Below are 144179 nucleotides of genomic sequence, written 5' to 3'. Positions count from 1 at the left end.
CGACAAGCTCAGCGTCCTAACCCACTAAGCCATTTTAATATTCCCCAAAATATTTCTTTCTCTGGATTCTTCCCACAGGTGATCACATCACACTGGGATGCTGCAACTGATTAGTAATTAGTAATTACAGGTAGTCCTCGATTTACGACAGTTCATTTAGTGACCGTTCAAAGTTACAGCAGCAGTGAAAAAGGTGACTCATGACCGTTTTTCACACTTACGGCCATTGCAGCATCCCTAATGGTCAAGTGATCAGCATTTGGACACTTAGCAACTGACTCATATTTATGACGGTCGCAGCGTCCCAGGTTCACGTGATCTCCTTTGGCGACCTTCCGACAGGCAAAGTCAATGGGGAAGCCAGATTCGCTTAATAACCCTGTGTTCCTAAACTGAATGACTGAAGTGATTCACTTAACAACTGTGGCAAGAAAGGTTGTAAAATGGGGGCAAAATTCACTTAATCAATGTTTCGCTTAGCAATGGAAATTTGGGGCTTAATTGTGGTCGTAAGTTGAGAACTACCTGCATATGCCAGTTACTAAGTGATCAGATTTTAATCATGTGACCATGGGGATACCGCAATGGTTGTAAGTGAGAGGACCAGCCATAAATCACTTTTTTTGGTGCTGTTATAACTTCAGTCACTAAACAAATGGTTGTAAATCAAGGACCACCTGTATGCTCGAGAAATGCTTACCTGTGGTTGCACAAGCAACTGGCAGGATATAGTAAGGCCAGAGGCCAAAAGCTTCACTCATAAACGCTATACTTGATATCAATTAAAATGGAGAGAGGGAATGAATTCTTATTAGATTTGCTGAATGTATGTGGAGATTCTCATTCATCCAGGTCCTGGTTGTCCCAAGGGTGTTTTTTTTTTTTTTGAAGAGGCAACTGGACTTTCTTGTTTTTCTTCGAAGACATTTTGCTTCTCATCCAAGAAGCTTCTTCTGCTCTGACTGGATGGTGCAGAATGGCAGGATTTATACTCCTTGCAGTCGTCATCTGGTTATTTGCATTCTTTTAGAGCAGTGGTTCCCAACCTATGGTGCCTGGCCCAATCCTGGGCCACGGGCTCTTGGTCAGTGGGCCGTGGAAATGGCTGGCCGGTGGGTGCATGTGTAGAGGCACATTCCCCCCCCCACACTCACGCTATCACCTGCGGCCCCATTTGCACATGCCTGCAGGTGTGAATGGGGACGCAAGCTCAGGGCTGGTGTCCACAGCCCGTTTGCGCATGTGCTGCTAGCCCGGGTGGTTTATGCAGCCTGTTTGCGCATGCGAATGGGGCTGCTAGTACAGTGCCAATGTGCGTGGCCCCATGTGCACGTGCGTGCACAGGCACACCAATTTTGAAGCTGCTGTCCTTCCCTCCAGTCCTGGAGCCTGAAAAGGTTGGAGACCTCTGTTTCAGAGAGTCATTGAAGCCCCTGGGGACTTATCTGTGTCTTCAGGGTCACCCGAATGGTGCAAATTGGTGGGGAGCCTTCTTGGAACTGCTGAAAGGATTGTGTTGTAGACTGAAGATAGGTAAAAAGGTAAAGGTTCCCCTGCACATGCGTGCTAGTCGTTTCCGACTCTAGGGGCCGGTGCTCATCTCCGTTTCAAAGCCGAAGAGCCAGCGCTTGTCCGAGGACGTCTCCGTGGTCATGTGGCCAGCATGACTAGACACCAAAGGCGCACGGAAGACTGTTACCTTCCCACCGGAGTGGTCCCTATTTTCCTACTTGCATTTTTACGTGCTTTCGAACTGCTAGGTTGGCAGAAGCTGGGGCGAGTAACAGGAGCTCACTCTGCTACGCGGCACTCGGGATTCGACCCGCCGAATTGCCAACCTTCTGATTGACAAGCTCAGCATCCTAACCCACTGAGCCACCGCGTCCCTAGACTGAAGATAGATGATGTCATATCCCTCCCTCTCTGTTGAGAGAGGTCTATTCAATTTTGAGATAGATGACCTCTTTGAGCCCTTTTTCAAACCAGTGGTCCTCTGTCCAGAATGTGAACTTTGCTGTCTTCGAAAGAGTGGCTTTTTGTCTTTTAAATGCAGATGGACTGCTGGATCCTGTCCTGATAGGTTTTTGTTCTCCTATTTGCTGATTTTCCAAAAAAAAAAACACACACACACAACCCCCAACACTGGGCAGTTTAGCTAATGCTCCTGGAAGACATGCAAAAAAAACAAAAAACAAAAACCCCTCACTCAAAATGTTGAAACTTAGGGACCTGGCATAAAAACAACAGAGTGGTCCTTTTTCACTTAGGAAAAATAAATTAATAAAATGAATGCACAGGTGGGGAATCCCATTTTTTTTAGTTGCATTATTTAGGTGCTAGTAAACTGTTAAATGGTAGAACTGTTAAGAAGGCAAAATCAGCTTTAGGGAACAAGGCTATCGTTCCTGAATTACAAGAAGTCATGGTCCTCTTTATTTTGGGTACTGTAGTTATCCAGGTAGTCCTCAACTTATGACAACTGGGAAAAGAATTACTGTTACTCAGCAAGTTGGTTGTTAAGTGGCGGATTTTGTCATTTATTTATTTTGCCACGGTTATTAAGTGAATCACTCATGATAAGTCTTATTAAGCAAAACTGGCTTCCCCTACTGACTTTGCTGGTCACAAGCTGGCTAGGAAAGTTGCAAACTGCAGGTTTTTTTTATTTTATTTTAATTCCATTTATATCCCGCCCTTCTCCAAAGACTCAGGGCGGCTTACAAGCTTAGCAGTAGCCTTCATTCTATGTATATGCCTGCTTATTAGGGCTTTCACACACACCCCAAGCGGCATTATTACAAAGTCAGCTTATTGCCCCCCAACAATCTGGGTCCTCATTTTACCTACCTGGGAAGGATGGAAGGCTGGGTCAACCTTGAGCCTGGTGGGATGCGAACCTGCACTAATTGCAGGCAGCTGGTGTTACTTAAGGAGGCATTAGCCCACTGCTCCACCAAGGCAGTTACATGACCCCAGGATGTTATTAACCATCATAAATATGTGTCGGTTGCCAAGCACCTGAATTTTGTCCACATGACTGTGGAGATGCTGCAACCATTGTAAGTGTGAGAATTGGTTGTAAGTTGCTTTTTTAAGGGATGTTGTATCTTTGGAAAGGCTGGCTGGGGAATTCTGGGAGTTGACGTCCAAACTTCTTAAAGTTGCTAAGACTGAAAAAATATCAACATAGACCAAACCATCTCAAGATCAGGGGTCTTCAAACTTGGCCCTTTTATGACTTGTGGACCTCAACTCCCAGAATTCCTTAGCCAGGCACGCTGGCTGACGAATTCTGGGAGTTGAAGTCCACAAGTCATAAAAGAGCCAAGTTTGAAGACCACCTGCTCAAGATAAACACAAGGTATCTGGTATTGTGTAGTGGGTTCTGGACCTGCATGGATGACTTTGGACAACGGGGCTCAGCATAATAGACCTTTATTGTAGTTAGCACATGACTGGAGACAAAGGGCTATTAGCCACTCTTATATACCTAGCTAGGTATACCTGGAACCAATCCCCTTAATCGGATTTCCCGCCAAGGACACCTGGTGGTGTCGGTGGCTCAATCCTGTGGAAACATCCCCTATACAGTATACATAACATCTGGGATCTGTGAAAAATTCAGAAAACAGTGCTTTCAGCTGAGCCATCTTCCAAAACCATACCGAAAGCTAAATGCTACTTTAAAGCTGCTCCACTTTCATGTTGTGACTACGGAAAGTCTCTTTCTGCGCATGCCCTGCTGTGAAAGAATTCTTCCGAGTGCCTACAAAATGTATGTGTACTGTATTGATCTTGCGTGATTTACCTGAAGGGTGGATTTGGATTAATCCATCTTTTGCTCCAATTGTCTCGAATGGAAGGCTTTAGTTCTGCCCTGCGCTGATGCACCCCAAAGCTTTTCCTCTCTTAAAATAGTCCTTTTTTGTCTGCTTGTCTTTTTAGGATATGCTTCAAGAGAGAAATACAGTGGAGAGAAGAAGGTTGTTTTCTTATTCTGGGCTGGATCATTCATTCATTCATTCATTCATTCATTCATTCATTCATTCATTCATTCATATCCTGCCTTTATTATTTTTACAAATAACTCCAGGAGGTGAACAAAATTAATACTCCTTCCTCCTTCTCCCCCCCCCCCCACAACAACAACCCGGTGAGGTAAGTTGGGCTGAGAGATAGTGACTGGCCCAAAGTTACTTAACTGGCTTTTATGCTAAAGTGGAACTAGAACTCACAGTCTCCTGGTGATTGGCCCAAAGTCACCCAGCAGGCTTTTATTCCTAAAGTGGGCCTAGAACTCACAGTCACCTGGTGATTAGTCCAAAGTCATCCAGCTGATTTTTATGCCTAAGGGAGGACTAGAACTCACAGTCTCCTGGTGATTGGCCCTAAGTCACCCAGCAGGCTTTTATTCCTAAAGTGGGACTAGAACTCAGAGTCTCCTGGTGATTAGCCCAAAGTCATCCAACAGCTTTTATTCCTAAGGTGGGACTGGAACTCACAGTCTCCCACTTTCTAGCCTGGTGCCTTAACCACTAGACCAAACTGGCTCTCAGGGAAGGAGCTGCAATACCAAAGTTAGAAAAATTTCACACATATACAGACCCACGCATTTACACAACTACCACAATTTCCTGAATAAATGATCTGGTAAGTATTTAGAGTATGCTGCTTACCGGTCCGTCAAGGGCCATATTTATCTATAGGTTGGATTCTGTTCTCCACAATTAACTCGCTGCTTATGATTAGGGAGAGCTTTGGAGAGTTAGTGGGGGGTGAGTCGGGGTGGGGAGGGTTAATCAGATCCCATGGCATATTTTTAGCTTGTCTGTATGCAAGCAGTTTAAGGGAACCAAATCAGTTTTCAATTTGCTACAGATCGCAACTATGAATTACCTGGAGCTTTTGTGCCTGCATATTGATTACTCTACAGTCAAGTACAAAGCAGAGGCTCAAAGAGCGGTAATAACCCTTCCCCCTTCCCAGGAATTTATTTATTTAGAGTTTTAACCAACGCTGCTTCTAAAGATTCAATGAGGAAGAACATTTTTTTTAAAAAAATAGCTGTGGAATTATAATTGTACTGCCCCCAGATGCTAAATGCTTGCATGAGGGAAAGACTAGTAGTATATTTTATTTCTGAACAATATACAATATAACGGCTTAGTGTTTCATGAAAGAGCAGAAAGGAAGGGTTGCTGGATCAGGTGAAAACTTTACTGAGTCTATGCAAGTAGTCCTCAATTTACGACCAGCTACTTAGTTACTGTTTGAAGTTATGATGGACCCAACAACAGGTACGGTACTTATGGCCTGGGTTTGACATTCTGATATCTCCCCCTCATTTCTGGTCACATGATCCCGTTTTGGACCCCTGGCAACCAGCTTACATTTAGGACCATTGGCAGCATCTTGCAGTAGTGTAATTGTGATTCACAACAGGTATTTGCTCAGAGTTGGTTGAAAGATGGGGGGCTATATAAATGCTTTCAATAAATAAATAAATTTACATTTTCCTCTTTGATTGTTAAGTTGTATAATGCATTTTGGAGATGTCCTTCCCAGCTGGACATCTCTGCAAATGATGCTCAGCTCTCTGGCCAGCCTTGATCACCATGGAGTGGGATTTAAGCATCATGAAAACATCAACCTCTCAACTTCCATGGTGGTTCTGTTAGCCCTGGTTCTGCTACTCCTTTGTTCTGCAAGGCTGAAGATCACACCCAGCTCACAAACAGCTGTGAAAATAAATAATGCATTACTTCTTCTCAAGAGTCTTCAGAGCTTTATAATAACAAGATTGCACGTTTGTATCTATACTAGTTCAATTAGCACTTCTGGCAAATGTAGCCAACAGAGACTTGCAGACTTCTTCCAGAACAAAGATGGAAAGACTGTGAAAATACTTTTTTTTCAGTCAAGGACTATAAGATATGATGCTTCTGTAAGACATTGCACTTTTAATTATCATGAATATATATATGCATAGTGTTTTGCAAGGCTTTTTTTTGTCATAGAATGCCCAGAACGGAGTTCCTGCACCTTTTTTGGATGTAACCTTGTAGGTTAGGCAAGGCAGGTTGTATGACATGTGTGAGTTCCGGCACCTTAAAAAAAAAACACTGGTGTTTTGTTTTGTTTTTTGTCGGAAGTCTTCGAAGCTAGTGATTCACAGGAACAATGGGGCCGATGAAAAGATATTTCACATAGATAAAATTCTCCTTTTACTTTTTAGATTCTTAAACTCTTGCTTGCCACATGGTGGCTAAGGTGGTCAATTGGGCAGGTAGACTAACACTGACCACTTACACATAGCCAAAGCAAGGGGAAATAGTCTTAGAAAAGAAGCCAAGTAATACAGCCAATGCAATCCTAGGCTGCATTAACAGAGGGACAGAATCAAGATCACGAGAAATTCTAGTACTGCTTTACAAAGCTTTAGTTAAGACCACACTTGGACTATTTCATCCGGTTTTGGCCGCTACAATATTAAAAAGATATTGAGACTCTGGAAAGAGTGCAGAGAAGAGCAACAAAGATGATTAGGGGGTGGAGGAACAGTTGCAGGAACAGTTGCAGGTGAAGAACAGTTGCAGGAACCGGGCATGTCTACTCTAGTGCAAAGGAAGGAGTAGGGGTGACATGATTGCAGTGTTTCAATATCTGAGGGGCTCCTACAAAGATGAGAAGGTCAAACTATTTTCCAAAGCACCAAGAGTCAAGACAAGAAAGAATCACTTAAATATGAGCCAGCAGTGTGCTGCCAAAAAAGCCAACACAGTGCTAGGCTGCATTAACAGAGGGACAGAATCAAGATCATATGAAGTATGAATACCACTTTACAATGCCTTGGTAAGGCCACACTTGGAATACTGCAACCAGTTTTGGCCACCATGATGTAAAAGGGATGTTGAGACTCTAGAAAGACTACAGAGAAGAGCAACAAAGATGATTAGGGGACTGGAGGCTAAAACATATAAAGAACAGTTGCTGGAATTGGGTATGTCTAGTTTAATATAGGGACGTGGTGGCTCAGTGGGTTAGGACACTGAGCTTGTCAATCAGAAGGTTGGCAGTTCGGCGGGTCGAATCCCGAGTGCCGCGTAACAGAGTGAGCACCTGTTACTCGTCCCAGCTTCTGCCAACCTAGCAGTTCAAAAGCAAGCAAAAATGCAAGTAGAAAAATAGGTACCACTACGGTGGGAAGGTAACAGCGTTCCGTGCGCCTTTGGCATCTAGTCATGCCGGCCACATGACCACGGAGACGTCCTCGGACAAGCGCTGGCTCTTCGGCTTTGAAACGGAGATGAGCACTGGCCCCTAGAGTTGGAAACGACTAGCACGCATGCACGGGGGAACCTTTACCTTTACCTTTACCTTTAGTCTAATGAAGAGAAGGATGAAGGGTGACATGATAGCAGTATTCCAATATCTCAGGGGCTGCCCCAAAGAAGAGGGAGTCAAGCTATTCTCCAAAGCACCTGAAAGCAGGACAAGAAGCAACGGATGGAAACTAGTCAAGGAGAGAAGCAACCTAGAACTAAGAAGAAACTTCCTGACAGTTAGAACAATTAATCAGTAGAACAACCTGCCTCCAGAAGCTGAGAATGCTTCAACACTGGAAGTTTTTAAGAAGAGACTGGAAAACCATTTGTCTGAAATGGTATAGGTTCTCCTGCTTGATCAGGGGGCTGGACTAGAAGACCTCCAAGGTCCCTTCCAATTCTATTCTATTCTATTCTATTCTATTCTATTCTATTCTATTCTATTCTATTCTATTCTATTCTATTCTATTCTATTCTATTCTATTCTATGGATGGAAACTAACCAAGGAGAAAAGCAACCTAGAACTAAGGAAAGATTTCCTTACAGTGAGAGCAATCAACCAATGGAATAGCTTGCCTTCAGAAATTATGAATCTCCATCAGTGGAGGCTTTCAGAAAGAAACTGGACAACCTTTTGTCTGAAATGGTATAGGGCAGGGGTAGACAACCTTGGCTCTTTTATGACTCGTGGAATTCAACTCCCAGAATTCCTGAGCCAGCCATGCTGGCTCAGGAATTCTGGGAGTTGAATTCCACGAGTCATAAAAGAGCCAAGGTTGCCTACCCCTGGTATAGGCTTTCCTGCCTGAGCAGGCGGTTGGACTAGATGACCACTCTATGTTCTATGTTCAAATTTGCTCATGCTAATGTACATGTATTTTTTTATAGCGATGTTATTCAAGGTTAAAATGAGAACAGTAAAAACTAATGCAAATGCAAAAAGAAGAGTAAGGAGTAGAAGGTCCAAAAAAGAAAGGGAAAAATAGAAAATGCAAGACAAAAGATGAAAAATAACAATATAATAAAGAAAAAGAAAAGAAGTATATAAAGAAGTGAGTTCCCAACTTTATCACAGCAAGCATCATTTTAGTAACTTTTACCTTTTCTTAAAATACAATAAATATTCTCCTCTTTCATATCCCATCCCATCCCTTATCTATAAATAAATCCTTAAAATGGTATCATTTCAGTTCTAGTGTGAGCAAAAGTCCATTAAGGGTTACCAGAAGTAACACATAACTATTCTAACTTTGATCAAACAAACAAACTTTCTTTTACAACTAACAATCTTAACATTTAGGCTATTCAAGTAAAAGTGTAGAATATGAATTATTTTCATTTTGTTTTTGTCTCTTCTCTCGAGATTTTCCAAAACTTTAGCAAATTTTCTTTGTAAATTCAATATAGGAAAAATGATCCAGATCAATCTCTAGGTTTAGTGTTTTTTATATCTCCTTTAATTATTAAGACAGCAGCTGGTTCCTTTTGTAAGTACAAGGTAACATCTTCTTCAATGTCATCCTTGTTGCTCGTCAGTTGTAAATCTACTTTCAGCTCAGTCTTAATATTGTCAGATAGAACTTGTTCCTCTTCCATAACATCTTTTAAATACAGTCTACCCATAGAGACAGATGTCTCTGTTGACACTATTAAAATTAACTTCTGAGTCCACTGTTCAAAAATATCTTTCAATATGTTTAGAATGTTTTGCTTCATTATGTAATTACAAGTTAAGCTTAATTGTTCTTCTCCTGTAATATAACTCTTTGGTTCCCTCTAGTGTCCAGTCTTCAAAGTTCTATCCTATCATATTTGTTTTTTAAAAATCAAAACACAGGCATTTCCCATGAGAAGGATTCTTTATAACGAATTCCAAAATCTCATTTCAAATGATACTTTGATCCATGTAACTTTCTAAAATCAAAGATTTTTTTTAAAAAAAACCCTTTTGCTTTTCATTAAAAAAAACAGTTTTCAAAGTTGTAGTTAAACTTTCTTTCACTAAGGATTGAAGGAAACTCACCTGATGCTGTAAAACCTGCCAGTCCAAAGGTTCCTAATAGCAGAAAATCAGTTAACAAGAAATTTCCAAGAATGATTAGAAAAAGGACTGTTCAAATTTAGAGTACTTTCAAAGGCATCAACCATGATTTGAGCAAGTATGCCTATTCCCTTGTCTCTCACAGTTGTAAACCCATCAGGATCCACTAGCTTGTAGTCTACTCACAAGAAGGAACTATATAGTGCGCTTGTGGAAAATCTCAAGTCCTTTCCATGTCCAAAAAAGAATCATCAAAGAGCTATCTACTCAGTGACCCTATATTCTGCTGCTGTTGGATCTTTCTTCAATCCACCATTTCATCCTCTGGAAGTCCATGCTAATGTACACATAAACGTGCAAATTTATAATTTAAACCAAAATATAATTCTGTGCACATCAGAACAGGACAGAACAGAACAACAGAATTGGAAGGGACCTTGGAGGTCATCTAGTCCAACCCCCTGCTCAGGCAGGAAACCCTATACCATTTCAGGCAAATGGCTGTCCAGTCTCTTCTTAAAAACCTCCAGTGTTGGAGCATTCACCACTTCTGGAGGCAACTTGTTCCACTGGTTAATTGTTCTGTCAGGAAGTTTCTCCTTAGTTCTAGATTGCTTCTCTCCTTGATTAGTTTCCATCCATTGCTTCTTGGCCTGCCTTCAGGTGCTTTGGAGAATAGCTTGACTCCCTCTTCTTTGGGGCAGCCCCTGAGATATTGGAACACTGCTATCATGTCACCCCTTAGTCCTTCTTTTCATTAATCACCTTATCATTGGGTGGGCAAGAAGGTCTATAGCTGAATTGGAGGGTGGATAAGTCTCTTGTCCAAGTGTAGATAGAGAAACACAAAGCTCTTCCTGCTTACCTTTTTAAATAAGAGTCTGTTCTGAGTTGACCTTAACTCATGGGGACATCAAGGTCATGTCCATGTAGGTTTCTTGGAAAAAATATGGAAGTGATTTGCTATTGCCTTCTTCTAGGATTTATGGATTTCATTTCTTCTAGTCAGGTGCTGCTTTTTTTCCTCCCCAAACAGGGAAAGAATCCAATGCTCCAGAGGACATGAAGGTAATATAGTGATGTCACCAAAGAGTGAGAAATCAAATTGTTCGGCTGCCCTTTTATAAAACACATTCAGCAAAGCCGAAAAAAGGAGACAGTCAGTAGAAATATTGGGTTGGACCTAGATATAATCACACTTAAAGTGGGTAAACAGCCTTGTGGTTTGCTTGTCCATGATTTATTAACCTGAATTGTCTTATACTAACGGATCTGCACGCAAATGTGGTCCACACCGTTTCCAAGCCAAAGCTCAGTAAATCACAGAATGGTTAGTATGAGATCTGAAGACTTCCTTGAGTTACGGTTATAGAAGACACCATGGGTATTGCAGTAGGATTCATATCTTAATACAGAAAATTCTTAAAGCAAAAATAAAGATAAAACCAGATTATTTTTTTCCTTTGGGGCTTAATGGAAAAAGGCTAGGGGAAAAAAAATTGGGACTTTGATTTTATACATGTGGATGGCAGCAAGACTACTGTATGCACAAAAATGGAAGAGTATTTCAATTCCTACTATGGACGAATGGCTACAGAAGCTGATGGAGTGGGCAGAGACGGCTAAATTGACTGTTTTGATGAAAGAAAATATGAGGACTTTTGCTTCTGCTTGGAGACCGTTTCTGGACTTTGTGCTTGAGGTGGGTGAAAAAAACGAAAGTTTGATTTCTGGGTTTCACTGATTAGATTGATTTATTGTTACCGAAATGGCTAGTTTATGCTATTATGGAAAAGTAAAAAGTCGAGGTTCAATGTTAATGCTCTACTCTACTGCAACAGAGGAAGTTGGAAGTCAGTGCCTTTTTTCTCCTCCCCCTCATAGTGCTCCCACTGTGCACTACTATTTGCTTTCGTATTCTTGTATGTTATTCTATAATCCAGGGGTCTTCAAACTTGGCCACTTTAAGACTTGTGGACTTCCAAAATTCTTCAGCCAGCCAGAGCTACCTGAGGAATTCTGGGAGTTGAAGTCCACAAGTCTTAAAGTGGCCAACTTTGAGGACCCCACCTGCTATAATCTAATAACATGCTATAAACAGAAGGGGAAAAAAACAAAAGACACCATGGTGGTGCATTTAGGTTGTGGCCTCTTGAGGTCTGGTGAGTTGTCATTCTTGACTCTAAACAATGTAGCCATTCCCCAGAGAGAGCTGGCAGGCAATCTGAGGACCTTCCAGGATTTGGCATGTCCTGCTTGAAGAGCAGGTGGCAGCTATGGCCAATGAAGTCTTTGCACACCTCTGTCTTGTGCATCAATTGCATTCTTTCCTGGACCAGGAGGCTTTGCTTATCATCATTCATGCCTTAGTTAAGTCTCAGCTGGATTACTGTAACCCATGCTTTGTGGGGCTGCCCTTGAAGACCATCCCGAGAATTGGTCCAGCAGACAGTGGAACAGGCACGATTTGGAGCACTTCACATTCTGTCCATGTTACACCACTGCTGTGCACGCTGCAGTGGCTTAGCTTGCTTTCCATGTGCAATTCAGAATTCAGACTCCTTTCCACGCCCACTCCGCTTGGATAGATGAGCGTGGGGTGGACAGAAAGTTGCGAGCAATTCTGAGGAAGATCACACTTGATTTAAACGACAATCACTAGGTTCCAGCTTATAAAGGAAGAGGCATGATAGCAGTGTTCCAGTATTTGAGGGGCTACCACAAAGATGAGGGGGTCAAACTAATTTCTGAGACACCAGAAGGCAAGACAAGAAACAAAGGATGGAAACTCAGCAAGGAGAGAAGCAACCTAGAACTAAAGAGAAGTTTTGTAATTGTGAGAACAATTAACCAGTGGAACCACTTTGCCTTCAGAAGTTGTGGGTGCTCCATCACTGGAGGCTTTCACAAAGAGACTCGACAACCATTGTCTTGAATGGTATAGGGTATCTTGCTCAATCAGAGGGTTGGACTAGAAGACCTCTAAGGTCCCTTCCAACTCTATTATTCCATGTTCTATGGTCATTTGATAATAAATCAACAGATGGGTGGGAATGTTATTTATGGAATAAAAGGGGATATAAACAGAACTCACTTCCTACCCCTCACCCCCCCAAAAATAATGCTTCCCCCCCCCGCCTAAAGCTAACGTTGGTAAACCTTTCTGGTAAACCTAGGAGAAGGATTTTAAATTGCTTAAATTTGCCAAGCTGGAAAAAGAAAAGAGGGGAGAAAAACGAGTGAGTGTCAGAATCCATTTATATCACATTCATAAATGTATGTTTAAAATATTATCTCCCCCCCCCATATGGATTCTGCCATCTCCCGAGGAAGGAGGAGCATATGTGGATTCAGCCTGCCTTAGGTTATTTCAAAGACTAAGGGAAACCTTTTGAACTGGGGGGATCAAAAGGGAGGGTTAGAGAAAAAAGTATCTGGCTTGTGTCTTCTTTTAATTCTGGAGAGGAAGAAGGCAATAACCATAAAGATTCGAAGTTCCTTTTTTCCCACGAAAGGGATGACACGAAGTAAAATGATGGGCGGCTGACCAAATGGGGTTGAGGGAAGAGGGGTTGAACCGGGTACCCTTTATAAAATTTCAATTTGTAAAACAATACTAAGTCCTGTCTTGTATTCCCACAACCAAGCATGTCCTAGTAAAGATTCCTTTTGGACTAGAACTGACTCCAAGAGTTTTTGTCTTCCTAATACGTGGTTTGGGGTGGGTCCTGACAGTGAGTATAAAGTCTTGAAAATTTAATTTTAATTTAATAATTTGATTTCTATACCGCCCTTCTCCCGAGGGACTCAGGGCGGTGAACAGGGCAATACACAATAAAAATCAGATACAAAAATTAAAAAACCATTAAAAACCAATTAAACATCATGCCCATAAAATCAATACATATTAAGTTAAAAACTAATTTTAAAAAACCCAACCCCACCCCGTCAGACCAGGCCAGCTTTTTCGAAAAAGAATGTTTTAAGATCGCGCCGGAAGGAGCGAAGGTCGGGGGCTGTCCGGAGCTCAACCGGTAAGCTGTTCCAAAGGTCTGGCGCGCCCACAGAGAACGCTCTCCCCCTGGGGGTCGCCAATCGGCATTCTTTGATCGGCGGCACCCTGAGGAGGCCCTCTCTGTGGGAGCGCACTGGACGGAGGGACGTTGACGCCGGTCGCAGGTGTTGCCGTAGGTAATCCGGACCCATGCCATGAAGGGCTTTGTACGTCATAACTAACACCTTGAACCTCACCCGGAGAGCAACCGGTAGCCAATGCAGCTCGCGGAGCAGAGGTGTAACATGGGAGTATCGGGAAACTCCCAAGACAACTCGCGCGGCTGCATTCTGCACCAGCTGGAGTCTCCGGGTGGACCTCAAGGGCAGCCCCATGTAGAGAGCATTACAGTAGTCTAGACGAGAGGTCACGAGCGCATGAGTGACTGTGCGCAAGGCATCCCGGTCTAGATAGGGACGCAACTGGCGCACCAGGCGAACCTGGGCAAAGGCCCCCCTAGTCACAGCTCCAATATGCTCTTCCAAAGAGAGCTGTGAATCTAGAAGGACCCCCAAGTTGCGAGCCCTATCTACGGGGGGTAATAGCTCACCCCCCATGGCCAATGATGGAATAATCGGAATTTCCCGGGATGCCGGCACGAACAGCCACTCAGTCTTGTCAGGGTTGAGTCGAAGCCTGTTCCTCCCCATCCAGACCCGGACGGCCTCCAGGCAGCGGGACATCACGTCGAGGGCATCGCTGGGGTGGTTTGGGGTGGAAATAAAAAGTTGGGTATCATCAGCATATTGGTGATATCCAACTCCAAAACCACGAATGATCTCACCCAGCGGCTTCATATAGATGTTGAACAGGAGAGGCGAGAGAACCGATCCCTGAGGAACTCCACAAATGAGAGGTCTCAGGGTCGATCTCTGCCCCCCTGCCAACACCGACTGCGAACGTCCCAGGAGGTAAGAGGAGAACCACTGGAGAACCGTGCCTCCCACTCCTAACCCCCTGAGACGTCGCAGCAGGATACCATGGTCGATGGTATCAAAAGCCGCTGAGAGGTCTAAAAGGACTAGGACAGAGGAACAACCCCTGTCCCGAGCCCGCCAGAGATCATTCACCAGCGCGACCAATGCCGTCTCCGTGCTGTACCCGGGCCTGAAACCCGATTGGTACGGGTCTAGGTAGTCAGCTTCCTCCAAGAACAAAGGGAGCTGATGCGCCACCACGCTCTCAACAACCTTCGCCAAAAACCGAAGGTTGGAGACCGGACGATAGTTGTTTAAAATTGCTGGGTCCAAGGCCGGCTTCTTGAGGAGGGGTCTCACCACCGCCTCCTTCAAGGCGGCGGGAAAACTACCCTGACTCAAAGAAGCAGTAATCACTGCCTGGAGCCAGCCTCGTGTCCCATCCCGGGCTGCATAAGTCAGCCAGGAGGGGCACGGGTCCAACAAACACGTGGTGGAGCTCAGCTTCCCCATGATCTTGTCCACTTCTTCAGGGGTCACAGGATCGAACTCTTCCCAGATTAAATCGACAAGACCGCCCGTATCCTCTTCGACAGACTCTGCCCAGTCGGAGTCCAAACCGGTCCGGATCCGAGCGATTTTGTCCGACAGAAATCGACTAAACTCCTCGGCTCGACCCTGCAAGGGTTCCTCCCTCACCTCCTGATTAAGGAGAGAGCGAGTCACCCTAAACAGGGCGGCCGGGCGATTCTCTGCGGACGCAATGAGGAAAAATCAATGTCTCCAAATTATTGCCAGAGCAAGTAATGGGTGCTCCATCACTGGAGACTTTTAAGTAGAGACTGGACAGCCATTTGTCTGAAATGGTATAGAGTCTCCTGCTTGAGCAGAGGGTTGGACTAGAAGACCTCCAAGGTCCCTTCCAATTTTATTATTCTATGTTATTATTAAAATGGAACAGAGGAACTGTAAACTACAGAAAGGAAGATCTTTATAAGGATTTTGAACAGTGGGACAGGAAAATCTAGCGCTTTGATCTGCAGTCAGTATCTTGGGAAAATTGGATAAGTTCGATTGCGTAGGGAAACTTGTTCAAATGTTAAGACACTGTGCCTTTTAAAAGTTGTGGGGCACTGGAAATAGCCCTGATCTCTTGTTAGAAAGGGGAAGAAAATTAATAGGATGAGGCACCATTGCCAGTTACTTTCTGGCAATTTCCTAATTAGGTCAGCCTTAGGCAATTGCATTGTGCCTCTAGTCAATTTCATTATGCCTTTATTAATAGTGAGCAATCATTTTTCTCTTTAGCAAGGATGGGATGTGGGGTGGGTGGGTGAGAGGAATAATTCCTTTGAGTCTGCCAGAATTTATATCAGTGGAGATCTGAACCTAGATCCTGTCATGTTTGCAAGGTCAGGGGGAACTGTTCTGGAAATAAATCCTCATCTCATTTCAGCCATAAAAATGCTTTCAAGGTAGACTGGTTGATCATCTGTCAATGTAGATTCTCAAAGATGCCATTGCTTTAAAGAGTTGCAAACGGGCTACGTTCTCAACCCTGCTCACTCCGTTGCATCTTTCTGGAATCAAATCTGAAGCGCTGTAGCGCCGTCATGTACATTTCACAATTTCTCTCCAAACTTATTTAACTCTAGATGTGAATGGGATATATATCAATGAGATCGACGGGAAAATATTGCAGCCGTAATATATTCAAACAAGTCTGCCCCTCCAGCATAGAATTGGATGGAATCCTTCCAATAATAAGATTTTTTTTTCATAAGATAGCCCATAATTGTTTTTTCTGGCTGGGCCATAAATCCAATCGAATAGCTTTTACTTTTACGATATTTAAGGCAGAAATTTCTAGTTCAAGAATAATGCTGGAGGTGCAAAATTGTGCTATAATGCAACTAATACATTTCATCTACAAGCTCTCGTACCCATAATGCATATGTGTGTGTGCCTCTAACTGCTGCACCACAATGTTGTTCTTTTTTTTTTCATTCAATCCATCTTGCAGGAGAGAAAGGACAGTGTTTTGCTTTAGATGGTTTTCAAACAAAAGGGAAGAACATTAATAAAAAAATGCTCATGTGTGTGGATCAGAGTTCTTGCATTCATCTAATTTGTGAAGTGGCCAGATGTGTCAGCGTGTGTGCAAGGCTTATCTACCCTAGTGCACTCAGTTCTGGCCTGCAGCTTCCGTGACTTCTTCTGCTTCTATTAACTTCTGAGGGAAAACATTGTGATTTCCAATAAAGGAGGATATTTATAGCTCAGGGTTGAACTGTGGGGTCCTTGGTGCTCTCTGAGCTGGGCTGCTTTCTTGCAGACATTTCATTACCCAACTTGGTAACGTCATCCATGCAGAAAGACTCTGTCATGCAGAAGGATAGTCCCTATAGCAAGAGCAATTATTTATTTATTTATTTTATTTTTTTTAGTTTTCTATACCGCCCTATTCCCGAAGGACTCAGGGCGGTTTATAGGGCAATATATAAAAGACAATATAAATTAAGATAAAAATAGAATTAAAAAGAATTAAATTAATAATAGCCCAACAATAAAACAATGTTAAAATTTAAAACTAAACCCCCCCCCTCAGTCCAGGCCGGATAAATCGAAAAGCCAGGTTTTCAGGTCCCGGTGAAACGAGCGCAGGTTGGGGGCAGTCCAGACTTATATAGACTTATATGGACTTATATGGGGATGCAGACAGTGAAATGCGTAATAGTTTACAAGGTCTTGTGGTTTTTCCCATTTGTGGTAGGACAGCACACACACCCCCTACAGAGAAAGAAATGTTTGGGGAATATTAAAAGGCAGAATATTATATTTCCCCAAAGAATCTTAAAGGCAGAAAAGCAAGCCCAGTTTTTCTTAATAGCCCCAAGCAGAAACTAGGCAGAGGCCAGCTCTTAGAAATGCAGATGTGATAATCCTATTCAGAAAAGTTGGAACCAGGAAGCTAGAAGCTGATGAGGTTAGAAAGACAAAGACCCCTAAAATCTACACTCCCCACCCAAACCCTAAGGACAGGAAACATGACCTTTAGTACATAATAAGATCAACCCACCAATACCAAAAAGGACACACTGAAAAGCTCAGGTCAAAGTACATGACACAGGAAATACAAAGCCTCAGACAGGAAGAACTCCAAATGCAAAGCCCAAAGGAGGCGTAAAAACCCACCACTCCTTACTACATGTGGTCAGCTTTCCCAGAGCCTCATTTCTGTCTGTCTCTGCTCTTCAATAAACTACAACCTTCTTTCTGAAATAGTCTCCATTTTCTTTATTCCCAGCTTGGACTGGACCCTGATGAAGATTTTTCTTTTGACACATTTATTCAGTTTCCATAGCTGTTCATCTTAGCCAAGCGACTCGGTTGTCCTATACATTAAAGGTAGTCCTCAATGTACAACCTTAGTGGAATCTGTCCATTACTGTCACGAGTTATGATAGTTGCTAACCAGGTCATCCTGTAACCAACTTTGTTTTATGACCTTTTTTCACAGTGGTTATTAAGTGAATCGTTATGGTCATTAAGTGAACCTGTGGTTGTTAAGCAAATGCTACAGTAGTTAACAATAGCAATAGCAGTTAGATTTATGTACCGCTCCATAGTTCTTTACAGTACTCTCTAAGTGCTTTACAGAATCAGTATGTTACCCCCAACAATCTGGGTCCTCATTTTACCGACTTCAGAAGGATGGAAGGCTGAGTCAACCTTGAGCTGATCAGGATCGAACTGCTGGAAGAGGGGCAGAATTAGCCTGTAATACTGCATTCTAACCACTGCACCACCACGGCTCTGTAACTGGATTACTGTTAATAGAGCAGCTAGGTAGTGCTGAACTTATGACCAAAAATAAGACCAGAATTTCCATGGCTAAGCAAAGCGATGACCTAAGTGACGCCCAATTTTACAAACTTTTTTGCCTGGTTGTTAAGCGGATCACTTCAGTTAAAAGAACCATTAAGTAAATCTGACTTCTCCCATCAAATTTGCTTGTCGGAAGATGGATGGGCAGGTGGCAAATGTTGATCATCTGATCTCAGGGCACAGCAATTACCGTAAATACACGCTTGTATCTACCAAATCCCCAAACATTGATCACATGACTGTGGAGATGCCGCAACGGTTGTAAGCATGAGAATTGGGTGTAAGTCACTTTTTCCAGTGCTGTTGCAATAGCAAATGGTACTAAACAAACAGTTGTAAGGTGAGTACAACTTGTAGCCGTTAAAGACTAACTTGTGAACTGGGTAGCATCCAGGTTAAACCTTACTTCTCTGTTGGTCTCAGCATGGAGAGGTCCCTCTCTCCATCTGCGGTGTGGAAGGTAATAATTCAGACATATTTTGCAGGGCTCTTGTAAAGAATTCAATTCAACCCTTCATGAAAGTGCTGGACAAATGTTATGTCTCATTGTAGGCCTATCAATACTCGGCAGGTGCTTCATGAATCTCTTACATGCCCTCCTTATTGTTCTTTTTCCCTCTTAGCCAACACTATTTCTTGTTTCCTTTACAAAGTAAAGACCCAGGCAGGGATATTTGTCAGATCTGACTCACCCAGAGCAGTTTTCTATTGTTCAACACTGAAACCACCAATTAAGAGCCATTTCAACCTGTATGAATCATATTTATGAGCTCCTGGTAGCTTGTAAGTATTTTATTGGTACTGGACCCAGTATCAGAGAGTGCCTATTAAGCAATAGGAAGCAGAATCCCAGGGAATGGACTTGCATGTGTAGGTAGTCCTTGATTTACAATGGTTCATTTAGTGACAGTTCAAAGTTACAACAACACTGAAAATAGTGACTTAGGACTGCAATGATTACAACACCCCCATCGTTGAGTGATTAAAATTCAAATGCTTGGCAACCGACTCATACCTATGACAGTTGCAGCGTCCCAGGGTCATTTGATCACAAGCAAAGTCCATGGGAAACAACCATGTTACTAACTTAACAACTGCAGCAATGCACTGAACAACTGTAGCAAGAAAGTTTGCAACAGGGGATGAAATTCACTTAACAACGTTTGCTGAGTAACAGAAGTCTGGGGCTCAAATCATGGTTGTAAATCGAGGCCTGCCTATATGGATTCTGAATCCAAGCAGATGCCTTTCAGCAACACCATTCCAATGCATCCATTTTGCCTTGCATGTTTTTATGACATGATTGTTTAGCTTTCCCTTTTTCTCTCTCCCCGTTGCTGTACAATTGCTTTCTTTCTCTGCTGTTGGCAGGGCAGAGTAGCCTGCTGCTCTCCTTGATGAACACACAGGGAAGGCCTTGTCCTTTCATGAAACACGAACCTGATTTTCTTTCTGCACTCTGTGCAGTACGTGTGTGTTTCTATTGAGTAGCACTTGTCAGCTTTGTGCCTGCTATCATTTGCAGACTTGTTTAGAAATAACGAGAGTTCTAATACAATAGACCCATGGTGGTGTAGCGGGTACAATGCAGTATTGCAGGCAAACTCTGCCCACATCCAGGAGTTCGATCCTGACCAGATCAAGGTTGACTCAGCCTTCCATCTTTCTGAGATTGGTAAAATGAAGACCCAGATTGTTGGGGGCAAGATGCTGATTCTTAGAGAAGGCTGTAAAGCACTATGGAGTGGTGCATAAGTCTAAACACTATGGCTATTATCACATATCTGGAGGGAGCAGGATGCAAAAGCTACAATAGAGGCTATTCCTACAGTTTCAGAATAACAGAATAATAGAGTTGGAAGGGATCTTGGAGGTCTTCTAGCCCAACCCCCTGCACAAGCAGGAGAGCTTATACCATTTCAGACAAGTGACTGTCCAGTCTCTTCTTAAAAACCTCCAGTGTTGGAGCACCCACAACTTCGGAAGGCAAGATGTTCTACTGGTTAATTGTTCTAACTGTTCGGAAATTTCTCCTTGGTTCTAGATTGCTTTTCTCCTTGATTAGCTTCCATCCATTGCTTCTTGTCCTGCCTTTAGGTGGAGAATGGGTTGACCCTCTCTTCTTGGTGGCAGCCCCTTAGATATTAGAAGACTACTGCCACATCACCCTTAGTCCTTCTTTTCATTTCAGCATCTCATTTTCATTTCAACAATCACCAGCCAGAACTCTTTGTTCGTCCAGCACAATTTCTTTTCTCCATTAAAATGGTAGGAAGTGATTCTATGACCTTGCAAATGTGGCCAAACTACAGTAATAGTCTGTAGTAAGGGAAGCTGAGCAACAGCTGCATAGGACAGTGACTATCTAGCTATCTTCTCAGTCAGGCTTCTTCACGTATTTCAATTATAGTCACCCCAAAGTTACTTTTCCAAAAGGCAACTGGACTTTCTTGGGTTTTTCTTTTCCTTGAAAATGTTTTGCTTCTCATCCCAGAAGCTTCTTCAGTTCTTCAGAACCTCTACTCCAGAACTGAAGAAGCTTCTTGGATGATAAATGAAATGTTTTAAGGGAAAAGAAAAAAAGAAAATCCAGTTGCCTTTTGGAAAAGCATGTTTCAGGGAACCATGACCTGGATGATTGAAAGTCTCCATAGACATTCGGTCACAGACATAATCGACTTTGTTAGCTGAACGTCTCCTCACCACATTGAGTAGAACAAGAAAGCTGCTATGCTTTATTATATTTCTTCAGTGTTGGAAAAAATAGACCAAATCTTGTCAGAATGTGAGAATCTAAAGAGTTTTGTGTACAAGTGTTTTGGGAAATGCAGAGGCAGGAACCTCAGACTAGCTCCAGGACCTGACAAAGGAGCCATAAACACTAACCAGATTATATATTTAGACCAACTGAAGGATATTTTATGAATTGGAAGGTGCCTTTTCTGTACTGGAAACTGCACATCTGAATCCTGAATGGTGCATAATTTGATTAGCATGTCAGCCTAAGAAATACATTTCAGTTTACATGTTGGTTTGAGAATGTGTGAATTGGATGAGTTGACATAAAAAGTTAAACAGAAACACTTTCCCTTATAGAATGACAAAAAAGAATAACAGAGTTGGAAGGGACCTTCGAGGTCTTCTAGTCCAACCCGCTGCTCAGGCAAGAAACCCTATACCATTTCAGACAAGCACTTGTGCAATCTCTTCTGAAAAACCTCCAGTGTTGGAGCACCCACAATTTCATTCCAATGGTAATTGTTCTCACTATCAGGAAATTTCTCCTTGGTTCTAGGTTGCTTCTCTCCTTGATGAGTTTCCATCCATTGCTTCTTGTCCTGCCTTTGGGTGGAGATTGGATTGACCCTCTCTTCTTTATGGCAGCCTCTCAAATATTGCAACACTGCTGCCATGTCTCCCCTAGTCCAGTCTCTTCTTAAAAACTTCCAGTGTTGGAGCATTCACCGCTTCTGGAGGCAGGTTGTTCCACTGGTTAATTGTTCTAACTGTCAGGAAGTTTCTCCTTAGTTCTAGGTTGCTTCTCTCCTTGATTAGTTTCCATCTGTTGCTTCTTGTCCTTCAAGTGCTTTGGAGAATAGCTTGACTCCCTCTTCTTTGTGGCAGCCCCTGAGATATTGGAACACTGCTATCATGTCACCCCTCCCCTTTCTTTTCATTAAACTCGACATACCCAATTTCTGCAACCATTCTTCAAATGTTTTAGCCTCCAGTCCCCCGATCATCTTTGTTGCTCTTCTCTGCACTCTTTCTAAAGTCTCAAAGTCTTTTTTTATATTGTCTTGACCAAAACGTGATGCTATATTCCAACTGTGGTCTTACCAAGGCATTATAAAATGGTATTAACACTTCACGTGGATCTTGATTCTACCCTTCTGTTAACGCAGCCTAGAAGTGTGTTGTCTTTTTTATTGAGAGGACGGTGCATGTCCTCCTCTTCGGCAATGCAGAAATGGCCATTCTCGGGCAGATTTTACAAAACAGTCCCCATTCAGAAAATGGCCTGCTCCACCACTGCAATCTGAAACTATTTTGTTTAGAAGTTGAGGTCCAGCAAGTTCATTAAGATCTAGTTCCAGATCTAGTTCCTGCATACAGGAGTGCCCTGAATTGCTTTGACACCAGCAGTGGTTGACCTTTAAAGACACCTCCTGGTTTTTACACATTGTGATTCTGGAAGGCAGAATAGATTCAACTTTGGATAATTGGAATGAAAAAAAATAAAGCATTGCTTCCAACCCAACCCCACCAAGTAGGTTTTAGTGAGTGTCTAAAATCGGAAATAAAGGCAGGAAAAGAAAGCCTGAGGAGCTGTAATAATAAGAAGGAAGAAGGCAGGAAAGGTGTGATGGGGTTCAGAGGTATACGAATTAATCTATTTCATGGGGGAAAGGCTTTTTGATAACAGTGAATATTCTAGCAAAGGGCTCTGTTTCACACACCTACCTGAAATTTGCTATTATGCATATCCTGAATGGCACTGAAATCCCCTGCCGGATTTCTACCCTTTAATGTCTGTATAATAAAAAGCAATGTGTGTTCTTAGCCCGCAGGTAATAAATAGGGAAGCATTCCAAAAAAAAAATCTTTAAGAGGAAAACTGAGACCTTACGGGATAGGCATTGCTCGGTGCAATAAAAGAACACAAATCAAACAGAGGGGGCTGGATGGGAACTGAGCACTGGGTGCTAATGAAACCCACATCATGGGCAGCATTTGAAAGAGGGACTGCAGTTTTGTTAAGGGGCCCAAATGCTTGTCGCTGCAAAGAATCAGCCTGGAAATGCTTCCCTCTCCTCTCATGCTTAGCCACGTTTTCTGCTGGATGCTCGGCCTTGCAGGCTCATTGGCAGTCTAAGAACGCAAACTATTTTTCTGCTTTTTGAAATCCCAGCGACTTTGGGCTATTCCTCTTGGCCTCTTTGAGTCTGGAGGGAAAAAAATATTAACATAAATTGGGTGTCCACCCCCTCCCCTCAGTCTGGCGGTGTTCGTTGCTGTCGCACAATTTAATAGGGGGTGCTTTCAGTCTGAGGTAGTAATTAAAGGCATTCAGCCAGGAAATGGTGAGGTCCAGGCCTACCTTAAGCACAAAGCCAGCTGGGTGACCTTGAGCTGGTCCCTCTTATCTCAGCCTTCAGGAGGAAGCAATGACAAACTACTTCTCCAAAACCTGGCCCAGAAAACTGCAGGGGCTCTTCCAGGCAGTCACCAGGTGTCAAGATTGACCGGAGGGCTAGGTTTCAGGGTAACCTACAACTGATGGATTCCTTGCTGTTCACCTCCTACCCAATGTCACCTATTCCCGACCACCAATTGATCTGCTGGACACATGGCCCAATGGCGTTGAAGGTGCAACTTTTAATTTCTATTATTTATGAATTTGTTCAGCTCTATTATTATTATTATTATTTTCTGTGTGCTCCTCCTGACAGGACTATCAATCTTCCAGGAGCTCGATAGTCCTCAAAAGTAATTCTATAAGTCACCAAAAGTCACTCCAATGTCAGAGGAATAATAGGAGATCAATATACCTATGTCAAGAGCTTCCCCACCGTGCAACAAAGTCTGAATGGCAGGAAGGGCTGATTTGAAATACAAACCTTGGAAGCCCAAAACAGACAGCTTGGTGGTAGTCCAGATACCCCCTTCCTTCCTTCCTTCCTTCCTTCCTTCCTTCCTTCCTTCCTTCCTTCCTTCCTTCCTTCCTTCCTCCTACCCTCTCTCCCTCCCTCCCTCTCTCCCTCCCTTCCTTCCTTCCCCACCGTGCAACAAAGTCTGAATGCCAAGAAGGGCTGATTTGAAATACAAAGCATGGAAGCCCAAAACAGAAAAGCTGGTGGTAGTCCAGATACCTACTTACTTACTTACTTACTTACTTACTTACTTACTTACTTACTTACTCCTACCCTTTCTCCCTCCCTTCTTCCCTCCATCCTTCTCTCCCTCTCTCCCTCCTTTCCTGGAAATGGTATTTGACCAGACAAAGAGTTTTGACTCCTTCCCACATTTGTGTTTGTGTCATGTGTTTGATAATGAAACATCCGCCAAAAAAAACCCACCAAGCTCAAAGGAGCACCAAGGACTCTACCCTGCAACTCCCTACATCTTTTATTTCAACTTTTAATTGAAAGGGAAGAAGGACAGTGACACTTTATCTAGTAGTTGAGGATAAATGCCACTCATATAACGGACTCAAGTCCCCATCAAAAGACTGAAGCAATACTGAATTCAAAGGTGGGGTTTTAGCTTTGTTTTTCTTTGGAAACTGAAATGATTCACTCATGTTTTCTTCCTAGACCACCAAAATGACTAATCCAGTTATTCTGTACAGATTCAGCATGGGTTAAATTGTCCCATCCCTCAAGAATTTACCTAATGAATGATCAAAGCAGCATTACTATGTATACATTTTTGCCAGCTGCCGTCCTAATTGAAATTTGTTTCGAATTCATAATAGCATTGGGTCATGTTCTACTTATAGCATTAAGTAGTGATTACATCTAATGCTTTTGTCTTTTAATTAGCTCTTTCAATTTTCCATGAGAAAGATTTTTTTTCCTAGACGATAATTCATTTTGTATATAATGGAAACAGCCGAGCACCAGTCATCTTGAGTTTCATCAAGTGTGAATGTGTATAATTTAATTTATCAGATTGCAGGCCTGCTAAAGTTGGAGTAGTTGTTACTTATCGTGCACAATCATTGTCCTCTAATGATGCAGAGGTCCTAATGTCAAAGACCCCAGATATGTTTGAGGATGTAAGAGGATAAAGGCCTCTGTGCTATCCTTGCCATCCAGATTCCTGTCAGTAAACTTCAAACAATAACATAAAAATAGCTTCTCTACCCATATTTGACACTTGGCCTGAAACTGATTAAACGTGACTAGGGAATTGACTAATAGAAGATACTCAATTAAAAACATAAGAAATCCCCTCAAGGGGATTCCCCAGATCCAGACCTATTACCCAAAGTCAACAGCTGGACACACAAATAAATGAAGATTATCTCACCCCGCAGGCTGAGAAGATGGCATTTCCTTCCAATCGAACCTAGCTCAACCTGTCAACCTTTTAAACAAGCCTGTCATGGCCCCCTCAGAGGTCAGTTGAGAGGAGGAAGAGGAGGAGGAGCTGGGACAATCTGACAGGGAAAGGACTCCAGGGACTCAGGATGAGGTTGTCCCGGGGCCCCTCCAGGTGTTCCTTGTGAGGAGGGGTGGGGAGACCTCCTCCCAAGTAACCTTGCAGCCCTTCTGTCAGGTCCCTTTGGAATGCTGCCATAAGAAAGGGGAGTGGAAGCATGCTGGGGTGTGTTTCTGCACTGCTAGCCTTCGTTTCTACTTTCGCTTTGATCTATCTACCTAAGAATTTGGGAGGAGGGAATATCCTCGGGGCCATCTGTTTTCACTCCTGCTGGCTAGCAAGAGCGAGGTGCCTGGGAAGCAGCTGGTTATCACCTTTTCGGCTCAAAGTTCTCATAACACCTTCACACCAGTGGATTGGCTCCTCATAGACTAGGGCATTGGGGTGGAGCTGAAGAACAGGACTTTTAGCTTAATGCTTTTGCACAGGAACTTCAGATTCTGCCTTTTTACTCTGCAATCACTTTCTCTCAGTAAAAGATCCTCTTTGAAACAATGCCTGTTCCCTGAGTTGTGCTTTCCTGAGGGAATAGCTGAGGTAGATCCTTACACCTTCTCTGAATCTTGCCTGTGCTCTGCTGTCCGTGCCCTTAGACCCAGGCAGAGGACGTGGCTGTTCCTCATCAAAGGAGATCTGCTACTTATCAGCACCATGGCCTGTCAGCAGCTGGTCCCTCCCCCGTGTCTGTGCAGGCAGGCAGCTGTCTGTCTGGTTGACCACCTCGCTTAATGCCTGAGAGGCCTAGGATGGCTTCCTCAGCCCCTGGTGTGCCTTCCCTGTCAGATGATCCCAGCTCCAACTCTTTCTCCTCTTCCTCCGAACTGGCCTCTGAGGGGGCCATGACACTAAACCTTCCTATCAATATTCCTAGCCTCATTCAATCTGTGGCCACCTTCAATCACCAAGCTGTCTGTTTTGAATAAATTTTACCTCTGCTTCAAGCATGTGTCCTATGCTCATTGACCCAGTTTGGAATAGAGCAGGACCTTTCTTCCAATGGGGATGTCACTTTTTAAAAGTTTGGTGCCTTGTGATAGGAAATAACTGTGGGTAGTGATAAAAATCCATTTCTTACCCCCTTTATTGTGGGAATGAATATTGGTATCTAAGTCCAGCTAGTTATATTCCTCCCCCAATGAAAATCTGCAAGAAACCAGACAGTAGCTTCTGGTTTGCACGCGCAGCGCTTCCAGACGCACAGGAACAGTCCACTTACTGCCGTCCATTTCTTTCTTTTTTGGAGGACCTTGAAAAGGGTCAAAAATTGCCCTGGAGGGGTGATTACCATGAGGAGGCCTTCCCTGCAATCGCAGAAGGGCAGCAGCCCTCCGCTTGAATCCAGGACAATCTCCTCTGGCCTGAAGAAGAAGAGACAGGCCATAAAGATGGCCGTTTACCAAGCCACTCCCTGCTGAAAGCCAAAAGCACTAACTAGCACCAAGAAGCAATCTGGAGGACCTGGGTGAGCCTTTACCTTTCCTATTCTCTTAACCATCTTCCTGTGGGACTTTCCTGAAAATCTCTTTCCGCATTTTTTGAGAAAACAGTGAATATCTACTCTGGGAACAAATCTTAAAGCCTTAAAGCTTTAAAAGAAACTTAATTCAGCAAAGAAATTAAGCAATTTCATCTGTATCTACTAAAAAGCTCCTATTTTTTGCTGGGGATCCACTATCCTATTTTCTTTCTAAGCTGTGAATTAAAGAAAAAAAATGGACTAATGCTACAAAAGTTCTATATTAATTTGGGGGGAAAAAGAAAATTTTTACATTGCATTTTATATGTTATTGATGACATCTTGTGGTGAAACCTGGTACAGCAAGTAAATTTCTTTTTTCTGTTCTGAGAGCTGACTGAATAATAAAGCTGTCCTTGACATGATTTTTAAAGATAAGTGTGGGAACACCTGGCACTGAAAACAACTCTTTCAGAGGTGGATAATTCTTGACTCTTATTAAAATAGCCTCCATGGAAGATTTAACTGCAAGCAATAATGAAATGGAAGAATATATCCCACCACTTGACTATAAACTGATACTGGACACGATTTTTGCAATGACAGAGCAAATTAAAGCCAAATTGCAAGAAAAATCTGACAACTCAAAGCCACCAAATCAAATTTTAACTTTAAATGAGGAAAAGATAATCCAAAACCAAATAGAAGAAGTGGAAACTAACACTAAAATAGGAGACTTCAAAGAACAACAAATGCAACCTACAGAAAACCTTAAAGTCCAAACTTTAATGGCAACTACAAAACCTACAACTCAAAAAGCAACCGCACCTGAAGAAAGCAATACTAAGAGTGAAGACACTAAAGACTTTCACATACACTATATTGAGAGTTCAACTAATCAAATGGCAGCTATAACACCAGCTACTACTTTCTACCTAACCCAGAGAGAATGGGAAGAAGAAAAAGATTTGACTGATTTAATGACAACTACATTATATCAACCATCAAAAACTGAATTATCAAAGCAAAAATACAATGGTTACAAAGGGGACATTTTCCTTGCAAAATTGACATTTGGATATGCTCCCTGGATTCAAATAAGGGGTATAGGAAGAAAGGGAGATACATTTGAGAATTTAAAGATGTCAGAAAGGAAGCCTGATTGGCACAAAAGGAAGGTAAGAGTTAGATTTAAAAAACTGAATTTGTTTCTTTTTTGGGATTCCTAAAGAGTACAAAAATATTTTTCAATGGATTAAGGGGACTCTCTACAAAATATAACTGATTTTATATTTAAGTTTTAGATCTGTAAGGGAAAACAAAAGTAAGCTTTTAGAATATAATTCTGAACTATATTATAGAATTTAGAATGATATATCAAAAGATAGTATTTTAACAATTGATGTACGGTTAAGATGACTTATAGAATAGATTAGTTGCTACTTTTGAACTACATTGTAGAATCTAGAATTTTATATATAAAAGTATTTTAATAATTGTTGAATGGTTAAAACAAAAAAAATATCTCTAATAATTGGTGATTTGTTAAGATGAAAACTAGACTTTAATGGTAAAACATAAGAATGTTTTGTAACGAACAATGTAAGTTTTGTAGACAAGAGAGTTATTCTTTATTGAAATAGGGAATTGTGGGTTACCCAAAAATTAAGCTTTCTTTTGTATATTATAAGCTGTTCTAGAATATTCTATTGCAATTAGATAAAATTTAAAAACAGGATATTGATATGTATTAGTGAAAATATATTGAAAATTTTGTTAATTGACTAGATTACAACTAGAAGTGTATCTCGATACTCCCATGTTACACCACTCCTGCATGAGCTGCATTGGCTTCCGGTTGCCCTCCGGGTGCGATTCAAGGTGCTGGTAATTACCTTTAAAGCCCTACATGGCTTAGGCCCGGGGTACTTGCGAGACCACCTGCTGCCATTGTCAACCTCCCATCGCTTCGGTTCACTCCCACAGAGTCGGCCTCCTCAAGGTGCCGTTGGCCAGGCAATGCTGGCCGGCGACCCCCAGGGGGAGAGCCTTCTCTGTGGGTGCACCGACCCTCTGGAATGAGTTGCCTCTGGAGCTGCAGACGGCCCCTGACCTTCAGTCCTTCCGCCGTGACCTGAAGACCTGGTTATTCCAACAAGCGGGCCTGGACTGATCATGGTTTTTAAATTTGTTTTTTTATTGGTTTAAATTGTTCTTATTTCTTATATTGTTTAATCCTCTTTTAATTTTTGCATTTATATCTTTTAACGTTTTATTGTTGTGAGCCGCCCTGAGTCCTCAGGGAGAAGGGCAGCATATAAATTTAATAAACTTTAACCTTAACCTTAACTTGACTATTTTGACTATGTGATAACTAAGGGAAGCAGAGAGGGAATCCCTGTTGATGCAACCTGAACTATTTACAACTTGTTATTTGTTGCTTTGAACTACCCAACCACCATATTGCTTCATAAATATATGCAGGGCTTTTTTTCTCATAGAACGCTCAGAACGGAGTTCCGGCACCTTTTTTGGATAGAACCTTGTAGGGTAGGCAAGGCAGGTTGTATGGCATGTGTGAGTTCCGGCACCTTTTTCTTTTACAAAAAAAGCACTGAATATATGTATATGTAAATATTAAAAAAATCAATAAAACTTGTATTAAAAAAAAGAAAAATCTGCAAGAAACCTTATCCAAAAAGATGATGTGATATAAGACAATGTTTAGAAAAGGTCTGAGATCTGAAAATCCTGAAATTAAAAAAATAAGTGCTGGGGGGGGGATTGTGTTTGCATGTTGCAAAGTAGAGTTGCTTACAAAACTCCCAATGATTTTTTTTTCTCCTCTTGTAGGAAAAAAAAAACATCAGAGTAGAATTCTGTTCTTGCACAGAAGGTAAAACAGACAGGATTTTTACTGCTTTTCAGATCCCTCTTTGCATCCTACAGGCTTTCCAAGAAGAAATGTTGCCAAAAATACAACAACAAAAACAAAAACTGGACACATGGCTGGGATAATAACATCCCAAGCTGGGTCACTGCCAAAACTCATAGATAATTGAAGAGTCCCCATCCCATCACTGAAGTTCTAATTGCAGCATAATATCTACTCAGAAATTGCCTTTTTAAATAACAGTCACCAGGGAAAAAGCACAAAAAAATGAGCTCCTTTAAAAAAAAAAGAAAAAGAAAGAAAGAAAGAAAGAAAGAAAGAAAGAAAGAAAGAAAGAAAGAAAGAAAGAAAGAAAGAAAGAAAGAAAGAAAATGAAATTATATTTTTAAATCCTACTTTTCTAGTTCAAAGAATAACTCTATGCTGGTGAACAATTAGAATATTTCAACTTAACGCACATTTTTGAAGCCACAGCAGTCAAACCAGAAAATGGATACAAGCCATTTCAGTACATTGGTATTAACTTCCTGTTGGAAAAGAAAATTTCTTATTACATAGTCCATATATAAGAAAATGTATTTATATCTTGCATATAAAGTAGAGATGGAGATTGATAGAAACCTAGAGTGAGAGCTTTTTAAAATGCTGGCGCACATGTCTGAAATGGCAGGGGTCAGCAACCTGAAACAGTGAAAGAGCCACTCGGAACTGGTTCCCTCACAAAAGGAAAACTGGGAGCCGCAAAACATGTGTGTGCATGTGCGTACATGCGTGCATGCGCAGAACAGGGTTTGACTGAAGAGTGGAGCCAAGGCGAGATATGCACCCACCCTGCATATTTGAACTGATTGGTTGAACTTTTTTAGTCCCTTTTTTTTTTTTTTGGATTGCACATGGCAGAGGACTGGGAGCCGCAGGAGATGGCTGAAAGAGTCGTGGGTTGCAGACCTGTGGTATAGGGTTTCATGCTTGAGCAGGGTTGGACTAGAAGACCTTGAATGTCCCTTCCAACTAACTCTATTCTGATTGATTGATTGATTGAGATGGGCAAAGATGACTTTATGCTCTGCCACTCTAGAGAATTCCCCTGCTGCTGTTCCTTCTCAGATTTCTTGTCCAGGAAAGCAATTGCCAGTCATTTCCTTTCCATGGAAAGATCTTACTGGATGTACGTACTTGTGTGCATGTGTTTGTGGGTCTGTTAATTAAAATTAAAAGGAAGCTGGCACACTGCAAAGCAAAATTTCAGCCGGAAAAATAATGTTTATTTGCAAGAAGATCCTTGTATTTCTCATGGGTCCCATCGGAATTGTTATAAAATAAAAATAGAGATTCACTACAACCCACAGCTTTGTTTGTAAGCACGTTTTATCTGCTCATTTAAAAAAAGACCAAGATAAACTGATGGTTGATAGCAACTGAAGGCTAAAAAAAAAAGAGGGGTGTCTTCGTCAACTGGTTTGTCAATACATCAAAGTTTCATGCTTGGCCATGCCAATAACAGCTCCTGTTTTCATTGCATGCTTGCAGTGTGTTTCCATAATCCCAGTCCCAATAGACTGAGATTAAAAAGTATTATGCTAATCAAAGTCATATGCTGTTGCATTTCCAGTAGTTCAAAGGAATGTACAGATAGTTCTCAACTTACAACCATAATGGAGCCTGACAATTACACTCATAAGTTGTGATGGTCATAAAGTGGGTCCCCCAAGTGGCTGAACTGATTTTACAACCTTTTTTGAGGTGGTGAGCCACTGTTATCTAAGTGACATTTTGGCCAAAAATCAGAAGTAAATGCTGGGTTTTGGCAAAAATGTCATAAAATGCAATCACATGATTGCAGAATGTTGCAAATAGCCGTAAATCCAGGCAGGTTACTTAGTGTCTGAAATGCAGCCATGTGACCAAGGAGGGGGCGGGAGTGAACATTGGACATTCAGAACTGACTTGTGAAGAGTTGTGACTTTGGGGAGGTCCAACGTGAGTTCAACTGATCATAAGTCGAAGACAACCTCTACGCTGTTCCAGCATGTTTATTTTGCTCGATTCCATCATGGTTCCTGGGTTGCAACTAAGGAAAAGTTTCTTCAACATTTTCCTGAGATGGATAACTGCCTCATTCAACAATTCCTTATTCCTGAATTTTATTTATTTATTAAATTTATTGTCCGCACCCCCCCCCCCAATCTTGCCACAGAGTAACTCTGAGTGGATTACAGTATTAAAAAGATAAAACCATACACCTACAAAGTATGAAACCAATACACGGCACAAATAAAATAATATAAATACTCAGCCCTAACTAATGGATGGGAGGGACAGAACAGGATGAGAGGGAGGTAGGATCTCTTATCAATCTATCAACTGCCCAACCAATGTGAAGGCCCCCCCCCCGCCCTTGAAGCCAGGTCTTTGAACTCTTGCGGAAGATCAGTAGCGTTGGAGCTGACCTCACTTGGGGAGGTGGGAAGAAGTTTCAAAGGTGAGCCACAATGGCAGAGAAGTTTCTTGTCCTGGATCCCAACAGTCAGAATACCCTGGACAATGGGGCTTGCGGCATGCCTCCTCTGCCAGCATGGGTGGGGCAGGCCAATCCCATTGGGATGAGATGGTCCCTTAAGTAACGTGGACCCATACCAGACTTGGTTTTGAGGTGAATCAAGGGTGTGACCACATTATTCAATCTTCCATCAGCCTCAAAAATGTATATTGTTCCCAACCTGTCTAGAATTAAATAGGCCAGTCAAGACAAGTTCTTAAAATACTTGGGCAGTTGCTACATTTTCTGCTTCTGTGGATAAAAACGCAACAGGTGTCTGTTTCTGGATGACTGAGTTAGTCACCATTCACCATTTCTGAACACATATTCACTGATAGATTGAGAGCAGTGTGCTGGAGTAGAGGTGAAGATGCTGGCCTCCCACTCGGAAGGTTGAGAGTTCAATCCTAGACAGATGTTTCTCTATCAGGGTGCAAAGAGAAATTATCTGCTGTGAACTCCGCATAGGCCTCAGGAAAGGCATCTGGCCAGTAAATGCTCAGCTCTGTTCAGTTGCACTGACCCCACTCCAAAGCAAGGGATTACAGGGTCATAAAAAGGAAAAAAAATCACTGGTAGATTTAATGATTGCTGAAAATTTTAGCACAATTCTTTTCATGGTATCCCAAGCATTTCGATCGGATACTGCGACTCTCTTACACAACTTTTGTACCGTCACAGTTAAATCTGTTCATAGTAGCTACTTACAATAGTTTTCTAGCTAGCTTTCAATCCTAATTAAACCATGAGCCAAGATTTAGGGCACCATCGCTTTTCAAGCGGTGTAATGAGAGGTTACACTTATTGTCAACTTATTTCAGATTGTTTTGTTTCTCTCTTTTTTTAATTAAGGAGGTTATTCCCATGGCTCTCTATTTTTAAGTGGATTTTGGCATTCTGCATGATGATTCATGGGCCTTTCACTTCAGACTTTTGATTCAATTTGTGAACCATCCATGACTTTCTCTCTCTCTCTCTCTCTCTCTCTCTCTCTCTCTCTCTCTCTCTCTCTCTCTCTCTCTCTTTCTCTCTTTTTCAAAACTAATTATTCCATCAGTCTAAATCAAGATGAATGTCCACCTGGTGGAACACAGGCATGGATTGGCTGCAGTGGAGATGAATGAGTTCTCGGTGAAACATACATTTCATTTATTTTTCTGATGCTACCAAGTAGCCTGTTTAAATCTACAGCGTAGGGTTATCATGCAGGGCTGCAAAATACCACATTGCCATTAGAAGACATCAAAGAATTAGAGTTCTAGAGTATGGGGGTCAACTGGATTTTTGTAGACCACAGTTTAGTAGACCTACCTTAGATGTTTCTTCAGAAATCAGCTGCCTACAGCCTGTGGAATCCTAAAGAAGCCAAAATGTGGATCCTACATAGAGGCACTAAGCTATCACTAAGGATGCTTTGATAATGGAGACTTTGGGACGTCTATGCTGTATTTAGAAGGAGACAGGCAAGAAAAAATGGTAGTGAAAACCTGCCCCCCCACCTTTGCCTCCCAAAGATTTAAGGAAAAGTATATGAGCAAGAAGGTTTTTTCCTGGGATTGTGGATACAACAGAGAGCAACTAGGCCTTCCTTTCCTTCCTTCCTTCCTTCCTTCCTTCCTTCCTTCCTTCCTTCCTTCCTTCCATCCTTCCTTCCTTCTTTCTTCTTTCTTTCTTTCTTTCTTTCTTTCTTTCTTTCTTTCTTTCTTTCTCCTTCCTTCCTTCCCTCCCCCTTCCTTCCTTCCTTCCTTCCTCCTCCTTCTTTCTTTCTTTCTTTCTTTCTTTCTTTCTTTCTTTCTTTCTTTCTTTCTTTCTTTCTTTCTTTCTTTCTCCTTCCTTCCTTCCTTCCTTCCCTCCCCCTTCCTTCCTTCCTTCCTTCCTTCCTTCCTTCCTTCCTTCCTTCCTTCCTTCCTTCCTTTTTCTTTCTTTCTTTCTCTTTCTTTCTTTCCCTCTTCTTCCTTCCCTCCCTCCTTCCTTCCTTTCTCCCCCCTTCCTTCCTTTCTTCTCTTTCTTTTCCTTCCTTCCTTCCTTCCTTCCTTCCTCCCTTCCTTCCTTCCTTCCTTCCTTCCTTCTTCCTTCCTTCCTTCCTTCCTTCCTTCCCTAATCCAATTTTCACACTCCATCCCTTTTTAACATTTTTTCAGTTCCTCCTCTGCATATTTCTTCCTGCCATCTGTAAACCACTTTTAATATATATATTTTATTTCTAAAATTTTACAATATCCATAAATAATAAAACAGTTAAAAAGGAAGCGAAGTATTTGTAACATGAGCAGGAACTTGATCTTAAATTAGTGCCACCAATTCTCCTATTTTTCCAGCAGCTTTTTGGGATATCTGTATAAAACAACTGAATCTGAAATAGCCACCCATGGAGAAACATCAAATACCTGTATTCTCCTTGATTGTAAATTCTCCCAGGATCACAGCAGAAGTTTTGGAAACATGCTCTCCTTCGGCAAATTCTTATTCTCGTTTTTTTTAAACCTGCTGGATGTCTCAGCATCTAAATCTCGAATGGATGTCCAGATTATAGTACAGGTAGTCCTTGCTTTACAACAGTTCATTTAGTAACCATTCAAAGTTACAACAGTCCTGAAAAAAAAGTGACTTATGACCATTTTCGTGGCCGTTGCAGCATCCCCATGGTCACGTGATCAAAATTCAGACACTTGACAAATGGATCATATTGATGACGGTTGCACTGTCCCGGGTCCAAGTGATCCCCTTCTGTGACCTTCTGACACAGTTAATTGGGAATCCGGATTCACTTAACAACCGTGCTACTAACTTGACAACTGCGGTGATTCACTGGACAGCTGTGGCAAGAAAGGTCGTAAAATGGGACAAAATTCACTCAATAAATGTCTCGCTTAGCAACGGAAATTTTGAGCTCAGTTGTGGTTGTAAGTCGAGGACTGCCTGTATTAAAAATATTCTAACCAATTTGTTCTGGCAGCTATGTCCCGCAGGTGCTAGCTCCCAATTTCTCTGGTTCTTACCTCCTCTTCCTTTGGTCCTTCTAGAAACTATTCCATGAAATCACAAGGTGTTTTATTGAAGGAAGATCTTCCTTTTGGTTTAGGCTACCTTTCATTCTTACATTTCCCTTTAGCTGTCCAACTTCACTTCTCTATTTTATTTCACAAACTATATCCGGTGCACCAGTCAGAGGCTCCAGAGAGCTCATCATAAAAATATAGTTTACATGTATCGTAAAAATATAACACAGACAAACTATTTATTTATTAAATTTGCTGTCTGCAAGGCAACGGAGTAAGACCGTAGCAGCCACCATCTTTAGCAATCCATGCAGTGAGAGCTCAACAGAAGAGGATGACCTTAACCTCTTTCTTGGGGAATGGAAATCATTTGACCCTCTCTGTCTCAGAGGGATGGGTCGCCCACAGAAAAGGTCGACAAGAAAGAATTTTAAAAAATGTCAGCAGCTCTCTGTATTGGGAGGATTTTTTTTTTGTTTTCCAGAAGGATCTTCACCTTGGCCTCAAGTCAGCTTCTGTGAAAGGTTCCTGGTTGCTTCTTATGCATCTCTTACATGAAACCAGATCACGTGTCTCCAGTTCCTGTTTCGAATCCTCTCCAAGCTATATAAAAGCACCATTTATCCCAGGATTTAGCTCTCTGACCTTGCAGTTTACAGCATAAATAGATAAGCTAACCGTCTTTCATCAGAAATAGCAATAGCAACAGCACTCAGACTTATATGCCGCTTCACAGTGCTTTACAGCGCTCTCTAAGGGGTTTACAGAGTCAGCCTATTGCCCCCCAACAATCTGGGTCTTCATTTTACTGACCTCGGAAGCATGGAAGGCTGATTCAACTTTGAGCCAGTGAGAATCGAACTGCCAAACTGCTGGCAGCTGGGAGTCAGCAGAAATAGCCTGCAGTCCTGCGCCACCAGGGCTCTTATTATTAAATCTCATTATTGCTTTTTCTTGCTTGTTTTTTTTTAACAGAATGTCAAACTGATCTTATTGGAAAAGACCCTGACGTTGGGGAAGATTGAAGACAAATGGAGAAGGAGACAGCAGAGGATGACATGGTTAGATAGTGTCATGGACACAATGAGCATGAATTTGGGGAGATTCTGGGAGACAGTGGAGGACAGGGGGCCTAGAGTGGTCAACTTATTTTCCAAAACACCAGAAGCCAAGACAAGAAACAATGGTTGGAAACTGACCAAAGAGAGAAGCAACCTGGAATTAAGGAGAAACGTCCTAACCGTGAGAAGAATTAACCGGTGGAACAGCTTGTCTCCAGAAGTTGTGGGTGCTCCATCACTGGAGGCTTTTAAGAAGAGATTGGACAGCCACCTGTCTGAAATGTTATAAGGTCTCCTGCTTGAGCAGAGGGCTGGACTAGAAGACCTCAAAGGTCCCTTCCAGCTCTATTCTGATTCTTTCTATACTTCGTGGGGTCATGGACCTGGCTTAGTGACTGAACAAGAAACTGATCAGGCTCTTCTTTAAAAACCCATAGATGAAGATAAAGAAAAGGCTTTTCCTTGACTTTCCAAAGCAAATAATTCTTATTCCCACCTTAAACACCTGTTTAAGGTTTTGCCATTCTCTTAATACCGGTATGTATAAGCTCTCTTTTGTTCTGCTTTGATAAACAAGTATGGATTCCTTTGTACTGTACATCTCTATTAATATGTCATATTTGTTTACCAGCCTGTGGTGGTTTGGGGTCCATAACTTGTTAGCAAATGCAGCTAGTATTTCTCATACCTCAATATGAGAATTGCAGCCTGGGGTTCATAATGCAAAGAGAGATTAGAGTTGTCGGCAAGAGGTCCAAAGTCAACAAATATTTATAACGTGTGGGGTGATCAGAATGAGCAACAAGGACTTCAGAAGCTCAGAAACCACCTCTAGTGAAAATCATGGCCTGAAACATGGATGAGAAAGACCAAAAGAATAATTTCTAAAATATTCATGGGTAACTCTTGCTGTTATACTTGTTGACAGCAGCAAGAATGCTTTATGCACAGAAATGAAAAGATACTGTGATTCCCACAACGGATGAATGGCTGGAAAAATTGATGAAACTAGCAGAGATGGCTAAATTGACTGCTTTAATCAAAGAAAAGAACACATCCAGTGTTATTTCTACTTGGTAACCACTTCTGGCTTTTGTGCTTGAGATGTAAAAAAAAATGTTATGTTTGGATTTTGCTGAATAGATAGTTTTGTTGTCATAAAGTGGCTAAAAAGGTAAAGGTAAAGGTTCCCCCGCACATGCGTGCTAGTCGTTTCCAACTCTAGGGGTCGGTGCTCATCTCCGTTTCAAAGCCGAAGAGCCAGCGTTTGTCCGAGGACGTCTCCGTGGTCATGTGGCCGGCATGACTAGACGCCAAAGGCGCACGGAACGCTGTTACCTTCCCACCGTAGTGGTCCCTATTTTTCTACTTGCATTTTTATGTGCTTTCGAACTGCTAGGTTGGCAGAAGCTGGGACGAGTAACAGGCACTCGCTCTGTTACGCGGCACTCAGGATTCGACCTGCCAAACTGCCGACCTTCTGATCAACAGGCTCAGCATCCTAACCCACTGAGCCACCGCGTCCCTTTTTATAAAGTGGCTAGTCCATATTAATATATAAAAATAAATGTTGAGGCTGTAATGTTACTCTTATTCTATTGTGCTAAAAAGAAATGGAAGTCAATGTTTTTCTTTCTTTTTCCCCTTTACCCTATACTTCTTTGTCTTCCTTTTTCCCTCTTCCATTTTCCTACTATTTACATAGTCTTCTTTATTCTATATCTTGATTGAACTTAATACAATTATAGAAATAAAAATAAATGTACATGGGTGTCTCTACTCTTTGGGCTGTTTGCAAGGTGAACAGTTTCTGCATATTGCCCACAACAAACTGGGTTCTCATTTAGAACATAGAATAACCGAGTTATCCGTCTTCTAGTCCAATCCCCTGCTTGAGCTGGAGAGCGTATGTTAGCAGGAGACCCTATTTTACTGACCTCAGAAGGATGGAAGGATGAGTTAACCTTGAGCCAGTCAGGATCGAATTCCAGGTTGTGGACAGTTTGCCTGCAGTACTGCATTCTAACCACTGCACCACCAGATTGCACTTTTCTTCAAAGTACCTTATGGGTAATCCTATTATACATGGAGAGACGTGGTGGCTCAGTGGGTTAGGATGCTGAGCTTGTTGATCAGAAGGTTGGCAGTTTGGCGGGTCAAATCCCAAGTGCCGCGTAACAGAGTGAGCGCCTGTTACTCGTCCCAGCTTCTGCCAACCAAGCAGTTCGAAAGCACATAAAAATGCAAGTAGAAAAATAGGGACCACTGCGGTGGGAAGGTAACAGCGTTCCATGCGCCTTTGGCGTCTAGTCATGCCGGCCACATGACCATGGAGACGTCCTCGGACAAGTGCTGGCTTTGAAACGGAGATGAGCACCGGCCCCTAGAATTGGAAACGACTAGCACGCATGTGCGGGGGAACCTTTACCTTTACCTTTATTATACATGGGCTACAAAACTCCAGATGACTTCAATAGGGAAGGACACAATTATTGTACTTTGGGATTGGCCAAATAGTATTGTTCCTGTCACATGGTAGCATCAGAAAGAAAAAGAAATGTGGACCAGTTTGACTTAGATCTCAGCAAGAGGACTCAGCAAGAGGACCCAGATTGTTGGGGGCAATTAAGCTGATTTTGTAATAATGCCGCTTGGGGGGGTGTGAAAGCCCTAATAAGCAGGCATATACATAGAATGAAGGCTACTGCTAAGCTTGTAAGCCGCCCTGAGTCTTCGGAGAAGGGCGGGATATAAATGGAATTTTTTAAAAAAAAGATGCCTTGGGTTTCACTGAAATTTGTATATCTTTGTTCGCACATAAGGTTCACCTGGATTTTTGCAGCACATAGTAACTCATAATTGGCGCGTATTCATAATAACTGTATTATGGATTCCTAAAAATATGGGTAAAATTAAAAGAGCAATGATACACCAGGCTTCCTACCCCTTGCTTTAAATTATTAAGCAGTTGCTCTCTCTTCTCAGTCTTTCTCCCTCTAATGTGCACCCCAGGTTTTCTCTTTACTATTCTATTTGCGTTGTGTTCCTGTCCTCTGATCCATATTGCTTGCAGAGACATGTCTATTTTGTATAGTATAAACTGTATATTTTTTCCTTGGCCTTCAAGAAATGATAAATGCAATGGTTAGTCTAACAAGACCTTCATTTCGCAGAGTAAGAGCATCTGAATAGCCTTACTGGACTGGCCAAAACCCATCTAGCTTGACACATCGTCTCTCATCGTACCTAGCCACAACCTTCCAGGAAGCCCACAGGTCCATACTATCAAAGATATTTATCTTTTGTTTGTCTAAGAATCTCGTAATTAGTTTGAAAAGAAAATAGGGTTCTGTGGTGCAGTTTCAAGCCCATAAATACAAAACTTCACGTGCACTATTTTGCTAGGTTTCGTATATCTTTTCCACAATATAAAAAAACAGGCTGAGGCTCTAGGAAGAGTGTAGAAAAGAGCAGTAAATATGATTAGGGGGATGAAGGATAAAACATATGTGAAAGGAACTAGGTATTTCTAGTTTAACGAAAAGAAGGACTAGGGAATGACATGATAGCAAATTCCGAATATTGGAGGGGCCGCCACAAAGAAGAGGGGGTCAACCTATTCTCCAAAACACCAGAGGGCAGGACAAGAAGCAATGGATGGAAACTAGTTAAGGAGAGAAGCAACTAAGGACAATGTTCTGACAATGAGAACAATTAACCAGTGGAACAGCTTGTCTCCAGAAGTTGTGGTTTTATTTTTTTTATTTTTTTATTTTAATCCCATTTATATCCCGCCCTTCTCCGAAGACTCAGGGCGGCTTACAAGCTTAGCAATAGCCTTCATTCTATGTATATGCCTGCTTATTAGGGCTTTCGCCCCCCCCCAAAGCAGCATTATTACAAAGTCAGCTTAATTGCCCCCAACAATCTGGGTCCTCATTTTACCTACCTCGGAAGGATGGAAGGCTGAGTCAACCTTGAGCCTGGTGGGATGCGAACCTGCAATAATTGCAGGCAGCTGGTGTTACTTAAGGAGGCATTAGCCCACTGCTCCACCAAGGCTCACCAAGGTTGCTCCATCAGTGGAGAATTCTAAGAGAATGGACAGGCATTTGTCCAGAATGGTACATGGTCTCCTGCTTGAGCAGGGGGTTGGACTAGAAGACCTCCAAGGTCCCTTCCAACTATGTTATTCTGTTATATTCTAAAAGGTGAACAGAAACTAGGAAGAGGAGGGAGGTTGTTTGAAAATAACAGAATCACAGAGTAAAAGAGTTAGAAGGGACCTTGGAGGTCATCTAGCCCAACCCTCTGCTCAGGATGGAAATCCTACACCATTTCAGACAAATGGTTGTCATACCATCAAGTGAGTGTTGACTGTTAATGATCACGTCTCCAGGCAAGGTTGCCAAGAATTACACATTCCTCAACTCAGTTTCTGATAAATTGATGATCGTATTTTATTTGGGAGAAGATAATCTTCCCTGTGGAGGCCTGTTCAAAGACCGCCCCTTCCTGGAAGTCTTGTTGCCAAGTTTCCAATGTATGGGCTTTTCAAGTGACTCTGAGGCATTGTTTACCTTAAAAGTCCTTTATTAGCCTAATACACTGGCAAATGCTTGCTTGGAAGAAGCTGGAATCTGAAATCTCCGCCCCTTGCACAATATATTAAAACACAATTCTCCACCTTTCTAATTTTGTCATTAATCAAATTCTCCAATTAATTTAAAGAATCAGCTTCCCTTCTGTGAGAAGAACTGCCAAAGCCTTATCTTCTTTAGAGAGACAAATGGCCTTGAAAGTGCATTCCTACTCTTCCCTCCTTCCAACTTTAAACTAAAGCAATACACAAGTCTTAAAGCAATACACAAGTTTAACATATGAAATAGCTACTTCTTCCTCTTTTGTCAAGCAATAACATTCAATGTTAGTAGCATTGAAACTTGTTCTATCTGCGGAGACCATCCAAATCCAAGAAAACTAGAATACGGCAAACACCATGAAGATGTCCACAAACTGTCTTTGGAAAGGAGTTGGAGCAAATAAATGTCCTTTTCCCTGAGGTGAGACACATTTTTGTCCTGTTAACATTGTGGGTCCTGTTTCTCCCTGAGCTTGGTTGTTTTCTTGCAAAAATTTCAGTTCACTGATGATGTTACATAGTTCGGTAATGGTCATTCACATACACATACACCCACATACATCTACCTATACTCTACATCTCTTGACATTAAATGAATCCTTGCTGGAATTGGGTATATCTAGTTTAATGAACCCCTTCATGGATTACTGCCTTGTCGTGGTGAACGGGCTTGCGTAATTCAATGAAGCTATGAGCTATGCTGTGCAGGGCCACCCAAGACGGACAGGTCATAGCAGAGAGTTCTGACAAAACGTGATCCACTGGAGAAGGAAATGGCAACCCACTACAGTATCTTTGCTATGAAAACCCTATGGACAGTACCAAAAAGCAAAACGATATGACGCTGGAAGATGAGCCCCTCAGGTCAGAAGGCATCCAATATGCTACTGGAGAAGAGCAGAGGGCTAGTACTAGTAGCGCCAGAAAGAATGAAGCGACTGGGCCAAAGCCGAAAGGACGCTCATCTGTGGATGTGTCTGGTGGTGAAAGGAAAGTCCGATGCTGTAAAGATTTTTTCTCCATAGAAACCTGGAATGTAAGATCCATGAATCAAGGAAAGCTGGATGTGGTCAAACAAGAGATGACAAGACTGAACATCAACATCTTAGGTATCAGCGAACTAAAATGGACAGGAATGGGTGAATTTAATTCAGATGACCATCAGGTATACTACTGCGGGCAAGAATCCCTCAGAAGAAATGGAGTAGCCTTCATAGTCAATAAAAGAATAGGAAAATCAATACTGGGATACAATCCTCAAAATGACAGAATGATCTCAGTTCGAATCCAAGGCAAACCATTCAATATCACAGTAGTCCAAGTCTATGCCCCAACTACCAGTGCTGAAGAGGATGAAATTGACCGGTTCTATGAAGCCCTACAGCACCTTATAGAACACCAAAAAATGATGTCCTCATCATCATGGGGGATTGGAATGCTAAAGTAGGAAGCCAAAAGATAACCGGAATAACAGGCAAGTTTGGCCTTGGAGTACAAAATGAAGCAGGGCACAGGCTGATAGAATTTTGTCAAGAGAATACGATGGTCATAGCAAACACTCTTTTCCAACAACCCAAGAGACGGCTCTACACATGGACATCACCAGACGGTCAACACAAAAATCAGATTGACTATGTGCTCTGCAGCCAAAGATGGAGAAGCTCTATAAAGTCAGTAAAAACAAGACCAGGAGCTGACTGTGGCTCAGACCATGAGCTTCTTGTTGCAAAGTTTAGGCTTAAATTAAAGAAAGTAGGGAAAAGCACTAGGCCACTCAGGTATGAATTAAATCATATCCCTGATGAATATACAGTAGAGGTGACAAATAGATTTAAGGAATTAGATCTGATAAACAGAGTGCCTGAAGAACTATGGACAGAGGTTCGCAACATTGTACAAGAAGTAGCAACTAAAACCATCCCAAAGAAAAAGAAATGCAAGAAAGCAAAATGGTTGTCTGAGGAAGCTTTGCAAATAGCTGAGGAAAGGAGGGAAGCGAAAGGCAAGGGAGAAAAAGAAAGATACGCCCAATTGAATGCAGAATTCCAGAGAATAGCTAGAAGAGATAAGAATGCCTTCTTAAATGAACAATGCAAAGAAACAGAAGAAAACAATAGAATAGGGAGGACCAGAGATCTCTTCAAGAAAATTGGAGAGATGAAGGGAACATTTCATGCAAAAATGGACATGATAAAGGACCAAAATGGCAGGGACCTAACACAGGCAGAAGAGATTAAGAAGAGGGGGCAAAACTATACAGAAGAACTATTCAAGAACGAGCTTAACGTCCTTGATAACCATGATAAGGTGGTCACTGACCTCGAGCCAGACATCATAGAATGTGAAGCGGGCCTTAGAAAAGCTGAGCAACAACAAAGCTAGTGGAGGTGACAGTATTCCAGCTGAACTATTCAAAATCTTAAAAGATATTGCAGTAAAAGTGCTACACTCAATTTGCCAGCAAATTTGGAAACTCAACATAGGCCACAGGATTGGAAACGATCACTTTACATTCCAATTCCAAAGAAAGGCAGTGCCAAAGAATGTTCAAACTATCGCACCATTGCAGTCACCATTGCAGTCACCATTGCAGTGAAAACATGCTAGTAAAGTTACTCTTAAAATCCTACAAGCTAGACTCCAGCAGTATGTGGATTAAGAACTACCAGAAGTACAGGCAGGATTTCAAAGAGGCACAGGAACCAGAGATCAAATTGCCAACATATGCTGGATCATGGAGAAAGCTAGGGGGTCAAGAAGCAACAGTGAGAACTGGACACAGAACCACTGATTGGTTCAAAATTGGGAAAGGAGTCCGGCAAGGCTGTATACTGTCGTCCTGTCTATTTAACTTATATGCAGAGCACATCATGAGAAAGGCAGGGCTAGATGAATCAAAAGTTGGAATTAAGATTGCCGGAAGAAATATCAACAACCTAAGATATGCAGATGATACCACTCTAATGGCAGAAAGTGAAGAAGAACTAAAGAGCCTCTTGTTGCGGGTGAAGAAGGAGAGTGCAAAACTTGGGTTGAAACTTAACATTAAGAAAACCAAGATCATGGCATCCGGCCCTCTCAAATCCTGGCAAATTGATGGGGAAGAAATGGAGGTAGTGACAGATTTTATTTTCCTGAGCTCCAAGATCACTGCAGATGGGGACTGCAGCCAAGAAATTAAAAGACGCTTCCTCCTGAGGAGGAAAGCCATGGCAAATCTAGACAGCACACTAAAAACCAGAGACATCACCCTGTCAACAAAAGTGTGTATAGTCAAGGCTATGGTCTTCCCAGTTGCAATGTATGGCAGTGAAATTTGGACTATAAGAAAGACTGAGCACCAAAGAATTGAGGCCTTTGAACTATGGTGCTGGAGAAGACTCCTGCGAGTCCCTTGGACTGCAAGGTGATCAAACAGGTCGGTCCTAGAGGAGATAAACCCTGACTGCTCTTTAGAAGGCCAGATCCTGAAGTTGAAACTCAAATACTTTGGCCAACTAATGAGAAGGAAAGACTCACTGGAGAAGAGCCTAATGCTGGGAAAGATTGAGGGCAAGAGAAGAAGGGGACGAAAGAGAATGAGGTGGCTGGATGGAGTCACTGAAGCAGTAGGCATGAGCTTAAATGGACTCCAGAAGATGGTAGAGGACAGGAAGGCCTGGAGGAACATTGTCCATGGGGTCACGATGGGTCGGACACGACTTCGCAGCTAACAACAACAGTTTAATGAAGAGAAGGCCAAGGGGTGACATGATAGAAGTGTTCCAATATCTCAGGGGTTGCTACAAAGAAGAGAGAGCCAAGCTTTTCTCCAAAGCACATGAAGGCAGGACAAGAAGCAATGGATGGAAATTAACCAAAGAGAGAAGCAACCTAGAACTAAGGCTCTGCTGAGCCCTGACAGCCCTGCAGCTCCAGCCATCTCTCGCTCAGGCTTGTGTGGTGCTGCCCCTGGTTCAGCTCATTCCCCTCCCCAGCTACCACTTTTCTAGGATGGGCGCATGCCACCTGCCAGGTGCCAATGTACCACAGGTGGTACCCATACCAGTGGTTGAAAAGTCCTGTCCTAATGGACAATCACTTAAATATGAGCCAGCAGTGTGCTGCAGCTGCCAAAAAAGCCAACACAGTGCTAGGCTGCATTAACAGAGGGATAGAATCAAGATCACGTGAAGTACTAATACCACTTTACAATGCCTTGGTAAGGCCACACCTGGAATACTGCATCCAGTTTTAGTCACCACGCTGTAAAAAAGATGTCGAGACTCTAGAAAGAGTACAGAGAAGAGCAACAAAGATGATGGGGGGACTGTAAACTAAAACATATAGGGAACGGTTACTGGAATTGGGTATGTGTAGTTTAACAAAGAGAAGAGTGAGGGGTGACATGATAGCAGTGTTCCAATATCTCAGGGGTTGCCACAAAAAAGAGTGAGTCAAGCTATTCTCCAAAGGACCTGAAAGCAGGACAAGAAGCAACGAATGGAAACTCGTCAAGGAGAGAAGCAACCTAGAACTAAGGAGAAACTTCCTGACAGTTAGAACAATTAACCAATGGAACAACCTGCCTCCAGAGGTGGTGAATGCTCCAACACTGGAAGTTTTTAAGAAGAGACTGGACAGCCATTTGCCTGAAATGGTATAGGGTTTCCTGCCTGAGTAGGGGGTTGGACTAGATGACCTTGAAGGTCCCTTCCAACTTATTATTATTATTATTATTATTATTATTATTATTATTATTATTATTATTATTATTATTATTATTATTATTATTATTATTATTAGAAGAAGAAGAAGAAGAAGAAGAAGACCATGTTTAGTCTTTGAATGCCTGGATCACCAAATTAACTTGTGGTACCTATCTCATTGTCAACTGTGAATAAAATGGCAACGTGCGAAGTTCTCTTTTTTATTTATCGAAGGCAATTGTAACTGTGACCATCAGCACACATCATGTGATCCCCCCTCTTTTCCTTCCGTCTCCTTTGTATGCCAGTTTATTAGATAGGAACCTATTGCCAACATTATTGCCAAGTGGAATCATCATGATGCTCTTAAGAATAGATCTCAGTGCCCCAAGTAGAACAATTATGTTGTACACGGTGCTCCCATCAGTGAGAAAGCTCCTCAGAGGTTATTAACTGTGCATTAAGAACAGATCAAGGAAATACAACCTCAGACAATGTCAAGAGGGCAAAGCGTTTGAGACAGCTTCAGAGGTCTATTCCACGAAGCCTTCAAGTGAAACACTCCCTTGAAGCTGCTTTGTGAGTCTTTCTTTCCTCCCCCTCCCCCCCCAAAAAAACCCCCCCAACCAAGCACTATTATTTCACATCTCTCTGAGGCCTTGTACAGATGTTCCAGTAGCCAAAAGATTGCAGAAGTGCCACAGTATTTTTGGATGTTCCCACTCAGCAGCTAAAATCCTGAAAGAGGACTCTGCACCTGGGACTGACAGACGAGATCTCAGGGTGACGGGAACCACCGAGTGAATTCATTTAAAAAAAAGGTTACTTTTTATTATAAAAACTGAAAGTGAGTAGGACAACTTCATTAACATGGAGAATGAACTGAAGGATGACACTGTGTACTTCTCCAGTGTTGCCTCTTTGAAGAAGGGCAGTGTGAAAGTCACATACTCCAAAGTTTACAGTGCAGCTGCCTATAGTGTTATTTGTTTATCTGCCTGCCTGTCTATCCATCTATTAATCCATATCACACTATCATCTCTCTCTCTCTAATCTATCTAATATTTATCTCTATCGTCTGTCTGTCTGTCTGTCTGTCTGTCTGTCTATCTATCTATCTATCTATCTATCTATCTATCTATCTATCTATCTATCTATCTATCTATTTATCCATCTATCTATCTATCATATATCTTGATCATTTATCTCTCTGACTACATCAGAGGTCTTCAAACTTGGCCCTTTTATGACTTGTGGACTTCAAGTCCCAGAATTCCTTAGCCACCCTGGTCTACATCTATCCTATCCTATCCTATCCTATCCTATCCTATCCTATCCTATCCTGTCCTGTCCTGTCCTGTCCTGTCCTGTCCTGTCCTGTCCTGTCCTGTCCTGTCCTGTCCTATCCTATCCTATTCTCTCTCTCTCTCTCTCTCTCTCTCTCTCTCTCTCTCTCTCTCTCTCTCTCTCTCTCTCTCTCTCTCTCTCTCTCTCTCTCCAAAACAATTTTTTAAAGAAAGAAGAGAAATAACATTATATAAAAAGAGCAACAGTTGCTCCAAGAGAATGAATTAAATACTCTTCCAACTAATCTCAACTTAAAGAGGCCAACCTATGGACTCTAAACAAACGTTTGGGGAAAGAACTAAGTGTTTAAATTTTCCATGAAAATGGATAGAGTAGGAGAAATATTGGTACGCTAATGCATATATTTGAGGAAATAACATCCTCAAATCCATTTTTTTAAAGAGACAGTTTGGTTTAGTGGTAAAGGTAGTAATTGAGGGACTCCTGCTTTAAGCATAAAAGTTGGATGTTGCCCTCTTCTGTCTCTGTAATGATGTCAGACTAATTCCCTGTTTGACTCCTCTTCCTGGCTCAACCAGTCTCTCTCTCTGACAGTCACTCTCAGCCCCAGAGAGTAATAACAATGGCAAACAACATTGACTTGAAGGCACCAAAGAAGAAGAAAAATCAGAGAAATCAGAGAAAACTGCCTGGGAAAAAAAGATATACATAGGCAAAAATGGAAACAAAGAAAACATGTTTTGAGAAAGGTGCGACAAAATATGCATATTTTATTTTGGCACAGTAAATTACACATACAGTAGATGTTTCAGTGTAAAAGCATTATAAAACATTCTCAACAAACAGAAGCTGACCTATTTGTGTCCCTGGAAAAAGAAAGGACCAAATTCCATGTGGAAGTCTGGAATGAACAAAACAAAATTAGGAGATTATGGGACCAGTTTGAAGTGTCTTCACCAAGGATACTCATTTAAAATGGCCACCGCAATGAAAGATAACACAACTATTGTTTGACTTATACAACTGCCTGAAAAGGAGCATCTAAAAACTCGGAGGGAGCACCGCAGGAAGCAAAATTAGGATGTTCTTGCTTCTCAACTTTCCTTCACCTCTCCAGACTGGAAAGTGACTTGACAGTTTGTGAAGGAGTTAAAGAAGCTATAACAATGTCCTTGTCACCCATAGTGCTCACATGCTGCCTTTTTTGTGAGAGAAAACAAACTCGCATGACCTATTTGACAGTGTGAGCGGGGATGTCTTTGAAGCATGAATTTAGACACCACAGGCCATAAATCGCTCTATCACACTATCTTCAATTCTCTGGGGGGGGGGAAATAATAATAATCTGATTCGCATTCTCTCCAGCCATTGGATCAGCTCTTCTCTTTTGACTCTGTCAATGAAGCAGAAAGGAAACTACAAATAATCTCTGCAGTTACTCATGCTTTCTTTCCCTGGACGCTGCAGGCTTTGGGTTGACATCAGTTAGATGAGACAAGCATAACTTGACAGCCAATATTTGTGTCCAAGACTTTTTTTTCTGGTGTTACCACCGTTCCAAATGGCCCTGTCATTTTCCTGTCACTTGTCTTTATAACTAGACAGCATCTGTTTTGAGGACTAACCAATAGGATACAAACTGATTAATCCTCCAAAACTCTTCATCATGGGAGGTGAGGGAGGGCTTGCTGATGGTCACTCATGCTCTGGTCACTTCTCAGTTAGATTACTTTACTTCAATGTACACTATGTGGGGCTGTCCTTGAAGACCATCTGGAAACTATAGGAACTACCAACTTACACAAACAAGCTAACAGTAAACAACAGCCTAATCAAGAATATTCCCACCAACACTGACCAAACAACTAGTATTTAAACAGAGACCGAATCCCATTCCTTACTAGCACTGATGATATTACCTAATTGGATAATGAAACGTCTGTAATAAAATTACCAAGCTCAGAAAGCACCAGAGACCTCACAGTTACTGAATGTGTTTTACATTGAGTTGCTCTTGATGACCATCCAGAAGCTACGGTTGGTCCAGCAGGCATGGGCAGTATTGAGCATGACTTGGTATGCCCATGGAACACCATTATTCCCCAAACTGTATTACTCATTAGTAGGTTTCTGGATGCAATTCATGGTTCTGATTACCTTGCATAAATCTGTTCATGGCACAGAACCTGGTTATATGATAGATCATCTCTGATAATTTCTGTCCATCATGCACAATCAGACAGGATGAGGATGTCCTGGGTCCCTGATGATACGCTGATGATACCCAACTTTTTTTCTCCAGCCCAAACCAACCCGGCGATGCCCTTGCCGTGATGTCCCGTTGCCTGGAAGCGGTCCGGGTCTGGATGGGGAGAAACAGGCTTCGTCTCAATCCTGCCAAGACTGAGTGGCTGTGCATACCGACATCTCGGGCTAACCAGACTATTCCATCTCTAACGATGGGGGGTGAGGTGTTACCCCCTGTTGATAGGGCTCACAACTTGGGCGTCCTCCTGGATTCGCAGCTCACTTTTGAAGATCATATAGGAGCTGTGACCAGGGGGGCTTTTGCCCAGGTTCGCCTGGTGCGCCAGGTGCGACCCTACCTGGACCGAGATGCCCTACGCACAGTCACTCATGCGCTCATGACCTCCCGTTTAGACTACTGCAACACTCTCTACATGGGGCTGCCCTTGAGGACCACCTGGAGGCTTCAGCTGGTGCAGAATGCAGCCGCGTGAGTCGTGATGGGGGTCTCCCGATACTCCCATGTAACACCTCTACTCCGTGAGCTGCATTGGCTTCTGGTTGCCCTTCGGGTGAGATTCAAGGTGCTGGTGATGACCTATAAAGCCCTAAATGGCGAGGGTCCGGGATATTTGAGGGGACACCTGCTGCCAGCATCAAGTTCCCTTCGTCCAGTGCGCTCCCACAGGGAGGGTCTCCTCAGGGTGCCGCCGGTTAAAGATTGCCGGCGGGTAACACCCAGGGGTAGGGCCTTCTCAGTGGGTGCACCTGCCCTGTGGAACCAGCTGCCTGCGAAGCTTAGGACTGCCCCCGACCTCCGTTCATTCCGCCGGGACCTGAAGACCTGGCTCTTCGAGCTCTCTGGCCCAGGCTGAGAATTTTTTAATTTTAATTTTAACTGGGTTTTTTATTTTTCTCAGGGTTTTATTTAATCTTTTAAAATTTGTTTTAACGTTTGTATTGATTTTCTTTTAAATGCCCTGTAAACCGCCCTGAGTCCTTCGGGAAAGGGCGGTATATAAATCTAAAACAAATTTTAAAAAAACAAATAAAATAAAAGGATGAGGATGTCCTGGGTCCCATCTATCAAGCATGGCTTTTCTATCAGAGTGCCTGCCTCTACAGTGGCTTCCCCCAACAATGTTTAGGAGGTATCTTGTTGTTCACTTGTTTTATTGCTCTTCCTGTTTTAAACGTAAAGGTCTTCCCTGCCCAGCTGGGTCTGATTCTATGGGGCAGTGCTTATCTCTATTTCTTAGCTGAGGGAGCCAGCATCATCTAGAAATATTTCCGTAGCCATGTGTGCACCAGCATGGCCAGCACCATCAAGGTGCACCGAATACTGTTACCTTCCCACCATTTGCATTTGCATGCTTTCAAACTGCTAGGTGGGCAGGAACTGGGGCACATAACAGGAGCTCACCCTGTTCTGCAGTGCTGGGGTCTCGAACCCAGGCTGTTAGCTTTCCAGCTGACAAGCTCAGCATCTTTAACTGCTGAGCCGTTAGGCCCCTGTTTTAATGTTGTATAAAATATAGAGCTGGCCTTCTTCAGTGCTTTGTCTCAGAGTTTTTCTTCAGAAGAGGTAGCAGTTGGACAAATGAGACTGTGTACACTGAGGATTAGGGCAAACCCAACAGACAGGTCTCCCTCTGATTCTTGAGTGCAGGCTAAAGCCAGCTCTACTCCTAGTGACTCGCTTCCCCCTCTTTCTGCACAATCACAATTTATCATTAACCATTCTTTGCTGGTGGGAGGGTGCCTGAAGTGCTAAGAAAACCTTTTTAAAAGGAACTACCTGCCAAGAGCTTATAACCATCACATGGCAAGAGGGTTTTCGATGGAATCGTAGCAGAGTTTGAAAGAGCATTTTTGTGACTCTGATTGGGCTACACGGTCCACGCTCAGCAGTGGGGAATAAATAGCCTTTTCTCAATATCTACAAAATGTTTTGCCAAAACGGATACGTGATTTTCCAGCTATTTCACCACCACTAATGAGAAAGCAATTAAACAACAGTTTATATACAACTTGGGCTGTATTGAGACTAGTGCCATGGAGAGACGGTGGGCAAAAATCACAGTTGTCATTTCTAATAAGAAAGCTGAGTTCCATCTTAGGACAGCGTTCAATAACACTATGTTTTAATCTTTTAGCATAAAAGTAGGGAATCTGTAGCCCACCAGATGCTAATAAAATATTTGACTTTTTTCAGGTTGTTTATCATTTGCATTATCCTGCCATTCTACCCCTAGGAACCTCAAAGCAGCTTAAAACCTAAAACAAAAGATAAACAATTAAAGTAGAATATAGGTAGTCCTCAACTTACAACAGTTCATTTAGTGACCATTTGAAGTTATAACAGGACTGAAAAAGTGACTTATGACCATTTTTCACACTTACAACTTGTGCAGTATCTCCATGGTCACATGATCAAAATTCAGACTTTTGGCATCTGACTCATATTTATGACGGTTGCAGTGTCCTGGGTCATGTGGTCATCTTTTGCGACCTTCTGACAAGCAAAGTCAATGGGATAGCCATTGACTATCACTTAACAACCCTGTTACTAACATTACAACTGCAGTGATTCGGTTAACAAATGTGGCGTGAAAAGTCATAAAATGGGGCAAAACTCAGTTAACATATATCTCACTTAGCAACATAAATTCTGGGCTCCATTGTGGTCGTAAGTTGAGGACTATCTTTATAAGCCAATACAATAATTAGTAAAACAGCCTGAATCTTAACTCGCATAAAATTTTCCACATGGTTTTCTTGACAGGAATAAAATGACGGGGTTGGTTTACAACTTCCTCAGCAAAATGCTAAGCAGGTTTTGAACTATGTGTATTTATGTGTGTGCATGAAAAAGTATATATAGTGTTACATTTATCACTTGATAATGGCTACTACAGAATTGACTGGGATGTTAAATAAATATCCTGGGAAAGGACAATGCCAGAACACTTCCATGTTGCTTCCATGAAAACGATGGACATATCCTACAGGAGTCTTGTCTGAACCACAAATTTTGATGGATGACAAGGGCAGACTCCTTCTCATCCCAGGACAGAAGAAACATTCAGTTTTGATGAAAGACTTCCCTGGAAATCAAAAAAATAACAGGCTTGAAAGTAACACTAAGAATTTCCAAATGAATGCCTGGTGCAATTTTGGAAAATGCAGCATGCAAGCAATGACTGTTTTGTTGTTGAAGTGGGTAAGAGTGCAATAGGAAAATTCAAATCAGGCCTGTATGTTTCTAGAGATTGTTCCCCAAAGGTTTCTCTTAGCCATCTGAGATCTTAAAATTAATCTCTCTCTCTCTCTCTCTCTCTCTCTCTCTCTCTCTCTCTCTCTCTCTCTCTCTCTCTCTCTCTCTCTCTCTCCCTTACCCAAACAATGGAACTGAATTTTACTTCATTCCTCTTGCCGGTTTCTTTGAGGTTTCTCCTGCAAATAAATCCAGCAACAAACAAACAAGTTGTCTTGGGTTCCACAAGCCAAGAATTAAGCACAAGACCAATTTGGAGCCCATGAATACTATGCCCCCACAGGTGTCTCTTCAACCCAAGAAGAGAAGCCCCACGTTCATCTACGTCCTACAGTGGTGAACAGCTTTATATGCTTCAAACGCTTAGGGACACTTGTGTCCTCACCAAACCTTAGTGATGCCAAAACACAACACACATATACCCCCACAACGATGTAATCAGGTAAACAGCTTCCCGGCATCTGACATAGTTGTGGCAGAACAGAGTGGTTATGGGGTTTTGACCCGGGACTAGACAATACTTCATCTCTGACTCTGGACAGGGTGGCATTCCCCCCCTGGGCTGAGCTGGTCCACAATTTGGGGGTCCTCCTGTACTCATAGATCCTACTGGAGGAGCAGGTGGCAACTGTGTCTAGAGGGGGGTGTCTTTGCACAGATTCATCTAGTGTGCCAATTGTGCCCTTTCCTGGACCTTGGCTCATAGTCATTTATGCCTTGGTTACTTTGGTCACCTCGCATTTGGATTACCGTTATCCATAAGGCTGCTCTTGAAGACCACCCAGAAACATCAACTGGTCCAGAACACAGCAGTGTGCACAATAATGCCGATGTAACACCTCTATTTGGATGAGCTGCACTGACTTCCAGTTTCTTTCCAAGTGTAATTCAAGGTGATGGTCATCACCTTTAAAGCCCTATATGGCTCAGGCCTGGGTTGTCTGTGGGACTGTCTTTCTCTGAGGGCATCTACCTGTGCTACCAGGTCACATAGGCTCCTAATCCCACCCCCTCAATATTTCCATCTGATGGGAGCTAGAAAAGCATGTCTTTCCCATGGTAGCCCCTCTCCCAGGGAATGTTCTTCCTCTGAAATTCAGCAGGCCTCTACTCTCCTAGCCTTCCCTAAGGCTTTGAAGACCTGGCTTTTAGAGTATTAATACGGTTTTATACGTTGTTTTAACTTTTGATTGGGAGCCACCCAGAGTTGGTTAGAAGATGGATGGCTATTTAAATGTTTTAAATGAATAAACCCAATGTTCATTCATGTCCTATATCCCAGGGCTTTTCAAACCTTTCACCCATTGGACCACTTTTAGGATATGGCAGCATCCGAGTACCACCAGTCGCCTAGCAAGGTGTCAAAAACTTGATGACCAAAAAAAGGAAAAAAGTGATGAAGTACAGGTAGTCCTCGACTTACAACAGTTCGCTTAGTGATTGTTTGAAGTTACAATGGCACTGAAAAAAGTGCCCCCCAAGCCACAGCCGAGCAAGACACCTGCCTGCCTGCCCGGCGGCGCTCTTCCTCCTGTCCGAGGTTTTCATTGTTGTCAGCATTTCTGTTGAGGATTGGCAGCGGGGGTGAGGTGGGGGGTGTTTGGTTTTTATTCTCCCTCCTCTGCTGGGTGGTTGCAGCAGGTTTTGGTCACTTCACATGACCCTGGGACACTGTGACCGTCATAAATAGGAATCAGTTGCCAAGCATCCGAATGTAAATCACAAGACCCTGGAGATGCTGCAACATTACAGCTGATCGGCGCTTCTTCTGGGCTCAGAAGTGCCAGGATCAGCGCTGAGCTCCAGCTGGAGCCTGGCACTAATCCTGGCACTTCCGCTGAGCCCTGACAGCCCTGCAGCTCCAGCCATCTCTCGCTCAGGCTTGTGCGGTGCTGCCACCAGTTCAGCTCATTCCCCTCCCCCGCTACCACTTTTCTAGGATGGTTGCGTGCCACCTGCCAGGTGCCAATGTACCACAGGTGGTATCCGTACCACTGGTTGAAAGGCCCTGCTATATCCCACAGGCTAGTATAGAGGTGAACAGCTTTATCTTCCAGAGGTGCACATTCCTACAAAACCTTAGGGACAGTTGTCTGTGGAGATTTTCAATCATCCAGGTCATGGTTATTCCAAAGGTGCTTTTCCAAAAGGCAACTGGATTTTCTTGTGTGTTTTTTTCCCCTTGAAAATTGAACTGCAGAAGCTTCTTGGATAAGAAGTGAAACATCTCCAAGGAAAAAATAAGAAAGTTCATTTGCTTTTGGAAAAGCACCTTTGGGACTTAGAGACAGCTGTGTCCTCACCAAACCTTAGTGATGCTAAAAGACAACACATACGGACCAACACACACACACTTAAGTCCGGTTTCAGACCCAGTTACAGCACAGAAATGGCATTGGTCACACTGGTAGATGATGTCTGGCAGGCCCGGGACAGGGGTTGCTCCTCTGTCCTGGTCCTACTTGACCTCTCAGCGGCTTTTGATACCATCGACCATGGTATCCTGCTGCGACGGCTCGAGGGCTTGGGAGTGGGAGGCACTGTTTTACGGTGGTTCTCCTCCTACCTCTTGGGCCGTTCGCAGTTCGTAGTGGCCGGGGGGCAGAGATCTACCCCAAGGCCCCTTTCTTGTGGGGTACCTCAGGGGTGGGTTCTCTCCCCCCTCCTTTTTAACATCTATATGAAGCCGCTGAGTGAGATCATCCGTGGCTTCGAGGTGATGTATCACCAGTATGCCGATGATACCCAGTTGTTTATCTCCACCCCGAGCCAACCCAGTGATGCCCTTGACGTGATGTCCCGGTGCCTGGAGGCGGTGCGGGTCTGGATGGGAAGGAACAGGCTCAGGCTGAACCCCTCCAAGACCGAGTGGCTGTGGATACCGGCATCTCGCATTGTCAAACATGTTCCATCTCTTTTGATGGGGGGGAGCTATTGCCCCCCTCAGAAAGGGCCCACAACTTGGGCGTCCTCCTGGATTCACGGCTTAATTTGGAGGATCATATAACTGCTATGACCAGGGGGGCCTTTGCACAGGTTCACCTGGTGAGCCAGTTGCACCCCTTTTTTGGACCGGGATGCCCTATGCACGGTCACCCATGCCCTTGTCACTTCTTGCCTGGATTACTGCAATGCTCTCTACATGGGGCTGCCCTTGAGGTGCACCTGGAGGCTTCAACTGGTGCAAAATGCGGCCATGTGGGTGCTTCTGGGAGTATCTCGATACTCCCATGTTACACCTCTCTTGCGCAAGCTGCATTGGCTTCCGGTTGCCCTCCGGGTGTGATTCAAGGTGCTGGTAATTACCTTTAAAGCCCTACATGGCTTAGGCACAGGGTACTTGCGAGACTACCTGCTGCCATTGTCAACCTCCCATCGCCCGGTTCGCTCCGACAGAGTCGGCCTCCTCAGGGTGCCGTTGGCCAGGCAATGCCGGCTGGCGACCCCTAGGGGGAGAGCCTTCTCTGTGGGCGCTCTGACCCTCTGGAATGAACTGCCTCCGGAGCTGTGGACGGCCCCTGACCTTCGATCCTTCCGCCGCGACCTGAAGACATGGTTGTTCCATGTGAAAAACTGACCTCCCAGAATCAGACACAAGTACCACTTTATATATCCTTAGTAAGACCATACCTGGAATACTGCATCCAGTTTTGGTCACCACATTACTGAAAAGATGTTGAGACTTTGGAAAAAGGGCAAAGAAGATCAACTAAGATGATTAAAGGCCTGGAGACTAAAACATAGGAAGAACGGCTGCAGTACTTGGGTTTGGCTAGTCTTGAGTAAAGAAGGACTAGGGGTGACGTGATAGCAGTATTCCAGTATTTGAGAGGCTGCCACAAGGACGAGGAGGTTAATTTCTTTTCCAAATCACCAGAAGGCAAGACAAGAAACAATGGATGGAAACTAATCAAAGAGAGAAGCAACCTGGAACGAAGGAGAAATTTCCTAACTGTGGGAACAATTAACCAGTGGAACATGTTGCCTTCAGAAGTTGTGGGTCTTTCATCACTGGAGGTTTTTAAGAAGAGACTTGGATAGTCACTTGTCTGAAATGGTGTAGGGTCTCCTGCTTGAGAAGGGGGTTGGACTAGAAGACCTCCACGGTCCCTTCCAGCTCTGTTCTGATTGATTGAAGTTGTGGCATTTGCATGATGATGTTGCCCTACGAGGCTCATCATGTGCCTCCCTTTTAACAATGTTCCGACTAAGTATCAATGTGTCCAGTTTCCAAAGCCTTCAGCTTAGCCAGTCCTGTCATCTGCTCTGACATCCTTCTCTTGATCAGTTATAGTTTGTTATTAGTCTTGGGTTGCAATTGGATTTCAGCGGGCTTCCCGTTGCTTTGGAATGAATAAAGTATGAACAAAGTGCAATCGCCTTCCCTCTTCGCCTGCCTTGTTTATTCGGCTATCTGATCCATGTTGAATCTCTTGCTTTACATTTTGGTTTCTCTTTCCGTGCTGCAATCTCCAACGGCTCAAGAACAAAATGAGGGCTGAACTGTAATGTCGTACTGTATTGAAATTTTCGGTTGACTGCGCTGTCAAAAGATAATTCTACCAAACTGGATGACAGCAGACAGAAGAAGGCTGTCCTTGTGTCCTACTTTACAAAGGGCAACATTCTCTTTAAAGGTGTCGGGCTAGTAGTGCAAAGCTGGATTAGAGTAAAATGAGAAGAAAGAATCTTGAAATTGCTCTGCAATTAGGCATTAGTAAGGAGACTCTTACTCTCCATTTGTTGCTATGCATAAAAGGTAAAGGTAAAGGTTTCCCCGCACATGCGTGCTAGTCGTTTCCAACTCTAGGGGCCGGTGCTCATCTCCGTTTCAAAGCCGAAGAGCCAGCGCTTCTCCGAGGACGCCTCCATGGTCACGTGGCCGGCATGACTAGACGCCAAAGGCGCACAGAACGCTGTTGCCTTCCCACCGTTGTGGTCCCTATTTTTCTACTTGCATTTTTATGTGCTTTCGAACTGCTAGGTTGGCAGAAGCTGGGACGAGTAACAGGCGGGTCGAGTGCTGCATAACTCTGTTATGCGGCACTCGACCCGCCAAACTGCCGACCATCTAATCGACAAGCTCAGCATCCTAACCCACTGAGCCATGATGAAATAAATAAATGAAATAAAAACTTACCTTTTTCATATTCAGGAAGAAAACCAATGCAGCATCTCCTGCGTCTTCAATTCACAGCGGGATAACAAATTGGGAAAGTGCTGAGACGTATTTTATCTCCATTTTGGTCATGGTGATTCTAAGTTGGCACCTTTATCTATAAATTATTAGGTGACAATTAAAGGCTGATTTGTACTTTTGTCAGCCTTCTTTGAACAATGGGTGGATGTATAATGGGCTAATCTAATGTAGAGCAAGGTATGAAATTTCATTGCCTTGCATAATTTAGATCCCACATTTCCCCCAAGGATCAATGACTTAGATGGGGTTTATCCTTTGTTTATTCTTGTATCAGCACTTCTGTTAGGTAAGTCGGATAGAGATGATCACCCTACGAATTTCCATAATTAGTTTACACATACACATGGATATATGAGATTTTATTCATCCAGATAAATTAAAGCATGACATAATGTAACAGCTCTTCCTCCTCCTCCTCCTCCTCCTTCTTCATCATCCTTGTCTGCTTCCTCCCCCCCATTCTTCCTCCTCATATATATATATCCCTTCCTATAACATCACTGAGCCCCAAGGCCAGATAGCTCCTAAAGCTAAAGTACTATTACCAGAAGTGCAATGGCCTAGGACAGGGGTAGGCAAACTTGGCTCTTTTGTGATTCGTGGACTTCAACTCCCAGAATTCCTAAGCCAGCATGGCTCAGCATGGAAACCTCTCCCTTTCCCCTCAGCATGGCTGGCTCAAGAATTCTGGGAGTTGAAGTCCACAAGTCATAAAAGAGCTAAGGTTGCCTACCCCTGGCCTAGGAGTTCAATTCCTGGTAGAGGGTTTGAACCCCATAGAAATATCTGTGACCATGTGCCTCTTCTAATAGCTCTCTGAAACTCTTTCTGAGATTTTTGTCCTTCTTGGCTTTGGCATCTCTCCTTGGCAATTTCCGTGGCTTTTTTCGACATTCAATTTGCTTTCTTCTGTTTCTTCATTTTTGGCACCTTCATTATTGAATGAACTTAGAGAAGGCATCAAAGATGAACGTGAAATATTAAATGATGCGAATAGAATAGAGCTGGAAGGGATGTTGGAGGTCTTCTAGTCTAGCCCCCAGCTTAAGCCATCTCAGACAGGTGACTGTCTAGTCTCTTCTTAAAGATCTCCAGTGATGGAGCACCCATGATTTCTGGGGGTAAGCTGTTCCACTGGTTGATTCCACTGTCAGGAAGTTTCTCCTTAATTCCAGGTTGCTTCTCTCTTTGATCAGTTTCCAACCTTTGTTTCTTGTCCTGCCTTCTGGTGCTTTGGTAAACAACCTGGCCCCCTCTTCCTTGTGGCAGCCCCTCAGATACTGGAATACTGCTATCATGTCTCCCCTATTTCTTCTTTTCTTTAGACTAGCCCAGGGGTAGGCAACCTTGGCTCTTTTAGGACTCATGGACTTCAACTCCCAGAATTCCTGAGCCAGCATAGCTATGCTGACTCAGGAATTCTGGGAGTTGAAATCCATGAGTCCTAAAAGAGCCAAGGTTGCCTACCCCTGGGCTAGCCAAACCCAAGTCCTGTCTCTAAGTTGATTCCATAATTCTTTTGTTTCTCTACCGATAACATTCAGTACTGTATTTCAAAATGAACCCTGATGTTCTCTGCTGAAAATGTTCCTAATAAGAAAACTGACAGTCTTTCTTCTTCTTTGAGTTAAGTCTGATCTTTGACTTCTTCGTCCAAGTCAGATCCAGGTCTGCCAAGACCTAAATGCCTAGAGAAGGACCATAGCTAAGTAGTAGAGCAGATGCTTCGCTTGATTAAACCATCCGGTTGTTAGAGACAGAGATCCCAATCTTTGTGGCATCTCACAAACTTCCAAAGACCGTTACCAGATTTTAATTGTTCCTGTCACAGATAAGCACAGTCTTCACAGCTAGGGAATAGTCACCATTAGCTGCATGTGGTTTTATTTTCTTTTATTTAATCATGTGCAATTCTTGGAGGCTGCCTGGACAAATCTCTCCAGTTTTGTTGGCAAGGTTTTGGAGAAGAGGTTTGTCTCCTTCCAAGGGCTGGTTGAGTGTGACTGGCTCAAGATTACCCAGCTGGCTTTGAGCCTCAGGTGGGATTAGAACTCTGTCTCTGAGTTTCCAGCTGGATGCCTTTAACCATGACACCAAAACTGGCTCTCTTTTTCATTCAACTTTCTCTCCTTAATTTAATGTTCTTTTTTATAAATATAAATGAAATCAGGTTTAGCTTCTATCCCAGATGCCCAGGGACTTTTGGACTGCAGTCCCCATGTATGATATTTCTCAGCTAGGAAAAAAGTCTTCTTTTGCTTAATGTCTACGGAGATTCTCAGTCATCCAGGCCATAGTTGACCCAAAGATGCTTTTTCACGAGGCAACTGGACTTTCTTGTTTTTTCTTTGAAGACATTTCGCTTCTCATGCAAGAAGCTTCTTCAGCCTTGACTAGAGGATGAGGAATGGAAGGATTTATACTCCTTGCAGGCAGCTGGTCATTTGCATCCTTTTAGAGAGTCATTGAGGCCACTTGGAGGTTTATCTGTGTCATCAAGGTCACCTGAGTGGTGCAAAAGGACTGCATTATAGACTGGAGATAGAGAATATCATATCCTTCCCCCCCCCCTTCTGTTCTTTTATTTAAATCCTTGGAAATCTCAGGGAAGTCAGATGCTTAGATTAACAATTTGAAAAGCTTTATATAGCAGCAAGCAAGTCCTATAAAAGTGACCCAGAGATTGTGAGCCATTTCCTCTAACTGCAGAAGTGACAGAACTTAGGCTACCAATTCTGTGGGGGGAGGGAATTATGAACTATTATTACAGGCAGTGCTTTTTTTGTAAAAGAAAAAGGTGCCGGAACTCACACATGTCATACAACCCGCCTTGCCTACCCTACCAGGTTCCATCCAAAAAAGGTGCCAGAACTCCGTTCTGAGCGTTCTATGACAAAAAAAGCCCTGATTACAGGTAATCATTATGCAAACAATTATGCAACTTCACAATTCACTGCCTGTTTTTTTCCTTTTCTTTTCTTCTGTCCAATTTCCTACTCCTGAATTTGAATAATTTGATTTTTTTTTTATTTTTTTTCTAAAAAAAAATGCATTGGGGACAGCACCATGACAAATATTAATTCACATCGGTGTTTTTCAACCTGGGCTAGTTTAAGATATATGGACTTCAACTCCTGAAATTCCCCAGCTATACATGGGCACCCCTTCTCCCCAAAAAGTACTCATGACCTGGTTTTGAAGTTTCAGTGGCTCACACACAAACACACACAGTCAGGAGATTGAATTTCAAGCATTTGGCAAGCAATCCACATTTATGGATGTTTGCAGGGTCCCGTGGTCACATTTCTGTGATTTACAATGCTTTTGGGCAAAAATAGCCTTTATGTCCAATTTTGGACAAAAACGCCCAATAGTGAACAATGGATTCTCTTAAGGGGCCGTGGTGGTGCAGTGGTTAGAATGCAGTATTGCTCTTCTGTCCCAGCCTATGTGAGTCCTTGTTATTCTCACAAGGAGAAACCCCTCTTTCAACAAACAGGCAGGAACCACTAGAAAAACCAACCCTTTTTATTATTCACAGACCTGAGTCAATGTCCAAAGCAAACAACACAGTTCACAGAAACTCAATCCTTAACACGAATGGTTGCCTTTGGCAACCAGCACCTCCCACACCTTCCCTATTATAATTCAGCCAAGGCATGGCTTCCTAATGCCTTCTCCTTTGCCTTTGGAGCCACCCCATTGCATTCCTCTGTCCTACTCGCTCCTCTTTCGTGCATCCTGGATTTGTCCCAACTGTTCTTCATCATTGTACAACTGAGGCTCCCAGCACAGCTGTGTCTCAGCCTGAGCGTGAGTAGAGGGGCCAGGCTCCTTGTCAGACTGTAAGTCTTGGAGCTCCTCAGAGCCTTCCTCTGACTCTAATGTCACTCCAGGCCCCTCCTCTTCATCTGATTCCTCACACTCAGCTGCCAGATCCACTGACTGGTGAGGAATCACAACAGTTGCAAGCTAATTCTGCCAACTGCCAGCAGTTTGATCCTGACCAGCTCAAGGTTAACTCAGCCTTCCATCCTTCCAAGGTGGGTAAAATGAGGATCCAGATTGTTGGGGCAATAGGCTGACTCTGTAAACCACTTAGAGAGGGCTGTGAAGTGATATACAAGTCTAAGTGCTACAGCTATTGCTAACAACTGTGGCGTTGCCTAATAATCACAGATTTACTTAATAACCATAACGATTCACTTAACAATCACTGTGAAAAAAGCTCATAAAGTCTGGTCGGTCGTGTGATGACCTCCTTTACAATCATCACAATGTGCGATGTGCAAATTCCATTTAAGTTTATAAGTCAAGGACTGCCTGCAATGCATAGGACAAGTGAGGCAGAGGGCTGAGATGGGCATCTATGGAAATTGAATAAATAAAAGAAAAGAAACAAGAGCTTGTAAACCAGTATGATTTTGTTTTTCTGCATCCTCATCTTTTAATACTGACTGTAAATGTGATGCAGAAATAGTTTATCTTTTTTTAAAAAAAAATACAGCCTGTGCATTTTTCAACCAAATGCAATACAGGATATAACACCAGCAAGGAAATAAATTACATTTCAGCTTTGGTTTTCCTGTGCAAGACTAATATAACTGAGCACTCAGCAGGCTTCAGCCTGCGATCAGCTTCCAGCTGAGATGAGTATGCTACAAAAGCCTCTTTTTTTTTTGCTTTTCTCACAACTGTACATTTCATAGATGCCATGAAAAACTGCTAATATATATTTCCCTTCCATTACCTTTTTGCCTTATTCACCTCTTTGACACAGAATCTTTGATTGCAGGAGAGAAGCTGTCTGGCCAAAATTGGCTTGTTTGGATACACATGGAGATGGGATAGCAGAGATTTAAGTCTAAATTCTTCCAATTTACTGTGTCTCAAGTTGCACAGTGATAGTGTTGACACTCAAATTATCTAAGTCAGTGTTTCCCAACTTTGGCAACAGGAAGATGTATGGACTTCATCTCCCAGAATTCTCCCAGCCAGCATCTTCAAGTTGCCAAAATGGAGAAACAGTGATTGAGTATTGTGGAATGGCTACAGAGCAAAAGGCCAACTGGAAGTCTATTTTATCATCAGCTTTTTTCTTTCTGTCCTAAACTGCCACATTCAAAAAACTGTTACTAACACAGCAGGGATGGACAAAGCCCACACTTAGTGTCACATGGAGCCTAAAGACCTTGTTTTGGGATCTTGGAGACTAAAGTAGAGAAAAGTAAAAAAAAAAAAAAGAATTCTTAATTTTGTCTGATGTGGTCTAGTGGCTAAAGAACCGGGCTAGAAGGTGGGAGGTCATGAGTTCTAATCCCACTTTAGGCATAAAGCCAACTGAGTGACTTTGGGCCAATCACCAGGACATTGTGAATTCTAATCCTACCTTAAGCATGAAAGCCTGCTGGATGATTTAAATATGGGTTCAGGCCAAGATGTACTGACTATGTGATTCACACAAGGATTAACAACATTAATAGCAACAAAGGAATCTGACAGATTCCTGACAGATCCCAGTCTTTCTGAAACTCATCTTCTCGATGGAGAACTTTTAACAATAAACCTAAAGAAATGGTCATAAATATGTATCCATCAGTCTTTCCCAGCTATGTCATGTGAAATATGACCACCCTTGGAATACGGTATCCAATTTTGGTCCACCATGATGTAAAAAAGATGCTGAGACTCTAGAAAGAGTGCAGAGAAGAGCAACAAAGATGATTGGGGGACTGGAGGCTAAAACATAAAACATATGGAATTGGGTATGTCTAGTTTAATGAAGAGAAAGATGAGGGGTGACATGATAGCAGTGTTCCAATATCTCAGGGGCTGCCACAAAGAAGAGGGAGTCAAGCTATTCTCCAAAGCACCTGAAGGCAGGACAAGAAGCAACAGATGGAAACTAGTCAAGAAGAGAAGAACTAAGGAGAAATTTCCTGACAGTTAGAACAATTAATCAGTGGGACAATCTGCCTCCAGAAGTTGTGAATGCCCCAACACTGGAAGTTTTTAAGAAGAGACTGGACAGCCATTTGTCTGAAATGGGTTTCCTTCCTGTGCATGAGGTTAAATTAGACGACCTCCAAGGTCCCTTCCAACTTGGATATTCTGTTCTGTCATTCCAGCTTCCAAATGGGCAGTCCCCCGCATTTCCAACTCAAAGGCCTCCCATGGTAAACATGTGCTGTGATTTTGTTAAAGAAAAATGGAAGACAGTGGGTAAACACAGCAGCGTTTCTTGCACAGAGACATGTTCCCCTTTTATCTTTTCCTCCTTAGCAATTTCACACGTCTTGCCTACCATCATCGTTTAAACCAAAACAAACATCACCAGAGGTAAAAATGACCCAAATTGTCCCTTCTCTTCAGAAAATAGGACATTGCCTATAATTGCATTCTCCTGAATATTATCCCTGCATGAACCAAGATTTCATACTGCAGTGTCAATTATTTTTCTTTATTATAAATTTGCTTGCCCAGGAATACTTAAAATTCCAGGCTACAATCACAGCCTAGTTATCACAGATAGGGATCTGGGTCCAAAAATTACAATGGGCCTGAAGCTCCCAGAATTCAGTGTGCTTTACTTATTTCCTTTGGCTTTCCAATACAGCGCTTCCTCCCAAAGTCTGTAAAGCAGGGGTGTCCTACTTGGCAACTTTAAGACTTGTTGACTTCAACTCCCAGAATTCCCTAGCCAGCAAAGGTAGCTGGGGAATTCTGGGAATTGATGTTCACAAGTCTTAAAGTTGCTAAGGTGGGAGACTCCTGCTGTAAAGCAATCCAAAAGAAAAAGGAAGATAATAAAATTCATAGACACATGAGATATACCAGGGGTAGGCAACCTCGGCTCTTTTATGACTCATGGACTTCAACTCCCAGAATTCCTGAGTCAGGAATTCTGGGAGTTGAAGTCCATGAGTCATAAAAGAGCCGAGGTTGCCTACCCCTGAGATATAGTGTAGTTATTGCCATTGGGATATAAATTTATTTCTGAATCCAATTGGAAGTGCTCATTTTGTCCAATTAAGCTGATTATGGCTTTAGTAAGTAGGACTTGATGACTATCACGGGTGCATGCCCAAAGGCAGTGAAAGCCTTCTGAGGACATTGAGGCTGTAGCAGGTAGATTGTGGGTGCAACCTGACAACCATTCCCAGGCCAGTTGGCAAGTTGTGACTTGCTTTTTTAGATCTGGGAAAAATATATCCTAATCTAATCTAATCTAATCTAATCTAATCTAATCTAATCTAATCTAATCTAATCTAATCTAATCTAATCTATCATCTATCTATCTATCTATCTATCTATCTATCTATCTATCTATCTATCTATCTATTTCCTTCCTTCCTTCCTTCCTTCCTTCCTTCCTTCCTTCCTTCCTTCTCTTTCTTAAAATTGTGCTAATTTTGGTTGGATGGAATTCCAAGGACAGTATGAAGTCATGGCAAGCTTGACTATTTTCATCCACAGAGGAGCACGAAACGTCCATCATTGCAAAGATCACATCGGGTTTTGTGCACCATCTCAAGTGCTATATTCCAAAACAGGATTTAAAGAGTAAACCATGTGTGAAGCATCCTGCAAAGATTAAGGCTAATAACTTTGACCTTGCTCACTTGGAATAACTCAAGACTGAAAAAGATACTTCTACTGAGGGATATCCTCTGGTGAATTGTTGGAACGTTTTTTGGAGGATGGTGCCTTAAAGTTGGTATTAACTGCTGGCAGATAAGTAGACTAGTCCTCGCAGATTTTTTTTTGGCAAGGCTTTTGGAAAGTGATTTGCTCTCATCTTCTTCCTAGACTAAGAGAGAGTGGATGGCCCAAGGTAACTCGTCTGGCTTCATGCCTAAGGTGGAGCTAGAAGTCTCAATCTCCTGGTGATTGGCCCAAAATCTCACACCTGGTTTTTCTTTCTAAGGTGGGACTAGAACAGGGGTAGGCAACCTTGGCTCTTTTATGACTTGTGGACTTCAACTCCCAGAATTCCTGAGCCACTTGGCTCAGGAATTCTGGAAGTTGAAGTCCACGAGTCATAAAAGAGCCAAGGTTGCCTACCCCTGGACTAGAACTTACAGTCTCCTGATTTCTACCTTGGTGCCTTCACCACTACACCTAACTGTCTCTTACTGAAGCGGTACTTTCCTGATGTGATTTATGGTCTACTGTTCAGTTCATCCTGTTTGTTATCTTATTCAAAAATCTAAACAAGATGTTACCAGAAAGGAGATCTCCTTGGAGTTCCTATTCCTTTGGGGAACGGCCACTTAGTCTAAACACCAGTTCCTTTTGCACATCTTTTATATCTTGGCTGTTCTGCTTTCTTCCATCTTGGACTGATCTCAAGAAGCTGAGTAACATTTGACCTAATTAGTATCTGGATGGGACACCAACCAAGAAATCGCAGGCTGTAGCCTAGATTGGGAATTTAGAAAAATTTGCCAGGAGAAAGTAACAGCAAACAAGTTCCATAATGTTGCCAACAAAACTATGAGGACACATCTGTTATAATATCACCAGCCGATGCACTGACTTCAAGTGTGACTTTATCTATTTTATTTTATTTTATTTTATTTTACATTATTTTATTATTTTATTTTATTTATTACTCTGCTAGTCATTGCCAACTCTAGGGACACTGCTCATCTCCATTTCATGTGGCCAGCATGACATCATGGAGCACTGTTACCCAGTGCTTTTTTTGTAAAAGAAAAAGGTGCCAGAACTCACACATGTCATACAACCTGCCTTGCCTACCCTACAAGGTTCCATCCAAAAAAGGTGCCGGAACTCCGTTCTGAGCGTTCTATGAGAAAAAAGCCCTGCTGTTACCTTCCCACTAAAGTGGTATTAATTTACTCGCATTTGCATCCTTTTGAAATGGTTGGGACTAGTTTGTTTTGACCTGGTTGGCAGGAGCTGTGGCAAGTACAGGAGCTCACTCCATCGTGTGGTGCTCTGGTCTCGAACCAGGGCTGCCGGCTTTCCAGCCAACAAGCCCAGCATCTTAACCGCTGAGCCACTGTGCCACTCCTTTATTTAGATGAGACTATGCAATATCCTAAAAGGGACGTGATGGCTCAGTGGGTTAGGACGCTGAGCTTGTCGATCAGAAGGTTGGCAGTTTGGCGGGTCGAATCCTGAGTGCTGGGTAACAGAGTGAGTGCCTGTTACTCGTCCCAGCTTCTGCCAACCCAGCAGTTCGAAAGCACGTAAAAATGGAAGTAGAAAAATAGGGACCACTATGGTGGGAAGGTAACAGCGTTCCGTGCGCCTTTGGCGTCTAGTCATGCCGGCCACATGACCACGGAGACGTCCTCGGACAAGCGCTGGCTCTTCGGCTTTGAAACGGAGATGAGCACCGGCCCCTAGAGTCGGAAACGACTAGCACGCATGTGCGGGGGAACCTTTACCTTTACCTTTATGCAATATCCTTTATTCAATTTTCTGTGATTTACCCATGGTTTTAATTCTTGTTTTTCTTTCTGGCTTTTTTTAAAAAAAACTCCTTGGATTTTTTTTAATCAGATTTGGTCTGCTTCCCTTTCCGCTATGATTTTAACAGCTTGGATTTATTTATTTATTTATTTAGATTTATATACCACCCTTTCCCAAAGGACTCAGGGCGGTTTACAGGGTATTTATAACTTGCATTTTTGACATGTTGACTTTCCATGGTTTTGTCTTTACAGTTTTGTTTCTCTTTAATCAACTTAGGATTTTATTTCCAAACAATTCTGGGAAGGGGATAACTGGAGTAGAGAAAGAGCAGAAACATATACTGTAGCAGCTGGGCAGATTTCTGCTTCTACGATACTGTCCCAAAATTTGTTCTCAGAGTAGAGATGATCAGTCACCAGCAGAAGTCTGGCAATGTATTCACCTTATATTTCCCCTATATTTATATCTAAATGCATCATGTATTTTCATATTAATACTTAATGGCTGTGGATTACAGCTATTGAAATGAAATGCTGGTAATAACCCAAGAAGATACAACTAGCTGATGTAGAAGGAAACAGACCATGCATTGCAGTTGAGTTGGTTTTAATTATAGTTTTTGCCTTCCACCTGACACAAACAGTTTTGGCTCAGTAGCTAGATATTCATAAAGCCAGCATCTGCAATTATACACAAGCCATGGTCTGTAGTTGACTAGGGTTGGGCAGTGAAAACAGCCAATATTTCCATTCACATTGACTCACCTGCACTGGAAAATATCATGGGTTTTTTAAAAAAAAATAATATCCTTCCTTATTAGCAAAACTTCTATTGGGATCACGAAACCTTCAGAGAAAAGATGTTTAATAGCAAACAGACATTATACTAAACACAGAAGCAGAAGAATATGAAACCTCACAGGAATTAGTTCATTGCAGAGAGGTGGGTTATTTTTCTAAGTAACAACTGAGATAGCAGGAGGACCACGTCTATAATTGGTCATTGTCTTTTACGTTTGAAAATGAGGATCCCCAATCCAGAAAGGAAGAACTTCTATAATGATAATAATCAGTGTTTTTTTTCTTAAAAAAAAAAAGGTGCCGGAACTCTCATCTTGGCGGCCGCAGGAGGCGGGGGGCGGGGTGGGGGAAGCATTGCTGCGGTCATGGGTGCGAGGGGTGTTGGTGGTGGGCTGCCCCCAGGGCTGGAGCTGGCGTGGCCGGAGCTGGCGTGGCTGGTGCTGTGAGAGCAGCGGGGCCCGCAATATATGGCAGTGCTGTGCGGGGCAGGCAGCGGAGGCGGTGCGGGCCAGGCGATGCAGGGCGGTCACTTAGGCACGCAGGGCGAGGCAACGGTGGCACAGGTCCAGCACCAGGTAGGTCACCAGCCTGGCTGACACAGAGGAGCACAAGGAAGGAGTGCACATGGACTCCGCAGAACCCACCTCCCACTCCTTGTCCTCTTTTACTTACCTAGTTGAGATAGTGTACTTGGGTAGCAGGGAGGGATGCAAAGTTCCTGCCAAATCGCCTTCACTGCAGACAACTTGCCAGTGCAACATTTGCCGGCCAGGTCTTTTGGCACACTCAGCAGCAATTCCTATTGGCTTTCAAAAGCCAATAGGCTTTTGAAAGCCAATAGAGGGAGTAGCATAGCTTGTGCAAAAGCTTTTTTCTTTTTGTGCAAAAAAGGGTGCCGGAATGCCATTCTGAGCGTTCTACGAGAAAAAAAGCCCTGCTTTTATGTTTTAATCTTATGATTTTAAAAATATTGTAAGTTTATTTATTTATTTATTATGGGACTTATATGCTGCCCTATCTCCCAGAGGACTCAGGGCAGCTAACAACAATAAAAAACAACAGTACAAAAGTTAAGAAAAAATTAAATAACAGCCCCAAATATTAATTACACAGTTAAAAATTAAAACTTTTAAAAACCCATCATCAATCCAGGTCAGCCTGATGGAAAAGGAACGTTTTGAGGTCGCGGCGAAAGGACCAGAGGTCCGGGGCCATCCGAAGCTCAAGGGGGAGTTGATTCCAAAGGGCTGGCACTCCCACAGAGAAGGCCCTCCCCCTGGGGGTCGCCAGCCGACATTGTCTGGCCGACGACACCCTGAGGAGGCCCTCTCTGTGTGAGCGCACTGGGCGATGGGAAGTCGTCCCCAGCAGCAGACGGTCCTGCAGATATCCCGGGCCTAAGCCATGTAGGGCTTTAAAGGTAAGTACCAGCACCCAAACTTTGCCAGGTGCATACAAATTGCATAGAAATATTATATAATTGGTAAATAAAGGTAGAACATATGTTAAATATACATCAAATGATAATATGCTTCCCTACAAAGTCAATTCTTGCTCAATGACAGACCAAGGAGTTAACTCAGAAAGGCAAGAGGAAAATCTAGAAGAGGTCTGTGCAACTTGTAGAAGGGAAAGGCCCACACTGATAAATTAAAAATCTTTGTGGTCTGCAAAGGAATGCTGGTGGGCTAATCAATGATTTGGTGACTAGAGGAGCATCTACAGTGTTGGAGCTTGTGGTCATGGTAAGCCATGGAGGCACTAGGCAACATGACTTTCAGGGCAATGGTGGTGATTTTATTACTTTAAAAAAAAAGTCTGTGCTCTGTCCAAGGGTACTTGGTAGGCTGCATGTACAGGCCTGGTCTAGAATTTATTTTGGAGCATTCAACTATCTAGAGCAGACATGTCAAACTCATTTTGTTTGAGGCAACTTCTTATAAAAGAATTGCCATTAATTTGTTTTAATAAAATAATTTAAATCAATTTTTCACTTGATTTCAAATTAAATGAATTATATTGGTTGACAATGAGATATTTTTTTAGTACAATTGCCAAATGCAAGAAACTGGTTTTAGGTCTATGTGTGCACTAATTATTTCAACACCAATACATTTTAACAACGTATTCCATTTGTAAATGAATGCAAATGCAAATTATACAATTTTTGTGCAAAAATAAAACAAAATAACAGATTTAGGAGCTCTTATCATTAGTTATCCTTAGATAAAAAATAATTCCATCATCCAAAACTTTGTTACACTGTATTTAACAAACAGATGCTTTGGGATTAAAAAAAAAGACTGATTACATTTGATTGTGTATCACCATGGCATTAAAACAAAATTTGAACAGTGTATGAAAAATAAAGGTTCCCTAAATGTCTGCTGGCTATATCTATACATTTTCCTTGATAGCATATCACATATAATTGAAGATTATAATTAGTTGCGTGTGCGCGTTCAGCAAGTGTGATGTATTTGTGCTGGCATTTCTAGGCCTCTTTCCAACCACATCCAGAAAATTTTGTAACAAACATTGGAATTCTCAAGGCCATGTTTGGTATTTCCCAGCAATCTGTTACTGGAAGGAAAAAGCAATCCCTGCTGCGTTACTGATCCCAGAGAAGCATTTGCATGTATGCAGGTATCCTTAGGGTGCCATAGTTATGGATGAGAAATATTGGTTGCAAAGTTGGCATTTCTGGATGTAATACAGATATTTTGGACTTATTTTTCTTTCTTTGCATGTCTGATATTTTTAAAATGGCATATGCTACTGACTACACCTATGCACACATGTAACATCTTTTGCTAGGATACATGACCACTGCTTTTTCAGAATGTGAAAAGTGAAAGATTGTGACTAAACAAAATTTTAATGTACAGATAATACCACCAGAAATTATTTTAGCCTTTTTAATAAATGTTGTTATTGATGTTAACCTCACCATGGAAAACATCATATATTGTTATGTATATACTAGATTAATTATTTAAAGACTGAAGTGCAACATAACTAGATTCTAAATAATCTATTTTTCAAAACACACAACAGTCCAAACAGTAAAAGTAAAGTCCAAATTAAGAACATTTGATTCTTAAGAATTGTTTAATTTAAAGTGGTTTAGTTGTAATAGATGGTTATAGATTCAAAATAGTTTTCAAGAGTCTGTACAAAAGATTTTTTTTCTAGCATCAGCTAAATTAGACATATTACATTGAGAAAAATGTTTGATTTCATTACAGAGATGTTAACAGAGGAAATAATTATTTTGTTATCTAATTTTACCTTCCAAAAGATTGAAGCAGATGAAAAATGTGAGGTTCTTTCCTGTTGGCTTTTCTTAATTAGCTGTTTTAGATTCTAAAAGTTTAGTTCCCAAAAAAGTAACCCTGTAAATAACTTTAATGTACTCCTGTAGGGCAGGCTCTTTTATGACTCAAGGACTTAAACTCCCAGAATTCCTGAGCCAGCATGACTCAGCTTGAAAACCTCTCCCTTTCCCCTCAGCATGGCTGGCTCAAGATTTCTGGGAGTTGAAGTCCATGAGTCATAAAAAAAAGGGCCAAGATTGCCTAGCCCTGCAATAGGCTTTCAGACAGAGCTTTTTTTTTTTGCAAAAAAAAATGCCAGAATGCCGTTCTGAGCGTTCTATGAGAAAAAAAGCCATAATAATAATAATAATAATAATAATAATAATAATAATAATAATAATAATAATAACAACAACAACAACAACAATAACAATAACAATAACAATAACAATAACAATAATAAAGTTGGGACCTTGGAGGTCATCTAGTCCAACCCCCTGCTCAGGCAGGAAACCTTATACCATTTCAGGCAAATGGCTGTCCAGTCTCTTCTTAAAAACCTCCAGTGTTGGAGCATTCACTGCTTCTGGAGGCAGGTTGTTCCACTGGTTAATTGTTCTAACTGTCAGGAAGTTTCTCCTTAGTTCTAGGTTGCTTCTCTCCTTGACTAGTTTCCATCCACTGCTTCTTGTCCTGCTTTCAGCCGCTTTGGAGAATAGCTTGACTCCCTCTTCTTTGTGGCAGCCCCTGAGATATTGGAACACTGCTATCATGTCACCCCTCACCCTTCTCTTCATTAAACTAGACATACCCAATTCCAGCAACCGTTCCTTATATGTTTTAGCCTCCAGGCCCCTAATCATCTTTGTTGCTCTTCTTTGTACTCTTTCCAGAGTCTCAACATCTTTTTTACATCGTGGTGACCGAAACTGGATGCAGCATTCCAAATGTGGCCTTACCAAGGCATTGTAAAGTGGTATTAGTACTTCACGCGATCTTGATTCTATCCCTCTGTTAATGCAGCCTAGCACTGTGTTGGCTTTTTTGGCAGCTGCAGCACACTGCTGGCTCATATTTAATTGATTGTTCACTAGGACTCGGAGATCCCTCTCACAGTTACTACTATTGAGCAAGGTGCCACCTATGATCTACCTGTACATTTGGGGGTTTTTTGCTTAAGTGTAGAACTTCACTTTTTTCACCATTGAATTTCATTTTGTTAGATTATTATTAAGTAGATATTATTATCTCTGGTAATGTGAAAAAAGTTGTGATACATAGTGACATGTCACATGACATGGCGAGTTTGTCACCCATGCTCTAATTGGAATTACTTCCTTACATGTTCTGACCACATATTTTAGTGGTCATCCTTGACTTACAATCACAACTAAGCCCAAAATTTCCACTGCTAAGCAAGACAAGTGTTAAGTGAATCAGGCCCCGTTTTATGACCTTTTTTGCTACGGTTGTTAAATGAATCACTGAGGTTTTTAAGTGAATCATGCAAACGTTAAGGAAATCTGGCTTCCCCCCCTTGACTTTGTTTGTCAAAAGCTCCCCGAGAAGGTTGCAAATGACATTCCCAGGACACGGGGACGCTGTAACCATCGGAAATATATGCCGGTTGCCAAGCACCAAAAGTTTGATCAGGTGACTGCAATGGAGTGCTGCAATGGTCATAAGTGTGAGAATTGGTCGTAAGTCACTTTTTCCAGTGATGTTGTAACTTTGAACGTCATGAAATGAATGCTGGCAATTCTGAGTTATTGCTTCTCTTGCTTCTAAATATCCTATTTCACATGCTTCCAGGTCTCTTCCAGCCTTCACAACATATTCAGGCTGTACCCATAAAGGAGAATATTTGTAGCTCAGGGTTGAAATGAGGAGTCCTTAGTGCTCGTTGAGCTTGCTGGCTTTCTTGCAGACATTTCATTAAACGAACTAGGTAAAATCTTCAGTGCTAGGCTCATGTTCAAGCTGTCCCAGTCTGGCATCACCAGAGCATCACCAAGGCAGCTCTTTGTGGTTTCTTCCATCTGCTCACCTTTTGGCAGAACAGTAAATTGTACGCCACACATTACCTTCTTCAGCTACAATTTCCTTAACCCACTACTCTGCATCTGCTCATTTGGCATCAGTCTTTGGGATAAACAGCTTATCTGGCGAAGCAACAGCAGCTGACTGGCTCAGGACGAAGAAACTCTAGGCCAGGGGTCTTCAGACTTGGCCCTTTTATGACTTGTGGACTTCAACTCCCAGAATTCCTCAGCCCACATGCCTGGCTGAGGAATTCTGGGAGTTGAAGTCCACAAGTCATAAAAGGGCCAAGTTTGAAGACGTCTGGTCTAGGCACATCTGGAACAACCAACTCTATCAGGATCCTGGCTGCCTTCATGGAAGCTGACTAGATATGCTTTGTCATTTCTTGTTACTCTTTCTAACCCAATAGCACATTAGATTTTGGAAAAGGAGGTCAGGCCTCTTTCCCTCTATCCCGCACTGGAGTAACTCTCCAGAAACTGGACAGAATGGGGACAACTTTGGTGGGGAGGGAGAAGCCAATCAAAGAAAATTTGAGTTCAAAATTGGGTTGGATCTAGCTCACAGAGGCAGAGGAAAAGATTCCAAAAGAAAATTGGCTCATAAGGTCTATGGAGATTCTCAGTCATCCAGGTCACAGTTGTCCCAAAGGTGCTTTTTCTAAAGGCAACTGGACTGTCTTTGTTTTTCTTTCAAGACATTTCGCTTCTCTTTAACCTTTATATATTTCCCAGGTCATGGACTCCTTCAAGGAGGAAGGAATGTAACAGTTGTTGTCCACACTGAGCTGCAAGGTCATTCTGAACTCAAAGTCTTCCTAATTTAATATTTTTATTTATTTATTTATTTATTATTTTAATCCCATTTATATCCCGCCCTTCTCCGAAGACTCAGGGCAGCTTACAATCTAAGCACAAATCAAATGTGCTTAGCATTAGCCTTCATTCTCTGTATATGCCTGCTTATTAGGGCTTTCACACACACACCCCAAGCGGCATTATTACAAAGTCAGCTTATTGCCCCCAACAATCTGGGTCCTCATTTTACCTACCTCGGAAGGATGGAAGGCTGAGTCAACCTTGAGCCTGGTGGGATGCGAACCTGCACTAATTGCAGGCAGCTGGTGTTACTTAAGGAGGCATTAGCCCACTGCTCCACCAATACTTTCGTTCTTTTGTTTGGTCACCCTCCTCTTCATTTTTTTTTCTTTTATCAATTCTGAAATCCCTTGCATCAGGATGTAGTTCAGGCACTTCCTGGCCTTTTCTTTTGCAAGTTTGATGGGTGCACGTGTTGCCCCCGAATTAATTTTTGCATTCATCGTAGCTGCCCCTCGCCTGGCCGGGTTGTTATAAGTTTGCCTCTCAATCCAAAGCCATTTCTAAATGGGCTAACTGGAGGGTGTCTTCTGGGAAACTCCCACATCCCTTTTCCTTCCTTGGGCTGAAATAACTTTAGCATGACTATTATCAGGGCTTTTTTTTGTCATAGAACGCTCAGAACGGAGTTCCGGCACCTTTTTTGGATGGAACCTTGTAGGATAGGCAAGGCAGGTTGTATGACATGTGTGAGTTCCGGCACCTTTTTCTTTTACAAAAAAAAAAGCACTGACTATTATTCAGTTTTTTCCTTCTGTCTCCCGAGATCCGTTCCCACATACCATTACAGAGCACACTCTTCCTTACACCCTTTTTGGAATCAGGTTGACAGAATTACTAAGAAAATGTTGGTTCTTAAACACACATGTATTGCACCGAGTTATATCCTCACTACTTGGAATTTAACATGTGCAGAACAAAGATGACTTTTCTGTGCTCTTCTAACAGTGAAAAAAATAATCCTTTGAAGATGGAAAAATACCGCAATTCCAGATATAAAGGATTAGATTTCAGAGCTGCGTGAGTCGGCAATTTTTGAGAAAATTATGTTTGATTAATCAGAAAGTGGCACATTATCTTTCTCCTTGGAAAAAAAAATCTCTTCAATGGATTTGATCAGCACTGAAAATTTAGATGTCTTTTTTTGGAAGATTTACAAAATAAGATGAACGCAGGACATTGTTATAATTAGATTTGGGGAGTTATTTGTATGTTCTTTTTATGTATTATTGTCTTTTTCTTTCCTTTCTGTTTGTGTATGCTAAAATGTTTGCTTTTCTTTTATGTTATGTTTGAAAATTAATAAAAAAGTATCTGCTTAAAAAAGGGGACATTGGGGGGAAAGGATGAGTTTAAAAAACTCAAGATGGCACTCACGCCTACATGAGTGAAGTCCCCACCCGTTTTGTCATTCACCAGCAAATATAAAATGGCTGGAGCTTCTGTCAGAAAGTCAGGACCTTACAGGTAGTAAGGCCTTATGACAGGGGTCTTCAAACCTGGCAACTTTAAGACTTGTGGACTTCAACTCCCAGAATTCCCTGGCTGGCTGAGGAATTCTGGGAGTTGAAGTCCACAAGTCTTAATGTTGCCAAGTTTGAAGACCCCTGCCTTATGACAACAATTGAGCCCCACATTTCTGTTGCTAAGCAAGGCAGTTGTTAAATGAGTTTTGCCCCATTTTACGACCTTTCCTGCCACAGTTGTTAAGTGAATCACTTCAGTTGTTAAGTTAGTAATAGGATTCCTAAGTGAATCTGGCTTCCCCATTGACTTTGCTCGTCCGAAGGTCGCAAAAGGGGATCACATGACAATGGGACAGTGCAACTGTCATAAATATGAACCAGTTGCCAAGCATCCAAATGGTGCTCACATGACTATGGGCATCTTGCAATAGTCATAGGCATGAAAAAAGGCCATAAATCACTTTTTAGTGCTGTTGTAAATTCAAATGGTCACTAAATGGATGATTGCAATTCGAGGACTCCCTGTATTCTTATCACTCTCTTTATTTAATTCCTCTTCCTGAGTTTCTCCTGCTGACATCCACTTATGGAAAACTGGTTCCTATTTTGCAATACTAGATGTGATTGAATCTCTAGGCCTCAACAGTTTATTTTCATGAGAAAAGAAAGAGGGAGATATTAATGTGCCCTTTAAAAAAAAGGAATATAAACCAAAGTTTTTTCAGGAGTACTTCGTCAATGGGTGAGATTTTGGGTTCAAGGTATTGGATAAGATGTTGTCAAGCTGGTTTTCCTAGGCCAGGGGTAGGCAACCTTGGCTCTTTTATGACTCGTGGACTTCAACTCCCAGAATTCCTGAGCCGGCCATGCTGAGGGGAAAGGGAGAGGTTTCCATGCTTAGCCATGCTGGCTCAGGAATTCTGGGAGTTGAAGTCCACGAGTCATAAAAGAGCCAAGGTTGCCTACCCCTGTCCTAGAAGATAGCCTCTATCCTTGATCCTGGATACTGGCAGGAAGAATAGGAGGGTTGGATACTATGGAGTTTTGAATCAAACAAAGTAGGGCGTGCCAAGAACCAGGTCAGTGTGTAGAAACACAGTAGCAATGTGCACGAACCATAAAATGTGGTTCAGGCCTGATTTGACAATTTGAAAAATTGCTCAGAGGAGTTGGATCAAATCAAAGGTTGCCTAATTTGATTTGTATCTAAAGCAACATGCACCACACGAACCTGCCCTGCCCTCATAGCGACTGCATTTACTCATCACACTAATGTCCCTTAAACTTTTCAAGACCACAAAATTCCAGCATTGTTGTATTGCTTAAAAATGCCGATCGCTGTAATATTTTTATTTATGCCTCTCTTAGTGGGATGTGTGATGTTGCATCGATAGCCTATTTCATCAATGTCTGCAGTGAGATTTGTTCAGAAGAGCTTTTAAGAGTCAGCCTACCTTAATATTTGGACTTGTGGCAAATCCTGAAGATTTTCTTCCTTTCACAAAGGTAAATTGCGGATAAAAATAACAAAGCTTTCAATGCCTGTTTACTTCAAATTCATACGTGCTCTGAACTTCCAACTACATTTTCTTTGTTGGCTGGTTTTTCAGAAATTTCAGTGTGACATCTGAGGAAGGATCTCGCTATTCATTCATGGACACCTTTGCTTAGCCTATGAAAGTAAATGGATACTTCAATTATTCTTATCTTGGATTTTAAAAAACCTCAAAGTTGTTTGAGGAATATTGGCATTCGGCTTAACATTGTTTAAGAAACATTGCACGAAACAGTGGTTCCTTCAACTCTCTTTCGTGGAATACAGCAGAATGGGTTGGCTCATGCAACATATTAAGCCATTACCATGATTTACACACTGCAGTGGTAGGTTTCATACACATTAACCACATAAACCACATAATCGTCTTGCATGTTGTACGAATCCTCCTATAGGATGGTTTTCCTGAAGCTCTTCAAAGTAATAGGTTCTTTCTAGTGTTTCTGTGAAGCCTCCCATTTAGTTCTCATTGGAAGATTCATATTTTATTCAAATACAGCTCCAACCAATTTATAGAACAGGGTGTCTCAACCTCAGCAACTTTAAGATGTGTGGACTTTGATTCTCATAATTCCTTAGTCAAACGCTCTTTAGGGAATTCTGAGTGTTGAAGTCCACACATCTTAGAATTGCTGAGGTTGATAAATGCAGGAATAGAAAGTTGAAGGGCAAGTTTTTGGCATGATGGTAGAACTTGTTCCTTGCCTACAGTACATCATGCCTCACCTTCAGTCAGCAGATGCAATGGATGAGGGGAAAGATTTCTTACCTGTGAACCTGGATTCTGTTTCACCTTGAAGTTGGCAGTTGCCTGCGTAGCTGAAGGTGTATGAGCCTCAGCCTATCAAATGAGAGCTGGTAACTTTATATTGAACAATGGGAGGTATGCAAACATTTTTAAGTTTAACTATTTCAGGTTTAAAACATTGTATGCATTCAATTTGGGCAGGTTGCTTTTGTAAGTGTTGAAAGAAAAATCTTCATCAGGGCCCAGTCCAAGCCGGACTCCAGCCTTCCTGAATGGATTATGATATCTGCATTTCTACAGAGCTGGTTTCTGCTTGGGGGAGGGAGACTTGGGGCTATTAAGAAAATCTGGACATGCTTTTCTGCCTTTTTAAGATCCTTTGAGGAAATATAATATTCTGCCTTTTTAATATTTTCTTCTCGGGGAGGGGGGGGCTGACTTCCCACAATCTCCCCTTTGTGCCATATAAGTGTGGATGACACACTTTTACTGGCACAAGTTTTAAAATTGATCTGGTCAGGGAGACTTGATGGGCGTTTCTATGGGGGCTCCAGGATGTGGGGAAACAAGCTTTTAAACTGTTAACTGTTAATGCAGGAAGGGGAAGGCACTAATAGAGGCAGCAGAAAAAGATCCCTGCAGTGGCTCCCAAAAGAGGAGCTTCTCAACCATGAAGGTCTAAAAGTCAGGGCAAAAGTTCTGTTAGGTGGAAAATAAATTTACAGTGTCCAATATTCTATGCCAATTATTTTAGATATTTGATGCCACTTTGAGCTTTCAAGTCAGGTCTGCACATGCCTCCAAAATTCTTCACAGCCATATTTTGTCTCAGTACATAACCACTGACTGCCCATTTTCAAGGGTTGCTTACTTCCAGAACCTGCCTTAGCTCTTAGTTTAGTGCATTCCAGAGTTTGTGATGCCCAACTGAAGTTAGCCAGTGTGCAAGCCAGGCTATTAAATTGAACACAGTGAGCCCTAAGATTCCCACTCTGGGTCCACCAGTGCAATATATTTATGGCTTGGGTTTTGAAGATCTCTTTCCTGCTACCTCCTCAGTGACAGCATAATTGCCTGAGGGGGCCTGATTCCCTCCCCCTTGGAATTTGCAGGAAGTTGTGCATGCAAAGCTTTAATGCCACAGGGCAAGAACCAGCCTAAGGAGCTTTACTGAAGGTAGGTGAAGGGGATAGCTTCTGTGTGATTTTGAATGGTGTGTGTGTGTGCACACATGCATGCAGCTACTTCTATGAGACAGAGAATACAAGCATCCTGGACAAATTTTCCCTCCCACCAGACAAAAGTCCAAGGTGTTCAATACTTGCTGTGCCAACCATTCCCAAATGTCGTCCCTCCATAAATACATTCAAATGGCTTATTACAGTACAAATGAGGCAAGAAAGAAAACCTTACAATGAGTTTCTGCCCTCCCCCCCATAGTCTTTCCAGTTGTCTTCTGAGGCTTCAGGTGAGGGCCAATAGCTCCAGGGCTCCTTCCTTCCACTGCAGCTTTCACAGGCATTTGAGGGGATGGTAGGACTTAGGAAGATCTGTTCCACTCTGGTTGCACGGTGGCTTTCTAGTGGATGGCTGGATTCAAAACCAATTCCATGGCTCAAGCGAATGGAGGGTCTTCTCTGGAAGCAGGGTCTGGGTCAGTATGCTCTGCTTCCAAAGGTTGTGGGGGTCACCTATGCAGGGCTGAAAGACATGAGAACAAGGTCCCCTCCCCGCTTTGTGAGTGACTCTCCCAGGAGACGCAGTACTGATCAGACAAAGGCATGGAGAACAGAGGATAAGAAATGAAGAAGTAGGATGGGAGGAGGGGTAGCTTGCAAACAGAGTTTGAAAAGGCATTAATGCTGCAGTCGGTAAAGAAACAGATAAGACCAGTCACAACAAAATGGGGACATCACAGATGAGGACAAAAGAGAGGTTGGATTCTGGTAAGAGAACCACCAAAAAAAAAGAAAGGTCTCACTTCTGAAACTGAACATTTACAACATGTTAAAGAGAACTTAAGGACTTGCAGCTTGAGACTGCAGAAAGCTCCAAGTAATTTTATGAGCCTAGTATTTTTTTGTTTGTTTGTGTGTGTGTGTGTACAATTTGTGAGGGCATAGAGAATCTACCTTTAACATTTATTTTAAAACAGACCACATTATTTTAGAGATTGAAAAATGCTGATATGTTCCAGGATTAGTTCCATAGTAGTTTTACTGATTAGTGGGATAAGAAAAGTAACATAAGAAGAAGAAGGTTATTTCCCTTCACAAGCAAACTAAGCTCGTGAAGCTCCTGTGGGTAGACACACCTCACGTTTCAGGAGAAGGTTAGACAGATAAAACCCACTTACAACACATACAGAAAAAGCACAAATAAAGCAAGCAAACGAATCAAATTTCCCTTCTAAATGAGCTTAAAACATTCCCTAACAAGGGAAGGCAAAAGGGAACTCAATTTTCTTCACTCTATTTCAGGGGTGTCAAACTCAATTTCATTGAGGGCTGCATCAGCATTGTGGTTGCCCTCAGGGGGCCGGGTGGGTGTGGTAAGGGTGGGCATGGCCTACTGGGTGGGCATGGCTAAAGTGCATATAGCCTACTGGGTGGGCATGGCCAGCTCTACATCGTTCGCATCAAGCGTGCCTATGGGGGCCTGGGCAGGAGTGGGACAGATCTGAGGGTCTCTGGCAGAAGGAGGGTCTCTGGGCCAGGGCCAAGGCAGTGGGGGCCGTTCCCTCACTGTTTCCAGGATGGCTTCATGGGCCACATGAAACCACTTCGCGGGCCAGATCTGGCCCCCGGGCCTTGTGTTTGACATGTCTGCTCTATTTTGTTGGCCAGACAAAATAAGAGTGAGTATTTTCCTTTTGGTGGCTTATTTTAAGCAGAATTTCTAGCGGAATTTTAAAATTCTTCTCTCTAGGGATTAGAGACACCCAAACAGTTAACATTTACCTCAAGGACACACAAAGACCTTGATACGCACACACATATACACACAGAGAGACAAGGGAAAGAGAACAGCATAGGAAAAAAAACTCTTAGTTTTACACATCTTGGTCATTCCCACCATAAATCTCAGTTAAACTCAAATTAGGGAAGGCAGAAATCTTTTTTTTTTATTAAAGAGTTTTACAAAAACAAAATTTTACAATATATCCCCAAATCCACCCCAAACCCACCCACTTCCCCCCCCACTTCCCAGAGCTAAATACAGGATTATAGTTACAATAATCATATTCTAAATAAAAATTATGCATAATATACAATTAACCAAATTCATAATGTGCTTTAACTCCCCTTTAACATAACTACAAACAAAGTACCAATAACAATATCCCACTAAAATCTACTCATAAGCTAAATGGAACTTTTTAGTCCCATATTTGTTCTGAATATAATTTATCCATCTCCTCCAAACTGAAATATATCTTTCCTGTGAATGATCTTTCAAATAAGCAGAAATCTTAGACATTTCTGCAAGATTCGAAACTTTAAACACCCATTCTTCTATAGTGGGCAAACTATCCTTCTTCCAATATTGTCCCACCAGTAACCGTGCTGCCGTTATCATGTTCAACATCAAGTTAGTTTCTTTAACATCACAATCTACCACAATAACCAATAAAAACAATTGCGGAGAAAACTTTATCTTTCTCTTAAAAATCTTTTGAATGTTCCACTAAATTTTGATCCAAAAAGCTTTTATATTTCTACAAGTCCACCACATGTGAAAATAGGTAGCCTCTAAACTACCACATCTCCAACATTTAGACTGTAAATTAGGATACATGTTAGACAACTTCTTGGGATCCAGATGCCATCTATAAAACATTTTATAAAAATCTTAAACAAAAATCTTAAACAAATCACCTGGTTGCATAGAAAGAGAGAGAAATCGCTACTCCTATATTTTATTTTCCTTTTCCTTTTATGTACCTTTATTTAGCCAAATTGGTGTCCCAGCAAAGCCCTGAGCAAAGACCACTCTTTACAAAATTGGCGTGCAAGCTTCTTTTTCATTCCCGCCTTTTTTAGATCCCAGGCATTTAGCAGTCGCCCTAAAGGAGACATCGGCAGAAACTTGGAATTAGAGCTGCCCATATTTTTAGGCAAGACTCTGACCCATTTACCTGCAGTGAGTCTTTTTCTTTACTCTCCTGCATCCCCAGAGTGACTCTTTCCTGCAGTCTTCTGTTCTGGCAAGGCAATCTTTCAGTCCTTGGCCCTTGGCAAGGTGACTTTTGAAGCCGCCCTAGCCCCTTGCCCCAGTTTCAGACCACAAAGGGATCTGAGCGGACTCTGACTTCCTTTTCGCAGAAGTTTGTGGGTCCCTCCTAGAAGAGAGGAACTTTGCTCACAGACTTTGGCAGTTGCCCAAGTACAAATCCCCACTCATTCACTCATTCGATTCCATTTCCACACAGCCTCTCCCTTTTTCCTAACAAAAGGTCCTGCGCTCTGGCCTAACCCCTATGCTTTCCAGAGTTTGAGGAAATATTCTGGCTTTTTAATATTTCCTTCTCTTGGGGGGGGGGTGACTTCCCACAAGGAAAAAGTTAAGATACTTATGGTTGGAACTCTCCACATCATTGACTGGGGTCTGCATTTAGCAGAATAGATGTGGGTGCTAGAGCCAAGTTCTTGAAGACTATCTAGAGGCAGATGCTTTAGGTCCAAAAGGGAAAGTAAAGCTCATTAAGGAAATTCCATATTCTCACAGAATGAGAGGGAGGGAGGGAGGGAGGGAGGAAAGTTCTGACTATCTATGGAACAACCTTCTCTTGATGGCTTCTCCCCATCCAGTGAGATCTGTTAGAGTGCTTTATTCGAGTCCCTTTTCACCCTGATTATCATCTTCTCAACTGCCACCTCCTTCTGAAGAATATCATACCTCACTGTTGGCATTCATTGTTAGAATGTATTTCTATGCAACAACTACAGTAGTATTCAGCCAGTAGTTGCAGTATTTACAAGTTTGGATCTATGGCATATACTCTATGCTCTTTTGTTCTAAGTAGAGCAGACATGTCAAACACAAGGCCCGGGGGCTGGATCCGGCCCACAAAGTAGTTTCATGTGTTCCAAACAGTGAGGGAACGGCCCACACTGCCTTAGCCCTGGCCCAGAGATCCTCCTTCTGCCAGAGACCCTCAGATCTGTCCCACTTCTGCCCAGGCCCCCATAGGCACCCTTGATGCGAACAATGTAGAGCTGGCCACGCCCACCCAGTAGGCCACACCCACCCTGGCCATAATTGGGTTTGACACCCCTGAAGTAGAGTTTCCTGTTTCCAGTTACAGTTAAATAGTTGAGCAGTAAAGTACATGGTGACTGTACTCTTTTGTTTGCTCTGTGGTGCTTTATATAAAACAGAAATTCTAACACTCACCCTCCAAAATTAGATTGTCCCCTCATTTTGCTGGTATTTAGGAAGGCCATTAAAATGCGGCTTTTCTAAGGAGCCTTGAGGATGGAACAGTTATGAAAGTTTTGAAGGTTTCCTGAGTGCCAAGGGATTATATATATTTTTTCATCATATTATTTCATTTGCCTTTAATGTTTTTTTTTACTCTAAGATAGCCTAGAAGTTGCTTAGTCCTTTGGGTTTGAGTGGCATTTAGAAAAACCCTGGTAATTAAATAATAAATAAATAAACATTGAGAGGACATTTGCAGGGATCTTTCTTCGACTGCACATTGCAGCAGCCATTCTGATTTTTTTGGACATACACACGCACATGCATACAGCCACACAGAGTGCCTGCTGTTGAGAAACCTGTTATAATAGTATTGATAGTGCTAACCTGTATAATCTCCAGCTCTGAGCGTTTCAAGCAAAATACAATGACTCCTAGAAACAGAAATTTCCCTTCCCGAAATAGCCTATTGTGTTTAGCCATGTTGCATTATGTATTTCACTGCAGTTTCTATCCGATGACCAGCTGTGGCATATTTTGGACAAACATCTCCAAGAGCTCAAAACGATTCTGGATTGCAAGTAGCAAACATTCAGTGGATTTGTACATTACATTTATCCCCTAGTTCAGGGCTTTTCAACCATTGGTATGGGTACCACCTGTGGTACTTTGGCACCTGGCCGGTGGTACGCGACCATCCTAGAAAAGTGGTAGTGGGGGAAGGGAATGAGCTGAACCGGTGGCAACACCGCACAAGCCTGAGCGAGAGATGGCTGGAGCTGCAGGGCTGTCAGGGCTCAGTGGAAGTGCCAGGATCAGCGCCAGACTCCAGCAGACGGGGGAATAAAAACCAAACACACCCCACCCCACCCCCGCTGCCAATCCTCAACAGAAATGCTCACAACAATGAAAACCTCGGACAGGAAGAAGAACGCCGCCGGGCGGGCAGGCAGGTGTCTTGCTCGGCTGTGGCTTGGGGGGCACTTTTTTCAGTGCCGTTGTAACTTCGAACAGTCACCAAGCAAACTGTTGTAAGTCGAGGACTACCTGTACTTCATCACTTTTTTCCTTTTTTTTTTTGGTCATCAGGTTTTTGACACCTTGCTAGGCGACTGGTGGTACTTGGATGCTGCCATATCCTAAAAGTGGTACAATGGGTGAAAAGGTTGAAAAGCCCTGCCCTAGTTTATCTAAGAGCTATGAGTCAAGGAGGAAGTTCATTGTCTCATTAAATTGACTGAAACCAACAACAGTAGTGGGCAGAGTTAGCTTCATGGCACCAGCCCTGAAAACTAATGCTATACTACAAAATTATCCTGCATGATTTTGCTGGCCATACGATTCGCTTAACAAATGTGGTGATTCACTTAAGAATCATAGAGGGGGGAGGAGTTGCAAAATCAGGCGTGGCTCACTTAACTGCTTCGCTTAGCAATGGGAAAATTCTGGTCATAGACTGAGGACTTACCCGTAGAGCAAAACAGAAAACCGCATCCTCATCCCAGATGCTCCATTTTTTTTTTGTATTTCTTTTTCAATATGCACAATGTGGAAAAGAAAAGAAGGGGGGGGGGAAAGATCCCAACAGTCAGCAGTACTGAAAAGCACACATTTCCATAGCTCTCTATAACCCTGCAGTCTATTTATTCTGGGATCCTATCATTCTAGGAAAGCTTCCTTGTTCTTTACCTTGCTTTTGATCTATTTTCGTACCTGCTTCTCTCACTCTTAAGGGTTTAGGCTTATTCCATCCTGTCCCTAAGATGGAGCAACGTAGCTAAGTCACCAGCTGATGAGCGGCAAAGTGGGTGAGGCCATAATTTGTCTGTCTGTCTGTCTGTCTGTCTGTTTGTCTCGCTCTGTCAGTCTATCTATCTATCTATCTATCTATCTATCTATCTATCTGTCTGTCTGTCTGTCTGTCTGCCTGCCTGCCTGCCTGCCTGCCTGTCTGTCTGTCTGTCTGTCTGTCTTTCTTTCTTTCTTTCTTTCTTTCTTTCTTTCTTTCTTTCTTTCTTTCTTTCTTTCTTTCTCTGCAACACTGTGGAAAGTTTCATTTTTTTAAAAAAAATATGTACAGATAGTCCTCAACTTACAACCTTTTGTTTTAGTGACCATTCAAAGTTGCCACGGCAACTTTGTGACATCTGACTATTTTTCACACTTACAACTGATACAACAGCATCCCCATGATCAAAAATTGGACTCTTGGGAACTGACTTATACTTATGACGGTTGCAATGTCTCGGGATCATTTCATCTCCTTTGGTGACCTTCTGACCAGCAAAGTCATTTTAACAACCGTGTTTACTAATTTAACGATTGCAGTGATTCACCTAATTGCTAAGCACATTGGTTTGTGCTTAAATTGTAAGCCGCCCTGAGTCTTCGGAGAAGGGCGGGATATAAATGGGATTAAAATAAATAAATAAAATAAAATAATAACTGCAGCAAGAAATGTGGTAAAATGAGACAAAATTCACTTAACAACTATCGCATTTAGCAACATAAATTTTGGGCTCAGTTGTGCTTGTAAATCCAGGACTTCCTATATTAAGTTTAAGACTTAGAAGAATTTTTTTAAAAAATAAAATTGGTCTGCATTTTCACTTCTCAAACGTAGGAATCTGCACCACTGCTTTTCACCTACCATATCTGGAAGGATTCCAAAATCTCATTTCAAGACTGCAAATGAAATACAGCTGCTCGTTGGAATATATTTAAGCGCACCGACTACCATAATAACAATTTATTAAAATGGATCTGACAGCAATCAAGATATAATTATCTGAGAGTAACACCCACTGAAGTCAATGGCACTTATTTCTGACTGAGTCGGTTCAGACAGTTAAAAACACTGGCTGTCTTCCCACTTCACTCGGCCTCACTTGAAAGAATGAAGATTCAGCTAAATCAGTAACATTCCTAGAGATGCAATAAGAAACCTTTTTTTCTGGGAATGAATTGCTGCAGGAAAGAATGAAAAGGGAAAGGGGGAAAAGAAGGGATGCTAGTCTGTCTGGACCAGAATCTGGAAATAATTGGTGAAGAAACCCACTGAGAAATTCATCCAGTCAATGAGATTTTCTTTACCATAGACTGCGGTGCTCCTGGGAGGAAATCCTCATTTTAAATACATCTCCATCAGCCCATGCCTTTTAAAATTTATTTCATTTGAAACGTTTACATTTTACCCACTCTCTGGAGGATCTCATGGCAAGTTTCATTCCCTCAAAACAAAATTAAAATTTAAGGGATGCACTTAACGTATGCAACTTAAAAGCCACAATAACAAGCAAGGAACAGGAATCAAAGGGAAAAATCTTTAAGTGGGGAATGGCTGAAAGCCCGCAATGTGATTGCGGTGCACCAGAACAAACTATAACATTGTTCGAGAATGTCCCCACAAGAAATTTCAAGGCACCTGGGATGCTCTTGCCACAGACACACCAGAAGCAGTTAGATGCTTAGCTTCCTTAGATATCGAATTACGGCATCTATCCCATTGCAATTCAATGCCTTTATATTATGGTGTTTTTTTATTATGGTTCATGCTTTATTTAAACTACATTTTTATATCAGTGTTTGCATGACCTCTGTAGTTGCCATGTGATAAATGAATGAAACAAGCAAGGAAGCCAGAGAGAGTAACCATTAAGAGTCCAAAGGCATAGCCAGCCTAAGTCCTTAAATCCCAAATGCAGACTGGAAAGCTGGAACTTCACTTATGCCAGAAATATCTCCTCTTCTTAGACACACTTCATGCTTACAAGGAGCCTGCTCCAAGTTCATTGAGAAGGAAGTCATATTGAATGCAACAGGCTTGATATCCAGAGCAACAAGATATATATATAGTGCTGCATTAACAGAAGGGATAGAATCAAGATCACGTGAAGTATTAATACCACTTTACAATGCCTTGCTAAGGCCACACTTGGAATACTGCATCCAGTTTTGGTCACCACGATGTAAAAAAGATGTTGAGACTCTAGAAAGAGTGCAGAGAAGAGCAACAAAGATGATTGGGGGACTGGAGGCTAAAACATATAAGGAACGGTTGCTGGAATTGGGTATGTCTAGTTTAACGAAGAGAAAGGTGACAGGGGACATGATAGCAGTGTTCCAATATCTCAGGGGTTGCCAGAAAGAAGAGGGAGTCAAGCTATTCTCCAAAGCGGCCGAAGGCAGGACAAGAAGCAATGGATGGAAACTAGTCAAAGAGAGAAGCAACCTAGAACTAAGGAGAAACTTCCTGACAGTTAGAACAATTAACCAGTGGAACAACCTGCCTCCGGAAGCAGTGAATGCTCCAACAGTGGAAGTTTTTAAGAAGAGACTGGACAGCCATTAGTCTGAAATGGTATAGGGTTTCCTGCCTGAGCAGGGGGTTGGACTAGATGACCTCCAAAGTCCCTTCCAACTCTTTTGTTGTTGTTGTTGTATGTTAGAGTTGCTCAAAAAGCTAACATGCCCTTGGATGCATATTAAAAAGGGGTGGGATTTTCTTCGAATGGCTACAGGTAGATAGTCCTCAGGTTATGATCCCAACGGGGGTCAGAATTTCCATGGCTAAGCAAGGCTGTTGTTCAAAGAGCCACACCCAATTTTATGAGCTGTTTTGCCATGTTATTAAGTGAATCAGTGCAATTATTAAGAGGACCATGTGCTCATTAAGTGAAACCACATTCCCCTGTTGACTTTGATTGTCAGAAGCTGGCTTGGAAGGTCACAAAAAGTGATCATACAATAGGACCTTGGGATGCTGCACCCATTGTAAATATATTCACATAAAGTCATAGGGCTGAAGGGAACCTTGGAGGTCTTCTAGTCCAACCCCCTGCTAAAGGCAGGAGACCTTATACTGTCCCAGTCAAAAGGCTGTCTAGTCTCTTCTTAAAAACTTCCAGTGTTGGAGCATTCACAGCTTCTGGAGGCAGGTTGTTCCACTGGTTAATTGTTCTAACTGTCAGGAAGTTTCTCCTTAGTTCTACGTTGCTTCTCTTTTTGGTTAGTTTCCATCCGTTGCTTCTTGTCCTGCCTTCAGGCGCTTTGGAGAATAGCATGCTGGTTCCCAAGTGCCCGAATTTTGATCATGTGATCATGGGAACGCTGCGATGGTGGTAACTGCAAGGACCAATTCTAAGTCACCTTTTTTCAGTCCCTTTGTAACTTTGAATGATCACTAAATGAATGGTTGTAAGTCAAGGACTAGCTGCACAACTGTCTGTCAACACTGCAACGATCCTGGCTGAAGCCATTTTTGCTTTGTTTTCGGTTGCCACAGCACTGGGAGGGGAGGGGGGATGAGTGGTTTAAAGGTTAGACTAAACCAAGGGTAGGCAACCTTGGCTCTTTTATGACTCATGGACTTCAACTCCCAGAATTCCTGAGCCAGCACGGCTCAGCTTGGAAACCTCTCCCTTTCCCCTCAGCATAGCTGGCTCAGGAATTCTGGGAGTTGAAGTCCAAAAGTCATAAAAGAGCCAAGGTTGCCTACCCCTGGACTAAACAATAAATTGTCCCATGGGAACCAAGGTCATTGCTGCCTGACTTTTGGCGGGCTGAGCTTTCCATTAGAAAGCCCGCCAAAGTATTCTATTGGGAAACGTGGATAATGACACAGTGCTGGGGTGGGTAGCTCAACTTTGTAACATTGTAACGCTTGGGAGGGAACTCCAGACTTGGTTTCACTTTTGACTGTGCCGATATTTTGTAGCCAATCAATATGTTCTTTAAGGAAACCTATTGCCTTGGAGTTCTGCTTTTACTGATCTCATCGATCGGAACCATGACACTGTCATTTCGACATTTTGACCCTCCCCGACACATTCACACACAGGATGCCGCTTAAATCTCTCCTTCAAAGGCTGGGGAACTGCCTCACAAGATGCTCAGCTAAGGAACACACTTGAGTGACTGGACTCAGAAGAGGCTGAACTGCTTACTTAGTTGTGGACTTATGACCACAACTGAGCCCAAGATTTCTGTTGCTAAGCAAGACAGTTAAGTGAGTTTTGCCCCCATTTTGTGACCTTTCTTGCCATGGTTGTAGAGTGAATCACTAGGGCTGTTAAGTTAGTAACACGGTTGTTAAGTGAATCTGGCTTTTCCATTGACTTTGCTTGTCAGAAGGTCGCAAAAGGGGATCCCGTGACACACACACACACACACCGGGACACTGCAACCGTCGTAAACATGAATCAGTTGCTAAGCACCTGAATTTGGATCAGGTGACCCTGGGGATGCTCCAATGGCTGTAAGTGTGAAAAACGAACCCGTCACTTTTTTTAGTGCTGTTGCGACTTCGAACAGTCACTAAATGAATGATTGGAAATTGAGAACTACCTGTAATCCATATTCTAGGTTCGTGAAGCAGCTGAATCAAAAAGCAGTCAAAAAGCCAGAGCTTCTGGAAGACATGGCAACCAAATAAAAAGCCTAGCCCAGCTCCATATATTGTGCAAATGCAGCTACATGGTCTTTACCTGATCTAGTCAAGCATGCTATGGGCAAATGCAGCCCACAATCATGTATTATTACTCGTGTTCCTACTATTATTATACTACACTGAGCTGACAATTAGCCTGCATTGGATACAAATTCAAGGAAGCCAAGGTTTTAAGAGCTGCAATTCTACTACCAGAGAAAGTGCACTTTCAGAAGCTTTATTTATCCATGTATGTGCACGTGGCAGGAGTTAGGGGATTTACAGGGGCTCACGAGAACCAAAGCTGAGGGAAGTTTGAAAGCTTATTGTAAATTCATTTTAAATTTACACTGAGGCGTGAGAGGCGTTTAAAACAAATTTTCCACTAAAGCTCAGGGCTGATTGCCAAGAGCAACGAACTTTGGAATTCCAATCAAAATAAACACAGGTCGACCTTGAATTATGATCGTAAGCAGTGCTGGGATTCAGCCAGTTCATACCAGTTCAGCAGAACCGGTAGCTAATTTTTTGTTGCCCAGGCCCAGAATGGACTTCTGGAAGAGGCATCCACACAGAGAACCGGTTGTTCACATATTTGAATCCCACCACTGTTCATAAGGGAACCTGCCCATCAAGGTTATAACTCATGGCTGATTGTAGAGAAGGTCAGTCACATGACCAACCTGATTTTACAAACTTTTTTTGTCTATGTGTGTAAGGAAGACAGCCTAGTTTTAAATACCGGAAAAAACCAAAGAGATCGTTGTCAATTTCAGAAAAGGCAGGCACAGCCACACTTCTCTGTGCATAAATGATTCACCTGTGGAGATGGTTACTAGCATCAAATTCCTGGGTGTGCAGCTAACAGGTAGGCTGGCTTGGTTACTCAACAGTGAGAAACTGGTAAAGCGGGCACAGCAGCGCCTGCATTTTCTGCGTCGCATGAGAAAAGCTCATCTTCCTTCCCCTGTCCTGACCACTTTCTACAGGGGGACGATCGAGAGCTTCCTGTCATACAGCATCAAGTCTGGTTTGGAAGCATCCCTGCTCCAGACAGGAAGGCGGTGCAGAGAGTGGTGAGGATGGCCGAAAAGATCATTGGCAGTTCCCTCCCTCCCATCCAGGACATGGCACAGAAGCGTTGCTTGAGCAGGGTCCGTAAGATTATCTGAGACACGACTCATCCTCTTCACGACCTGTTTTCCTTGTTACCTTCTGGGAGGAGGAGGCTTCGTGGTATCCGTAGCAGAACATCCAGATTCACCCATAATTTCATTCCATACAGCATTAACCTTGTGAACTCTTAGGCTTCCTCCTTCCATTATATATTCAAGATGGACAGTATTTAATATTTTACCATTATGTATATGTAGGGGTGTGGGTCTATACATAAGTTGTATATAGTATGGTTAGGTGTGTGTCATGTATGTGTTCCACTTTGAGAGCAGGCAACTAAATTTCATTTTTGATGTGTGCCATTGTGCCCACAGTAAAAAAAAAAATGACAATAAAGCTTATCTTATCTTATCTTATCTTATCTTATCTTATCTTATCTTATCTTATCTTATCTTATCTTATCTTATCGTAGTTGTTATGGAATGTCAAGATCATAAAGCAGCTGCCAGTTGTTAAGCAAATGTTGTGGTCATTAAGTGAACCTGTGGTTCGCTATGGGCCAGTTTTGCTGAAAACCAATAACTACACTCTAGTTTTGGCAAAACCCTCATCAATCACAGTCACATCACTATAGGGCACTGCAAATAGCCATAAATGCAGCCTGGTTGCCAAGTGCCCGAACTGCAGAGACATAACTGTAGGGGGAAGTGGGGGGGGCAATCATTGGAACTTTGAATATGGGTGTTGAGTATCCCCAAGGTGGGTCCATTGGAACTTCAAAGGGTTGCTAAGCAACCGGTCATAGGTCAAGGACTACCTGTAACCACATTTTTTTAAGAAAGTGGAACAAGCCAGACTAAAGTTGGATAGAAGTTAGTCCAGAAGTGGCCATTAAGTAGGACGTTGCATCACTTAAGTACAATGCCCAGCATCCTTTCTCTTGCAGGCAGGCGCTCTTGGGAATTGTAGTTCAGCACTACAAGGCAAAGAAAATTCCATTTCCCCCCCCACAGTCCCACTTGCAAGCTGAAGGTCTATATTTGCTGGGCTTTGAGTAGAAAGAAGTATGGATAAGGTAGCCAGTAGAAAAGTCGTACTGTGGACTCCATTGGTCAAGGAATTTTAGGGTGGTGGGGTCCTGAAGAAGCTTCTCTGCTATGACTCCTGTGCTTTGGAACGTTGTCCTCCCCAGAGTAAGATCCGCTCCCACCCTCTAGAACTTCTGTAAGGGCTAAAGCAGGGGTAGGCAACCTTGGCTCTTTTACGACTTGTGGACTTCAACTCCCAGAATTCCTGAGCCAGCATGGCTCAGCTTGGAAACCTCTCCCTTTCCCCTCAGCATGGCTGGCTCAGGAATTCTGGGAGTTGAAGTCCACAAGAGCCAAGGTTGTCTACCCCTGGGCTAAAGACTTGGTTCTGCCAGCTGGCTTGGGGCCCCAAGGAGAGAGTGATTGATGGAGGTGATTGATGGACCAACAGAAAATCCCACCTCACCTTTCCCCCCCAGTGCACTTGCTCCATCCCTCTCCATCTTTTAATTATAATTTGCATATTTTATTATTATATTTACTTTTGTACGGTTTTATTCTTTTAATGTTGCAAGCCACCCAGAGTCACCTTATGGCGAGATAGGTGACAAACCAATGGAAGGAAGGAAGGAAGGAAGGAAGGAAGGAAGGAAGGAAGGAAGGAAGAAAGAAAGAAAGAAAGAAAGAAAGAAAGAAAGAAAGAAAGAAAGAAAGAAAGAAAGAAAGAAAATAGGGCATATGAGGCACTGCTGGCCATGTTCACCTAACGTGCATAATCAAGTCAGGTTAAAGATTGAGTCCACTGCCTTCATTAGGATTTTTTCCTGGTTTAGCAAATCCAAATTCTTTGCTTAATTGTTATAATTCAATAAATTCTACAAACTTGGACATCAGGCTATTTTGCTAAAGTCTCATTTTATTAAGATGTTCCATCACTAGGGTGGAGATGGTGGTTATGAAGAGATTGGACCATTTCTCTGAAATAGACTAGAAGACTTCCAAGGTCCCTTTCCAAATCTGTTATTCTGTTATTCATCAATCCACCCTCCTTGGTGCTGAGATGACTTGTTTTCCATTTGTTCTTATGACTTTTTCTCACCATAATACCACCTTGGGACTAACTTGCCACTGAGGAGGCAGAAGTCAGATCCAGGTGATCTGGCACAAAATCTATTGAAGAAAGCATGAAAACCTTGCAAGGAAACATTTTATGTTGCAGGAAGGAGGAGCTTGTCTGCCCTTTTCCAGGAATTAAACATGCAGGAAGTCAGATCAAATGTTTTAATCTCAGCTGTACATCTCACCCCTACGCAGGAATGTGAGAGTACAGGAAAATTACCAAGCTTACTTCAGAAGCTGCATTTCTATGCAGATAGAACACTGGGCGCTATCTAACAAAATGAAATTCAATGGTGAAAAATGTAAGGTTCTACATTTAGGCAAGAAAAACCAAATGCACAGATGTAATATAGGTGGTACCTTGCTCAATAGTAGCAACTGTGAGAGGGAGTCAAGCTATTCTCCAGAGCACCTGAAGGCAGGACAAGAAGCAACGGATGGAAACTAGTCAAGGAGAGAAGCAACCTAGAACTAAGGAGAAACTTCCTGACAGTTAGAACAATTAACCAGTGGAACAACCTGCCTCCAGAAGCAGTGAATGCTCCAACGCTGGAAGTTTTTAAGAAGAGACTGGACAGCCATTCGTCTGAAATGGTATAGGGTTTCCTGCCTGAGTAGGGAGTTGGACTAGATGACCTCCAAGGTCCCTTCCAATTTGATTATTAAGATCCCAGAATCTGTGCTGAGTGTAGCTCTGAGCTGAATGCAGCCTTTTCCACTTCAAGGGCCCGGTTTTGTAATCAGGAGTATCACATAGAGCAGGGGTCTTCAAACTTGGCCCTTTCATGACTTGTGGACTTCAACTTCCAGAATTCCTCAGCCAGTGTGCCTGGCTGAGGAATTCTGGGAGTTGAAGTCCAGAAGTCATAAAAGGGCCAAGTTTGAAGACCACTGACATAGAGCAAAACAGAATAATAAGAGTTGGAAGGGATCTTGGAGTTCCAACACACACACACACACACACACACACACACACACACACACACACACACACACACACACACACGCCTTATAGACCTTATCCCAAAGGTGCTTTCTTAATTATTATTTTTTTTAAAGGCAACTGGACTTTGTTTTCCTTGAAGACATTTTGCTTCTTATCCAAGAAGCTTCTTCAGTTCTGAAGAACTGAAGCAGCTTCTTGGATGAAAACTGTAACAACCTCAAAGAAAACAAAGAAAGTCCAGTTGCCTTTTTTTTAAAAAAAAAAACAACTTTTGGAACAACCATGACCTGGTTGACTGAGAATCTCCATAGATACTTAATAGACCTTATTTTTAAATCCAAGGCTGCTAAGTTAACAAGAGCCTTGGTGGAGCAGTGGGTTAATGCCTCCTTAAGTAACACCAGCTGCCTGCAATTAGTGCAGGTTCGCATCCCACCAGGCTCAAGGTTGACTCAGCCTTCCATCCTTCCGAGGTAGGTAAAATTGAAGAGACCCAGATTGTTGGGGGCAATTAAGCTGACTTTGTAATAATGCCGCTTGGGGGGTGTATGAAAGCCCTAATAAGCAGGCATATACATAGAATGAAGGCTACTGCTAAGCTTGTAAGCCGCCCTGAGTCTTCGGAGAAGGGCGGGATATAAATGGAATTAAAATAAAAATAAATAAATAAATAAGTTGTTTGTCAATGGAAATCTGAGTGTGCTTCTTTCTTTTGAGACGCCTCATTGAAAGAACCGTTGATCTGTTTGATCTGACTTGGCCTCCTGCTATTCTGCCACAAGTGCAGCTGTAAGTCCTCAACTTACCACAATTCATTCCAATTTTCATCGCGACCATGGGGATGCTGGTTGTTAAGTGCAAAGGCCAGTTGTAAGTCCCTTTCTTCAGTCCCGTTTTTAACTCTGGCTGGTTACTAAACAAATGGTTGTAAGTCGAGGACTTATCTTGACTCATTTTGGCAGTGTAGGAAGAAAACGGCCATGGAGGAATCTTTTCTATGACACATATTCACCTCCTATCTCCAGGAGAGGGAAAAAGCACATTGCTAAAGATGTGGGGAAGACCGTTGTGGTTTGTTATTGTGAACAGAGTTTGACTGGTATAGTTCTTTTTGGTGCTTGTAGGAGAGGCACAATTTCTGGAGGACCTAGGGACCACTTTTTTTGGCAGTCGTTTGCTCTCCAAGCTTGTTTCAATTTAGTTTCTGAACCTTTCACTACCCGATTAGGTAACGCCGCCATCCGGATTTTCCTGTCCTATTCTCCTTAGCTTATAAATGTCTTGTGTGCCAGTATGGTCAGTTGGTCATGTGATTGGCTGTTCGTTTGGAGCTATATTTGAATTCTGAGCAGCTGATTGGTTCTCTTGTTGATTGGTAGTTTGAACAGTCTGGTTTCTTACATACTTCATATGCTGGATCTAGATCAATATGCTTGTTAATTGCTCCTTTGGTGGAATACCAGGCTTCATTAAGTGACCTAGTGATCCTCCTGGATTCAAGGCAAGGCGGGTGTGATCTAACATTCTTATGACTGTTTTCATAAGGTAAGACACGGGGAAGGTATTATCACTAAGGCTGAGATCCTAAAGCCAGGCTGTGTTGCAAACACTCAAAGTGGACACATTTGATAGGATAGGATAGGACAGGACGGGACAAGATAACCTTTATTGTCATGTTTTACTTTGGGCACACTGGCACACATTAAAAATGAAATTGTTGCCTGCTCTCAAAAGTGTAAACATTACATAACATACATATAAACATGCTATATACAACATATGCATGTATCTACATCCCTACATATAAATACATATAAATATTAATCACTGCCCACCTTGAATACATAGCGAGAAAGAGGCAGCTTGAGAGTTCACAAAGTTAATACTGTATGGAACAAAACTGTGACCGAATCTGGATGTTTATTTATTATTATTTATTAATTCGGTTTATATACCGCCCTACTCCCGAAGGACTCAGGGCGGTTTACAAGGCAAAATTTAAAAACAATACAATATAAAATTAAAATTAAATTAAATTAAGTCTAGCCCCCAAAATTAAAATCCAGGCCAGATAGCTCAAAGAGCCAGGTTTTTAGGTCCCGGCGAAATGAACGAAGGTCAGGGGCAGTCTGGAGTTCCATTGGCAATTGATTCCATAGGGCAGGCACACCCACAGAGAATGCCCTCCCCCTGGGGATCGCCCGCTGGCAATCCTTGACTGGGGGTACCCTGAGGAGGCCCTCCCTGTGGGAGCGCACAGGACGATGGGAAATTGACGCTGGCAGCAGGTGCTCCCTCAGATAATCCAGGCCCATGCCATTTAGGGCTTTATAGGTCATCACCAGCACCTTGAATTTCACCCAGAGGGCAACTGGAAGCCAATGCAGCTCGTGGAGAAGAGGTGTTACATGGGAGTCTCAGGAGACTCCCATCACAACTCGCGCGGCTGCATTCTGCACCAGCTGAAGCCTCCGAGTGGTCCTCAGTGGCAGCCCCATGTAGAGAGCGTTACAGTAGTCCAAACGGGAGGTCACAAGCGCATGAGTAACTGTGCGTAGGGCGTCTCGGTCCAGATAGGGATGCAACTGGCGCACCAGGCGAAGCTGGGCAAAAGCCCCCCGGCCATGGCTCCTATATGATCTTCCAAACTGAGCCGTGAATCCAGGAGGACGCCCAAGTTGCAGGCCCTATCAACAGGGGGTAACACCTCACCCCCCATAGTTAACGATGGAAAAGATTGGTTAGTCAGAGATGCTCGTATGCACAGCCAGGATTGAGACGAAGCCTGTTTCTCCCCATCCAAACACGGACCGCCTCCAGGCAACGGGACATAACGTCGAGGGCATCGCTGGGTTGGTTCGGGGTTGAAAGAAAAAGCTGGGTATCATCAGTATGCTGATGATACCCCACCCCGAAACCACGAATGAGCTCACCCAGCGGCTTCATATAGATGTTGAACAAGAGGGGAGAGAGGACCGACCCCTGAGGAACTCCACAAACGAGAGGCCTCGGGGAAGACCTCTGCCCTCCCGTCAACACCGACTGCGAGCAGCCCAGAAGGTAGGAGGAGAACCACTGTAAAACAGTGCCCCCCACTCCCAACGCCCTGAGACACCGCAGTAGGATACCATGGTCGATGGTATCAAAAGCTGCTGAGAGGTCTAATAGGACTAGGACAGAGGAACAACCCCTGTCCCGAGCCCGGCAGAGACTTAGGATACCACAAACGTCACCCATATTCTTACTACAGGTCGACTGTACTTCAGGTAGTTCTCCACTTATGACCAGAATTGGAACCAGAATATCTGTTGCTAAGCAAGACGCTTACCGAGTAGGTTGTGCCCAACTTTATGACTTTTGCCACATTTGTCCAGCGAATCGCTGCAGTTCTGAAATGAATTGTGTCTTCATGCGAATCTGGCTCCCCTCATTGACACTGCTTGTTGGTAGACAGCTGGGAAGATTACAAATGACAATCACAGGCAACCATCATAAAATACATGCCAGTTGCTGAGTGGCCAAATTTTGATCACATAACCATGGGGAGACTGCAATGGTGGCAAGTGTAAGCAGTTGTAAGTCACTTTTTTCAGGGCTGATGTAATTTTGAATGGTTACTAAACAAATGGTTGTAAGTCAAGGACTACCTGTACACTGGCTACTTAGAAGACATGCTGGCAGGGGATGGTTTCTACTGCTCCAAACTTCAGAAATTCAATAGAGCATAGTGCTGAAGACATTGAACTGTAGGCATTAGGGAGACCTGGGTTCAAGTCCATCTTCAGTCATGGAAGCTGCGTTGGTGACACTGGTCCAGTCTGTGTGTGTGTGTGTGTGTGTGTGTGTGTGTGTGTCATTCATCCCCAACTTCCACAAGGTTGTTGCTATGGGATTGGAAACCAGGGGATGCAGTGCTATGTAAAAGCTCCATGATCTCCTGTGCAAAAGACATGTTATCAAGCTGACACACATAAATAAATAAATGACAAATGGCACACTTTTTTTACTTCCTAAGAATGCCCCTGGGAGAGATATAAAGACGTCAAGATTTGCAGCATGACAGCCTCTCAATTCCTTCCCTGGAAAAGTATTATTTTTAAAAGATCTTTTTAAAGAAAATCTAAAGGGACAGAGTTCTGGCAGGCAGCAAAGAAGATACCAGAAGCAGTAGTTTTGGAGGATCCTCACTTTTCAACACCTGTCTCTAGAAACGTGGATTGAATGATGTGGAGTCGAGTTCAAAGACTGACATAGTTTTCCCGTCATCTTCTCCTTTTTTTTGAATCTCCTAGATAGCAAACTCTTGCATCTTTAAGAACCAAACAAATCTGTAGATGCTTAAGGATCCCCCCCAGGTGTGTAAACATCACCAGTCACATTTCCTTATTCCACACATTTAGAACCACAAAGTTAATTCTTCTAAAACAGATGGCATGGTTGCCCCTATATGAGCCTACAGCACTGGCATATCTTTTTTTAAAAAAAAACCCAACAACTTAAAAGAGCAACCAGCAAACCAATCAATGGCATTTGAGACAAGTCTTAACTTAAAAAAAGAAATGAATCCCCAAACACTTAGTAAGTCAGCCAGGGAGACAAAGTTGTCTTCTTGTTGATGTTCAGTTGCTAGGTCACGGGTAGGCAACCTTGGCTCTTTTATGACTCCTGGACTTCAACTCCCAGAATTCCTGAGCCAACTGTGCTGGCTCAGGAATTCTGGGAGTTGAAGTCCACAAGTCATAAGAGAGCCAAGGTTGCCAACCCGTGCGCTAGGTCATGGCCAACTCTTAGTGACACTATGGACCATAGCACACCAGCCCCCCCCCCCAGGCCTGCTGTCTCCTGGAGTTTGAGTTTATGTATGACACTATAACCATCTTCTCCTCTGCCATCCCCTTCTCCCTTTTGCCTTCAATCTTTCCCAACAATCAGGGTCTTCTCCAATGAGTCCTCTGTTGTCATTAGGTGGCCAAAGTATTTGAGCTTCAATTCCAGTCTGTGTCCTTCCAAAAAGCAGTCAGGGTTGACTTCCTTTAGGATTGCCTGATTGGATCTTCTTTCAGTCCAAGGGATTCTCAAGGGTCTTCTCCAGCACCAAAAGTTGCTTATCCCAGGTTTATTTGTAATGCACCTATATTATTTTGTATAAATAACTCAAGATGGTGAACATAGCTAATACTCCTTCCTCCTCCCGTGTCCCCACAAACAACCGTGAGGTGAGTTGGGCCAACAGCAAATGACTGGCCCAAAGCCACGTAGCCCGTTTTTTATGCCTAAGGTGGGACCAGAACTTTGACCCAAAGTCATCCAGTTCATTTGCATGCCTCAGGCAGGACTAGAACTCACAGCCTCCTGGTGATTGCTCTAAAGTCACCGAGTCAATTTTCGTGCCTCAGGCAAAGACTAGAACTCACAGCCTCCAGGTGATTTGCTTCCAAAATCACCCAGCCAGTTTTCATGCCTCAGGCAAAGACTAGAACTCACAGCCTCCCAGTGATTGCTCCAAAGTCACCCATCCAGTTTTCACGCCTGAAGCAGGACTAGAACTCGCAGCCTCCTGGTGATTGCTCCAAAGTCACCCAAGCCAGTTTTCATGCCTAAAGGGGTGGGGAGAGAGAACTAGAACTCCCCACCCCCTGCTCCGTCTCCTCCTGCTTTAAACGCTAGACCAAGTTCAGTCTGTTGATCCTACAGCTCCAGCCCAAACAGAGACAGGATCCGTTTCCCACCCCCTAGGGGTCTTCAAACTTGGCCCTTTTATGACTTGTGGACTTCAACTCCCAGAATTCCTCAGCCAGCGTGCCTGGCTGAGGAATTCTGGGAGTTGAAGTCCACAAGTCATAAAAGGGCCAAGTTTGAAGACCCCTGTTTAGTGGAAGCCGTTCCTACAAAGCCAGCCAGCAGAATGGCCTCCTGCGGACCAGCCTTGAGCCCCAGCTCCGAATTCCAGCTTAGCCCCCGAAAACCAGGCTTGGCAACCAGCTGAGGAAGGAGGCAAACCGCCCGGCTCGCATCTATCCAACTCGCCATCGGCAGAACTCCCCCGCCGCCGCCCACGACGCGCGCGGCAGGGACCGCGGCAACCTGCTACCTTGGCTCCCCAACACCGAAAGCAAGCAAAAAAAAAAAAAACCCAACCCACCTTCCGTCGTTCACACAGTTACGGTTTCCAACCGAGGGAGGAAGGGGGGGGGAAGAGAGCGGGGTGGGGGGGGTAAGGAAGTGAGCCGATCCTCTTCCCCCCTCCCCACTTAAAAGCGAGCTGCCTCTTTCCCCATTTAAAAGCGAGCTCTCTCTTGCCCCCTCCCCATTTAAAAGCGAGCTGCCTCTTGCCCCCCCCTCCCCATTTAAAAGCGAGCTGCCTCTTGCCCCCTCCCCATTTAAAAGCGAGCTGCCTCTTTCCCCCTCCCCATTTAAAAGCGAGCTGCCTCTTTCCCCATTTAAAAGCGAGCTCTCTCTTGCCCCCTCCCCACTTAAAAGCGAGCTGCCTCTTCCCCCCTCCCCATTTAAAAGCGAGCTGCCTCTTTCCCCATTTAAAAGCGAGCTCTCTCTTGCCCCCTCCCCACTTAAAAGCGAGCTGCCTCTTGCCCCCTCCCCATTTAAAAGCGAGCTGCCTCTTCCCCCCTCCCCATTTAAAAGCGAGCTGCCTCTTTCCCCATTTAAAAGCGAGCTCTCTCTTGCCCCCTCCCCATTTAAAAGCGAGCTGCCTCTTGCCCCCTCCCCATTTAAAAGCGAGCTGCCTCTTGCTCCCCTCCCCATTTAAGTTTAAGTTTATTATATATATTTATATATTATATATTTATATTATATATTTAAAAGCGAGCTGCCTCTTGCCCCCCTCCCCATTTAAAAGCGAGCTGCCTCTTCCCCCCCCTCTCCCCATTTAAAAAAAAGAAAAAAGGCAGACGGGAAAGAAAGAAAGAAAGAAAGAAAGAAAGAAAGAAAGAAAGAAAGAAAGAAAGAAAGAAAGAAAGAAAGAAAGAAAGAAAGAAAGAAAGAAAGAAAGAAAGAAAGAAAGAAAGAAAGAAAGAAAGAAAGAAAGAAAGAAAGAAAGAAAGAAAGAAAGAAAAGTTGGCCGCTCCCGCCCCCCGCCGGTTGGACAGCCAACCGGCTCGTCTCGAAGGCCCCGCCCCTAAAAAGAGCGCGGCGGCGGGGGCGGGGGGGGAGGGAAAGGAGGGATTTAACTCCTCCCCTGCCGGCCCCGAAGGAAAGCTCCCTCCGCTGGCGGCGAGCGGTGCTGCGTCGAGCGCGGGGCAGGCGGCGGAGGAAGCGGCTGGCGCCGCCGGGCTCTGCCGCTGGAGCGCGTGGCACCACGCCGCCGCCTCCGCCGCCGCCCGGGAAGCAGGCGAGAGCAGAGCGGCGCCCGGCGCCTCTTGGCCAGGGGGCGAGCCGGACGGCTGGCAAACCGGCCCGGGGGTTGGGTGGGTGGGTGCCTCTCGCCGGCGCGCCCCCTTCACCCCAGCCCGGCTTCCCCCGGCTTGTTGCTCAGGCCGGCGGCGGGGTCGGGACGAGCGGTTCCCAGGAGCCCCCAGCCGCAAGGACCATGAAGGAGGCGAGCGGCACCTCGAGGCTGCCGGCGATCGGCCGCTAAAAGAAGCCCCCGACGGAGGGGTGGAAACGGGAAGAGGAGCAACCGGCTCCCTTCGGCTCTTACGTCTACGCCGCTGCCCGGAGTCCGGGGTCTCTCCTCCCGGCCGCAACCCCCCGACGCCGCCTGGTAAGTTTCCAGCGCCGTCGCCTCCATCATCGAGCAGCCGCTCAGGACGGAGGAGGAGGAGGAGGAGGAGGAGAGGCGGGGGCAGGTATGGGGAGTGGATCAGGTGACGGCAGCAACCCGGCGCACCTGGGCTGCTCGACGGTTTGTTTGTTCTGAGGTGGCGGCCGGCCAGGTGAGTGGGGCTCACCTGGGCTTGCCAGGAGCCCTTCCTCCTCCCCCATACTTTGATCCCAGGTGCGGAGGGAAGAAGCTGGTGGAGAAAACGGGGGGGGGAGGGGGGCCGTTATAGAAAGTTTCCAGCGGCAAGGAGTCAATGAAAGGCCGGGGAATCGCCCGTGTGTGTGTGTGTGTGTGTGTGTGTGTGTGTGTGTGTGTGCAAATAAAACGTCCTCCCTTCCCCCCCCCCTTTTTTTTTTCAAAAGAAGGGAGGTTAGGCAAAGCTGGTTTAAGCTTTGGAGCAGAGCTTCCGTTCTTTCCAACAGTTGTTTAAAAGCCCCTTCAGATGTGCCTCTTAATTTTCCCTTTTGGCTCAGAGCAGGTGTTGGGTTTATTGATGTGTTAGTTTATTTATATCCTGTTTATTGGGCTATAAACGGTGTAAGGTGGTGAACGGTTCCAGCATTCCTTCCCCTCCTGTTTTCACCGTAACCACCCTGTGAGATGGGCCGGGCCGGGCTGAGAGACAGGGATTGGTCCAAAGGCAGACAGGTAAGGTAGGACTGGAACTCAGGATCTCCTGGTTTCTAGCCTGGTGCCACTAAACTAGCTCCTATAAACCACTAAACCAGCCTCTTATAAAGCTTACCGTGAGTCTTTCCAGTCAAACTTGGCAGTTTTTGTTCTGCAATGTTTCTTTTTGGCCTTTAGCAAGAGTTCCGAGGATCCTGGGACCTTTGACTTTATTCCTGGCCTCTGTCCTAGATTAACGTTGACTAACCTTTAATAAGGGCCTACTGCACAGGGTTGTGGTAACCTGGCAGGCTGGAAGCACAGGTGATTAGCAGGAAGTGCTCTGATAAGGCTAAATAGAAATGTCATTTTTTTATTATTATGGGTTTTCTCACCTTCATATTATTTTAACTGTCTTGACCTGTTTCTGCATCTTGCAGAAAGGAGTGGCTGGCAGTTGGGAGAAACGGGATGCTAGAATGGCTTCTTTTAATGCTCTTGCTAAAGAAGAAAATGGTTCTGGCCTTCCATTTTAATGGTACATATTTGTACTAGGTGGGAAACTGGTTAACAGTCTTCTAACCCTCTTTCCTCAAAAAGTATGATCTCTGCTGCCCTGTAGGATTTACTCCCCAAAAGGCGGGCAACTTATAAACTTCCTCTGCCTTGATCCTCTTCTTTGCAGACAGCTGGTCACCTCTTGTCTTTCAGCCAGACAGTGATTGAAAGCTTCACACTATTCCCCCACTTCCTAAACCATCCAAGTCCTGTAGGACTTACTATAACTTTTCTACTCAGCTGAAGGATATGCTACGCTAAGTACCACTGTTTCCCTTTGTAGAATATATTTCTACATATATGTAGAGGCGGCCTTCTGTTGTGACTTGCTCAGCCACTCAAAAGACTTGTTTAAACATGTGCGGGGGGGGGGGGGGCTGGCTTTTGAACCTGCTAGTCTCAGAGGAAGTGGGGACATATCACACCTCTATTCCTTCCTCTCTCATCTCCCATAAAATTTAGGCTGCCTTCGCCAATCGCTGCAAAGTCTTTAAAATACGCCTCCACCCTTGGGCAAAGCGAAACTATTGAGAAAGGCGGAGGAGAGGCTTCCTTCTAGGTGTCAGCAAACTTTTTACTTGCATTCATCTCCTGCGTGGAAAATGTCTCTCTCTCTCTCTCTGGCTTTGTCCTACATTGCCTAGTTCTAGATACTGCAGCTTCCTCGTTGTGCCTGTTGCAGCTTCATTGTCATCAACAGGTGGGAAAGTCTTGTTGTTGTTTCCGCCTCTGTCCCTCCCTCTCCCAGTGTGCCACGTGCATCTTACCCCAAAGACTTTCCTGCTATTTGCCTGACAAATACTCCTCCCCCGCCCCATCCACCCCCACCGCCGCTGTCTATGTCTCCCAAGGTGATGTGTGTACATTCTCCCTCCCTTTGCTCGTCCCTGTGGCAATCTACACTGGCAGAGCTCCTGGGTACCTTTATACCGTGTCCAGAGAATGGCCAGGGAACAGACAGAGACTTCATGACATCTAGCTTTTTTTTTTCTTTCCTGTTTTCTAAAAGGAAAGCAGAGAATCTCTCCTGCTGGAGGTGATCAATGGGAGGATGGCAGCTGTTTGCAAGTAAAAGGTTGAGCCTGGTTTTTGATTTTCCGTGCTGAGGTCCTGAGAAAAGTGCATCTGATAAAGATAGCACTCCTGTTCAGAAGGCATTCCCCACTGGCTGCCTGCAAATATCAATTTTACAAGGAGGTTCTTGATTGAGACATCAGCAGGATGAAACGCTTTCCTCGCTGACTTCTGGTTAATGTTCAGAACTAATATATGGACAAGTAGGAAAACTGGCATCTAACCACGTACAGCTTTCTAGCTTTGGATAGATGGGTTCACTGATGGGGTTACCTAATTTGGGTAATGAAACATCTGCAAAAAAACAAACAAACAACCAAGCTCAGAGAGCACCAAGGACCACCACCCGCTTTCGTCCTGGAGCTACAAATATTCTCCTTTATCAGATGGGTTCCTGTTTTTAATTGTCAGGGATTACTGAATCCTAAGTAGGGACGCGGTGGCTCAGTGGGTTAGGACGCTGAGCTTGTCGATCAGAAGGTCGGCAGTTTGGCGGGTCGAATCCCGAGTGCCGCGTAGCAGAGTGAGCGCCTGTTACTCGTCCCAGCTTCTGCCAACCTAGCAGTTCGAAAGCACGTCAAAATGCAAGTAGAAAAATAGGGACCGCTACGGTGGGAAGGTAACAGCGTTCCGTGTGCCTTTGGCGTCTAGTCCTGCCGGCCACATGACCACGGAGACGTCCTCGGACAAACGCTGGCTCTTCGGCTTTGAAACGGAGATGAGCACCAGCCCCTAGAGTTGGAAACGACTAGCACGCACGCGCGGGGGAACCTTTACCTTTACTTTACCTTTAAGTAGCAAAACTAGAAAAGGCTTGAACTTGTTCCTATTCAGAAGGAAGTATCCCTCTTTAAGATGGCCCAAGATGTTCTGATTTAAACTAAGGCAGCTCCTTGCATCCTAAGGTTGCACACGAAAATATCTGCCACCTAATGAATTTGTAGCTAAGGAGAGTTCTCGGGGAATACTTCTCTCCTCATTTTGTATGCAGCACGAAGGAGACAGAACTATGATCCAAAAATACCCTTGGCCCAAGTCTTTACCTTGGCTGAGAATCCTCTAGGTGGCTTTAAACCAATGTTTATTGGCCTCATTTCAGGCATGAATATATTACAGGTTGTCTTCGACTTATGACCACAACTGAGCCCAATGTTTCTGTTTATAGGCAAGACATTGGTTAAGTGAGTTTTGCCCCATTTTACGACCTTTCTTGCTACCTTTGTTAAGTGAATCACTGCACTTATTAAGTTAGTAACACTGTTCTTAAGTGAATCTGGCCTCCCCATTGACTTTGCTTGTGTGAAGGTTGCAAAAAGGGATCACATGACCCCGGGGACACTGTGACCGTCATAAATACAAGCCAGTTGCCAAGTGTTGAAATTTTATTTTTTTATTTTTTTATTGAAAAGTTTTACAATACATTTTTAAATACAACCCCCCCTCCTCCCCTCTCCCCAACCCCTCCCTCCCCTCCCCTCCTCCTCCCCAACTTCCCAGAGCTGAATACAGGGTATAAAAATACAAACAAGCATAATCTAAAATATGCTAACAACAATAAAACATTAAATTCTGCCGCACTTTAACTCTCCATCGTCAAAATATTAATAAAATACCTACTACCTAGTTATACATCATATAGATCCAGTACTTATTCAAATGCTAAATGAAACTTTTTAGTCCCATATTTATTCTGAATATATTCAATCCATCTCCTCCATTCCACAATGTATCTCTGTTGCGATTGGTCATTCAAATACGCTGAAATCTTTGCCATTTAAAAATATGGAACACTTCACGAATTTGCGTGTCATCCTTGTGCAGGGGCCATGCTAATCTTCTCTGTATCGTTCCAATTTTAGTATATGTGCTGCCGAAGCGAGCACAACCCAAGTGTTGAAATTTTGATTATGTGACTATGGGGATGCTGCAACGGTCATAAGTGGGAAAAACAGTCATAAGTCACTTTTTCCCAGTGCTGTTATAACTTTGAACAGTCACTAAAACTGTTGTAAGTCAAGGACTACTTTTATAGGATTTCCTGTTTGAGCAAGAGGTTGAAGACCTTCAAGGTCCCTTCCAACTATTCTATTCCTATTCTATTCTATTCTGCATTCTATTCTATTCTTCATTCTATTCTGTTTTCTATTCTATTCTGCATTCTATTCTATTCTGCATTCTATTCTCTTTTGCATATTCTATTCTCTATATCTATTCTGCATTATATTCTATATTCTGTTCTATTTTTATTCTGTTCTGTATTGGTCTCACTTATAGAGAGGTGATAAAAATTACAGAGAAGAGAATCATCTATCCTTGTGGATTTACAAGTATTTTGAGAGCATTTTATGGGCTGCATAGGTACCATGTAGGGCATGGGACTCCCCATTCACTTTATCCATGTTATAGTCACACAACCAGTTAGAAAAAAAATCAGATGGGGCATAGGAGTCTTGAGGAAGCTAATGAAGACCCCTGTGGTTGTATTATAAAGCTGATATGAAAGGAGATGTGCTTCGCATTCAAGAGGACTCGTTCCTAAACAAGTATCGAATTTCATCATATCTTTTTTTCCCCAACAATGAACTCTACAATGTGGACAAACAACTCCAGAGCCCCAGGCCAGCATTATAAAAATCCAGGCAAGCATTCCCAACCCAAACACACTTCCTAAGGTTTGGATTGCAGTGAGATGAATTCCAATTTCCCTATGCGGGATGGTAGAAGCAGCTCTCCCATCCCCATTCTCATCAGAATGTGCTTTTGTGTGTTGAGAAATGCTGGGGGTTTTGTGTCTGTGTGTGTGTGTGTGTGTGTGTGTTGTCTTTTTTCCAGGTTTTTGCAGTTGCTTCAGAAGCTGCTCTTAGCTGTGGGTGCTTGTCTGTCTGTCCACACATTTGACTTCACTTGTAAAGACAGCCAGGAACAAATTCTAAAGCAGCTATGGAAGTTTGAAGGGGGAAGGGGCCAAAACCCCAGATGCTATAATTATTGGGGGGTGGGAGATGTTTTGTACAGCTTCTGCATATTCTAAATCATCTCTTTCAAGTGATTTGGACAGCCTAGTAATTTAGATTAACAGCAGTGGTGGCAGGGGCCCTCATAACTTTTTATTCTGCAGTAGAGGTAGTCCTAAACTTACAAGAATTCACTGAGCGACCATTTGAAATTACAGTGGCACTGAAAAAGTGACCCGTGACTGTTTTTTTTTTTTTCGTACTTAATGACCAATTGCAGCATTCCCACAGTCACGTGGTCAAACTTCAGTCGCTCGGCAACTGACTCACATGTATGACGGCTGCAGTGTCCCTGTGTCGTGTGATCCCCTTTTTGCGACCTTCTGACAAGAAAGGTTTAACGGGGAAGGCAGAGTCACTTAACAACCGTGTTCCTCACTTAGCAACTGCAGTGATTCCCTTAACAATTGCAGCAAGAAAGTTCATAAAATGGGGCAAAAACCCACGTAACAACTGTCTGGCTTAGCCACAGAAATTGTGGGCTCCGATGTGGTCTGTGTTGCCCGAACAATACTGCCTTGCCCTTCAGTATAAAGAGGGTTGTGAGGATGCAGGAAGGGGTTGTGGGACTTTTTGGCTTGTAGGTGTTTCCCCATTTTAAAGTTTCTTCTCTCCCCCCCCCCCCCCACCAGCAACTTTTAAAAAAAAAGGACCTGTTAAAGAAAATTAAGATTCTTCATCTATTCAATACTGCCCCCTCCAGCTTCTTTTTATTAAGAAAAATAGTCTTGGTGGAGCAGTGGGCTAATGCCTCCTTAAGTAACACCAGCTGCCTGCAATTAGTGCAGGTTCGAGTCCCACCAGGCTCAAGGTTGACTCAGCCTCCCATCCTTCCGAGGTAGGTAAAATGAGGACCCAGATTGTTGGGGGCAGTTAAGCTGACTTTGTACTAATGCCGCTTGGGGGGGGGGCGAAAGCCCTAATAAGCAGGCATATACATAGAATGAAGGCTATTGCTTAGCACATTTAATTTGTGCTTAGATTGTAAGCTGCCCTAAGTCTTCGGAGAAGGGCGGGATATAAATGGGATTAAAATAAAAAAAATAAAAAAGCGATATATTATTCTAGCATGATCCTTACTGATCCTTTTTCGAGGTACTTCAGGGTTGCATCCCTGGGACACACATGTGCGGTGGGGCTGAAGCAAGCGGACAGAGGCTTTGAGGAGAGAGGTGGAAGAACATTGGTTCAGCTCTGTCACTGAGAAGTGGTTCAACGATATGAATTTGCCTTTAAGAAAAACACGAAGGAAGGCTAGTCCCAAGTGAGCTGCAAAACACTCTTTGGCATTGCTTACTCTGCACTGCACCTTCAGCAGACAGAAACGGGAAGAATCTTGCTGACTGTAGAATTACCCACCCCCAAATTTAAGTGCCGAGAGACCACCCGGACTACAAGCCATATCCAAAAGCTAGGTTCGGAAAACTGTAGGAAGATAACCGTAAGCCATGGATGGAAGCCTGCCAAGAAGATTGCCAGCAGATGGACTTAGGGAGATCTTCTTGATTTATTCCTCATTAGTTTATACCTGTACTAATGCCTCTTTGGTTCTCTTTCAGCAGGCATGGGGAATCAAGTAGAGAAACTGACCCACTTAAGCTACAAAGAGGTTCCCACGACTGACCCAGCCGGCATGGACAGAGATGAGGGTCCCAGAATTGGAGTTTCTTACATCTTTTCCAATGACGACGACGATGTAGAGCCTCAGCAGGACCCAGCAGAGCTTGGCGGAGAGCACCCTACATCACAGCCCTATGATCCACAGCTTCACGAAGTGGAATGCTCCATTTATTACCGTGACGAGTGCATTTATCAAAAAAGCTTTTCTGGTGACCACACAACGTCTGGTGAGGTGGGGGGTGGGGGCGATGGGGGTGATGGTGGTGGGAGCCATTTGACCACCTACACCCCAGAAAACCTATTGAACAAGTGCAAACCTGGTGATCTGATAGAATTTGTGGGCCAGGCCCAGTATCCTCACTGGGTCGTGTATGTGGGAGACTTCCAAGTGGTCCATCTGCACAGACTCGAAGTGGTGAACGGTTTTCTCACGGATGCCAGCCAGGGCCGACGGGGGCGCATTGCCAACCAGTTGTACCGCTATAAACCGTTAAACCCTGGCAGCGTGGTGCGAAACGCCCTGGACCAAGTGGGTCGCAAAGACCAGGATCTCAGCTGGAGGAACTCTGAATGTTTTGCCGCCTGGTGCCGCTACGGCAAGCGCGAGTTCAAAATTGGGGGTGAACTGCGCATAGGGAAGCAGCCTTACCGGTTGCAGATCCAACTGGGAGATAAACGCAGCCACACGCTGGAGTTTCAGAGCCTGGAAGATCTCATTATGGAGAAAAGAAGGAACGATCAAATCGGAAAGGTGGCTGTCATCCAAGAATTGTCCAGCCATCTGCAATCAGCCGAGGCTGACAACGAAGAAGGTGCTAATGGCACGCCAGGTGCCCGGACTGCTGCTGAGTAGCACAGTCAGGCTGCTTAACCTTGGTGACGGATTAAAACTGAATCCTGCGAAATTGAGCTGTTGTAAGCCCTTTGGGCTCTTCCAGTGCAGGTCCACTCCAATCCCATGTGAAGGAAAGGGGCAAAGCTGATTAAGCATCAGTCCTTCAGCACTTAACTCCTTTGGTGCTTGCTTGAAGCCAGCAAGTTTATATGTTGAGGGTTAAATCTCAGGAAAGATCTTCCTCGTTCGCTGTTTATGCATACGTCTCTCTTCCCAAATGGCACCCCTGTTCCTCCTGCTTAGCTCCTGCTTGTTTTAAACTGGACGAGGTCCAGCATCATTGAACTACAGAATTCAATGTTATAGCAAGGTCATTTCTCCCCCCCCCCCCCCCGACTTTTTGTTTTGTTTTACCACCTCCTCTGTTTTGGCATTTCCAGAATCTCTCCCTTTCGTTCCGCTGGTTATGGCGTTCCATTCTTCCTGTTCCCCAGATCTCTCTCGTGAGGATTTAGTGGCTAAATTATTATGCATTTGGGGGCCACAGGGTTTTTGGCTGGCTTGCGCTGAAAGATCTGGCAAAGTTGTAAAGCCGTAGTGGCGTTTCTTGGCTGCGGCTGAAGGGCCTTTTCTGTGTGGTGTGGAGGGACGTCAACTGTTTGCACAGAAATGGGATTACAAAGAAGTAGAATTACCCTGGAATAAGGACTGCAGTTTTTCATTTAGGAACACTACCAAGAAACTCTTTCCTTTAATTACAGTGAAGTTGGGTTAAGCCATGACCAGACAGTCTTTTTATAAGTTATTGAAGTTTAGTGGGAAGGCAGCTAAACCTTCTTAGCACCAGTGGTTACAGTAGGATTAATTTGCTACAAATCCAAGTACTGTTTGAGCACATTGTGTATTGTTGGAAAAGGTGACACAAGAGACAGGCTACTGTCTTGAAAAGGCATTTTATTCCTAGGCATTTTATTCCTGGGTTGCCTTAGTTTTACTGTTAAAAGCCTGAGGACTAGGCTCATATTGCATTTGGAAGATATTTTTTTTCTTTCAGCCTGTTTTTTTTTTTATTATTTCTTTATGTATAAGATCATTTATTTCAGAAGCCCGGCATCGTCTGTGCGTTTTTTCAGTATATTTTTTTGGTTTCATTTGGTCAATTAATCATAGGAAAAGAGGAAAGAGATGATATGCGTTGTTCATTTTCAGGTTAGGAAATTTCTGTCTTCAGCTCCTCAAGCTGATTTCTGTTGATGCATTTTTTTTTCTTGGTGGACTTTTGCTTCTCTAGGGATATTATTAACGCAAGGAAAGAAGAAAAAGTAGTTGTTCCCCTTGTAGAAATGGAGGAGATTCAAAGATTTACCTTGTTGACAAGACACAGTTATAAAGCGAAAACTGGTAAAAATTCTGCTTGGGCACTATTCCTACTAACATGAAACTGCAGCTGTGTAGTTCCCACTTCTATAAATAAAAAAAACTCTTCAGCGTGTATTAACTAGGAGCTGTGCTTCAGGATAGCTAGGAATTTATTATCTTCATTCCTATCAGCAAATAGAAGAAAGAATTGTGTGTTATGGTCAACAGACTGTTAACTTCCTTGCTAATGGCTGATTTTTCATAAAAGCCTCTGATTTGTTTTAAGTAGTAAAGTTGCATATTGGGCAACAAAGGTGTTTGGTGTAACTAAGCAGCATTTTAAAAGACGCTTAGCAATTATTAACCACCACTTAAAGAGACAATATTCTGTGCTACCTCTTGATTGCAAAACCATAAGGGATGCTTTTCAATCGCAGGCATCCAAACTCAACTCATCTATTACCACCTGAGGGGTGGCAAGGAGTGAGTTGATGTTCTGGTGGTTGGTTATTCCTCTAGAGTAAGCAACCTATGGATCATGGGTTGATAAGTGAGGGAAAGACAGCGATAAAGCCTTGCTCCTTTTCACTTTGTGCTTTGTTTGTCCCAGTGGTGGCTAGACAGAGCCACAAATCAGTTGAGACAAATCACTGATCATCTGAAATGAGCTTAGACCCTGGTCCTTGATCTTGTAAAGAAGCATTCTCTGGTGTCCTTTTTTGTAACATTCCGCCAGAAGTTAGTAATCACCAACACTAAAGGCTTGTTTTGGTATCAAAATGTCCCACCATTCAAAAAAAATAAAATAAAATCCTATGTTTTGAAAAATGCCCAGCAAGGGGGGGGGATGCAGTAATGTGATTCCTTCTGCCTGTGCTGCTTAGTTTATCTTTTTTGGTTTCCTATATATTGGGACACCCAAACCAGGTTTATTTCCCCAATTCCTCATCTCTAGGCTAAAGTGGTGCAATCCAGGGAATTTGCTACAGTACTTCATTCTGCTGAAGGTATAGCCCGCCATTGTCAGCCCATAAATTTCTCGCATACCAAACAAGGACCAGCTTAACTTCAAGAACTTTGGTTTATTCTGCTAATGCACTCTGTGATTATTTGCATTAAGGAAGAAGGAAGCTAGTCAAGCAGAAAGTGAGATAATCCAGCCCTAATTTGCTTCCCCCATTTGCTTCTGAGAGTTCAGAAGTTGCGATAAGCAAAGTTGATAAGGGTCTTCAGGAGCTACCTGTCGTGTTGGAAACGGTGTCTTTTTAGGAACGTGATGTATTCTGAGGTATGCGCTCTGCATACCATGATTGTCGAGCTCATATGCAATATTGTATGTTTTTAAGCACAAAATCTGAGCGTACCTAACTTGGCTATTGACAAGCAGAACAGGTCCTTAAGCAGTGCTGGTGAGGGCATCTGGTGTTACTTCTGATGGATCCTCATCAAACCACCTACAGCTGTCACTGTAAGCGGAAAATTTGCAGTGGAAAAATTCTGCACATATTTCACAGAATATACACAGTAAGCAGGACTTTACTTCCACATTAGGACTGATCAGCATGGAGAACTCATTAAAAAATAGTAAATGTTTACTGCTATTAAAGAAGCCAAGATGATGTTCTTCCTGTTAAATCCAGCAACTGTATCCTAGCTTCAGAGTTGATATTTAGTTATTAATGATTCTGAATTTTGTAGAGAACAGAACTTATTTCGCTATGTAATAGTGGTTGTAAAATGATATTTTCTTACAAGTATTTTTGAAAGGAATTCCATCATGAAAATATTTACATTTTTTTGAAAGTTGTATTATTTTCACAGAGAAATATATCCTCCAAATCAATTTTTTTTATTTTTGTCATTGGTAATCTAAAAGTATTTTCTAGATCATAAATAAAGTGTACAAGAAATGATAGATGTCAAATGTTGCAAATCTATGTATCTGCTTGGTACTAAATTGTAAAGTAACTGAAAATATTTTTCTCTGTCTAGAATATTAGTGATAGTTAAAGGGGAAAGAACCAGTTTACCATTTTTCTTCCTAAAGGCAAGATCTACTTTATCTGAATATTTGTTCACTGCTGGACAGCTGGTCAAATTCAAATCAAATTTATTTCTTGAAGTATAGTTACACAGATAATTCAAACATTCTGAGGTTTTTTTATTTTTAAGTAGTTCCCATGGATATGTTGATGTTGTCAGACATCAGACATTATCTTATCTTTGTAAAAGCTTTCTGTTTACATTCTTGCTTGCAAAATTATGTGAAGGTCAAAAGATGTAATTCCACCCTCAACTTGTTGAACAAAGGAGCACTTTTTAAAAACAGTATGCAGGTGACTACTACAGCATTTTTCCTACCATCAAACTGTGATTAGTGTTTCTATGGGAAAAACCTTGTTTAAAAATAAAAGTTCGCAAATTGTGACCTCCTCCTCCAGGTTGGACACAGATCAAGAGCTCAACAAGCATCACAGGCAAGCGTTACCTCTTCTTATTCTTCCTTTCCTTGATGTTGGGTTGATAGAGAAGCTTGCCATACAGCATCACTGTGTGCCAGGGCTCTCCAAACTTGGCAACTTTAAGACTTGTGGACTTCCAGAATTCTGGCTGAGGAATTCTGGGAGTTGAAGTCCACAAGTCATAAAAGGGCCAAGTTTGAATACCCTTACTCTAGAGATATGTGCTGTACGCAACAAGAGCTCTCTCAGTTCTTGGAACTCCTTGATGGAGGTTTATGTTTTTAGCCTGGATATTCTGCTAATTGGATGGAGGGAATAGTTTATGTACACATACACAAACTTTGGTTTTCCTTCTGCTGAGCTAAGTTTTAAGTGCAGTAGAAAGACAAATAGTATCTCATGATTTCATAGCATGGGGTAGACCTTAAGACTGCTGCTCTCATAAAAGAATGGGTATCTACTGCCTAAATCCCATGGGAGTTGACCATCTTGAGATAGTTTGATTGCAATGCTTGGACGTGCCATTTACAATTCATCTTTGAGCTCTCATTTGAGCTCTTCGTCCCCAAATTGGAATAGTAGAGCTGATAATTACATACTTTTGATTATGAAAACTTCTTATACTTGGATAATTCTCATGGATTCTTGCAAAGAATCCCAAAAGGCGACAATCATTTGGCAAAGACAAATGCCAGGAAGACATTGCTGCTTTCACAGAATCAAGAGTATCCAGACATTCATGGGAAAATTCTGTTAATTTCCCAGAAGGGCAGTTAATATTTCTGTGCTTTTAACTTGGGAATAATAAACACTGCAATCATGTCACCGTCATGGGTCACTTGAACATATGTAAGTCAGGGCAAATATCTTCCCTAACTTGCCCCTTTTCAGACACTTCAGGCTACAAATCTCCACCAGTCTTAGCATCACCAAGGATTGAGATGATGGAGCAGTAACCCTAAACCTTACATAGGTTGAAGAGGAATGATTGATGATCTGCTGGAGCACAATTGCTAAGAGCCTAAGTCAGACATGTCAAACACAAGGCCCGGGGGCCAGATCCGGCCCGCAAAGTGGTTTCATGTGGCCCCCAATGCCATCCTGGAAACAGTGAGGGAACGGTCCCCGCTGCCTTGGCCCTGGCCCAGAGACCCTCCTTCTGCCAGGGCCCCCAGATCTGTCCCACTTCTGCCCAGGCCCCCGTAGGCACCCTTGATGCCAATGATGTAGAGCTGGCCATGCCCCCCCCAGTAGGCCATACACACTCCAGCTGCGCCCACCCAGTAGGCCGCGCCCACCCTGGCCATATCCACCTCCCTCCCCCCTGAGGGCAACCACAATGCTGATGTGGCCCTCAATGAAATTGAGTTTGACACCCCTGGCCTAAGTAGTTTACAGATAGTTCTCGTAACCATTCATTTATTGGCTATTCAAAGTGACAGTGGCACTGAAGACTTGCAACCAATCCTTGCACTTGTGAAGGTCGTAGAGTCCTAGTCATGTGATCAGAATTTGAGTGCTTGGCAATCGGCATGCATTTTTGATGGTTGCAAAATTCCAGGATCCTGTGACTGTCGGTTTGGAACAACGGTTAAGGTACCAGGCTGGAAAGCGGGAGACACGAGTTCAAGTCGCACCTTAGCCGTGAATACGAGCTTGGTGACTTTGGGCCAGTCACCCTCTCTCAGCACAATTTGCATTACAGGGTTGTTGTGGAGAAAATAGGAAGAAGGTGTGTTTGCTGCCTTGATTATTGTTCTGAAAATAAAGGTGGAGCTGTATGCCAAATAAATAAAGGTGGGATAGAATAAATAAATAAACATTCCCAGGGGGCTTCTGACAAACAAAGTCAAGGGGTAAAGCTGGATTTGTTTAATGATTCACTGAACAACTTCCGGTAAAAAAAAAGTTGTTAAATCAGGTGCAACACATTTAACAATTGCCTTGCTTAACAATGGAAATTTTAGCCCCAATTGTGGTTGTAAGTAGAGAACGTATATGTTTATCTCAGTTAAGCTAGGTGTAGTGGATTTGAAACTAAAGATTTCTAAATCCCCATTTGCGGATGTCTTGCTCATGGTTATTTGAGAATAGATGTGAGGTTAAATGATGGTCTAATAACTTGCAAACTGAGTTTAAGCAAACCACTTTCCATTCAGCCTTCACCTTGATCTGGAACACAGGAATTACTATAATGGCCTTCCTTACACGATTGCAAAAACTATGATGTAAATGCACACTCGACATATTATACATTCTGTTACAAAAAATGGAATCTTGTATATTAGCATTCTACTAATTGAGAGATACAAATCGATATGATAAATGTTTGATACTATCAATCAAATCTTTATTACAGTCGCCCACCAGCATAATTACTACATTTATTATACCCCAATTTTACATGAGGCTTTCTAGGTTTGTCAGCCCTATTGTTCCTAAGGGGTGGAGCAAGGCTGCAGCATTAACCTATTTCTAATTTTCTAAACCTAGAATAAGAATAAAGAAATAAGCTCGTCAGCTATTACTGATCTGCAGTTCCTTGAAGTCCTAGTCTGCACAGCTAATGCTGAAAATTCTTCAGCAACAGTTGGAAAGCCACAAAATCATCCATATTGAGGTGTTGCTCAAGTGAGCTGTGGGATTTATTTGTTTTTTTTTTTTTAAAATGCAATTATTTTTGCAGTTCTTTTAATTTTTAAAAAAGGACTTATTTCTCATCATCTCAAAAGAACAGTGTGACCGAGGTTCACAGAGACTAAAGTCTAACAAAACTGGTACACGTTTTGTTGGAAAAGATTGCGATATATGGGTCTGTTTGGGCTTTTGACTTTAAATTATCAAGTTGAGATTGACCTCACTTTTCTCTCCTTTTCACATGGCTTTGCGTAGCATTTAAAAAGATGACTCATTGATGGTTTGAAAATTTACATTTTCATGTAGGCCAAAGGTAAACTCAACTTTTTCAGAATAGTTTTTAAAAGGGTTGTGTTTCAGCAATTGATTTTCTTTTCTTAAAAAAAATAGCTGGCTTAAAGGAATAAGTGGTAAAGCTGTTGGTGAAGAGAATGACTCTGTGCCATTTAATAATAACAGAATGACACAGTTGGAAGGGACCTTTGAGATCTTCTAGTCCAATTCTCTGTTCAAGCATGGAGAACCTATACCACTTCAGATAAATGGAACATAGAACATAGAATAACACAGTTGGAAGGGACCTCTAAGGTCTTCTAGTCCAACCCCCTGCTCCAGCAGATCCTATACCATTTCAGACAAATGGTTGTCCAGTCTCTTTGAAAGCCTCCAGTGATGGAGCACCCACAACTTCTTAAGGCAAGCTATTCAGTTGGTTGATTGCTTACAAATGGCTTTGTAAGTGATGGAGTACTCACAACTTTTGGAGGCAAGCTGTTCCATTGATTAATTGTTCTCACTGTCTGGCAGTTTCTCCTAGGTTGGATTTCTCCTGGATAAATTTCCATCCATTATTTCTTGTCCTGCCTTCAGGTGCTTTGGGGAATAGCTTGACTCACTCTTCTTTGTGCCAGCCCCTTAGATATTACAAGACTGCTATCATGTCACCCCTAGTCCTTCTCTTTCTTAGACTAGACATTCCCAGTTCCTTCATATGTCTTAGTCTCCACTCTCCTAATTATACTCTTAAGCAGGGCTTTTTTTGTCATAGAATGCCCATAATGGAGTTCCGACACCTTTTTTGGATGGAACCTTGTAGGGTAGGCAAGATGGGTTGTATGATGTGTGAGTTCTGGTACCTTTTTTTTTTTTTACAAAAAAGCACTGCTTTTAAACTGGTCGTGCTTTCCATTTGACTCCCAAGATATTGTACATTATTATGTTGCAAAGAGTGGTTGTATTTTTTGAGTAGATGGGCAGCTAGACAGTAGATAGAAAAGTTCTAAAGGTAGCCAGATGAAGGTCCTTAGGTGTAAGGAATATCTTCAGGAAAAAGCAAGACTGGAAGAGTGAGGGGGTAGGCAGAATAGTTTTGAATTTTTCAATATTGGTATATTTTCATGCGCTTCGTACTTAATCATACAAACTCTTCCTTATACTCTACTTACTGTATATACAGGGAGTGCAGAATTATTAAGCAAGTTGTATTTTTGAGGATTAATTTTATTATTGAACAACAACCATGTTCTCAATGAACCCAAAAAACTCATTAATATCAAAGCTGAATATTTTTGGAAGTAGTTTTTAGTTTGTTTTTAGTTATAGCTATTTTAGGGGGATATCTGTGTGTGCAGGTGACTATTACTGTGCATAATTATTAGGCAACTTAACAAAAAACAAATATATACCCATTTCAATTATTTATTTTTACCAGTGAAACCAATATAACATCTCAACATTCACAAATATACATTTCTGACATTCAAAAACATAACAAAAACAAATCAGTGACCAATATAGCCACCTTTCTTTGCAAGGACACTCAAAAGCCTGCCATCCATGGATTCTGTCAGTGTTTTGATCTGTTCACCATCAACATTGCGTGCAGCAGCAACCACAGCCTCCCAGACACTGTTCAGAGAGGTGTACTGTTTTCCCTCCTTGTAAATCTCACATTTGATGATGGACCACAGGTTCTCAATGGGGTTCAGATCAGGTGAACAAGGAGGCCATGTCATTAGATTTCCTTCTTTTATACCCTTTCTTGCCAGCCACGCTGTGGAGTACTTGGACGCGTGTGATGGAGCATTGTCCTGCATGAAAATCATGTTTTTCTTGAAGGATGCAGACTTCTTCCTGTACCACTGCTTGAAGAAGGTGTCTTCCAGAAACTGGCAGTAGGACTGGGAGTTGAGCTTGACTCCATCCTCAACCCGAAAAGGCCCCACAAGCTCATCTTTGATGATACCAGCCCAAACCAGTACTCCACCTCCACCTTGCTGGCGTCTGAGTCGGACTGGAGCTCTCTGCCCTTTACCAATCCAGCCACGGGCCCATCCATCTGGCCCATCAAGACTCACTCTCATTTCATCAGTCCATAAAACCTTAGAAAAATCAGTCTTGAGATATTTCTTGGCCCAGTCTTGACGTTTCAGCTTGTGTGTCTTGTTCAGTGGTGGTCGTCTTTCAGCCTTTCTTACCTTGGCCATGTCTCTGAGTATTGCACACCTTGTGCTTTTGGGCACTCCAGTGATGTTGCAGCTCTGAAATATGGCCAAACTGGTGGCAAGTGGCATCTTGGCAGCTGCACGCTTGACTTTTCTCAGTTCGTGGGCAGTTATTTTGCGCCTTGGTTTCTCCACATGCTTCTTGCGACCCTGTTGACTATTTTGAATGAAACGCTTGATTGTTCGATGATCACGCTTCAGAAGCTTTGCAATTTTAAGAGTGCTGCATCCCTCTGCAAGATATCTCACTATTTTTGACTTTTCTGAGCCTGTCAAGTCCTTCTTTTGACCCATTTTGCCAAAGGAAAGGAAGTTGCCTAATAATTATGCACACCTGATACAGGGTGTTGATGTCATTAGACCACACCCCTTCTCATTACAGAGATGCACATCACCTAATATGCTTAATTGGTAGTAGGCTTTCGAGCCTATACAGCTTGGAGTAAGACAACATGCATAAAGAGGACGATGTGGTCAAAATACTCATTTGCCTAATAATTCTGCACTCCCTGTATATAAGGCTAGGTCCAGACATCAAATTAAGCCAAATTATGGGTTTGATATCTAGTGTATTGTCTAAACCAGGGGTGTCAAACTGCCAGCCCACAGGCCGGATGCGTCATGAGGAAACCGCCCCCACCCCATTGCCGGCAATGGGGAAAAAGCTCTGATATGTTGTGCGACACCACATGACGTTGCAAGTTTGACATGTCTGGTCTAAACCCAGCCATTGTGGTCAATAAACCACATTGTATGATGCAGCCTTGCTAATTATCTTAAGTCAACAAGCCAGGATTTACCATGATGTGTAAATCCTGATTTTTGTTCACTAGCCAGTTTAATTCTTTGCAGGAATAAATTTACCCCTTGATTTGCTTTGAATATAGATAATCCCCAAGACAACATATGTACTCCGAAGAAACCCTTCAAAATACTAGTTTTCTGAATCCAGAAGGATTTACACTGGTAACCTGACCTTGACCAGGTAAACAGTCTTTCGATTATATAAATTATTCTGTTTTATTGTGGTTTTTCTTTTATTTTTTCCAACCTATGTGAACAGAGGGAAAAAACACAGGTGAGATCTTTGCTGTTCTCATATCAACTGTAGGAGCAAATTGGATCATCTTTGCAGGGTGTTATAAACACATATTTATAGGTAGTCTTCTACTTGCAATCATAATTGAACCTGGAATTATGGTTGTAAGTCATTATGGTCTTATGTCAAGGCATCGCTTGACTGGACCTGATTTTTTTGGCATTTTTTTTAGCAGTTGTTAAAGGAACACTCCAATCCTTAAGCCACAGGCCGGCAACCCGTGGCTCCGGAGCCGCATGCGGCTCTTTGAGCCGTCTCCTGCGGCTCCCAGTCGCCCGGTGGGCGTGCACCTCTCCGAACGGGCGGAGGTGCGTGCGCACCACTCTGAACGGGAGGAGGTGCGTGCGCACCACTCCGAATGGGAGGAGGTGCGCGGGCACCACTCCAAAGGTTTGGAGAGCTGCGCACGTACCTCTCTCGCACCTCCGCCCGAACACCCATGTCGAGACCTGCTGGTGTTCGAGCGGAGGTGCAGTTTGGAGACCTGCTGGTGCCGGTTTAGAAAGCTGCTGTGGCCCGCGGCAGCTTTCTAAACTGGCACCAGCAGGTCTCCAAACCGCTGTTCGGGTGGAGCTGCGTGCGCACCTCTCCAAAGGTTTGGAGAGCTGCACGCGCAGCTCCGCCCGAACACCCGTGTTGAGACCTGCTGGTGTTCGAGCAGAGGTGCGGGTTGGAGACCTGCTGGTGCCGGTTTAGAAAGGTGCCATGGCCCGCAGAAGCTTTCTAAACCAGCACCAGCAGGTCTCAAAACAGGTGTTCGGGCGGAGCTACGCGCGCAGGTCCGCCCGAACACCCGTGTCGAGACCTGCTGGTGTTCGAGTGGAGGTGCGGTTTGGAGACCTGCTGGTGCCGGTTTAGAACCGGCACCAGCAGGTTTCCAAACGGGTGTTCGGGCGGCAATTTGGAGGTCTCTGGGGTGGCTCCGGCAACTCCCAGGCTGAAGGTGGCGCCGCAACCCATCGCCCGTCACCACGGAGACCCGTCGCCGCTGGCGTGCAGGTGCGTCCACATAAAAAAAAGTGGAACCGCGCGCGTGTATCCACGCACACGCATGCGCAAAAACCAACGTTTTGCGCATGCGCAAAACATTTTGTTTTATGCGCATGCACGTGCGTGGATGCACGCGCGCGGCTCCCACTTTTTTTATGTGTGATGGAACCAGTTCCCAGTGGCTCTTTTGCTTTTTCAGGTTGCCGACCCCTGCTTAAGCGAACACTGCGATTATTAAGCGAATCCATTTTATCCAATGGACATTTTTGCTGGAAATTGGATGTAAACACTGGAAACTGGCAAAAAAGCTGCAAAGCACAGTCCTGTGATTGTAGGGCACTGCAAACAGCACATAGCTGAGCCGAAGTGCCAAGCACCCAAAATGTAGTCACATGCATTTTGAAGCAGGGTGCAGTTTCAAAATAGCTCTGGAGAGATCTGTTGTAACTTCAAATAATCATTAAGTGACTCATCGTAAGTCAAGGACTACCTGCACGCACATCACTGAGATGGTCACTCAACCCAGAAGCAACATGACTAGGGTGAGCTGGTAAAGTGCACGTGTCAGCGTTTATGTATAAGAAAGATGTACATCAGAAATCTTATAACTCTAAACATGATCAAAGAGAGGTGGAGCTGTCTACGAAACTTAACTTACCTCTAGCAAAGTGAAGTAGAGTCAGTGACCTAGATTATGGGTCTCCAACCTTGGCAACTTCATGGCTGGCTGAGGAATTCTGGGAGTTGAAGTCCACAAATCCTAAAGTTGCCAAGGCTGGAGACCCCTGATCTAGACAGAAGACCATCAGAAGACCATCAGAAGTCATTCAGGTGAAAAAACACCTTGGAAGAGGACAAAGATTTTTGCTTCACCCCAGACAACCATGGATGTTGTTGCCAGGAGCCTAATTCAAGATTTTACCTTTCGCAGTAAAATAATTATGATCATGCACACAATAAATAAATTGTTGTGCTTTGTCTTTTTGAATGTTCAAACCAGCACATCCTGGCCTCTTTTGCACAAGAGTTTTCCCGAGAGTGATAAAAAATTGTTTGTCTGCTGCTTTGTCACCTGTGTTCTCAGACAATTAACGATTTCTAACAGCAAGAGCCTTGTAACAAATATTTCTGAAGGCACAAATTCAAACAGAGCAAATTAATGGGTGCAGTGCAGTCTGCTGTCCTGCTCTCCCATTGTTCTGCTTACAATTTATTGTTTTAGTGCAAGGTCTGCCAATTTCCACCATGGAAATGTGTTGTTTTAATGTGTTTTAATCCATAGCCATCATCTTGCAAATGAACACTGCAAGGTAACACCTGCAAAACTTTATAATATTATTTGAGAAGTTCCTATGATGTTGCTTACAGTCTGTATTAGCAGTAGCTATGAAATTTTTGTGATGGTGATGGTTCTCTTCACTCCATTAGTCAAGAGCCCCTCTGTAAATTAAGTGTTTGACAGAATAATAGAGTTGGAAGGGACCTTGGAGGTCTTCTAGTCCAACCCCCTGTTCAGGCAGGAAACCCCATACTATTCCAACCAAGTGGCTGTCCACTCTCTTCTTAAAAGCCTCCAGGGTTGGAGCAACCACAACTTTTGGAGGCAACCCATTCCACTGATTAATCATTCTAACTCTCAAGAAATTCCTCCTTAGTTCTAGGTTGCTTCTCTCCTTGATTAGTTTCCATCTGGTGCTTCTTGTGATGCCCAGAGAAGTTTATCAGTCCTACTTGAAACCACTCCCAGAGTTCTCAAGGGCATTTTGGCTTCTTCCATTGCTTCAGATGTCTCAGGGGCCTGATGTGTAAATTCTGAGTAAGACTTCCCTTTCTTCTGGATTATAGGTAACCCTCAACTTAAAATAGCTCATTTAGTAACCATTTGAACTTAATGGCACTGGAAAAAAAAGTGACATGACTATTTATCATGCTTAGAACTGTTCCAGCGTCTGCATGGTCAGGTGATCAAAATTTAGCCGCTTGGCGACTGACTCATGTTTATGAAGGTTGCATCTTCCCGGGGTCCTGTGATCATATTTTATGACCTCCTGACAAGCAAAATCCATGGAGAAGCCAGATTCACCTAACAACCGTGTTACTAACTTACCAGCTGCAGTGATTCACTTAACAACTGTGGCAAGAAAGGTTGTAACATGAGGGAAAACTCACTCCACAAATGATTCGCTTTGCAAAAGAAAATTTTGGGCTCAATTGTGGTCGTAAAGTCGAGGACTACCTGTATAATGTGGATGTCATTGGAAAATCCTGGCTGTTTATCCATTCTTTCTGGACATGACTTGCTGCCTAAATATTGATCCAGGATTAGTGATGACTAAATAGAGATAATTCTGAATTTAGGAGTTGTAGAGGGGTCTGTACGTCTAAGTGTACTGAGTGAAGAATCCATCTTTGGCACTTATGGAACAAATTGTATCCTATTCCATACAGTTTCAAATCATCAACAAGTCATCTTTCCACCGTAGGTTATGAACCATCAGTTCTTTCCAAGGGGGGAAATTTTACGTTTCCTGACCGTATCACTTCCTTCAAACTGAAGGGTATGGCTTAGTTATTAAAAAATAAAAGATTTATGGTGTCTTCTATGTGTCTGCTCTCTGAGGCTTTCTTCTCTTATGGAAGCAGCAGTACGTACGTCTGTGTCAAGGAGGGTGTGTTATCACGACAGCTCAACAGCTGCAGTCTGCAATATGGAAAGCTGGGAGGGCCAACTTAAGTTTTAAAATACCAGACATATTTTATGGCACAGTTCAACCAATCCCAGTTCGAAGTTTATAGATAAATAACTTTATTTCATATAGTAAAATGAACCCACAATAAAAGTAAAGGAGAAGTGCTCAATACAAAATAAGTCTCTATGTTATTTCGAATTAAAACAACACCTATGAAAGAAAATTACTGGGCATTTTATTTCACAAAGCATATTATCAAGAAGTTATTTGTATTAAATCCCAAAAGTGCTTTTCCAAAAGTCCAAATTGGACTTTCTTGGGGGTTTTTTTCTTAAAAACATTTCATTTCTTATCCAAGAAGCTTCTTCAGTTCTTGGATGAGAAGCGAAAAGTTTTTAAGGACAAAAACCAAGAAAGTCCAGTTGCCTTTTGGGGGGAAAAAACACCTTTGGGACAACCATGACCTGGATGATTGAGTCAGAATAAAGCTGGAAGGGACCTTGGAGGTCTTCTAGTCCAACCCTCTGCTCAAGCAGGAGACCCTATACCGTTTCAGACAGGTGGCTGTCCAGTCTCTTCTTAAAAGCCTCCAGTGATGAAGAACCCAAAATGTCTGAAGGCAAGCCATTCCACTGGTTAATTGTCCTCACTGTTAGGAAGTTTCTCCTTAATTCCAGGTGGCTTCTCTCCTTGATTAGTTTCCATCCACTGTTTCTTGTCTTGACTTTTGGTCCTTTGGAAAATAAATTGACCCCCTCCTCTTTGTGGCAGCCTCGCAAATACTGGAATATTTCTATCATGTCCATAGACATGTTCATATGAGGGCCTCCTATAAAGGTACAAAACAATTGTTTTAAACAAAACAAAACAAAACATTGAAAAGAATGTGTGTTTTTTCCCCTCTTTAAATTATAAAATCTCCAGTAGCCCTCTTTTGCTGGAATAGTGCAGAGGGTGCTCTTGGGACAATCACATTTCTTAACTCTGCAGCAAACACACACACACACACACACACACACACACACACAAACACAAACTTAAAATATAGGAAGCAAAAGAAACTTGCAGTAGTTTTTAAAAGCCAGCATCCAAGATCTCAACAGATGGAGGGGGGGTAAGGAATACAATCAATGCTACCCCTTTTTCCTTAAACAAATGTTTTCTTTACCTGCACGTCAGAACTTTAGCATTCCATTCTTCCCAACCCAGTGTTATCCCCATGGCAACTGCTTTGTAGTGATGATGACTACAAAACAAAAGTAATGTATTTTTTTTAAAAAATATATATACTAGAAAGAGTGCTTTTTCTCTTTAAATCATAAAATTTCCAGTAATCCTCTTTTGGTTGAGTGGTGTACATGCATCTCTATGCCTTCTTTCTCCTCCATTCTTCATTCAGTGTGAAAACTGGGTCAAGTATGTCATTTACCCATTATGACATACCAAAGCATCTACTTGATAGATGGGCAGCTGCATGTGGATTCCTAGTATAATTATTTGATCTACAGCCCACCTTTATTTTGTATATCTCAAAATAGCATACCTGAAGCTCTTGCCTCTTACTTTCTCCGTAACCATCCTCCTGGTGGCGCAGTGGTTAAAGTGCGGTAGTATTGCATGCAAAAAGCCCTGATGGTGTAGTAGTTAAACTGCAGTATTGCAGGCAAACTCTGCCCACAGCCTGGAGTTCAATCCTGAGGGGACTCAAGGTTGACCCAGCCTTCCATTTTTCCGAGGTTGGTAAAATGAGGACCCAGATTGTTGGGGGCAAGATGCTGACTTTCTAAACCTCTTAAGAGAGGGTTGTGAAGCATAATGGGGCAATAAATAAGCCTCAAATGCTAAATGCTATGCTATCTTATCTGGTAGGATATGCAATGCTATCCTATCTAACAAGAAAGAAGGATTGGGCGTAAGTCTCCCAGCTGATTTTCCTGCCTAAGGCAGGATTAGAACTTATCTTCTGATTTCTAATCCAGCCTCTTAACCATTACCCTAAAAATGGTTTTTAATGATGGCAGCTGGGGAGCAAGGCAAAGTTAGGCAGCTGGGGAGCAAGGCAAAGTTAGGCAGAATTACTTGATCACCAATGGAAAATGCTAGAACAGGGGGAGTGGGGACAGGGTGATGGAGGATATAGCTGTGGGCCCCACACCATCTCTGCTAAAAATTTGGGTGTTACTGTCTTGTTGTCTTGTTACCAATTGCCAATTTACAATTGTTTTCTCTTCTTGGAAAGGGGAAACCCCATCTCAGCTTTTGACCTAAGCGGAAGAATATCTTAGTTCAAGATTTTGCTGGCAAGATAATTGCTCTCTGCAATAAACCTCCTGCTTTGCCAGTTTCTTTCTTGTCATAGGAAATTGCCACTAACAGATGCCATTATTATTATAAGTAAATATTATTATTGACTTATAAAACAAGAAAGAATAACAATCTAATAAGTAATCCAAGGCAACAAGCATACATAATACTCCTTTCTCCTCATATTTCCCCTTCCCTTCCAACAACAACCCTGTGAGGTGGGTTGGACTGATGAAGAGCAATTGGTCCCAAATCACCCAGCTAGCTTTTGTGCCTAAGGCAGGACTAGAACTCACCGTCTCCTGTTTTCTAGCCTGATCAAACTGGCTTCCTTCAAGATCAAGCCTTTAAGCTCACCATTATTTATTTATTAGATTTATATACCGCCCTTCTCCCGTAGGACTCAGGGCGGTTCACAAGGTTTTTAAAAACAATACAACAAATTACAAAACTTAAAATCAATTAAAAAGATTATATTGACCTTGAAATAAAACCCCAATTAAAATACAGTTAAAATCCCAATTAATATTCTCAGTCCAGGCCAGAAAGCTCGAAGAGCCAGGTCTTCAGGTCCCGGCGGAATGATCGAGGGTCAGGGGCAGTCCTAAGCTCTACAGGCAGCTGGTTCCACAGGGCAGGCGCACCCACAGAGAAGGCCCTCCCCCTGGGTATTGTCCACCAGCAATCTTTTACCGGCGGTACCCTGAGAAGACCCTCCCTGTGGGAGCGCACAGGACGAAGGGAGCTTGATGCCGGCAGCAGGTGTTCCCTCAGATATCCCGGACCCACAGCATTTAGGGCTTTATAGGTCATCACCAGCACCTTGAATCTCACCCGGAGGGTAACCGGAAGCCAATGCAGCTCGCGGAGTAGAGGTGTTACGTGGGAGTATCGGGAGACCCCCATCACAACCCGCGCGGCTGCATTCTGCACCAGCTGAAGCCTCTGGGTGGTCCTCAAGGGCAGCCCCATGTAGAGAGCGTTATCATTGAGAAGGATGGGCTGGGCCCCTAACCGAATAAAGGATGTTATTAAAGGCAAGCCTTACATGGTAGCTTTAAACTGATGATCTTGTCGAGAGAAATGTATAGTTTTTGAAAAATCAGATTGCTTTCGTGGGAAAGGGAAAAAAAAAAGAATTAACCTTGCTTCCTTTTCCTTCCAGTGATCATGATTTTTTTTAGAAAAAATGCAAGTAGATAAATGTTTCTAGTCTGTCTCCCTTCCCCCACCATCCGTATTAAACTTACTGTCTGGTACTAATTAAAAAGGGAATAGTATGAAGAGCGGTGAACCAAGTACTTTTAGCGTCTCTTGTAACTGAGCCTCATTCCTCACTGTCTTCTGGATAGAGTGTAGAACAGGAAAAGACAATATCTGTATATGTCCTGCCCAGTCCCCTTGAAATTAATGGAAACTTACTCTGCTCAGGTTTTTTTTTCAAAACTCTAATTTGTTTTTATGAGAGAGGGCTAGGAAAAAGATTACAACACTCTTGAGAAAAGTTGAAAAGAGATGAAGTATTGGATCTGGTTTTCTTATCCCTTAAACTAGCAGCTTTTACTTATTTATTTTTACACCTTTATTGTTTTTTTTATAAATAACTCAAAGCAGTGAACATGCCTGGTGCTCTTTCCTTCTTCTCTTTTTCTCACAATAACAACCCTATAAGGTGGGCTGGGCCGAGAGAGAATAACTAGTTCAGGAATAGGCAACCTTGGCTGTTTTATGACTCGTGGACTTCAACTCCCAGAATTCCTGAGCCAGCATGGCTCAGCTTGGAAACCTCTCCCTTTCCCCTCAACATGGCTGGCTCAGGAATTCTGGGAGTTTATTTATTTTATTTATTTATTTATTATATTTTTATACCGCCCTTCTCCCAAAGGACTCAGGGCGGTGTACAGGGCACAAGTCCACAAGTCATAAAAGAGCCAAGGTTGCCCACCCCTGAACTAGTCCCAAGTCACCTAAGGTGGGGCAAGAACTCTGTCTCTCAGTATGCTGGTGATTGGACCAAAAGTTACCAGCTGGCTTTCCTGCCTAAGGCAGCACTAGAACTCACAGTCTCCTGGTGATTGGGCCACAGTCACCCAGCCCGCTTTCATGCCTAAGGTTAGAATAGTACTCACACTCTCCTGGTCACTGAGCTATAGCAGAGGTCCCCAACCTTTTGGGCACCAGGGACCGGTTCTGTGGAGAAAGGTTTTTCCACGGACCAGAGAGGGCGTGGCTTTGTGTTCTGCCTGTATCCCACGGATGGGCTTTGCTCATTTGTGCAGACCGGTTGCTGCCATGCTGCGGCCCAGTACCGGTCCACAAACTGGGGATTGGGGACCCCTGAGCTATAGTCACCCAGGCAGCTTTCATGCCTAAGGCAGCACTAGAACTTCCAGGCTCCTGGTTTCTAGCCTGATACCTTAACCACAACCACTATTGTTTTGATTGAGCTTTTAGCTCTCAAGCTTCTCAGAAGCGGTATGCAGGTAGTGGCTTTAAAATGACAGCACAACTTAACTAAATAGTGTATTCTTCTGAATGATGGCAACAACAGCAGGAGCAACAACCGCAATAATAACGATGTAAGTAAATTGCAGAAAATATGTACAGGTTCCAGAAGTTAACATTTCCTAATCTAGAATCTGAAATGTCCAAATCAAGTTTTCCTTTTGTATCAATCAACTCCTTTCTTCTATAGAAGCAATTGGAGTCTGAAGACCCAGTTCTTCCATGAAATGTTGGATTATTTTGTCATGTCCTCAGCCATTTCCCCAGGATTGTATTCAAAATTCCAGATATGAATCATATCTGGATGGACTCCATTATGCTGTGAAAGGCTGTAGAGACAGATAAGTCAAAATCCGGTAGGTGGTTTTGTATGGAAAGCATGCTAATGCTGACCAGGCAACCTTATCTTTCTCTGTCAATCCTGGAAGAATGAAGAAGATCAAAGCTGCTTATAAGTCTGGCTTTCTTGGTTTCAGGTAAACAAGTGATTAAGTCTTTGTTTGCAACAGCAATCACCCATTTCTCTTGAACTTTTTAGCTATCAGGGTTTGCAAAACTTAAGTTCAAAGAACTTGAGACATTTCTGACATAACCAAGACATCAGATCACATCCTACTGGTTCATGAAATTTACTCTGGAAGTAAAGCTAAATTGCAGGTATTGGATTAGTTGAGATAACAGGAAGAGGACAGTTCAACCCTGAGCTACAAATATTCGCTTCTAGAGGAAGAGGATTTCACTCACTTCTGCTTTTCATCTTAAAAGAGTCATTCATGTAATTTGCCATTTATCTGAATGCCATCTTTTCTACTTGGAATTACTGCGGGAATGAATTCAAGCCATTCTAAAGAAAGCTTTCAGATTAACAGCAACCAAAGAATTTCAGTCTTTTTGACAAGATAAGCCAAATCTTAGTTGAACAGCTCTTTACGACTGGCAGCAAATTCCATCAAAAACATAATTTTGTGTCTTGCTTTAGACCAATATTTTTGGACGATGGCAACTGTAAGACGTCTGGAACTCAGCTCCCATAATTCCCCAGCCAGCTAATGAGGTCCACACAACTTGAAGTTGCCAAGGTTGAGAAACGCTGGTCTAGTTATAAGCACAAAAGAAACTAGGGGAACATCATTACTTTTAATTACACTTTTAACATTAAATTAAAGAAAGCCTGCCACTCAGCTCTGCAGTAGCTCCTGAAATCCATCCACTGCAATGCTCTTATTCTGAATTAGTATTTGACTCACTGACTGACTTCTCAACCAAGAAAAACTCCAGGGGTCTTCTTAATTTTAATTTAAATCTTAATGTTTCCTTGGACCTCAGAAGGTAGTTTGACAGTTGTCGGGCCTTCGGGCAACTTCCTGAAGTGAAAATGATTTTTTTTCCCCCAACCACAAATCTCATAGCCTTCTCTTTCAAAGTATTGTGAAGATGAAAAGGAGGATTGGAAAAAGAAGTTCAGGAAATGAAGTTAATTTTTCAATTGATATCTAATATACTTAGTCAGAAGAATCTACAGAGTGGGGCATAAAAGGCCAGACGATAGTTGAATCCATGTATTGTAGTATATAAAAAAGGCCTTCAATTATTTGCTTATGCCCTTCATTTTAACATTTTGACTCATCCTACGAATGTCCAGATGTCTTGTCTTGTCTTATCTTATCATCTTCTCTTCTCTTCTCTTCTCTTCTCTTCTCTTCTCTTCTCTTCTCTTCTCTTCTCTTCTCTTCTCTTCTCTTCTCTTCTCTTCTCATCTCATCTCACCTCACCTCACCTTACCTTACCTTACCTTACCTCTCTCCCTTCTTTCCTCCATCCATGCATCCATCCATCTTCACTTTGAGAGCAGGCAACTAAATTTCATTTTTGATGTGTGCCATTGTGCCTACAGTAAAAAAATGTCAATAAATCTTGTCTTGTCTTGTCTTGTCTTGTCGTCTCTTCTCTTCTCTTCTCTTCTCTTCTCTTCTCTTCTCTTCTCTTCTCTTCTCTTCTCTTCTCTTCTCTTCTCTTCTCTTCTCTTCTCTTCTCTTCTCTTGTCCTGTCCTGTCCTATCTTATCTTATCTTATCTTATCTTATCTTATCTTATCTTATCTTATCTTATCTTATCTTATCTTATCTTATCTTATCTTATCTTATCTTATCTTATCATCTTATCTTATCATCTTATCTTATCTTATCTTATCTTATCTTATCTTATCTTATCTTATCTTATCTTATCTTACCTTACCTTATTGCCTCACCTCGCCTCGCCTCATCTCATCTTTCCTATCTTATCCTACCCTACCCTACCTTACCTAGTGTGTGCAAGTCGTTTCCAACTCTAGAGGCCGGTGCTCATCTCCATTTCAAAGCCAAAGAGCCAGCGCTTGTCCGAGGACGTCTACGTGGTCATGTGGCCGGCATGACTAGACGCCAAAGGTGCACGGAACGCTGTTACCTTCCCACCGCAGTGGTTCCTATTTTTCTACTTGCATTTTTACGTGCTTTCGAACTGCTAGGTTGGCAGAAGCTGGGACGAGTAACAGGCGCTCACTCTGTTACGCGGCACTCAGGATTCGACCCACCAAACTGCCGACCTTCTGATCGACAAGCTCAGCGTCCTAACCCACTGAGCCACCGCATCTTATCCTATATCTTATCTTATTTAGAAAATATATATAGCTGCCTACTCACAGCAACTCTAGGCAGCTTACAAGCAATAAAAACACAGTATAGAAAATAAAAAAAAATAAAAAAATAAAAAACCCAATACCTCCCACCCATCCAGCTAAGGCTCCAACACAAAGTCAAATGAGCCATTTGATGGGATCCATCCCACTCTGAGTTCCTCAGGCCTGCTGGCAAAACCAAGTCTTCAGGGTCTTAACAAAAGAGTGTCAAAGTAGGGGCCAATCTAATTTCTGAAGAGATGGTATTCCAAAAGGAGGGAGCCACCACAGAGAAGGCCCTTCTCCGTGATATACCTCCTTAGGTGATGGGATCCACAACATTCCTTGCCTCCCTGCTCTGGGTGTGACCAGCAAGAGACAATCCCTCAGATAATCTGGTCCCAAGCCATCAAGGGCTTTAAAGGTGACAACCAGCACCTTGAATTGCACCCGGAAGCAAATTGGCAACCAATACAGCTCCCCCAGGAGAGGTGTTACATATGCACACCGAGGTCTGCACAAAACCATGCAGACTGCTGCATTTTGAAGCAACTGGAGCTTCCAGATTGCATGGCAATAATCAAGATGGGAAGTGACTAAGGGATGAGTACCCACGAGTAGGGATTGTTGGTCCAGGAAAGGGTGTAACTGGTACACAACCTGCAGTTGGGTAAAAGCCCTCCTCCTGGCCACAATTGCCAGAAGGGCCTTTGTCTTTGGTATGCATTCCAAATGAGATCTTCTAGGCTTTTTTTTTTACCATTCTCTACTGTAATTACCAGATTTGGTGGGAAAGATCCTCTCTTTACTGTTAAGAAAAACAGTGGATTGTTTACCTAACTAAGTGATGGCGAACCTTTTAGAGACCAAGTGCCCAAACTGCAACCCCAAATCCACTTATGTATCATCGGGTGCTGGGTGGGCGTGGCCCTTTGGGTGGGTGTGGCCAATTTTGTGGGCATGGCCCATTGGGTGGGCGTGGCTACAGTGGTAATGGCAGACCGGGTGGGACTAAAAAGTTCAAGCAATCAATTCCAACTTTGCGAGAACATTTTTTTTCCCACGAGAAGTTGAAATTGATTGATTGATTGAACCTTTTTTTTTGCACACGGAGGCAGAGGCCTAAAGCGAAAAGGTTTTATAAAACCCAGCTGACGGCCTAGGACTGGGGCGATGGCACACGTGCCCACAGAGAGGGCTCTGAGTGCCACCTATGGCACCTGTGCCATAGGTTCGCCACCACAGACCAAACTGGATCCTTTTCAGTCTGAGGACAAACCATATAATGACACTGTTTTTCAGTCTCAGATTGAACTAATATTTACAGAATTTGTTACACAGAACCCATATAATGACTGGTCCATAAAACAAATCTGAATTCTAGTCTCTGATGCACCCCCCCCAAATTCTATAAGAAAGGGTATTTGAAATTTATGATGGACTTTATCAAAGTGTTGCAGATTTAGGAGTCTTGGAACATTTTTTTACTCAAAGTTCACTTTTATTGTTGTTTTGGTAATGAAGATGTAAGCATTTTGTCTTTAGCCATCCGATTTTCTTTAACACGGCTCTAATATCTCTTATAACAGATTGATGTTCACACACTATTTGAGGGCACACTTACACAATATTTGAGGGTGATTAAGTCTTCATAAGAACATTTAACAGCAGGCAGGATTAGCTTCAGTTTAATTAATGTTTTCTTCTCTCTTGTTAAAGCACAGCTTCTATAGTTAAATCACCTTTAACCTCATATGGATTAAAATGAAAAAAAGATCTTATGTAAACTCTTAGATTTGTAACAGTTTTGTATGCATACATGAATATCAGAAACGTTAAGTAACTTCATTACTTAAGGATTAATTAATCCTATTTTATCCTGTTTCTAGAAGGCAGAACAGTTTACACATAAATATTCCAAGAAATTCCCCATTACCTATCTCCTAGGTAGGACTTGATAGATTTAGGTTCAGTAGCTGTACTGGATCACAGATCTTCTTCAGATCCCTTTCTCAGTCTAAGAGATCATGCATTACAATTCTTGGTGTTTCCTTGTGGAGACCCAGAGTTATTCTTCACCCTTTGTCTTAATATCTCTGAGCAACCCTTGACTTTTCTTTGATATTCAAGTTTGAATTAATTAAACTGGATGTCATGGCTCCTAATATCACAGAAAATTTGATGGCTTCCTGGAGCAACAGGAACTGTTAGAGATTTGACAAAAATATGAAGTTTCATAAATAGGCAAAATGAAAAAGATACGTCAAACTCTGGCTGTTGTATTATTAATAAAACTGTAGGGGTTTTTTAAAAATAATTGATTGAAGGAACGAAGCAACCTTTTTAATGTAAAATACTTCTAGGATAGCTTAGAAACCCTGGCTTAGATCATCATTACTGGTTAATTGCCCAAATCTGTAAGAACTTTGGAATACTAAATTTATTTATTTTATTTATTATTTATTATTGAAATTTATATACCGCCCTATTCCCGTAGGACTCAGGGCGGTTTACAGGGAAAATTAGAAAACATAGCATACAAAAATTAAAATCAGTTAAAAACTATTAATTAAATTCCAGTCCCTGAAATTAAAACTAAAACCCAATTAAATTAAATTAAATTAAATTAAAACCCCTCAGTCTGGGCCAAACAGCTCGAAGAGCCAAGTTTTCAAGTCCTGGCGAAATGAGCGAAGGTCGGGGGCAGTCCTGAGTTCTGTGGGAAGTTGGTTCCATAGGGCCGGCACGCCCACAGAGAACGCCCTTCCCCTGGGAATAACCCGCCAGCATTCCTTAACTGGCGGTACCCTGAGAAGGCCCTCCCTATGGGAGCGCACAGGATGATGGGAAATTGATGCCGGCAGCAGGTGTTCCCTTAGATAATCCAGACCCAAGCCATTTAGGGCTTTATAGGTCATTACCAGCACCTTGAATCTCACCCGGAGGGCAACCAGAAGCCAATGCAACTCATGGAGAAGAGGTGTTACACGGGAGTATCGGGAAACTCCTATAACAACTCGCGCGGCTTCATTCTGCACCAGTTGAAGCCTCCAAGTGGTCCTCAAGGGCAGCCCCATGGGTACATACAGTTGATAAAATGAACAAACTATGCAGGAAACATATGTGCATTCCAAGCGTGGTATTATAGAATCATAAGATTGGAAAGAACACTGGAGATCGTCTGATCCCATCCTGTGTCCAGGGCAGAAATTCTCAGGAACCGTCCCAGACAAATGGCTGCCCAATCTCCACGTTGGAACACTCACAATTACAGGAAACAGGCACTTCCACTGCTTAATAGTCCTCACAATCAGGGGGGGGGGTGGAGAGAGAGAAATATCCCTTACAGGGTGTCCTCGCTTAATGACTGGTCAGCAACCATTTGAAGTTATGTCAGAACTCTCCAGAGCCACGTATGGCATGTTTTCTCCCGGGTCTTAGCTAGGTCTGACCCATTTTGGGGGGTGGGGGGGGGAATACACTGCTGGTTTCTCAATGCACACCAAATTTGGTCCCATTCTATTCACTTTTCATAAAGTTTTTGTGCTGATGGACAGAATGACAATGCCGTTTGCATAATTTCTTTTCAACCTTCTACTGAGTTGAAAAGAATGAAGAAAAAAACCCCACCCTGTTTGGGGAGGGAGGAATATTTGGGTTCTGCTGGGATTTGAAAAGACATAAAACTGAATTATTACTGCAATCCTATTGCATTATTGAACACCCCAGTTCAGACTATGAGACTAAGGTGGCATATTTGTGGTGTAACCTTTGTAAAGTATGCGCTGACCTTCCAGTTAGCTACACAGTGAATGCTAAGCAAGACTTTAAAGTTTTAACACCCTTGCTGGAATTGGTGACTCAGACACTGCGGCTTCCTTGAGCTGCCCCTTCAAAATAAATATATATATTTAAAATATATATTTCCACCAACTTACTAGCCAGCCAACTTTATATATTACAAATATATTTAAAAGCTTCAGATGGCAATCTTTTTATGCTGCTGGACTTCTAAAATAATTATCTAGTGTTTTAACCATTTTTTTAACCCTCTCCTTAAAACTCACAATACCATCATTGATTAATTGCCACGGGAAAATTCATCAGTCATATAGCCATTTTTGAGAGATAATATCTTCAAAGCAAAGTAGACCATCAGGTCTGTAAGGCTGATTTAAGGTGATAATCTCGCATTGGACTTCTCAACTTCTGTAACTTACAGGTAGTCCTCTATTTAGGGCCATAGCTGAGCCCAGAACTGCAATCATAAATCACGGCGGTCATTAAGATGGCACTGAATGACCCCACCTAGTTTTACAACCATTTTGTGGTGGTCATTAATTGAACACTGTCATCATTATGCAAATGTGGTGGTCAATAAACGAATCCATTATACTTAATGGCTATTTTTGTTGGAAATGGGAAGAAAACCCTGGAAATTGGCAAAAAATGTCAAAAATCACGGTCACGTGATTGCAGGATGCTTCAAATGGTCATAAGTGCACGCTGGTTGCCAAGCATCCCGAATGCAATTATATGGCTATGGGCAGCTTGTGCAGCCACTGAAATTTTGAAATCAGGTCGTAAGTACCTTGGAGGGGAAACTGCATAACTTTCAACAGTTGATAAGTGATCGGTTGTTAAGCGAGAACTACTTGCACTTTTCTTTCACACATGCCTCATAGCCAAGCTGAACTACTGTCTTCTGGCAGAAACCTACAAAAGCATATAATTTGCTGCTCCCATTGGTGAATTGCACTGATGAACTGCAGGAATTGGGTATGTCTAGTCTAGTGAAAAGAAGGACTAGGGGAGAGATGGTAGCAGTCTTCCAATATTTGAGGGTCTGCCACAAAAAAGAGGGGGTCAACCAGTGGTGGGATTCAGCCAGTTCGCAGCAGTTCGGCAGAACCGGTAGCTATTTTTTTTGTTGCCCAGGCCCAGAACGGATTTCCATAAGCAGCATCCACACAGAGAACCAGTTGTTCGTATATTTGAATCCCACCACTGGGATCAAACTACTCTCCAAAGCACCTGAAGGCAGGACAAGAAGTAATGGATGGAAATTAACCTGGGAGAGAAGCAACCTAGAACTCGGGAGAAATTTCCTGATAATGAACACAATAAACCAGTGGAACAGCTTGCCTTCAGAAATTGTGGGTGCTCCGTCCCTGGAGGTTTTTTTTTTTTAAAAAAAAAAAGACTGTACAGCCACTTTTCTGAAATGGTATAGGGTCTCCTTCTTGAGCAGGGGGTTGGACTAGATGACCTCCAATGTCCCTTCCAACTCTGTTATTCTGTAATCCCTATCCTGCCTCTGGTACAATGCTAGTAAATGCTGTAGTCCTCAGCACCATGTGCAAGGCCCATTAAGGAGCATTATTAGTGCATTTCCTCAACTTTTCCCCCCATTTCCCTTCAAATGTAACTACATGGGGCAAAATTGTCTACCAGTGTATGATGGATGAGTTTTGAGAGATGGCTAGACTGGCGGGTTTAACTCCCTGTCCAAATGTCTGTGGAGATTCTCAGTCACCCAGGTCATGGTTGTCCCAAAGGTGCTTTTTCAAGAGGCAATTGGACTTTCTTGTTTTTTCTTTGAAGATATTTCACTTCTCATCCAAGAAGCTTCTTCCGCTCTGACTGGATGGAGGGGAATGAAAGGATTTATACTCCTTGCAGACAGCTGGTCATTTGCATTCTTGTTGAAGGGACACGGTGGCTCAGTGGGTTAGGATGCTGAGCTTGTCAATCAGAAGGTCGGCAGTTTGGCGGGTCGAATCCCGAGTGCCGCGTAGCAGAGTGAGCGCCTGTTACTCGTCCCAGCTTCTGCCAACCTAGCAGTTCGAAAGCACGTAAAAATGCAAGTAGAAAAATAGGGAACACTACGGTGGGAAGGTAACAGCCTTCCGTGCGCCTTTGGCGTCTAGTCATGCTGGCCACATGACCACAGAGACGTCCTCGGACAAACGCTGGCTTTGAAACAGAGATGAGCACCGGCCCCTAGAGTTGGAAATGACTAGCACGCATGTGCGGGGGAACCTTTACCTTTACCTTAGAGAATTGTTGAGGCCACTTGGAGGTTTATCTTTGTCCTCAAGGTCAATTGAGTGGTGCAAAAGGGTGTGGAGCCGACTTGGAACTGCTAATAGGCAGGACAAGGGTGAGGTCTCCTTACCCTATCAGCCCCCTCTAGTGGTGAAAGCCCATCTGAGGTTTCCGTTAATGAAGTTACTTATATATTTCAAACCATATAATACCTTCCCCCCATTTTTTTTAAAAAAAAAGAAATTTGAAATTGATAGGCGATTTTCAGCTATTGTGATTGGTTCAGCTACTAAGATGTATATTCTCTTTTCTTTTTAGCACGTTGGAGTGTTTCATAAGGGAGGGAAACAGATCCTAAAGATATTTTAGAATAGGTTTAACATGTTCCTGAGATGTATTTTGACAGCTGCCAGGTTCATAAGCGTGACATCCAAGTGGTATTAACTGAATGAAATTTAAACATGCAAATTAGCAGAAGTATTCCACTCCAGCCCCTTCCTCTCTGGATGCAGAATAAAACGCCTTTATGGATTTTCCAATCTGCTTGCCTAAGCTCAAATTGACTTTGCTAACAAAACGGTCCTAGTCAGACACAACAGAGAGAACTCTGCATGCTCAAGGAAGCCCCCAAAAATGGGATCTGGAAAAATAAGGTCTCAAAAAAGAATTTGGACCGACAAAATAGTTCAGTATGGATGAAGGTGTAGGTAAGAAATGAAATAAAGTTAGATCATTTGATTTTAAATAGCAACATGTCACATTGCAAACTCCCCCAAACACCTTTTTACCAGAGATAGGATTAACCATCACCACCAACACCGTCTTTTTTCCAAACTTCATTTTAAAATATGTTTCTTTTAAGGGCTATTAATTATGAAGCTATTATCATTTGGAAAAGGAAGTCCAGGGTCATCTGCATACAAATGAACCAAAAGTTATTTTCGTTGCTGTCCTTATTATTCCTATTAGAAGCATAATAAAATTAAGCCATGCTGCAATCACATTGGGTCCAATAACTTTATTGAGTTATGTTTATTGCAGTCTACACTTAAAAAAAACAACACTACAGTAGTTTATGGCACATATGAATGGCATGCTCCATTGTCAATGTTTTAGAATCTTTTTCTACTGAGCAAGTGTATTTGTCTGGCACAAAGAATCAGGATTACATATTAGGTTCCAGTTAAGCTATTTTTTTAAAAAATCCCATTTATATCCCGCCCTTCTCTGAAGACTCAGGGCGGCTTACAATCTAAGCACAAATCAATGTGCTTAGCAATAATTTACTGCTCATGTCTATACAGATAGTCCTAAATTGAGCCTAAAAATTCTATTGCTAAATGAGAGTGAGTTTTCACCCATTTTACAACCTTTCTTGCCACAGTTGCTAAGTGAATCACTGAAGTTGTTAAGTTAATAATATGGTTGTTAAGTGAATCTGGCTTCCCCATTGACTTTGCTGGTCAGAAGGTCACAAAAGAGGATCACATGACCAGTTGCCAAGCGTCTGAATTTTGGGGATGTTGCAACGGTTGTAAGTGTAAAAAACAGTGATAAGCCAGTTTTTCAGTGTTGTTGTAACTTCAAATGGTCACTAAATGAACTGTTGTAAGTTGAGGACTACCTGTACACAAGAATCTAATCAACTAACCTAAATTGGTGTTATATAAGAGTAATTCAAGAGGGGTTGGGCTGGGACCAGTTGTGGTAACATAATGACTCTAGGCCAGGGGTCCCTAACCCCCGGTCCGTGGACCAACACCCAACCACAGCATGCCAGAAACTGGGCCTCGCTGTTCTGACTTGAGTCCCTGAACACAACAGACGCACTAATAAATCTCCAACATTCCTTTCACACAGCCGACAGTTCAAGTCTTTAGTTCCCTCCAAACAATGGAGCTCGCTCCCTTTTCCCCTGCAGGGCTCTCCCAAAATCCAGAGTTAATCTCAGTCTCTCACCACGCTTGCAGCATAAGACACACACACGCACTCAAAAGGCGCTCTGACTCCCGGCGCCACAGAATCTGAGGAAAACTCCGGCAAGTTTCCAAACAAGAGTCAGGACTTCCAAATAGAAGTGGCTGAGCGGCAGGGAGACGAATAGTTGTGTGCCACACCTATTCGTCTCTGCCCCTGCCTTTTATCCACAGCTGAGGATGGGGCTCTGTTAGTAGCGGTTACTCGCCCTGAAGACTGGCCCATAGCCTCTCACTGTTCTCTTCTCAATCTCCGCCGTGCCTGCGCATCGATCACTGGCCCCATGTGATCCTCCTCTCCAGAATCACTTGCCTCAAGGCATGGAGGTCTCAGCTTTTCTATCTGGGGCTGGCGGAGGGCCCAGGTGCCACCTCTGTCCCTGGCTGCGGCAGCTCCATTCCTTTGTCCCTATCGGAGCTTTCAGCTGGTCCTGACACTGGTCCTGACACCCACTCCTGTGCTTCTTCCTCTGAGTTAGTTGCGGAGTCCTCCGGTGGCCGACAAGCCACAACACACACAAACAAGGAAAGCCCCATCTGCAGGATGCAGGCAGTACATGAAACCATGCCCCCTCCAGTCCACAGAAAAACCTCTCTCTACGGAACTGGTCCCTGGTGCTCAAAAGGATGGGGACCTGTGCTCCAGGCTGATTCCTCTCTTGACTCCTCCTCCAGACTCTTATTTCTCCCTCTCCTACATCAGCTTCCTACACCAATTAATTGTGTGGCTGAAGCTCAAGAAGTCAATGATGATGCTCTTCTGACTATCCATCATACCAGTAATCTATCCAAACTAATTTCTGGAGAAAAATTGTGAATAGATATTTTTTTTCAATACCCGCAAAGCACTGGAACCATTATGAGCTTGAATGTGTTTCTGCATTCCCTCGGATTGCAGTGATAAGAATTTGGAAAGGGATTTTGCAAATACGTTTCTGGCCAATCCATTTTTGCAGGTTTTTACATGTTGCTCTATCAATTTTGCATTTCTTAAAAAGAAAAATAAAACAGGATAATCCTTAAGATTAGTGGGGAGATATTTTTTCCTCAAAAACATACTGTAATTGTGCATAGGATGTTTCTGAATGTTTATTGAATGAATGGATGCTTCTCAGAAAGGTATAATTAAGTACAATAAAGGGTCCATTGAGTTGAGTTCAACCCATTTCTTTTTTTCTGGGTAATCTTATTCCGACTTCGCAGTCCAGAAATTCTCCTGCACAGAGAGAGTTCCGGGAGAGAACCAGGAGAGTTCCTTTTATTTTCAGGCCTAGACTAGATTAGCCGGCTGCTGCCACCTGCTGTTATTTCATCCAATTTCCTTCAATGTATTATTATTATTATTATTATTATTATTATTATTATTATTATTATTATTATTATTATTATTATAATTATTAAAAATAAACCTTAATAGACACTTTTTAAATATCCCAGGTGTTGTGTAGCGGGTTCTTTGGCGCAGGAATGAAGATGAGGCAAGTGAGTATAGGAAAACTCATGGTTTATTGCTTGCAAGATCTTAACAGAGAATTGAGCTGTAACCAGCCACAATATATAGTCTAGCCCCTAGGCGGCAGCCAATAGGTTTGAAGCAACCATTGCCGCCTAGGGACAGCCAATAGCAGCATTGGAGACTTGTAGTCTGGGTTGCTGGAGAGCCGTTAGCTGCTCCAGCAACCCATGTGGTATTACCATTGAGCCCAGTACATAACACCGGGGCCCCTGTTATTTGCCCATGAAAGCTCAAACTTGTTCTTAGCGACCAAGATATGAAATAACAATCCTGCAGGATGTTAGGAAAAAGTCCATAATAATAATATGTGGGACTGATGGCCCATAGAGATGGAGGCTAGGACTGGAGAATGTGCTGGGTGCAGATTAAACTGGAAATTACCCAGAATAGTTTTCCAACGCAGAATTATTGACTAATGTTCTGCTAAGGGACTCAATTTTGAGGAGTTTTTCAGAGGGTGGTGAGGGACGTCCAGAGAGCGTGGTTGCAAAAGTCCATTTTCCACACAGGCGAGATGTTTATGTGTGTTTATGTTTATGTTTATTGGACTTATATACCGCCCTTCTCCCGTAGAACTCACAAGGAACTTAAAATAACAATACAAATTACAAAAGTTAAGAACAATTAAAATAATTAAATTTAGTCCTTGAATAAAATAAAACCTCTGTTAAACTCTTAAAACCCAATTAAAATAAAATTACAATTAAAATTCTCAGTCCTGGCCGGAAAGCTCAAAGAGCCAGGTCTTCAGGTCCTGGCAGAATGAACGAAGATCAGGGGCAGTCCTGAGCTCTACGGGCAGCTGGTTCCAAAGGGCAGGCGCACCCACAGAGAAGGCCCTCCCCCTGGGTGTTACCTGCCGGCAATCTTTTGCTGGCGGTACCCTGAGAAGGCCCTCCCTGTGGGAGCACACAGGACGAAGGGAGCTTGATGCCGGCAGCAGGTGTTCCCTCAAATATCCTGGACCCAAGCCATTTAGGGCTTTATAGGTCATCACCAGCACCTTGAATTAATGTGGGCAGAGTTTCAATGATACTGTTGCAGCTGCCATCTTGACCTACTTGGTTTGGGACCAGGCCGTTCGAAGGACTTTTGCTCCCTCCATTACATCTATTTGACCCAGCAGGATGGGAAGGTGGAGTGTGCTGTGCGTCCCATCTAGTAAGGACCGTGAGAAAGGGACTTCTTGGTGATAGCCCCTTCTCTTACATCATTCTGCCCCGAGGTAGAGTTGGTGCCCACCTTGCTATTTTTATTTTTTTATATATGTAGATTTTTAATTAATTATTTTCCATACAATTCAATACTACTTATTCAACCACGTGTTGTCTGAGTTTATCGTTCACCAATACAAACTTAATTCCTAATCCTTTATTCTTTTCTCCAGCCATTGAAAAAACAAATCCCAAGCCTGAGAGTAGGCTGTTTCTTCTTTTTCTTTCAACATAGTAAGTCTGTTATTTTTAATGAAAGACCCTGAAGAAATGGGTTTTGTCAGCAGGTCTGGACACCACGAATGGAGACAGAGATGATGAAGTGGTTGATTTGATTGCATTGTTGCTTCCATTGGGGTGGGATATGAGTTTTTATGTTGTGGATTTTTAACATTAAAGCTGCTGTGTGGGAGTTGAGCAGCCATATAAATGTGTTTAATAATAAAATAAACAAACAAACAAAAACAAACCAAGTCGTTCCACTGGTTAATTGTTCTAACTGTCAGGAAGTTTCTCCTTAGTTCTAGGTTGCTTCTCTACTTGATTAGCTTCTTGTCCTGCCTTCAGGTGCTTTGGAGAGTAGCTTGACTCCCTCTTCTTTGGGGCAGCCCCTGAGATATTGGAACACTGCTATCATGTCACCCCTCACCCTTCTCTTCATTAAACTACACATACCCAATTCCAGCAACCGTTCCCTATATGTTTTAGCCTCCAGTCCCCTGATCATCTTTGTTGCTTTTCTTTGTACTCTTTCTAGAGTCTCAACATCTTTATTACATCGTGGTGACCAGTGCTTTTTTTGTAAAAGCAAAAGGTGCTGGAACTCACACAAGTCATACAACCCACCTTGCCTACCCTACAAGGTTCCATCCAAAAAAGGTGCCAGAACTCTGTTCTGAGCGTTCTATGAGAAAAAAAGCCCTGGTGGTGACCAAAACTGAATGCAGTATTCCAAGTGTGGCCTTACCGAGGCATTGTAAAGTGGTATTAGTACTTCACGTGATCTTGATTCTGTCCCTCTGTTAATGCAGCCTAGGACTGTGTTGGCTTTTTTGGCAGCTGCAGCACACAGCTGGCTCATATTTAAGTGATTGTCCACTAGGACTCCGAGATCCCTCTCACATTACTACTATTGAGCAAGGTGCAACCTATATTATACCTGTGCATTTGGTTTTTCCTGCCTAAATGTAGAACCTTACTTTTTTCACCATGGAATTTCATGTTGTTAGATAGCACCCAATGTTCACGTCTGTCAAGATCCTTCTGTATCTTAAGCCTGCCTTCTGGAGTGCTGGATATTCCTGCCATCTTGGTTTATAGTACCTTAGTTTTGTTTTTTGTTTTTTTTTAGTCACCTTTGCTCACCTCCTTGTTGTAAAAAATGCACTTCCCCAAAACGGAGAGGGCTAAGACTAAAAGGATGAGAACAAATTTTGATTGAATTAACATCCTTAATAGGCTTGTTTTCCCATTACATAACACTTTTTGCTTTTGTTGAATGATATGTTCAGTTCAGCAGCAGCCCTTAGAGAGACAGGTAAGGCCTTTGGGGAAAAACAGCCTGGGATGCTTATTTTGATCCAGGTAAGCCAACTGATTTACCAGAAATAGTTGGCATCATCAATCAATTAAAGAAAGAAACACAACTGTCACAAAGCCTCTTTATTTTCCATCCATCTTGGTTTGCTGTGCTGCACAGAATTCTGGGAATGGAGAAGTAGTGTCTAATAAGAAATCTGCTCAGGATCAAAGGTGACCTCTGGCTATTAGGTGAACATACAAACACACCAAATTGAAACACGCTGGAGAAAGAAAGAAAGAAAGAAAGAAAGAAAGAAAGAAAGAAAGAAAGAAAGAAAGAAAGAAAGAAAGAAGAAAGAAAGAAAAAGAAAGAAAGAAAGAAAGAAAGAAAGAAAGGGAGGGAGGGAGGGAGGGAGGGAGGGAAAAAGAAAGAGAGAAAGAAAGAAAGAAAGAAAGAAAGAGAGAGAGAGAAAGAAAGAAAGAAAGAAAGAAAGAAAGAAAGAAAGAAAGAAAGAAAGAAAGAAAGAAAGAAAGAAAGAAAGAAAGAAAGAAAGAAAGAAAGAAAGAAAGAAAGAAAGAAAGAAAGAAAGAAAGAAAGAAAGAAAGAAAGGAAAGAAAGAGAAAGAAAGAAAGGGCTTTGTTGTTGTTGTTGTTGTTAGCTGCGAAGTCGTGTCCGACCCATCGCGACCCTATGGACAACATTCCTCCAGGCCTTCCTGTCTTCTACCATCTTCTGGAGTCCATTTAAGCTCACACCTACTGCTTCAGTGACTCCATCCAGCCACCTCATTCTCTGTCGTCCCCTTCTTCTATTGCCCTCGATCTTTCCCAGCATTAGGCTCTTCTCCAGTGAGTCCTTCCTTCTCATTAGGTGGCCAAAGTATTTGAGTTTTAGCTTCAGGATCTGGCCTTCTAAAGAGCAGTCAGGATTGATCTCCTCTAGGACTGACCGGTTTGATCGTCTTGCAGTCCAAGGGACTCGCAGGAGTCTTCTCCAGCACCATAGTTCAAAGGCCTCAATTCTTTGGCGCTCAGCCTTTCTTATGGTCCAACTTTCACTGCCATACATTGCAACTGGGAAGACCATAGCCTTGACTATACGCACTTTTGTTGACAGGGTGATGTCTCTGCTTTTTAGTGTGCTGTCTAGATTTGCCATGGCTTTCCTCCCCAGGAGCAAGTGTCTTTTAATTTC

General features: G+C 42.8%; 1 protein-coding gene and 1 long non-coding RNA gene across 3 annotated transcripts; one reads left to right on the top strand and one right to left on the bottom strand.

The window, feature by feature from the left end:
- Positions 1-59670: 59670 nt before the first annotated feature.
- LOC310638792 lies at positions 59671-101766 on the bottom strand. The gene is made up of 3 exons (XR_014492184.1): positions 101672-101766; positions 77109-77326; positions 59671-60208 (listed from the first exon to the last, which is right to left on the bottom strand). It is a non-coding gene; the product is annotated as an uncharacterized lncRNA (long non-coding RNA).
- On the top strand, positions 101182-113360 carry LRATD2 (LRAT domain containing 2). Of its 2 annotated transcripts, none has more exons than XM_083360128.1 (2): positions 101182-101734; positions 108612-113360. In XM_083360128.1, the coding sequence occupies exon 2, from the start codon at positions 108614-108616 to the stop codon at positions 109520-109522; it is 909 nt and encodes a 302-aa protein (XP_083216254.1). In that variant the 5' UTR covers positions 101182-101734; positions 108612-108613; the 3' UTR covers positions 109523-113360. The 2 variants fall into 2 exon arrangements, with proteins under 2 accessions (XP_083216254.1, XP_083216253.1); XM_083360127.1 differs by having other exon boundaries at positions 108609-113360.
- Positions 113361-144179: the final 30819 nt, after the last annotated feature.

This window comes from Vipera ursinii (assembly GCF_947247035.1).
Source record: "Vipera ursinii genome assembly, chromosome: 3".
Classification (NCBI taxonomy): domain Eukaryota; kingdom Metazoa; phylum Chordata; class Lepidosauria; order Squamata; family Viperidae; genus Vipera; species Vipera ursinii.
The sequence above is the reverse complement of the archived record's forward strand: the minus strand, read 5'-3'. Positions and strand labels throughout refer to the sequence as shown.

Coding starts and splice junctions, on each gene's coding strand:
- LRATD2 (XM_083360128.1), top strand. CDS start 108,614: ATGGGGAATCAAGTAGAGAAACTGACCCACTTAAGCTACAAAGAGGTT.